The sequence below is a fragment of the Schistocerca americana genome, chromosome 1 (assembly GCF_021461395.2).
Source record: "Schistocerca americana isolate TAMUIC-IGC-003095 chromosome 1, iqSchAmer2.1, whole genome shotgun sequence".
In the NCBI taxonomy this organism is placed as follows: Eukaryota; Metazoa; Arthropoda; class Insecta; order Orthoptera; family Acrididae; genus Schistocerca; species Schistocerca americana.
The window spans coordinates 215,440,065-215,584,243 of NC_060119.1; positions in this window are offsets into that span (position 1 = coordinate 215,440,065).

Genomic DNA, 144,179 nt, shown 5'->3' on the forward strand with positions numbered 1-144,179 from the left:
TTGTAGAGAAAGTAAGAACGTTAAACGTTTTCCAAAAGAGTGGGCTTTTGAAATAATAAGAGCCGAGATTGATCTGTATTGGCTTTAGGAGAAATTAATGTTGAATTTGTTAGAGCCGAAAGAAATTAGCATTTATAAGAGACCAGCTAATTTAGTAGGAACTAATGAGGGAGTTAACTGTTTCCTGCCAAGTTTAGATTTTAGAAAGAATAAATTTCATGGTGTAAAGATAACTTATATTGTAGTTTCATAAACAGTATCAAGTATCTTTCTTTGCCGTACTTTCTCTGATGACTGCCATTATCATTGTGGCGTATTTAGAACACAATGTATGCGTGGCAGCCGGCTGGGGTGGTTCAAATGGTTCAAATGGCTCTGACCACTATGGGACTTAACATTTATGGTCATCAGTCCCCAAGAACTTAGAACTACTTAAACCTAACTAACCTAAGGACATCACACAACACCCAGTGGCTGGGGTGGCCAAGCGGTTCTAGGCGCTACAGTCTGGAACCGCGTGACCGCTACGGTCGTAGGTTCGAATCCTGCCTCGGGCATGGATGTGTGTGATGTCCTTAGGTTAGTTAGATTTAAGTAGTTCTAGGGGACTGATGACCTCAGAAGTTAAGTCCCATAGTGCTCAGAGCCATATGCGTGGTATGAAAGAGATGTGGACAATTATTCATTGAGTGGCGATAATCTTAGCGTTATCCGTTGAAGCTTGAAGCATTTAGTGTCTGATCACAATAAAAATGTAGCATTACGAAACTTTCTGGCAAATTAAAACTGTATACCGGACCGAGATTCGAACTCGGGACATTACAATTATTGAGGGCCGATATCCATCCACAATAAAGTTTTATTTCTCTCTCGTGAAGAGTACACAATCATAGGTGGACTTCACGTATATGAATGGGGCCACGATCTTATGTCTGGCTGCCTCGCATCCGTGCATCTTAGATACACAATACTGGGGTTTTATGTGTCAGAATAATTTCTAGCATGAATCACGATACAGTATCAAATAACAGTAAGAATTAATAGAATATTAATGGTAATAATAAAAAAGACACCCATTCTCACATTGAACATTGAACTTCAGATGTCGACTGGCTGGAGAGTGGTCAGGTGGCAATCCATAAAGCCACCTGGCAGATACATATCAGCGAAGTGTAGTAATGACACGTGACTCATGGCAGTGGCCAGGTGGCATCCCATAAAGCCTTCGGGCTGAAGTATACCAGGAAAGTGTTGTAGCGGCATGTGACTCATGAAAAAGTTGGGTGGCATCCCATAAGAACTTCTGGCAGTAGGATACCAGGAATGTGTTGTAGCTGCACATAACTGACAGAGGTGGCCACTTGGCACCCATAAAAACTTCTGACTGTAGAATACTAGGAAAATGCTGTACTGACACATGACTCATGGAAGTGGTGGTAGGCACCAAATAAAGACTTGTGGCAGAAGGGTACCAGGGAAGTGTTGTAATGGCATTTGATTCAAGGAAGCAGAGAGGTGGCATCCCATAAAGCCTTCTGGCAGAAGTGTACCAAGAAAGTTTTTTAGTGCAACGTGACTCACAGAAGTGTCTAGGTGGGATCCCATAAAGCCTGCTGGCAGAGGGATATCAGGAAAGTGTTTTAGTGGCACATGAGTCAGGGAAGTGCCTGGGTGGCATCCCATACAGCCTTGTGGCAGAAGAATACCAGGAAAGTGTTATATTGACACATGGCTCACGGAAATGACTGGGAGGTATCCCATAAAGCCTTTTAGCTGGAGGACACTAGGAAAGTTTCACTCACAGAAGCAGCCAGGTGGCATCCCATAAAGCTCTCTGTTAGAAGTATACAAGAAAAGTGTCTTAGTGCTGCATGTCTCATGTAAGAAGCCGAATGGCAACCCATTAAGCCTTCTGGCAGAAAGATACCAGGAAAGTGTTATAGTGGCACGTGACTCACGGACGATAGGTACTTTCTGACAATAGCAGCGCTGCATTTGGCGAGCATAGGGACACCTAATACCGTGGCAGCTGCTGGCAGTGTGATTCCCTGCGGTTATGTTGCAGGTGTACTGACAGGACGGCAACCCCCGGTACACTGCAGTATGGCTGGTGGCTGGGTTTTATATGATGGCCCAGTGTACAGCCATTTTTAGGGTTCTGTACCTCAATCGGTAAAATGGAATCCTAATAAGATCACTTTGTAGTCCGTCTATCTGCCTGTCCAGCATATAAGAAACTTTTTCTCAGGAAAGTGCAGACGTATCAAGTTGAAATTTATGTGACATACTAAGTTCTTATCTATATAAAAAGTTGAAGTTTCTACATCATTTCAATAAAAAGATACTGCCATTTATGTCACATATTTTGATACTCGCAAAATCACTCAGCAAAACTTACTTGGCACTTCCCGTTCACCTAAAATCATGAATTTTGAAAAAAAAAGATAGGGTTCACAGTAGAAGAAAGGGGGAAAATCCGAAAATCGTTAATTTGTTGTTATATCAAGCGAAAAAAACATTTTTTTCGCATTTGTTTTCGGACTATCCGTCCGTTAAGGTCCCTTTTCCTCAGACGCGGGTGGACAAATCGAAATGAAATTTATGTCACACACTAAGATCTACGTTCCCTTGAAGGTGTAAAAAATTTAAAGTTTCGACGTCAATGCAATCAAAAGACACAGCCATCTTGCCAGTGTCGATATCGATAACAGGCAAAAATCGGCGAAACTCTCGATTCTCGGAATGGACAAACCGTCTATGTATATAATTAAATTCATGCAGAACGCTCGATGCGTAAGTCCGACTCGTATTTATTCAGGTTCTTACCTTGTTGATAGATGTTGTATTCTTAATTTTTTCTTGAAATGTCATAATCTTGTGGGCATCTTTGTTGGCGAGTCTTTAAACACATCATTTATGTCAGTCTTCGTTTTCTAATGCCTGGTGACAGGTTTGTTAATCTGTCTGTTGCTTTGATTGATTTCAGTCTGTATCCATCCTCCGTCATTCCTGGGCCAAGAATTTTCCTCATAATCCTTCGGTCTTCATTTACAATGTATTTCAGATCGCATTTTCTTCTGAAAATTAATGTTTGCTTCCCTGCAGCATTTCGGGATTTATCAGCCCTTTGTGATATCTAATCATTTTGTGTGTGGACAAGACCTTTTTGTTGTAGATCTCATGCGTTCTCCCGCACGTTCTTTTGAGTTCCTGCAATCCCACTCTCTGTGTTTCGTTTTCTAGCCCCATTGTTTCTACGGCCTGCCAAGATACTTGAACTGTCTGACTCTTTTGATTTGCTGTACTCTGTGTTCATTCTCTGCATAAATATGCTGCAAATGAACGCAATATTTCCAAATGAGAGCTCTATGTCATCTTTTTCAGTGCATTTCTTGAGGACTTCGGTTTCATTGCTGTGACTGCACTGTCCGCTAGTATCGCTAAATCGTCCGCGAATGCTAAGAAAGTGATCTTAATTTCACATCTGGTTCGTGCAAGTTAAGTAGGCTTCCAAAGATCTTAATTATTTTTATATTCTTTTCTGATTTCATTTAGGGTAAGAATGAGGAGGAGCGGGGCCAGCCCATCTCCCTGGCGAACACTGGTTTTAACTGCAAAGGGCTCTGATATTCCCCGCCCCCCTTCCCCAAAAAAATGAAAATTCTTTGCTTGATGAGGCCTACAGTCTTTGACTGTAGTCCCTCCCTTGTAGGACATCAAAAAGTATGTTGACTGGGTTTTGTCACACAGACTATGTGCGATAGGCGGTGACAATTGTTTGCTACTGACAACATATATCAGGTATGTTTAGTGATGTCAGTCTATTTTATTGATTTTCTTGCAAAGGAAACTATTGTCTTATTTTCATTTTTACGTTATCTTACCAATGGTTTGAGCCTATTTCACTTCTGAAAATGACAGTTAAAATGACCGAAATCGTTAAAGCGAATCAAATAAAGGTTTCTATGTGGAGCTGGCATCTGACTTTCATTTTTGTTGGAATGTCAAAAAGTACTGTATGTTAACCGCGTTATACGGATTTTTGAGGTCTAATGCTTATATTTTTGGGCTGTTTCGGATTGCCTTTATTATTATTATTACTATTACTATTATTATTATTATTATTAGTGAATTCACCCAATAAACGCTAGACGTTAAGCAAATAACCCAGTCAACTTTTATTTAGGTTCTTCTTGATGTTGCTGTAGACTCTCATTCTTTGCGAGATGGATTGTTTACGTTCTTCCGAGCACTGCGGTCTGCAGTGTTATAGTTTTGGTTGCTCTGAAGTAGCTTCTAATTTGTCTACTTTGAAGACGTCTCTTTCTGATCTGTCAGTTGGTCTCACGTTTGCGTTTTTGAGGTTCTTTAGAATTTCGTTCGGCCAAAGTGTTGAGTTCTTAAGTGATGTTACATAGTCTATTACGCTTTTTGTTAATCACTTTTCTGTTAGTCTGTTGGGATAACCAAAAAGCCTTATTCGTCTTCGCTTAGTGTCAGATTCGATGGTTTTGTTGTTTTGATTGATTTCAGACTGTAACCGCCTTGAGTATGTCTTAGTCCTAAAATTTTGCTAATAATCTTCCTCTCTTTTTTTTTTATTCCTTCATATTTGTGTTTTCTATTAAGTGTCATTGTTTACCCTGCTTAGGTGATTGATGGTTTTGTGACTGTGTTGTAGTGCCGAATTTTTGTCTGTCTTCACATAGACTTGTCGTTGCAGAGATTTTAGACTAATGTTAATGCTTTCTTGACTTTTTACAGGCGATTTTGCCGTGATATTTTTTTAAGGTCTATTCTCTTTTGATTTTACCATATTTTATTTCCAGGCTCGTAATTTCTGTCCTTGAACATAAAAATTCAGTTTTCTCCAATGAAATATGTAACCCTTCTTTTTCTGCCCATTCTTTATGTCGAGCTATTTGACGGCAGTCACTTCGTTCTCTTTAAGTATCGACAAGTCGTCCGCAAACACGTCGTGTTGTATGCAGAGGTTGTTTTTGGGACAGCCCAGTAGGACTGGCTTCCAAAACCCACGTCTCTTTAGTTCTTTCTCCCATTCTCCCATAACCTTGCGTAGTACGATGTTGGAAATGATAGGAGTGAGTCGATCTCCTTGTCTCACACTTGTTCGAATCTCGAAGGGTCCTGGGATTTCTTACATAAATTTTACTGCAGGTTTTGTGACTGTTAGAATTTGTTTTATGAGTTCTCTTGTTTTGGGATACACTCCCTTTTCTTCTGAAATTTGGAATTGTCTTTTTCCAATCTACAGTGCTGTTATTATTATTGTTATTATTCAATATAATATTTCAACTTCTAAACTTTTACTTCGAGAGAAAAGGAGAGCAGGTTGCACTTTAATAAAAAATTACGATCCGGGATTACTCTCAACGAAAATTGCTGTGGCTATTACTATGAGTGAATGGAGTATTCTTTCTTATGCACGTATAGAAAACACACCATAACACGGCGCCGTGCCACAAGGCGTAGAAAAAGTGCACGATGTGTCGACTTCGCCAGCTTTCCAGGCATCGCAGCGTCTGGACGGCAGCGCCATGTGACAAGGGAACCTCCCCATCGCACCCCCCTCAGAATTAGTTATAAGTTGGTACAGTGGATAGGCCTTGAAAAACTGAATACAGATAAATCGAGAAAACAGGAAGAAGTTGTGTGAAACTATGAAAAAATAAGCAAAATATTCAAATGAGTAGTCCATGTGTAAGATATGCAACATCCAGGTGAGTGTGAACCCAGGCGCTCACATATAATCAACTTCGCTCTCCAAAATTCCAGGATACGTTCAGATTTGCTTGGACATATGCAGGATTTGACGGTCTACACACGGAAAAATTTGAAAACATTAAAAGCATATGTTTTGACAAAGCACAGACAAAACTGTGCGACTATGAAACTGTTGCATTCATTTGTTGCAGTTAATGTGACAAACTCTTATGTTTTCACACTTTTTTGGGAGTGATTATCACATCCACAAGAAAACCTAAATTGGGCAAGGTAGAAGAATCTTTTTACCCATTCACCAAGTGTACAAGTTAGGTGGGTCGACAACATATTCCTGTCATGTGACGCACATGCCGTCACCAGTGTCGTATAGAATATATCAGACGTGTTTTCCTGTGGAGGAATCGGTTGACCTATGACCTTGCAATCAAATGTTTTCGGTTTCCATTGGATAGGCACGTCCTTTCGGCTACTAATCGCACGGTTTTGCGGTGCGGTCGCAAAACACAGATTCTAAACTTATTACACTGAACAGAGTCGTCAATGAACGAACGGACAGATCATAACTTTGCAAATATAAAGAAAGTAAACTTTTCACTCTACCGAAGATTTGAACCAAGAACCTCTCATTCCGCAGTTGCTCACGCTAACCACGGGACCACGGCGCTCCTGAACTCGGACTCTCTTAGATGTTGCCTATCTTGCACATGGACTACTCAGTTTGTATATTTTGCTTAGTTTTTTCATAGTTCCACACAACTTCTTCCTTTTTTCTCGATTGATCTGTGTTCAGTTTTTCAAGGCCTATCCACTGTGCCAACTTATAACTAAATATGAGGGGGTTGCGATGGGGAGGCTTCCCTTGTGAGCAGCTTCTCAAGAGATTTTAGCGTGCACACGGCCGAGGCGGAATAAATTTCCCTCTGTCCTCGAGCGGAACAGAATACGTCAGCTGGCCCTTTATTAATTTTTCTTTTGTCGAGTTTATAGTGTTATTCTTGAGGGAGAAGTCGGGGACGGCCAGAATTTCGAATTTGAGAACGCAGTGGAGGAAGATGTCTTACATCTTTCCCTTTACTCTCCTCCCACGTTTCTCCACATTTCTTTTCTGCCGCTCCTGCACCCCAGTAGACCACTGTAAACTGATTGCTACTACTGCAGTTAATTTAGCTCTGCTGCTGGAGACGCTTCATTATCTCGGACTCATCTGACGAAGGCGGACGAATTCCCTGGCTAACGCGGTCTCTGGAACTTACTGCTGCCCCTTGTTCAAACAATACCAGCTGGTTGCATAATTGATGAATTTCTCGTTTGTTACGTATCTTAAAGCTCAAAAATGAGGATGAAGATTCAGTCGACTACTGAAAAAGTGTAACAAAGTCATGGTAAGCATTTTGGTTTCTAAGCGAGTATAAAGCATCATTTCTGCAGACGATAATTCGAAAAGTGAGCTAATCCTGTTACGAGGGTGAGTCAAATGAAAATTTTAAAATATTGTTTATTCTGCAGAAGTGGTAGAAAGCTGTATCACTTTTCACCATAATCTCCCCCACGTTCAATGCAAGTCCTCCAGCGCCTACGAAGTGCATAAATTCATTCAGAAAAAAATTCTTTTGGTAGTCCACCCAACCAGTCATGCACCGCGCGGCGTACCTCTTCATAAGAACAGAACTTCTTTCCTCCCATTGCGTCTTTGAGTGATCCAAACATATGGAAATCACTTGGGGCAAGATCTGTTGAGTATTGTGGATGAGGAAGACACTCAAAATGCAGGTCTGTGATTGTTACAACTGTTGTACGCGAAGTGTGGGGCCTTGCATTATCATGTAGCAAAAGGACACGTGCTGACAATAATCCACGTCGCTCCAAAATTACGCCTTTTTCGTCCCAAAAGAGAGTCAGCATAACCTGCAGATGGTTCTGTTCAAACTTCTTTGGTTTTGGTGATGAGGAAGGGCGCCATTCCTTGCTCGCTCTCTTCGTGTCCGGTTGTTGGAAGTGCAGGTTTCGTCCCCAGTGACTATTCTTTCAAGGAAGCCATCACCTTCTCATTCAAAGCGCCGAAAAAGTCGTTCTCTCATTTCAGGAGTCAGCTGCCGTGGCAGCCGTCTTGCAGACACTTTGTGAAACTGGAGCACATAATGCACAATGTAGTGTGCTGACCCATGACTAATCTGTAAACAGTCTTCAATGTCATTCAGTGCCACTCGGCGGTTTTCCTTCAATGTGGCTTCAATTGCTGCAATGTTCTGTGGAGTGACAACTCGTTGTGCCTGATCTGGACGAGGAGCATCTTCCACTGAAACCAGACCATTTGCGAACTTCCTACTTAATTCGTAGACTTGGTGCTGTGACAAACATGCATCAACGTACTGAACCTTCATTCGTCAATGAATTTCAATAGGTTTCACACCTTCGCTACGCGAAAACCGAATAACAGAACTCTGTTCTTCCCTGGTGCAAGTCGCAAGTGGGGTGGCCATCTTTATACTGATACTGCGACGGTATGTGTGCATCTGCACTATGGTGCCACCTACAGGCCATTTTTCACGCTGTTTGTAGCACGCTTACCAATTTACAGGATAACGGCGCTAAAATTTCGATTTGTTATTACAAATTTAAGGTTTTCATTTGACTCACCCTCGTATATACGTGTTGGTCACTTCCTGGGCGCCAGCAGTACTGTCCGATACGGTACGATACGGTATGATATTGTAGTGCCTTGCTGTTCAGAAGTGCGATGCATAGTTCCTTTGGACATGCATGGATGTCCGATGGAACAGGCACAGGCGATTACAGCCTTTTTTAAATACATGTAACCGTACTGTCTCTGTCGTGTCCATGTTTGCAGCCATATTCGGCTCCCAGCGTGCGCTGCGACAACATAGCCTGTGAGACAGCAATGTCTCTTCTTCAACGTTGCCAAATAATACCACAGCTCCAAATCTGAGTACATTTTGGCAGTAAGAAAAATGCCAAGACCAGGGCTGTGACGGATGCCTTCGTCATGACATTCACTCCCATCGGCCAACCAGCGGTCCCACACAACATACGGTTGGTTGATTGGCCACTCCCTCGGCTTCTGGCTATACAGAACGCCGACTACGCTATCGATCGCCACACTCCTGAAGGAGAGGGAAGGAGACTTCGTCGCTATGAGACGATAAACGCTCCAGGACATGACTGGCTAAGCACCAGTACCTAAAACAGCAATACTGGATGCGTTCACAGCTCCTACCTTTGACATTCTCTGCACTGGTCGTTCCTGAGACATGGATACAAGGAGATATAGTGATCACATCAAAACACTGCTGCTTCCAAAGAGTTACTCTACTGTCAGCAATCTCGAAACTGAAATACGTGAAATGAATTCGCAACTGCGAATAATGACAGCCATCTGGCGTGGAATGGAATGACGACAAGTAAAATTTGTGCTGGTACGGGACTCGAATCCGGGTTTCCCGCCAACCGCGAGCGGTCGCCTTACCAATTGGTTACCCGTGCACGACTCACGGCCAGCCACAAACTTGGGTATGTCGCCAACTATGCGCCTACGAACTGGACTCGTATATCCATTATGTACATTACCTTTCGAGTAAGAGGTTGTATTGGAGAGTCGCTAGCCCGGTATCGGCAGAGAAATACGATATTACATTTCCTGCATTATTCTGATTACGATGCAAAGTTCCTCCCCGAGGAGGAGTTCGAATTTCGGCGCGGGCATTCCACATGTCATCAACACATACACCAGAAGGAGGTGATAAACACAATGGATCGCCAGGAATTCTGTGGAGTCGTCTTCCTGGATACCACCCATCCTTTCATCAGCTTGTGGGAAGGCTATTTATCCTTCAAATAATTAAATACGGGGTTCCTATGCCGTAAGTCCATGTCACTGAAAAATACCTTCAAATGGTTCAAACTGCTCTGAGCACTATATGGGATGTGACGGTACGTCACGTAAATATTGACATTTTTATCGGTTATAAACCGAAGTTAACGTATTTTATGAAAATAATTAGTATAAAAGATACAGTTAATGTTCTTGAAACAACTGATATCCAGCGATAATTTAAGAGTAGCATCTTTATTTAATGTCTATGAAAATGAAAAAGGATCGAAAGAGACGCGATTGTACGGCCGAGGAGGAAGGACGTATTTTGTGGTACACACAGCGTTTTGTTTCGCGATACGGCAGGCAGCCATTGAGCGGCTACACATAGTTTACGTAAGTTATTCTATATAATGCTAAAATAAAATAATTATTGCTATCAAAAAATGAATTTCCTTATAATAGTTGTCACCTCAAATGCTCGCAGTGGCTAATTATTTTTAATAAGCATTTTTTCAGTAATTTGCGCTGCGGGAAGCTCATCTTCCGATGCAGCCTCTGGTCGGCCATTACGCGCCGAAGTATTAATTTATTTTTCATTGTTAACAGTAGCAGATTGGTGGAAAGAATACATTGAAAGCCTCTATGAGGGTGAAGATTTGTCTGATGTGATAGAAGAAGAAACAGGAATCGATTTAGAGGAGATAGGGGATACAGTATTAGAAATGGAATTTGAAAGAGCTTTGCAGGACTTACGGTCAAATAAGGCAGAAAGGATAGATAACATTCCATCAGAATTTCTAAAATCATTGGGTGAAGTGGCAACAAAACGACTATTCACGTTGGTGTGTAGAATATATGAGTCTGGCGATATACCATCTGACTTTCGGAAAAGCATCATCCACACAATTCCGAAGACGGCAAGAGCTGACAAGTGCGAGAATTATGGCACAATCAGCTTAACAGCTCATGCAAATTTCTGAGGATGTATGTCTGGAGTACAGCATTGTATGGCAGTGAAACATGGACTGTGGGAAAACCGGAACAGAAGAGAATCGAATCATTTGAGATGTGGTGCTATAGACGAATGTTGAAAATTAGGTGGACTGATAAGGTAAGGAATGAGGAGGTTCTACGCAGAATCTGAAAGGAATATGTGGAAAACACTGATAAGGAGAAGGGACAGGATGATAGGACATCTGCTAAGACATGAGGGAATGACTTCCATGGTACTAGAGGGAGCTGTAGAGGGCAAAAACTGTAGAGGAAGACAGAGATTGGAATACGTCAAGCAAATAATTGAGGACGTAGGTTGCAAGTGCTACACTCAGATGAAGAGGTTAGCACAGGAAAGGAATTCGTGGCGGGCCGCATCAAACCAGTCAGTAGCTGAGCTGATGACAAAAAAAAAAAAAAACAGTAACTGTAAATCCGAGAGATTTCGTAGTAAGAACTTTTTTAAATTCAACAGATAATTAATTTACGTTAAAGTTAATTTTTTAAATTATACAGATTCCATGAGTTCAGTAAGTTTTATCTTGGCCGCTCCACGTCAACAATCGATATTCTCTCGAGCCTTGCTTTGCAATGAATAAATAGAAACTAACAAAATTACATTCAATTCAGTTTACGCCAACTATATTTTAGTCATCACGTTCAAAATCTAAAGTTGGTATATGAACAACAGCGACCCTTCAAGAACCCGTTTCATATTTACCTATGCACGTAAGTAAAAGTGATAAGAAAAGATCTTATCCCTGAAAGAAAGAATCATGCTCTAACAAAAGAAAAAAATCATGCTGATAAATTAAAAATAAAAATATATAATATATATATATATATATATATATATATATATATATATAATTTTTATATATAACGTAACAAATGGAAACGACGTAACAGAGACTTAACATTTGAGGTCATCAGTCCCCTAGAACTTAGAAGTACGTAAACCTAGCTAACCTAAGGACATCACACACATCCATGCCAGAGGCAGGATTCGAACCTGCGACCGTAGCAGCCGCGTGGTTCCGGACTGAAGCACCTAGAACTGCTCAGCCACGGCGGCCGGCGATAATACCTTCAAAAAACATTCCAAAGCGTCCTCACAGTGTGAAAGCGGAACATCAATGCTGGTGTGCTGTGAGGGACTGTGCTGGGATCAATTCTCTCATTCTTCAGCGTTGATGAGCAAATCGCTTTCAGACCAGATAAAGTTCATTCTGCATGTAGACGAAAAGGTGGTCTTTGGTTGGAGCATGAACCCCTTCCACCTTAGCCGACGGCTCCAAGGCGCAGTTGACTGCTTAACCACGTATGTCGTGACTGTATGGCTAAATATAAAAAAATGTCACAAGTACATTAGGATTCAACATTCCTTAGACAAAACGTTTTTACGGAGATATCCCAGATTTCAAAGCAGAATAAGTCTATCCATATTAGTCAGTCAGTGGACCAGAGACCACTCACATTCGTGGTTGCCTGATGTGGACGCACGGTTGTTGTGGCTCCTGAATATCCAGTAACTGTGGACAAAAGCTCACGATCGTTTGGAGCAGCTCCACAAACTGCCAAACCAGTTTTTTTTTCAAATTATTTTATTGTTCCGTTGCCAGTTTCCGGCCTGGGCCGGTCGTCGAACGGTGGCGTTGATTTCTTAACAACTTTTACATTTCTGTCTTCATGGAAAGCTCTGTTTTACGTATAATAAGAGAGAGCTTTGTTGTCTTTTTCGATCTATGCTAATTCATGAGCTGAACTAAGCTAGACTGGCTCATGGATCAACATGGATCTTGAAATGTGTAATGGTAGTGACACAACAAAATCACAGTAGTAATCCGTTGTAGTTGCTACATATTTTATTACAGTCAAAAGCATTATAAAATCACAATACTACAGGAGACTGCCTTACAAGGCCAGATCACTTGGACAAATAACAAATAAATTTCTTTAACCGGAACATGACCGATAAAACTTGAAATTTGAATATGAGTAGGTAAATATACCCAGGTAAAGCTTTACTTAAATAGTACAAATGTCCATACAATTTCCATCAGAACTCTCATTACTTCCAGTCAGCTGAGGAACAGATTAAGGGTAAGAACACAAATATTTTAAGGTTTGGATAGGCAACTTTCCTAAATAAAACTGTATACAAATGACTAAAACAATTAAGGAGGTGCTTTAATTTTTACCAAACCAATCTTCAAATTTACGTAGTTGATTAATCAACAATATTCTTAGAATGATTACAGCTAGAACATGACCATGTAACAATACCCCTAAAATGAGATTGCTTCAATATTGCGTGTGAATTAGCGATAGGCGCGAGCAGACCAAGGATTCAAATCAATACGAGAGATCCACGAGACGGGAAATGACATAGAAATATACTCAACCTTGCACTGCCATTGAACTTCAGATGTTATAATTCTCTACCGGAAAGATGGAATAACGCAACAGTGACAACATAACCCAAGATGTAAAGGAGAGGACAGGGCCTTAAATATCTCTCTGCTCATGTGGTGCTCTGCTCCCAGTATGGTCACGTCGACCGCTGCCAATTATCTGTAATACAACGGACATCAACGGCAGACAATATTCTGAGACATAAACTACACAATCTCATCTAGAGAACAGGTGATCAATACAACAGAATAGAAACAAATTAGTCTCCATGAGTTACTTGGCCAGAGTCAGCCCTTAAACTTTGATTAATAAGTTCGCTAAAAATCATGCTCTAAAGTTAAGATCCCAAGAATTGTCTCGGCGCACATTTACACGCCAAACTACCAAATGAACTGCAAGATAGAATAGAGGACGTATCTTAGCGTGTCTTGAAACGCCACAGGCGGACTTACTCACTGCTCGTTGCACTTCTAGCTATGTCTTTGACCACGCTTCATGTAGGTTGGTTGGGGGTAGCCACATTTCCTCAGCTGCTGTCAAGATAGATAGTCACGACACCGAGGTAAGTGATAAACAACTAAAACAATTCCAGAGGATTTTTAGTACACTGGCGTATTCAATTAAGCCGCACGCAACTCACCGAAGCAAGTTGACTAGTCCAATTCAATCGCCCGGCGTAGCTTATAACAGACTCGAAAGAGCTTGTCCTTCTGACCTCTAGGAAAACCAAATCACCATGGGCGGTGGATCTGCCCTCACGACTCAACACGCCGTAGCCGCTGGCCCCGCTCCTTCGTTGTCCGACTCGTCCTATTGCCGTCCTGCCTACGTACACAGTCACACATGACTCTTGCTCACCGCCGATCCCGACACACCTCCCCAGCAGAGCGCACGCGCTGCCGTTAAATCCCCGCCACCAAAGATGAGCGGAAGACAAATAAGCATCGAAGTCGACTCAAAGATCAAAATGACGATCGATGGAAACCGGCGCCAGAAACGCACCAGCTCAGATCTCTCTTACAAAAAGTAAAGAGCTTTTCATGAAGACACAGATTTAAACTTTGCCAAGTACTCAACGCTACCGTACGACGAGTGGCTCAGGCCCGAAACTAATAAAGGTGCAATAAAACAATTTCTAAAAGGTGTATGGCTGGTTGCAGTGTTTCCTACAGTGTAAAACATGTTTCTCTCATTTTTTAAAAAGGTGTCAATTTAATCAACGTTCGAAATAAACAAAGTGCTCCAGGAAAGTTCCAGGATTCACGGTGTGTTCGTCAGGGGAAAAGCTTAGGCAGCCCTGCTCAAGACGTTCAAACGGGTACTAACTACAGTGTCTTGACTAAGAAAATACTGTCTCACGACAGAAGGGCGGCCACCGTATCAAGCTGACGTCGAAGGCATTGCTCGGAGGCGATCGAAGCTGACAGCATTCTTTCAATGCAAAAACGAAAGAAAGTGGCAGCCCTGCTCAGATATAGTGTTCTTTTGTTCTCTCCAGCAGCTGTCAGTGTTTGGCTGGCTGCCTCGCTCTCCCTGCAGCTGCGCGCCGCAGGTGGCGGCGAGGTGTGAAGCAGCAAGTTCTCGGCCGCAGGTGCTGCGGCAGCCGCCCGTAGCCACGTGCCGGCGATAACCGCTGACGAATGTTGCGAGTTCGCACGTTTATCACGCCGCGCTTGCACACCGCTGCTCTGACGAATAATTCCCTTTTCCAGGAAGGGCGCCCGTCCAGGAGCCGCATGCAGTCCGTCGACGAATATTCACACGCATTGTCTGTCTACGGTACGGAGATTTTATTCATTGCAGAAACTAAGGTACGTATAACAAGCACTGTGTGTTAATTTCTCCGTGTCTGCATGATGCTTATTTCGCAAATGTTGTTCAGTTACTGAAAAGCAGCTCCATTTGCTTTTTATCAATTGAAAACACTGACGTGGATAACCACCTGTTCTTCGGAATACACGGTGTTTGGGGAGGGAAGGCCAATATTTTACACAGTGATAGTATAAGTAATTCTGATCAAAAAAGGTTATATGATTTTGTCAGACGTTCAAAAGCAAGCATTTGTGGACACCTGCCAAGACAATCTCTAGAGCCTTGAAGCTGAACCAGAATTTTTAAATAATGCTATCAGCGGAGAAGAAAACTGGGCGTTTCAGTACGACCTGGAGACGAAGCGCACCCAGACAGTAGTTGCTATCAAGTCTTCGAATGAACCACTAGTGAAACGTATCTTAGAACATATAAAACTTCTTAGCGAAGATCACAGTTAAACACTGTATGTGGACAACCGGTTTCGGTAGCTTATCATCAGATCTTCGTACAGGCAATAATAAAAGTCTTGTGCCAGATGCACACAAAATCTTTCTTTTAAATTTCCAATGTTTTGTTGCGATCCTCGCTAAGAAATTTTCCTTCTCCTAAGAAAGTAAATAATGATTGTCCCTTCATAATCAGTATGAGTAAACTAATACTATTGAAACGATATAATTCGTGACATCTAGGATTATATGACACTATATGGCATTATCGTTTATTCGGAAAGATGCATATGGGGCCTCGTAAAACAAAGCGTCTCATTTTTACAGGTGTTGGAGGGTTTCATTGATACTGACAATTCCTTAACCAGCCGATGTCTCCTGTCTATAATGGATCAACAGATAAATCCAGCGCCAATGGTCATGTGCCCATTTTAGTCGTATTTCCGATGTCGTGGAGTTAACATTGTCACTTGCATGGGTCGTTGTCTGCAGTGGCCTATCGTTAGGAGCGTTCGGTGCGCTGTGTGCATAGACACTTTGTACTCTGCCCAGAATTAGAGTCTGGTGTTACTTCCACCACTGTTCGCAGCCTGCCCCCTTTTACCGGGCTGCCCAATCTACGACGTCGTACATCTGTAATGAAGGGTTGATGCCTAACTGCACGACATATGAATCTGGTTTCACCTCGGTTTCGGCACATCTTGAAGACACTCACCACAGTACTCGTCGAACACCTACCAAGCCGTGCAGTTTCCAAAATGCCCGTGCCAATCATCCGGGTCATCGCAATCTACCCTCGGTCAAACTCATATAGATGACTCGCTTCTCTTTCCCCATTCTACACCCGGACGGCACGCTCACTGATACTGCATGCCCCGTGCGTGTACATGACTAGCAGTCACTTCTCACCAGATGACGCTGCTATCGCGTAGACGGATTTATATCGATAGTAGGTCTGTGGTCATAATGTGTATCTCACTGCCTCTGCTGCCTACGTCGCTAACGTATGCTCTCGTGGTAGCGCTCGATTTCGAGGTTAGCCGGTTTCCTGGTGGCGTACGAAATTTTCACTGCCAAAATTTTGGCAGCAAGGGAAACAGAGATGGCGGCATTAAGTTCCTTATCACCAATCTTGGTGCCGATGTCCTGGACTAAATTCCACAGCTCTCCTCAGTGTCTCATGCAGTGAGGGAATGTGACACTGCTGGTGTCCTCCTGTCGGATGGGAAGCTCGGCGGAACCCTTCTGCTTTTCCAGAGGAGTAGGCTGTTTGCAGTGGATTTCATCAGTTACCTTTCATTAATTCATGACAGCAGAAACCCACTACTACTGCCATTACAAGCACTCATTGTAGTCATCAAAACAACACAGATACGCACTTGACACTTCATAATATTTCGGTCGAAGGCAATGGCAAAGTACCTCCACTAGGACCTTCCCATGAGCTGCAATGCTGGGTTCTTTCATCTGCTCCCCCTGCTCTTATTCCCTGACTATACACGTATATCTTTGACGTACCTTTTACAATTACATCAAAGTTTTCATTTAGCTGTCGCAAACGGTCAGTGTTCCTTCCACGGGGCACATGACAAACATCCAGGCGATAGTCAAACTCGTCTCATACTTTCGCGATCGTGTCTGGTGGTACTGCTTTCACTTTTGTTATACACAGCGCAGTAGCTCCTTCAAAGCTGCTGGAAGGGGGCGTACATACACGGATTCTTCCATAAATACAAAACAAAACAGAAGTAAATCACACACCACGTGACCAAACGACTTTGAACACAAGTTCAGCGAACCGCGGGTGATGGGCCACTTACGCTGAGGCAGGTCATTGTTAAGAAATTTTCTTATAAGCAGGTGCCTTGGGGTGGTTCTCTGTCCTGGCGCAAAATGAAATGTTCAGCATGTTCACTCAATTTCGGAACAGCCAGACCCCCGGCATATTCACGTACATGGTTCCTGTAATTAGCTTTTCCGCAAATAGGAATAAACCTAAATCTTTTCTCGGGAAACCTGCCAATAATTTTTTATGTGAATACTCTTAAAGCTTTTCAAACAAAGCGAAGAGTATTAACGTTCTACATCTTCTGTACATTTGTAACTCTGTGGCACTACAGGGCCCCGAATCGTAGCGGTGACATGGCGTTATGTAGCGTAACTGTGTCCGGCGTGAGAAACAGCATGCTGTAATCGAGTTTCGAATTCGAAGAGTTCGTGCACGTATAGAGAACCCTGTCCTTCAACATGACGATGCCAGAACAGACACGAGCGCTGAAACATCTGCAACAATCCGACGCCCGCCTTGGGTTCACCATCATCGATCATCCTCCATACAGTCCCGACTTGGCCCCATCTCTTTTTCTGAAAGAACACTTTCGAGGACTTCATTTTCATAGTGATGAAGCAGTACAAGCACAGATGATGTGGTTCCGACAACAAAGTCAGACATTCAACAGTGACAAAACTGGTCTCTCCATGCGAGAAATCTATTTGTAGTTATGGCAAGTATGTTGAGAAATAAATATGTAGACATGAAGAATAAAGATGAAAAGTGTTAATATACGTAGAACATTTTTACTTGACACCTGCTTTGTTTAACCTTTAAATCTAAAGGGAGTGGGAGGGCTGACTCAATAAAGTGAACATTTCAATTCCAATGTGTTTACTAACTACCAAATACAATCACACACAAACACTAACAGACGCCACCAAGGCTGAATTTGAGCATAATTTTAACAAAACAACTCTAGTTAAGACACGTTATTTAAGACCGTTTCAATTCCAATACTTTAATATTACATGTAAAATAACAGTGGACACACACCCTCAATTTCAACACGAATACTTAGAACATTTATATGTAACTTTGGCAATCTTGCTAATTACTAGACTAGAGCGGACCACAAAATTATTCAAATGCTCATTAGTTTGTAAGATGGACTTTTAGGGCATAGAAAGTTACAACTTTGTACAATCATAAACGTGTAACAACAGAAGTGAGGCCCAAGCTTGTAAGGCCGAAGTTTAACCACAAACGGTGGAGCCGACTGGTGGTATGTAACTTCAAAACAAGACGAGGCTCCGTTCGCAGCCCCACATCTAGTAGACCACCGAAATGTGAACCCAGAAATCGCTACCGAAGAGGAACACACCAGCTCAGGCGAAGTCCACCGCCCGTTAGCCAAACTTGTAATCTAAAGGGAAGCTCTGCACTTCGGTTGCCCGCTGCCTCAGCTCACTGAAACAGACCACACCCGACAAAAGGAGGGCAAAAAAGTTTTTTTTTTTACTTTAACATTCAAAATTGTCCAGTAAATCTAAACTATAAAATCAAGGCTAAACAACAACTAACTTCACTCCCAAGTACTTTCTTTACGTGAAACAGTACCTGATAAACAAACGCTAAGAGTGTGAAATGAACTGGCTCACGGGAACCGACACTCACTAGAACTTAATGACTCACATATTGGCCACCTTAGGTTTGCTTGCCATGCTCAACACGATAACCTTTAGAAATAAAAACTCAGATGGCCCGGAGAGGACATACTGACATGGATTAATCGATATAGTAAGCAAATTAAACACTTGCTAATAATAGGTAATGAGCTAACCTTCTGCAAATACATCGATATTACGTGGGAGCAGAGCACACGCTTAGTAAGAGGCATCAAATGAAATCGAACACACATAACATCACGGGTCCGGCAACGTTCTACTACACCAAGAGCGATCACAATCACAGTCAACTAAGCGCTTTTAGTAATTAGAGTATTTAACTGGGTGTCTTCATGCTGATGCGATTTTGCGAAGATGTCAGACCATCACTTCGCGAGATCTTAACAGGGTGTCCCTCCAAGGAAGCGGGTACATCCCACAGCTCACGAGGTCGCCGGAGAATGCACAGCGTCGGCCAAATCCCGCCGCCTCCAGTATAGCCACGTGATAACCGACGCCCGGCCTCAGGCACGCCGTCTTCGCTTCTGCCCGCTAGCCAATGGCTGACTCGCGCACCGCCGCCTTCCGTTCTCTAAGTGTTGTTCCCCCATTACTCAAGGTCGGCACTCGCTTATATCCCGGGCCGGCCCAAGCCCCAAGACAAACCTCTGTACTAGGACATCGATCGTACTCATGTCAGAGATACTACTCGCTACGGTCCCGCCACGGCTCAATATTTATTAATTATTTACAACTACACTGCTGGCCACCGTAAATGCAACACCAAGAAAGACAAGAGGTAGCACAACAAAATTTATTTTGTAGATAACATGTTGACCAAGTATCAAATGATTACGTTTACAGACGTCTGTGGCATGTAGTTCCTGCCAGAATCAGTAGCCAGAGTAGCCGCCATTGTTGGAGATCACCGCTGCCACACGTCTCGGCATTGAGTCAAAGAGACGTTGGATGTGTTCCTGGGGTACAGCAGCCCAAGCAGCTTCCACACGTTGCCAAAGATCATTTGGTGTGGCAGCTGGGGATGTAATCTGGGTCACTCGTTGAGCAACCATGGACCACATGTTTTCTATCGGCGAAAGATCCGGAGAGCGAGCCGGCCAGGGAAGCACTTCAATCTGGTTATTGACGAAGAACCTTTGGATACTGCGTGCCACGTGTGGTTGCGCATTATCCTGTTGAAACATGGCTGTGGCCGAAACCTGAAGGTAAGGAAGGACAACTGGCTCCAGCACCTCGGATATGTAGCGCCGGCTATTTAAAGTACCGGCAATGCGTACTAGAGGCGTGCGAGAGTAATATCCAATACCGCCCCATACCATAATACCCGGTGAAAGACCAGTGTGGCGGTGCATAATGCAGCTGTCCAGCATCATCTCTCCAAGGTGTCTCCACACTCGAATCCGACCATCGTGGTGCTGCAGACAGAAGCGTGCCTCGTCAGTAAAGACAACGTCATTCCATTCTGCCGTCCACATCCGTCTGTCATCACACCATTGGCGACGGAGACGTCTGTGGTTCTGCGCCAATGGTAGACGAAGCAATGGACGTCTTGCGGACAGACCACTCTGCTGTAAACGGCGTCGAATAGTACGCGCAGACACTGGATGATGCGTTACAGACGCAATGTGCTGTGCTATGGTTCGGGATGTCACTGAGCGATCCGTCACTGCCGTGCGCACAATTTGCCTATCAGCACGTGCAGTGGTGCACCGAGGTGAATGCGATCGACCACGTCGGTCCGTCGTACCCTCCTGCATCCAACGGTCACATATCCGCATTACAGTTGTTTGGTTTCGTCCAACACGACTAGCGATTTCTCTGTATGATAATCCACAATCTCGGTAAGCCACTATCCTTCCTCTGTCGAACTCGTATACTTGATCAAACGATGTTGGCTGTTGTCTACGAGGCATAACTGATCGTCTTGTGAAACAACCACAAGGTAAACACACGTGCCGAACGTACACTCGTCGAAATCGCCAAGCCTTAAATGGCGCTATGAGGTGGCGCCACAGGCGCGCGTGATGTACGTCTGCGCTGAAATTCTAATCAGTTGCATATCTCATCGCTGCAAACCCATGGTGTAAATTTCACTTGATTCGGATGCTTCCTTCAGGGTGTTGCATTTACGGTGGCCAGCAGTGTAATAACACTCAGGTTCAAACCCCAGCTTTAAACGATGACTCAAAGGATATACTACAATACTCTACGTATCGCTCCCATATTAAGCGTAAGGATAAGATTGGATTAATTACAGAACGCACGGATTAATTTAAACAATTATTATTCCCGCTCTCCATACGTGAATGGAAAGGGGAAAAAACCTTAATAACTACAACAGTGTGGCGTGCCCTCAGCCATGCACTGGTAGTAACACTCAATCATTCCACCACAATTAATTTAAAGTTCTGTCAGACGTCACACAGCTGGGTAACTTTTATTAATTTCGCTCATAGCGTCACTAGTGCAAGGGGTATTATTATCAAACGGAACGTAACCTTTGGTTGATGTGCCAAGCGGGTGCTGTCTGAGTAGAAACTTTACACTTCTGTTAAAGTTATATATACTTCATACATTGAAATACAGCTCGAACGTTACATCATGTGTTCGGATTGGCTGTTTCGTGCTACGAATGTCTAAGTTTCCGTTAATAGTGATGTGCACTGTATGACAAAAGACTGAACTGCCCGGATGACCTGGTTAGGTTTCAACGTAACTTCGTTAACAGACACACTGCAGCCGATTGTAGAGTCTAAACTAATAACAACAACAATAATAATGATAGTAGTAAAAACACGTACCATGAAGAAATTATCCAAATAGGATGGACATCGATAGACTTATGTACATGTACAGACAAGCAATGGTAACAATTTCAGAAAAAATAGGAGATTTACTCGAGAGAAACAGCTTCACAAATTAAAGATGTAAATAACGCGTCGGTCCACATTTATCTTGCTGAAATGTATGCCCAGGATGGCTTGCCACGAAGGGCAACAAAACAGGACGTGGAATATTCTCGAAGTACAGGGTGTTTCAAAAATGACCGGTATATTTGAAACGGCAATAAAAACTAAACGAGCAGCGATAGAAATACACCGTTTGTTGCAATATGCTTGGGACAACAGTACATTTTCAGGCGGACAAACTTTCGAAATTACAGTAGTTACAATTTTCAACAACAGATGGCGCTGCGGTCTGGGAAACTCTATAGTACGATATTTTCCACATATCCACCATGCGTAGCAATAATATGGCGTAGTCTCTGAACGAAATTACCCGAAACCTTTGACAACGTGTCTGGCGGAATGGCTTCACATGCAGATGAGATGTACTGCTTCAGCTGTTCAATTGTTTCTGGATTCTGGCGGTACACCTGGTCTTTCAAGTGTCCCCACAGAAAGAAGTCACAGGGGTTCATGTCTGGCGAATAGGGAGGTCAATCCACGCCGCCTCCTGTATGTTTCGGATAGCCCAAAGCAATCACACTATCATCGAAATATTCAGTCACGAAATTAAAGACGTCGGCCGTGCGATGTGGCCGGGCACCATCTTGCATAAACCACGAGGTGTTCGCAGTGTCGTCTAAGGCAGTTTGTACCCCCACAAATTCACGAAGAATGTCCAGATAGCGTGATGCAGTAATCGTTTCGGATCTGAAAAATGGGCCAATGATTCCTTTGGAAGAAATGGCGGCCCAGACCAGTACTTTTTGAGGATGCAGGGACGATGGGACTGCAACATGGGGCTTTTCGGTTCCCCATATGAGCCAGTTCTGTTTATTGACGAAGCCGTCCAGGTAAAAATAAGCTTCGTCAGTAAACCAAATGCTGCCCACATGCATATCGCCGTCATCAATCCTGTGCACTATATCGTTAGCGAATGTCTCTCGTGCAGCAATGGTAGCGGCGCTGAGGGGTTGCCGCGTTTGAATTTTGTATGGATAGAGGTGTAAACTCCGGTGCATGAGACGATATGTGGACGTTGGCGTCATTTGGACCGCAGCTGCAACACGGCGAACGGAAACCCGAGGCCGCTGTTGGATCACCTACTGCACTAGCTGCGCGTTGCCCTCTGTGGTTGCCGTACGCGGTCGCCCTACCTTTCCAGCACGTTCATCCGTCACGATCCCAGTCTGTTGAAATTTTTCAATCAGATCATTTATTGTATCGCTTTTCGGTCTTTTGGTTACATTAAGCCTCCGTTGAAAGCTTCGTCTTGTTGCAACAACACTGTGTTCTAGGCTGTGGAATTCCAACACCAGAAAAATCCTCTGTTCTAAGGAATAAACCATTTTGTCTACAGCACACTTGCACGTTGTGAACAGCACACGCTTACAGCAGAAAGACGACGTACAGAATGGCGCACCCACAGACTGCGTTGTCTTCTATATCTTTCACGTCACATGCAGCGCCATCTGTTGTTGAAAATTGTAACTACTGTAATTTCGAAAGTTTGTCCGCCTGAAAATGTACTGTTTCCCAAGCATATTGCAACAAACGGTGTATTTCTATCGCTGCTCGTTTAGTTTTTATTGCCGTTTCAAATATACCGGTCATTTTTGAAACACCCTGTATATCTATGCTGTAGGGCTGCCGCGGATAACAACCAAACGGGATCTGCTGTTAAAAGAAGTGTCACACCAGAGCGTCACTACTGGTCGTTGGGCTATATGGCGGGCGCCAGTCAGGTTGGTATCCCATGGTTCTCTGGGACGTCTACAGGCAGGTCTTAAGTGTGGAATGTCATTGACTGGAATAAAACTGTCTTCATTTATAAGCCGTGGAATGTCATTGACTGGAATTAAACTGTCTTCATTTATAAGCCCTGCTTCGAACTGACACCCGATGAAAATCGATGAGGTGTTTGGAGACGACCTGGAATGTTTCCTGCCATATGGCCCGACAACCAGGATTGATGGTCTGGGGAGCCAAGTTTTTTTCGTAGCAGGACACCTTTGCTTGTCGTCCGCGGCACCTCCACAGCGGTTCGTAGGCAATATCCGACGCCGGGTTCTATTGCCCTTCGTGACAAGCCGTACTGGGCTTACATTTCTGCAAGATAACGCCCGCCCTCGCACGGCTAGAGTTTTTTATTTGGTAGCTTTGTGCTTGCCAAACCTCACAGTACCCAGCAAAGTCACCGGATCTCTCACCAGTTTAAAACGCCTAGAACATTGTGGGCACAGTCCTAAAACGAGGGCGGAATTTTGACGACATAACTGGCAAATTGAACAGAATTTCGCTCGAAACCCCTTCGGAGGTCATCCAACAACACTGTCGATCATTGTCAAGCCTAATAACTGATTGTGTAAGGGCCAGAGGTAGACCAATGCATTATTGACTTGCTCAATTTGTGAAGGTGTTTCTCTAGAATAAATCACTAATTTTTTCTGAAACTTTAATCATTTGTTAGTCTCTACATGTAAAACACATCGGCAGATTTCCATCCCGTTCGGATCATTCCTTCATGGTGCGTCTAGTTTTTGTATTAGATTGTACAACTGAAGTTCTGTGTGATAGGTAGAACGGCGACCAGAGTGCATTAGCGTTGTTCATGTTTACAGTTGTTACTAAGCCTTGGTATGGTTGGCAGAGATCGGGGCATATTTACGTGGAAATCCTTTGGGAATTTTCTTAATATGTTGCTCAGCTTTATCGTATTTAAAATTGCTAAGTCTCGTAACAAAAAAAAAAAAAAAAAAAAAGTGTGTAAAATCTTACGGGACTTAACTGCTAAGGTCATCAGTCCCTAATATTACACACTATTTAACCTAAATTATCCTAAGGACAAACACACACATCCATGCCCGACGGAGGACTCGAACCGCCGCCGGGACCAGCCGCACAGTCCATGACTGCAGCGCCCTAGACCGCTCGGCTAAGTCTCGTAACACAGTTCTTAATTGGTTTGTACAAGGTGTTCAAAAAAGTGACGAATGCTTTGAGAGGTGGTAGGACTCATAAAAACAAGGAAAAGAAGTCCAAAAAACATGGATCCAGAAATGCATACTTTCTGAGATAAGTCCAATAAACAAGGGTCCGGAAATGCATTCAATGTGGCGTCCATTCATCACAATGCACCACTCTGCCCTCGGAAGTATACCCGGTTGTTGTTGTAACTCCTGGAACGCAGTGAAGACGCAACCCTGATAGGCAGGGCATAGACCATTTCCTTTAAGTGTCTCCATAACCATTATTCTAAGGGATTGACGTCTGGGTAAGGAGTAGGCCAAGATGTGCACCCCCTGCCCCCACCCACCACCCTCCCACCTTCTTCCCCGTCAGCCAGCCGAGATAATCACACACCTTGTGACGAAAATGAGCAGGTGCGCCCTTATGCTTGACCACATTTGTAGCCGGCCGGAGTGGCCGAGCGGTTCTAGGCGCTACAGTCTGGAACCGCGCTACCGCTACGGTCGCAGGTTCGAATCCTGCCTTGGGCATGGATGTGTGTGATGTCCTTAGGTTAGTTAGGTTTAAGTAGTTCTAAGTTCTAGGGGACTGATGATCTCAGATGTTAAGTCCCATAGTGCTCAGAGCCATTTGAACCATTTGAACCACATTTGCATTCGTTGCTTCAGTGGGATAGCCTCCAGCTAGATAAGAGGAAAATGATTGAGAATGTTCAGATAATGTGCCCCAGTTAAGCTTTGTGGTAGCACGTACGGCCATATCAATCTACCGCCAAGTATGCCAGCCCATACGTTGATTATGAATCAGTGTTGATGACCTCGTTCTTGAATTGGGGATTTATATCTGACCACACATGCTGGATATGGAATTTCACACCAACATCTCTTGTGAGGCCCTGCCTCAAAGGTAAATAAAGTCTTGGTCTGAACGGTGAATCTGCAGCACACTTTTGCAACAGCTATTGACAGAACTGACATCTGCCATGATGATCCTGTGGCGTTAGGGCCTGAACGCGCTGTAGATGCTATGAGTAAAGAAATTGTTCGCCGGCCGCGGTGGCCAAGCGGTTCTAGGCACTTTAGTACATAACCGCGTGACTGCTACGCTTTAAGTATTTCTAAGTTCTAGGGGACTGATGACCTCAGATGTTAAGTCCCATAGTGCTCAGAGCAATTTTAACCATTTTCGATCTTGTTACAGGGTAGAGCCACGATGCAGTTTAAAATTCTTACCTCACAATCCAAACATGTAAAATATTTACGGGAAGCTGTAATATCACACTGTATTACGGAAATAGCTGTGTCAGACACTGTGCTTTGTGTAGGAATCAAAGCCGTTACCTCTGCATAAGAAAAGCCAACATTATCATTGCATTATCTCTGATTTTTTATCATCTCTGTTGTTGAATATAATGTTAATGACTCCGATTTCGTTCTTGCTCTGATCAATACGAAGGGAACTTTTAACTGTGAATATTACGTATTACAACTCGACAGTAAGAGTAAACATTGTATTCAAGGAAGAAAATAACGAATGCTCATCTCTGATAAAGAGTTATATGAGACTCGGACGTAAATATTAACCTTTCCAGACATTATAATTACTGTAGAAAGTTTCAGGTACACCATGTCGGCGTGGAGTTGGAGAGACGCTGGGGAGATTGGCGAACGAACCTACAAGTAAACCCGACGACTTTCAACTGACTCAAGAGCATGCAACAAGGAATCTGCCACAGCTTTTTACTAAATAATTACCACACGACGGAACACACAGAAGGCAAGTTTAGTTTCAATGGACATTTCAGTACACCCTCTGAAAACCGAGAATACATGCTAATCTTATGTATAAACCATAAAACGCAATAAAAGTAACAATGTGAAGCGGATCCACGGGATGTCGTATCGGCTCACTATTGATGTCATTAATTTTGTTGACGATGAGATGCAGAATGAAGTGACAGTGCTTACAGGGAACCAAATATTAAAAGTCAGGTAGTGGGTGATGTACAATGACGGTAGGAGGGACACGATATGAACTCCAAAATAAGAAGAAAAGGTACACAACAAATTACCTGTCGACATTTCGGGTACATGTGTTATTATTCAGCAGTCTGCGATATTTTGAACACTACAAATAAATACAACTTTTGCAAAAACTACTTTGCTTTTACGATATTTCAGAGTCTGTGTTATTCAGAATTATCTTGCAGTTCCTTTTGACATGTATGCTATGGAGGTTTGGGCCTGTCTGTGAATATCTCCAAATGGTAAGGCGACCGCTCGCGATAAGAGGGAAATCTGGGTTTGAGCGCCGGACCATCACAAATTCTCACTGCCGTCATTCCACTTTACAGCTGGTGGTTATTCATATTCGCAATTGCGAATAGATTTAATATTCACAACTTTTGTCGCAAAGAACAGGACTTGAATCTAACAAGAAATTTTTGAAATAAGTTGTTCCGTGTGTGGTTCAAATGGCTCTGGGCACTATGGGACTTAACTTCTGAGATCATCAGTCCCCTAGAACTTAGAACTAGTTAAACCTAACTAACCTAAGGACATCACACACATCCATGCCCGAGGCAGGATTCGAACCTGCGACCGTAGCGGTCACGCGGTTCCATACTGCAGCACCGAGAACCGCTCGGCCACCCTGGCTGGCCCGCGTATGGTATTTGGGTTTAAAAGTTGCCAGAATAAATGTCATCATTTGCGAACAAGGTGACATAGGTTTTAAAAAATGTCGTACCGTAAAAGTGATCAAATTTCTGACGTGAAAACTAAGACAGAGAAAGTGGAGTTAAATTCATCTGTCCGACAGAAGGGCTTACGTGGTGTTCCTTTATGATACACAGTTACAGCTTTGTAACAAATTATGGAAGTTTCATCAGTTTTCTTTATTCATGTATAGAAAACGATTTGTCACAAAATTTACTAATTTGATGAGATTTAGATTCCTATTTTTCAAATTTAAATATTTATAGGCCTGTTCTTACGGAAACAAAATGTGAATTAAAAATCTAAACTGGTTCTAGAAGGGTAATTAAAATCATCTACACAATTACTTAAACACTAACGAGTGTATTTTGTTTGACAATACTTACGTACAGTATCGCTGTGACTGTATCAGCAGTATTTAATGTGTTCATTAGAAATATCTGGGAAAAAAAAGTAACAATAATTTTATTTAACACAATATCAACCAAGATACACAATCAGTTCGAAATGTTAAGCGCTTACTTGCAAATTCAGCGGTATGAGAACAAACAAAGACTCACCCATTCAATACATTATCGTGAGGAACTGTTTGCTACATTTAGAAAAAAAGAACTTATAATTGAGCTCCTCATTTTACTAAATCATACACAAAGGTCGCTAATTTCCTTAATGATATTTGTTTTCTGCGGTTTCAGTTATCACGCTTATTTCTGCGTCACAATGCTACCCTTATAATATACGGAAACAACTTTTTTCGCCTTCCAATGCTTTCAGAAAATTTTTGTAAAATGTTACTATTGTACAGAATGGTCTACACATGTAAGTTATTTATTTCACCTCACCTTCAGTTAGTTAACTCTTCAAAACAGAAATTTTCCAAAAAAATTTACAAATACGTTATTCCTCCTGCAAACCAGATGGCTTTGTGGCCAGCTCAGGCGCAACGAATGTACTTGTAGCTACCATCACTAATTGCAGCACTACGGAAAGACACACTGCAGCAGAGCTTTATGTTGAATGTTGACGCGAGTTACAGAATCTAAAAATTAAAAGTGGGAGCGCACTGTCGACACAGACTAGTACCTCAGTCAGAAATCTGTTCACTTTTAAGGTTCTGCGTTACATTTTTACGATAAACGAATCGTCTGAATTGAAGCACTGTGAATAAATACTGCCACAGCGGTACTGTGCGAGGAGCATTGCCGAAGAAAGGTAGTGAATGTTTAATATTTGTTCTACGCGGGTCACTGGCGTGTAGACACCGCTCGACATATGTGAAAAGTGAATTTCCAGGTAGCCAGTTTGCCTTACTGGCTAACTGGAAATACGAGTAACTGTGACACGGTAAGTAAACGGGAGTTCTTCCTAGACCTGCAACTTAAGTTTTTACTGTCTTTCGTCAATACTTGACAATAAATATTGGCTGCTTGGAGTCTTCATCTGTAGACCATTCGCACCGTAGCATAATCCGTGTTAGTTTGACATCTTCGGCTATGGTCGAGTCCAGATCAGTAGCCGGCCACTGTGGCCGAGCGGTTCTAGTACTTCAGTCCGGAACCGCACTGCTGCTACGGTCGCAGGTTCGAATCCTGCCTCGGGCATGGATGTGTGTGATGTCCTTACGTTAGTTAGGTTTAAGTAGTTCTAAGTCTATGGGACTGATGACCTCAGATGTTAAATCCCATAATTCTTACAGCCATTTGAACCAGATCAGTACGTTGGTCAACAAACAATGCTGTGCTCCTAAAATGCTCGCCAAATAATTACAGTAATATCACTGTGACTGCTGCACCTAAGGTGCCCCTGTATTTATTATAAAATGGAGCAAATAAAATAAAGGAAATAATTGAGTTCTGTAAAGGAGATACACCAGCTGTGTTGAAAATCTCAGCGGCAATTAGTGGCTCCTTCTGCGAAGACTTACCATATCATCCACTCTCATCCACACAAATTCACAGTGTGTTCTTTGTCATCAAGCTCCAACACACATACAATAAATTTATTAATATGATGATTCCTGCATATGTACAGGAAATTCCCACTTATCATTGTAAGTGTGTAGACTGCTGATACAGTTAAACTGAATTGGGCTCTGCAGACTTATTGCAGTTTCATTTAAATTATTAACAGCTGTAATACGAAAATGCTGATTAATATTGTTTTTCTGATTTTAGATACGAGAATTTAAGTTAAACATTACTAAAAGTTAATGGGAACATTATAATAAAAATTTTGGTTACGGTACTTGACGATGGACATTATCTCAATTCGTTCATTAGTAGCAACGAAAATTTTATGTGCAGAGCTGTTTTCTGTAAATATATTTCAGCGATTGTCGAATGTTTATGCTCCGTATTTACCATTCACCTATCGGACGTTTCTATTTGATGTTTACAAAAGATCGCGTCTCTCCTTTGTTCAATAATTCATGATTAACCGATCTGTATGATGTCAGAGCACGTAGACAGCTAAATGCCATAAATATAAAAAATAACATTTGTTTGTAATACAGAAGCGGTATCAGTTTAGCCGAAAGCGCATTATCAACAGCAGATTTTAAATATATGTTTTTGTTCTGTAATAAGAGTATATTATTTGGAGGTATTAGGTTTGGAGGTTCTCATAATTGTAGAGTTCGCAATTTCAATTTAAATTCTAACTGTTCAGAATTAAATATCACAGCTCATCGTAGCCATAAACACGCACACGACGTTATATTTGATTTTAGTTCACGCTATCGAGTTATAGCCCAGCAATCCCACTTAGTTTCTGTGACGGCACCAAATATCTTCATTCTTTTTTGTGTTTGACTTGCTAAGCACTGACAATACTTTAGTTAGAACGAATTTGTTGAATTCTTAATAAGTAGTGTTATGTTCTTGAAATGTCATATCCCAAAGCGATGACTTAAATATTCCCGATTAGTTCTACGGTTAAATCGTCATACTTTTGGTCGTTGTTTATCGATACCTTTTTCTGGAGAAAGAAAACTCACTTGAGACGATCAAATTCCTGTCGTCGTAACACTTAGGTGTCACTGGAACACAGAGACAAGAGAATAGAGGAACTGTCTTAGCTATTCGCTTGAAAGCACTCAGATAACGCAGGTGGACTCTTCTTCTTCTTCTTCTTCTTGATTTGCATTTTCCTCTTCTCTTCCCAGAACTTGTTCATCATATCGCTTGCTCTGCCACGCTTCTCTTCGGATATCTTCAAGCAACGAACAAAATACTAAAGAAAATACCGTAGTGCCATAACACTAAAATAGCCAATCCATCTTTTCACAAATCTGGTGTATATAAATTAACCTGCCACAGCTTCTCCTGGTACTACATGGTGCAGACAGGAAGAAACTTTGAAATTCGATTTAAAGAACACACAAATGCACAGCTTTTTTTTAAAAAAAAAAAAAAAATGTAAATCTGGTGATACAACCAACCTAGCACAACACAAACCTCCATATCCTACACATTGCAGGCAAATGCATAAAAATGGACCTCCTGGAACAATTAGCGATTTTCACCCAAAACAATAAATCATCCCACACCATCTTAACTGAACAAACATTTTTAACAAATAACCCATTCTTCTAAAATTTCAAAACATCATTAAACTTGAAAAACTAAATAACTGAAAAAAAAGTCCTCCCCCCTCTCTCATTCTCTCGCTATCTCTCTCTGTCTCTGTCTCATTCTCTCTCTCTCTCTCTCTCTCTCTCTCTCTTCCACATTAGCACACCTACTCACCTCGGTCAATCCTTCTCGTGCTCGCTCACAAACACCCATACAAAATAACCTACTCCTCACATATGCTATTATAAATAAATAAATAAAAAGTAATGCTGTGACATTTATTGTTTATTTCACAAGTTTTGAGTAATGTTAGTTGAACAAAAGTTAATGAAATGTCAAACGAAATTTCAGCGCTAAGACTATAGACGCAATACCTTCCAAACTCATTCTGTAATAGATTTTATAAGTAGCGGATGTCTACTTTGACATATAACTACATGTTATTTTTTCAATACAGAAATAGTTACTTACTTACTGTCGCCGGTGTGTATTACGAGAGCAGAACAAAGAGACTCCCTGCCCTAACACGAGCACTTTGACATACATTCATTATGTTTTCCAAAATACTGTGTGCACCAACAACCAATCAACGAAGGCTAATAACCGTAAGTAACGCAACAAAATGGATCTCATAAGGTGAATAATTCCCGCCACACTCAGTACCTAGATGCTTCGTTTATACGTCTTGCTACGGCTACACGATTCCCACTGCTGCAGACAATCAATAAATATGTAGCATCTGATGATGAATCGCTAAGCGGTTCGAAACCAGTAATGAGGTACTGAAATTTGAATAAAAAAATCAAACGGCGACTGGTTGCGGTAATTTCAAGAAACCTTTATCTTCAGCATCCTATTCTATTGTCTGCTCCGTTGGTGACCCCATATACTTTTCCTGTATTCTTCCGCATCTACATCTACTTTTACTACTGGGCAATTTCATCGAACCAGTTTCGCTCCATTTCTCTACCTTCCCACTCTAGAACAGCGCGCGTAAAAAAAAAAATGCTTAAGTATTCCCGTGCGTGTTCTGATTTATGGACCTGGATAAACTGAAAGAACCAGAGGTTGTACAGATTTTCAGGGAGAGCATAAGGGAACAATTGACAGGAATGGGGGAAAGAAATACAGTAGAAGAAGAATGGGTAGCTTCGAGAGATGAAGTAGTGAAGGCAGCAGAAGACCTAGTAGGTAAAAAGACGAGGGCTAGTAGAAATCCTTGGGTAACAGAAGAAATACTGAATTTAATTGATGAAAGGAGAAAATATAAAAATGCAGTAAATGAAGCAGGCAAAAAGGAATACAAACGTCTCAAAAACAAGATCGACTGGAAGTGCAAGACGGCTAAGCAGGGATGGCTAGAGAACAAATATAAGGATGTAGAGGGTTATCTCACTAGGGGTATGATAGATACTTCCTACAGGAAAATTAAAGAGACCTTTGGAGAGAAGAGAACCACTTGTATGAATATCAAGAGCTCAGATGGAAACCCAGTTCTAAGCAAAGAAGGGAAAGCAGAAAGGTGGAAGGAGTATATAGAGGGCCTATACAAGGGCAATGTACTTGAGGACAATATTATGGAAATGGAAGAGGACGTAGATGAAGATGAAATAGGAAATACGATACTGTGTGAAGAGTTTGGCACAGCACTGATAGACCTGAGTCGAAACAAGGCCCCGGGAGTAGACAACATTCCATTAGAACTACTGACGGCCTTGGCAGAGCCACTCATGACGAAACTCTGCCATCTGGTGAGCAAGATGTATGACACAGGCGAAATACCCTCAGACTTCAAGAAGAATATAATAATTTCGATTTCAAAGAAGGCAGGTGCTGACAGATGTGAAAATTACCGAACAATCAGTTTAATAAGTCACGGATGCAAAATACTAACGCGTATTCTCTATAGACGAATGGAAAAACTGGTAGAAACTGACCTCGGGAAAGATCAGTTTGGATTCCGTAGAAATGTTGGAATACGTGAGGCAATACTGACCCTACGACTTATCTTAGAAGCTAGATTAAGGAAAGGCAAACCTACCTTTCTAGCATTTGTAGACTTAAAGAACGCTTTTGACAATGTTGACTGGTATACTCTCTTTCAAATTCTGAAGGTGGCAGGGGTAAAATACAGGGAACGAAAGATTATTTACAATTTGTACAGAAACCAGATGGCAGTTATAAGAGTCGTGGGGCACGTAATGGAAGCAGTGGCTGGGAAGGAAGTGAGACAGGGTTGTAGCCTATCCCCGATATTATTCAATCTGTATATTGAGCAAGCAATAAAGGAAACAAAAGAAAAATTCGGAGTAGGGGTTAAAATCCATGGAGAAGAAATAAAAACTGTGAGGTTCGCCGATGACACTGTAATTCTGTTAGAGACAGCAAAGGACTTGGAAGAGCAGTTGAACGGAATGAACAGTGTCATGAAAGGAGGGTATAAGATGGACATCAACAAAAGCAAAACGAGGATAATGGAATTAAGTCGGGTGATGCTGAGGGAATTAGATTATGAAATGAGACACTTAAAGTAGTAAAGGAGTTTTGCTATTTAGGGAGCAAAATAACTGATGATGGTCGAAGTAGAGAGGATATTGAAATGTAGACTGGCAATGGCAAGGAAAGCGTTTCTGAAGAAGAGAAATTTGTTAACATCGAGTATTGATTTAAGTGTCACGAAGTCGTTTCTGAAAGTATTTGTATGGAGCGTAGCCATGTATGGAAGTGAAACGTGGACGATAACTAGTTTGGACAAGAAGAGAATAGAAGCTTTCGAAATGTGGTGCTACAGAAGAATGCTGAAGATTAGATTGGTAGATCATAAAACTAATGAGGACGTATTGAATAGGATTGGGGAGAAGAGAAGTTTGTGGCACAACTTAGCTAGAAGAAGGGATCGGTTGGTAGGACATGTTCTGAGGTATCAAGGGATCACCAATTTAGTATTGGAGGGCAGCGTGGAGGGTAAAAATCGTAGAGGGAGACCAAGAGATCAATACACTAAACAGATTGAGAAGGATGTAGGTTGCAGTAGGTACTGGGAGATGAAGAAGCTTGCACAGGATAGAGTAGCATGGAGAGCTGCATCAAACCAGTCTCAGGACTGAAGACCACAACAACAACAATGGTCATTCCTCCGTATGCAGGTGGGTGTCAACAAAATATTTGCGCACTCAGAAGATAATGTTAGACACTGAAATTTCTTACAAAGATCTCATCGCAAGGAAAAACGGCTTTGTTTTAATGACTGGTCCTGCAACTCGACTATCATGTCCGTGACACCCCCTCTCTCTTATTTCGCTTTAATAGTAAACGAGATTTCTTTCTTTGGACTTTTTCAATGTCCTCCGTCAAACCCATCTGGTGAGGAAAACAGTAACGCACATCAGTATTCAAGCAAAGACAGACAAGCCTGGTGAAGGCTTTCTCTTTAGTAGACCTGTTGCATCTTCTGAGTGATCCGTCAATAAAATGGATTTTTCGGTTTGCCCTCCACTCATCATCATCTGCGTGATCGTTCCACTCTGAATTGTTCTATAATAATTGTTAGATATTTAGTTGAATTGGCAGCCTTTAGATTTATGTGATTCATAGTGTAACCGGAATTTAACGGATTCCTTTCAGTACTCATGTGGATGTCTTCACACGTTTCATTATTTAGGACCAATTGCCGCTTTTCGCACGATACAGATATCTTGTGTACAACATATTGCAATTAGTTTGATCTTCTGATGATTTTACTGGTCGGTTAACGACAGCATCTTTTGGAAACAATCTGCGATGGCTGCTCAAAGTGTCTCGAAAATCATTTATGTAGATTAGAATCTGGAAAATGCCCAGGCACCTCCTCGGGGAACGTCAGATATCAGTCTCGTTCTATTCGATGACTTTCCGTCAGCTCTCGCGAGCCGCGACCTCTCCAACAGGGAACTGCGAATCATGCAGCGGAACTGAGACGATACTCCACAGGCACGCAATTTCATTAGAAGCCGTTTGAGAGGGACTTTTGGAAATCTAGAAATGGAATCAGTTTGATACCTCCTGTCGATAGTACTTATTATTTCGGGAGAATAAACAGCCAATTACTTTTCACAAGAAAGATATTTTCTGAATCCGTGCTGACTGTGTGTCAACAGTCGTTTTTCTCTAGGTAATTAATAATGTTGGATCATGGTATATGTGTCCGCAGCTCGTGGTTTCACGGTAGCGTTCTTGCTTCACGAGCACGAGGTCCCGGGTTCGAGTCCCAGCGGGGTCAGGGATTTTCAGCTGCCCTAAGATAACTGGGTGTCGTTCTGCCGTCTTCATCATTCATCCCCATTACGGTCGGAGGAAGGCAACGGCAAACCACCTCCATTAGGACCTTGCCTAGTACAGCGGTGGGAGTCTTCCGCGTCGATCTCCTACGCTCTGTCAAGAAGCATGGGACTTGATTTCCATTTGAATAGTATATGTGCCAAAATCTTACGGAAAATGAACGTCATCGGAGTACCCCTACTGCCTTTCATGATTATTCGTGTGACCAGTCTTTAGCCAGTGAGCTTCCGTTGTGGGAGCGGTTATATATGATTGTGAAGTACGGCGTTATTACATTGGCATTCTCTTAAGGAATGTAACTGGCATGTAGTCTCGACCAGAGGACTTGCCTTTATTGAGTGATTTATGCGGATTTGCTGCACCGAGGATATCTACTACTAAGTTACTCATGTTAGGAGTAGTTCTTGATTCGGATTCTGGAATATTTACATCATCTTCTTTGGTGAAGTATTTAGTATCTCCTCTTAAGTGGTGGTGTCGTTGGCAACACTGCCATCATTATCGTGCAGTGAAAGTATTGATTATGTCTTGCTGCTGGTATACTTTGAATATGACCAGGATCTCTTTGAATTCTCTGCCACATGTCGAGACAGAGTTTCGTTGTGGAAACTGTCAAAAGCATGTAGCACTGAAATTTGTGCTGAATTTCGAGCTCCTGTAAAACTTTTCCAGTCTCTGTCACCGATCTCAGGCCTACTGGTCGGTATGTATTTGCTCCTCCACTTTTCCTTTCCTTCCAGCTTGATCGCCAATTCCTAACAGTGCTAAGCCGGCCGAAGTGGCTGTGCGGTTAAAGGCGCTGCAGTCTGGAACCGCAAGACCGCTACGGTCGCAGGTTCGAATCCTGCCTCGGGCATGGATGTTTGTGGTGTCCTTAGGTTAGTTAGGTTTAACTAGTTCTAAGTTCTAGGGGACTAATGACCTCAGCAGTTGAGTCCCATAGTGCTCAGAGCCATTTTTGAACCTAACAGTGCTTCCTATGTTGAACAAACAACTTGACTGTTGTCTTTCCATTTGTCCTCCTGTTGTTTGCCATACTCTTTCTGGCATTCTGTTCGTGTTCATGGGGACTACATGCCCGGCAAACCGTTGCCTTTTCAGTATTTTTGCTCCTAATACTATCTGGTGTTTTACTATTTCTGAGAATCCCTATCACAAAGAATGTTAAATTTCTGCTGTATTTGTGTAGTTTGTGATTAATTTCTATCAGAATTTTAATGTCTTTGAGGTGCTGTAGTTGTAGCTGTTTCTGATTAAGAACACTCGAGCGAATCTCTCCCTTTCAAAGCTTTATTCATAAGTACCTCCGCGCTTCTGGTAAAGGATTGCACAGAAACAATAAGACATACAGAAAACAAGCACATAACAGAGAATAGAGCATCTTTTCCAGTTTTTAATTCACATTACTGGTGCTCAATATGAGCACAGTTTGTAATACGACAAAAATCAATACGTGCATGAATTCATCAATCCAGTTACGCCGACAAAACTTTTTTTCAAAAAATATTAAACGTTTTCCACAGGATGTATGCAAATGAAGTTGCAGACAAGAAATTAATGGAATTTTGTATTTGTTTTGTACTATTTTTCAAAAACAGATGTCCTTCTAAAAGGACCATGGGATCATTGGCATATATTTTATCAGAATTCTATAAAACATTTCTTCAGTGCTTTGTATGGCAGGTAGCAAAACAAGTAACATTAAGGCCAGCAGCATACTTCTGGCACTTAGTAGAAACATTTTTATGACAGAGATGGCATCTTCAAACGTTCAAATGTGTGTGAAATATTATGGGACTTAACTGCTAAGGTTATCAGTAACTAAGCTTACACACTACTTAACCTAAACTATCCTAGGGACACACACACACTAATGCCCGAGGGAGGACTCGAACCTCCACCCTGACCAGCCGCACAGTGTATGACAGCAGCGGATGCCATCTTGTTTGTTGTTCTTGGACTGAATCATTTTCCATGCTAGATGGTCTGCTATATTTGCTATTGTAACCTCTAGATGTACTGCTTTCCAATAGACTCATTGCAACACTATGACGGAATGACAGCTGGTCTGATCGTCCACCATTTTAACGATGTAACTGTCAGCCATTTAATATAGCAACTTCGACAAGTAACACGTTTTACCAAGAATTGAAATACGGCATAGATCTATACTTCAGTCACAACCGTCTACTCAACACATACACTTCTTGTATACAAGGAATGTATGTTGCTGGGTGATAGAAATTTTCTTAATTTCATTTCTGATGTATCCCGTTCAACTGAAGATGCATTTGAGGCAACAAATACTTTGCTGTTGTCATTCCACTTTGTTATCGCAATGGATGCATCTTCTGTCACTCTAGATTGATAGAATCCCAGGATCTTATTTTTCATTTCATTTTTTAGTATGAGTGGACACTCTGATGATCTGTTTTCCTTATAGCTCCTGTCCATTGTAACATACGGCTCTTCAGTTCTTCTGGAGGAGGTATAGTTGTGAGGACGTTGTCAAAATGGAAGTGGAAGGAGAAGGTACCAGTCCTTTCCCTGGGTATATCTACACACTCCAAAACCATGGATGGTCTTAGCTTGAACGACTTTTATTTGACTAAAACTTTTGTTTTTGATCCTTGATAAGGTTCCATCTATAAAACGTAACCGCTTGAAGTGGCACCTACCTAAGTTCGTATCTGTAGTTAATTGGCTTCCCTCTTATAAACTGTTTGTACCCATGGCATCATTGCCTCGTCAACACTGTGATTTTCATCGTGAGAAACAATATCTTGAAACAGATAATTTGGAGCTTGGAAAGAAGGTCGAAATTTTGCGAAACTCTCCTTTGGGTTAAGTGCATCATTGTCACGACATTGGAAATTGGTAAAGATATATTCGACTCTATCTCTAGAAACTGCAACAGATTCATTGAAATTTTCTTTATTTTCTTTCGCCAGTACAGTCTTTGTCTTGACAACCACTTAGAAGCTGGATACATATGAAACATTTCATTTCTTCAATAGTTATGTCACCAAATTTGTTCTTCCTTGCAGCATATCTGTTGCTTTTCTCCTATAGACGTTGCAGTACATCACTGTCAAAAAACGTATGAAAATCGTTCTAGAGGAGACTGATACTGTTAGGCAGGTAACAATTCAGGCCACACAGCAGTCAAAACATTGAGTTTGCTACGTTTTCAAACATATCATTTTTTACTATATATTGTAATTGATGTACGTTCTTCTAAATTATTGTCTTCATGACTACTGCTTGCGCCACTGATATTTTTAATGTTATCTCCTTGAAATGATTTTCCATCATCTGTTCTTCTTTATTTTCTTCGTCTCTATCTGTGTCCACCATTGTAGAAATTCAGCGGTCTATTTCACCAACATACTAACTGTAAGTTGTTGAATGACGTGGTATATTCTTCAGTAGAATCTACAGCTGACAAGTCAAGATTTGTTGCATTTACTGGTGGCGTTATAGCTGTTTCTGAAGTTTTATCAGATGGTTTGTCCTCGTCCTCCCCCTCAAGAATACTGAGAGCTTCATCAAGTGTTAAACCCTGGAAACAAAGTTATGAAAGTACATTTTCCTGTACAGCTGAAATAATGCTGATATGTGTGTGAGAAAGCCTAACGTCGTTTAAAAAATACACCAGAAAAAAATTGTTTTATGTAGCAAAACTGTTCTAACAGCAAGATTTCGTTTTATTTTAAAACATATAAGTGGATTACTTTTGAATACATTACGGAAAAGGCACTGATCAATGTCTTACAAATATTTACTATTAAATACAGTCTTGATCACGATTTATTTATCAAGGTGACCGATTTCGACCACTACTGTGGTCATCTTCAGACCTACAAGTTGTATACAAAGCTTTAATTAGAGGGCTACATACATTAAAGAAAATACATAAAGTTATAAAGCTGTAAAACGATGAATTACCATTGAGAAGGAACCTCTTTCTGTTGGAGAATCGCTACTGGAGAAACCAGTGCACGTCTTGCTATATATAATGGAGGCTCCACCCACTTCTGACTGCGTGATGTCATTACTAACCAATGAGTTATAAGTCGAATTAAAATTTAAAATTTCTTAGTTAAAAGAACAGTGTCAAGAATTAAAAATAAATGCACACTAAAATTAGCTTATTAAACAGCTATTGTCAATTAAGAAGCGTTAAAAATATTTAAATATGTAGGAAAAATGAACTTCGGTTTGTCAGTACATGGGTTGCCCTCTCAAGGTCTGTTAGTGCACCATTTGGAACCACTGGTTGCCATGGTGAAGTTGGACGCTGTTGCAAAGATGAGGCATCAGGCTTCTTTCCACTGAAGTTGTTGTAAAGTGGATAGTCGAACTATTGGTTGCCGTGGTGAGGACAAACGCCAGTGCAAAGATGTGGCAGCAGGCTTCTTTCCAACGAAGTTGCAGCGAAAGTGGAATGGCGAAGACTGTTGTGTCAGATGATATATTATTGAGCAGCATCATGTCTGTATTGAAACGAATTTTAATGAGTAAGCTGCAATAATTTGTAGCTGACATGTATACTACATACTGCACAAATACGATACACAAGTAGTTGTCCATATATATGAAATATTGTCTATGAAGTTGGTATGTAAATTACATGTGACAGTTTTTAAAGTCATTGCTATTCCTCAAGTTATATGCCAGTCTTATAAGCAAATAACACTAAAGTAACAATAGTATTAATTTCCTGGGCCTCACAATTACAAATAAGAATGGAAAACATAATATTTCTATTTATAGAAAACCTACATCAACTGACGTAATAACAAATGGTACATCATGCCGTCCATCAAGATACAAATGGTATTTTTTAAAACTATGATACATAGGATACTGAAATTACCTCTCCAACATGATGCAATCCAGAAGGAAATTGATACATTAAAACAGATAGCAGTTGCTAACAATTACAATTCCCATCAGGTTGATCTGTTATATCAAAAATTACAAGAAACAAATGATGCTGATATAAATCCCAAGAAGAGATTTACAAAAATGACATACATGGGACCTATTTCAGATAAAATAAATAAATTATTTAAGAACACATGCGTGACAATAGCATTTAAAACTAATAACCCCCTACAGATGAAACTGAAACACACAACCGGAGACTCAAGTATGTACCAAAAGTCAGGCGTTTACAAAATAATATGTAATGACTGTGAGAAACAGTATATTGGCCAAACTGGCTGTAACTTTTTAACACGTTTCAAAGAACATACTACTGGTACTGCATGTACCAAATCAATATTTGGTCAATATCTTGATGGATACAATCATTCTGAGGGTTGCATTTCTAACAATTTGAAAATATTACATACTGTGCCAAAAGGACCACTGCTAAATACCTTAGAAGAAATTGAAATCTTATCACTTTGCAAAAGTAATCCATTATCTGTTTTAAACGAAGAACTTCAGTTCAAAGACATCATCTGACACGACAGTCTTCGCCATTCCACTATCGCAACGATTTCTTTGGAAAGAGGCCTGCTGCCACATCTTTGCACTGGCGTTTGTCCTCACCATGGCAACCACTAGTTCGACTATCGGCTTTACAACAACTTCAGTGGAAAGGAGCCTGATGCCTCATCTTTGCAACAGCGTCCAACTTCACCATGGCAACCAGTGGTTCCAAATGGTTCACTAACAGACCGTGAGAGGGCAACCCACGTATTGCCAAACCGAAGTTCATTTTGCCTACATATTTAAATATTTTTAACGCTTCTTAATTGACAATAGCTATTTAATAAGCTAATTTTAGTGTGTATTTATTTTTAATTCTTGACACTGTTCTTTTAACTAAGAAATTTTAAATTGTAATTCGAATTATAACTCATTGGTTAGTAATGACATCATGCAGTCAGAAGTGGGTGGAGCCTCCATTATATATAGTAAGACTTGCACTGGTTTCTCCAGTAGTGATTCTCCAACAAAAAGAGGTTCCTACTCAATGGTAATTCATCGTTTTACAGCTTTATAACTTTATGTATTTCCTTTAATGTACGTAGTCCTCTAATTAAAGCTTTGTATACAACTTGTAGGCCTGAAGATGACCACATTAGTGGACGAAACTGGTCACCTTGATAAATAAATTGTGATCAAGCGTGTTTTTAATAGTAAATATATATAAGTGCCTTTGGAAATTCAGCCGGTTACTTCAAGATAAATACGTAAAATCTTAGCTCTCGAATAGTAAGATGTTGCAAAAAGCCATTTTGAAAATGTCAAACAACAGATAATTTATTCACATCGACAATCTAAGAAAGTGAGACTCAAGGAAACCACACGTTGATAATGTCTTGCTGAGGTTACCGTGTGTGCCAAATGCTTGCAAAAGTAGTACCTATACAAAAAAAAAGAAATTTGCCAACGTTACCACTGTCCTCATGGAAGAACAGTAGGCAGTCCTGCGTTATAATCAGTGACAGCGAATGCCTGGGAAGACACAACCCCATCCCACTTTCGAAATCTGGTTTTTTTTTTTGTTGCCTTTTTGCAGGCACGATCTAATTAGAAACGACAATCCAGAGCGGTTGATCTGTGTAGATAATCCGACACGCCTTTTCCCTATTCCATACTGTGTGCGTGTAATAAATCGAAAGTGAGGAAATGATCTATGCATTGATTTGTTTAATGTTTCTTTATACCATGCAGTTTTGCCCCAGTCATTTTCTTAAAGTGTCGAGGTCTTTATGAAGAAACCCGCATATACAGTTTGATAAATAACGGACTGGTCTTTCATGATGTAAGTGTATGGTGTAACGGGTGTAAGTGCGGTTAATGCTATTTGTGATTGGCGACGGTGATGTGAACAACATTAACTTAGTATTTACTTCATTTGTAAACTAACAATGATAGCTGTTAGGAGTAGTGTGCTTTTAGGTTTGTTAGTACCTCCAATCACACTCGGCAAAAGCAAGCCATCAGTGTTAGATTCCCCATGGGCAACCTGTGCGGTAAACAGTGGACACCTGGAAACAAAATGGTTAATCTATACAGCCAGGCGTAGTCTACTTAGTGGCGCAGTAACAGGCATGTAGATAACATCAGGTTGTAACGTTGCGACTTGTTTGTGGGAAGACTGATTGACACAGAAGAAAATCACACAGTTTTGGGTACATATCAAGGAACACGTATAAAAATATTTGCCCTTACATATCTGCCCTTATATCTGTTACGCTCTCTTATACACTACTGGCCATTAAAATTGCTACACCAAGAAGAACTGCAGGTGATAAGCGGATATTCATTGGACAAATATATTATACTAGAACTTACATGTGATTACATTTTCACGCAATTTGGGTGCTTAGATCCTGAGAAATCAGTACCCAGAAGAACCACCTCTGGCCGTAATAACGGCCTTGATACGCCTGGGCATTGAGTCAAACAGAGCTTGCATGGCGTGCATAGGTACAGCTGCCCATACCGCTTCAACACGATACCACAGTTCATCTGGAGTAGTGACTGGCGTATTGTGACGAGCCAGTTGCTCGGCCACCATTGACCAGATGTTTTCAGTTGGTGAGAGATCTGGAGAATGTGCTGGCCAGGTCAGCAGTCGAACACTTTCTGTATCCGGAAAGGCCCGTACAGGATCTGCAACATGCGGCCGTGCATTATCCTGCTGAAATGTAGTGTTTCGCAGGGAAACGATGAAGGGTAGAGCCACGGGTCGTAAAACATCTGAAATGTAACGTCCACTGGTCTAAGTGCCGTCAATGCGAAGGTGGCCGAGACGTGTAACCAATGGCACCCCATACCATTACGCCGGGTGATACGCCAGTATGGCGATGACGAATACACGCTTAAAATGTGCGTTCACCGCGATGTCGCCAAACACGGATGTGACCATAATTTAAGAACCAGGATTCATCCGAAAAAATGAAGCTTTGCCATTCGTGCACCAAGGTTCGTCGTTGAGTACACCATCGCAGGCGCTCCTGTCTGTATTGCAGCGTCAAGGGTAACCGCAGCCATTATCTCCGAGCTGATAGTCCATCCTGCTGCAAACGTTGTCGAACTGTTCGTGCAGATGGTTGTTGTTTTGCAAACGTCCCCATCTGTTGACTCAGGGGTGGAGACGTGGGAGCACGATCCGTTACAGCCATGCGGATAAGATGTCTGTCATCTCGACTGCTAGTGATACGAGGCCATTGGGATCCAGCGTTCCGTATTACCCTCCTGAACTCACCGATTCCATATTCTGCTAACAGGCATTGGATCTCGACCAACGCGAGCAGCAATGTCGCGATACGATAAACCGCAATCACGATAGGCTACAATCCGACCTTTATCAAAGTCGGAAACGTGATGGTACGCATTTCTCCTCTTTACACGAGACATCACAACACCGTTTCATCAGGCAACGCTGGTCAACTGCTGTTTGTGTATGAGACATCGGTTGGAAACTTTCCTCATATCAGCACGTTGTAGGTGTCGCCAGCGGTGCCAGTCCTGTGTGAATGCTCTGAAAAGCTAGTCATTTGCGTATCACAGCATCTTCTTCCTGTCGGTAAATTTCGCGTCTGTAGCACGTCATCTTCGTGGTTTAGCAATTTTAATGGCCAGTAGTGTATATAGGAAGTGTTACACCATGGAACATTATTCGATATTCATCAAACTTTGCATAGATGTTTGTCTCATAACATATATTAAATATTTAAATTTCACATTCATTCAGAACTGGTATTCATCATGAGCTTCGTTACTAGGTGTTGCCCACTGATCCGAATACATTTTTCTATTCGTTGTGGCATGGAATTAAACATACTCGAAATTTCATCCGAAGGAATGTCTTACCAAGCCTGAAACACATACTAGGGGTAATTGGGCAAGGGATGCTCACTGTTTTTGGGACTGTCCCTGGGTGATGCTCACAGTATACACTGGTAAGAGACGCAGTGACACGGTAGCATATCACAAAAATCGCCTGGTTGGTTATCGGAGACTTTCAAGTCGTAACATCGATGGTACTTAGACAAGTGATATATTTGCTCCACGACATTGCCCAGCCTTTCCTGTACAGACCACAGTCACACATGTTGCTTGGGCTCCTTCCATGGTAACCATCTCTTCTAAGATGATGAAACCACTGCGTGGCACTATATCGACGAGGAAGTGAGTTTCGAGGTGGAACATTACCTCAGCAGCCAGAATGGAGAGTTACACAACAAGAATTTCAACGAAGCGAACCGTCGGTCTCAAAAAAATATATCTACTGGAGGATGGGTATACAGAAATGACAATGTTTCCTGACCACAGCTTGTTCTTCGCAGAGTGATAATTAAAACCTTAAGACTAGCCCTCGTAAAAATACTGCATGACAATTACTTCGTATTGCTCTGTGTCTCAAGTGATAATACCGCAAGTTGACGGGTCCCGACCAGTTTCTTCTACGACTACCAAAGCATCCTAGAAACAAAGGAAGTGGAAGGAAGTCACGTGTCGACCACACTTGCTTACCGTTATCTTTGAATATCATTAGAAGAATCTGCTCTGGATACTATGAGGTCCTTCCCATATCTCTTTGCTTAATAATGCCCTTCTCGCTGTCCTAGTAAAATTCAAGTGTGAGCGATGTGTGCTGAAGTCTCGTAACACACACACGGCATTCCGAACAATAATTAACACCTTGTGGAAGACTACCATTCCGATCCGTAGTCGAGGGTATCATTGAAAGTAGATGTAAAATTAACTTAAAAATTTCAGAATACTAGCAATCGTACTGACATAGTGTCATAGACACATCCAGAAACCCGAATATTCGTGCAATGTGAACTCAGCTTGCTACGAAGGTAGTAAAAATGTGTTTGAATTTTAGAAGATTGAGGAACGAGAAGGAGCGGTATGCTTTACAGATAAAAAAAAATTCTATAGCCAACATCGCATGCCAAATTGTCATATTAGTAGATAAAATGTAGTACAGTATATAAGCCGGCCGGAGTGGCCGTGCGGTTGTAGGCACTACAGTCTGGAACCGAGTGACCGCCACGGTCGCAGGTTCGAATCCTGCCTCAGGCATGGATGTGTGTGATGTCCTTAGATTAGTTAGGTTTAATTACCCTAAGTTCTAGAGGACTGATGACCTCGGAAGTTAAGTCGCATAGTGCTCAGAGCCATTTGAACCATTTTTTTGAACAGTATATAAAGGTTTGTCAGAAATATAACGTTTACAACCAAAAACAACCTTGTAGGTTTGACCCTATCCGTATTCGAATATGTTGCGCTCACAGATTATTGTTAAGTCTTAAAAATTACAATATACAGTGAGATGCACGTTAGCACATGTTTACCTTAGATTGCCATGTTCCGTTCGTTAATTGTGCACTTCAGACGGCTTATATGGTGCAATTCAGGAAGTTACGGCTCACAACACAATTTGTAACAAAAATATTGGTAGACCAAAATACAAAGTCTGTCGAAACCGGTTGTCGAAAACAGAAAAGCATTTCTGCGATCTTGGCTATATAGAGTTTTTACCAAGTCTCAGACGTGCATATAACTTCCAGACTGCCTGTAATGTCTTATATGTAGGCAGGATGCAAAACGTTAGTCACAAGGATAATCCTGTCGCTGTTTGCTAAGTACTAGCCCGTTTACCGTTTGGTAGACATTGGATACCTGTAAGATTGGTGGCTGGCTCTGAGCACTATGGGACTCAACTGCTGAGGTCATTAGTCCCCTAGAACTTAGAACTAGTTAAACCTAACTAACCTAAGGACATCACAAACATCCATGCCCGAGGCAGGATTCGAACCTGCGACCGTAGCGGTCTTGCGGTTCCAGACTGCAGCGCCTTTAACCGCACGGCCACTTCGGCCGGCTGTAAGATTGGTGCTACGTCCGTCAGTTGCCGGGGAAGATGCAATATTGACTGCATTACATAACGCCACGCCTCACAGCTTTCTCTTCCGGACCTAACAGATCGAAGCGAAGAATTTAAAACTAACTATACAATATAGTGAAAATGAGGGGAGAAATGTTGTATTAACTCATTTACTATGTGAACTCTCATAATGAATTAGTATTGAAATTCACGCTGTTACTAAGTGGTTTGGAGATAATCACACTGAGTTGAGGGCTGCCAAACGGTTGCAAAGGTTAGCGAAATCAGAGCTCCTGCTGGCGTACTTAAGAAAGGAGTCTCTCTTACTGAGTTCCTGTGACACCAATTCAGCCAACTTTATCAGAATACACAAATGCAGGAAATGCAACTCTGATTGCCGTGCACCCTCTTACGTACGCAATTCGTCATAGTCATTCAGCCTTTAAATAACTGCGCAAAAGCAGCAGACCCTTCCGCGCAGGATAGTAGCGAAGTCCATAGCTGCGACATGCTCCAGCTGTTAAAGTGTGCGCGTCCCCTCTGCGGGTGAAGGCATAATGCGGCGCTGAGCTGATGAGTAACAGGGAAAACTCTTTTCCCTAACTCTTAGGTTCGTTCTCACAGTGTGTCTGCAGCGTGGTCCTTTGTCACGTTCATATTCCATTCCCTTCCGAATTTATGAAGTTTTAATGCTGCGTCCAAAATACGGTATTAGTGCGGGCAATGCTTAACAGCTGAAGAAATACGGCGTTTTGCAGGATGACGACATTGTGATACTGAGACATAAAGAAAATTTTTTAACGACATAGTGTTATTGTTGTTATGGTCTTCAGTCCTGAGACTGGTTTGATACAGCTTTCCATGCTACTCTATCCTGTGCAAGCCTCTTCATCTCCCAGTACTTACTGCAACCTACAGCCTTCGGAATCTGCTTAGTGTATTCATCTCTCAGTCTCCCTCTACGATTTTTACCCTCCACGCTGCCCTCCAATGCTCAATTTGTGATCCCGTGATGCCTCAGAACATGTCCTACCAACCGGTCCCTTCTTCTTGTCAAGTTGTGCCAAAAACTCCTTTTCTCCCCAATTCTTTCCAATACCTCCTCATTCCTCCCTCCATGAACCAAGGACCTTGCGGTTGGTGGGGAGGCTTGCGTGCCTCAACGATACAGATAGCCGTGCCGTAGGTGCAACCACAACGGAGGGGTATCTGTTGAGAGGCCAGACAAACGTGTGGTTCCTGAAGGGGGGCAGCAGTCTTTTCAGTAGTTGCAGGGGCAACAGTCTGGATGATTGACTGATCTGGCCTTGTAACATTAACCAAAACGGCCTTGCTGTTGTGGTACTGCGAACGGCTGAAAGCAAGGGGAAACTACATCCGTAATTTTTCCCGAGGGCATGCAGTTTTACTGTATGGTTAAATGATGATGGCGTCCTCTTGGGTAAAATATTCCGGAGGTAAAATAGTCCCCCATTTGGATCTCCGGGCGGGGACTACTCAAGAGGACGCCGTTATCAGGAGAAAGAAAACTGGCATTCTACGGATCAGAGCGTGGAATGTCAGATCCCTTAATCGGGCAGGTAGGTTAGAAAATTTAAAAAGGGACATGGATAGGTTAGAGTTAGATATAGTGGGAATTAGTGAAGTTCGGTGGCAGCAGGAACAAGACTTCTAGTCAGGTGAATACAGGGTTATAAATACAAAATCAAATAAGGGTAATGTAGGAGTAGGTTTAATAATGAATAAAAAAATAGGAGTGCGGGTAAGCTACTACAAACAGCATAGTGAACGTATTATAGTGGTCAAGATAGACACGAAACCCATGCCTACTACAGTAGTACAAGTTTATACGCTAACTAGCTCTGCAGATGACGAAGAAATTGAAGAAAAGTATGATGAGATACACTCCTGGAAATGGAAAAAAGAACACATTGACACCGGTGTGTCAGACCCACCATACTTGCTCCGGACACTGCGAGAGTGCTGTACAAGCAATGATCACACGCACGGCACAGCGGACACACCAGGAACCGCGGTGTTGGCCGTCGAATGGCGCTAGCTGCGCAGCATTTGTGCACCGCCGCCGTCAGTGTCAGCCAGTTTGCCGTGGCATACGGAGCTCCATCGCAGTCTTTAACACTGGTAGCATGCCGCGACAGCGTGGACGTGAACCGTATGTGCAGTTGACGGACTTTGAGCGAGGGCGTATAGTGGGCATGCGGGAGGCCGGGTGGACGTACCGCCGAATTGCTCAACACGTGGGGCGTGAGGTCTCCACAGTACATCGATGTTGTCGCCAGTGGTCGACGGAAGGTGCACGTGCCCGTCGACCAGGGACCGGACCGCAGCGACGCACGGATGCACGCCAAGACCGTAGGATCCTACGCTGTGCCGTAGGGGACCGCACCGCCACTTCCCAGCAAATTAGGGACACTGTTGCTCCTGGGGTATCGGCGAGGACCATTCGCAACCGTCTCCATGAAGCTGGGCTTCGGTCCCGCACATCGTTAGGCCGTCTTCCGCTCACGCCCCAACATCGTCCAGCCCGCCTCCAGTGGTGTCGCGACAGGCGTGAATGGAGGGACGAATGGAGACGTGTCGTCTTCAGCGATGAGAGTCGCTTCTGCCTTGGTGCCAATGATGGTCGTATGCGTGTTTGGCGCCGTGCAGGTGAGCGCCACAAACAGGACTGCATACGACCGAGGCACACAGGGCCAACACCCGGCATCATGGTGTGGGGAGCGATCTCCTACACTGGCCTACACCACTGGTGATCGTCGAGGGGACACTGAATAGTGCACGGTACATTCAAACCGTCATCGAACCCATCGTTCTACCATTCCTAGACCGGCAAGGGAACTTGCTGTTCCAACAGGACAATGCACGTCCGCATGTATCCCGTGCCACCCAACGTGCTCTAGAAGGTGTAAGTCAACTACCCTGGCCAGCAAGATCTCCGGATCTGTCCCCCATTGAGCATGTTTGGGACTGGATGAAGCGTCGTCTCACGCGGTCTGCACGTCCAGCACGAACGCTGGTCCAATTGAGGCGCCAGGTGGAAATGGCATGGCAAGCCGTTCCACAGGACTACATCCAGCATCTATACGATCGTCTCCATGGGAGAATAGCAGCCTGCATTGCTGCGAAAGGATGATATACACTGTACTAGTGCCGACATTGTGCATGCTCTGTTGCCTGTGTCTATGTGCCTGTGGTTCTGTCAGTGTGATCATGTGATGTATCTGACCCCAGGAATGTGTCAATAAAGTTTCCCCTTCCTGGTACAATGAATTCACGGTGTTCTTATTTCAATTTCCAGGAGTGTAAAAGAAATTATTCATGTAGTGAAGGGAGACGAAAATTTAATAGCCATGGGTGACTGGAATTCGACAGTAGGATAAGGGAGAGAAGGAAACATAGTGGGTGAATATGGACTGGGGCTAAGAAATGAAAGAGGAAGCCGTCTGTTAGAATTTTGCACAGACCATAACTTAATAATAGCTAACACTTGGTTCAAGAATCATAAAAGAAAGTTGTATACATGGAAGAATCCTGGAGATACTAAAAGGTATCAGATAGATTATATAATGGTAAGACAGAGATTTAGGAACCATGTTTTAATTTGTAAGACATTTCCAGGGGCAGATGTGGACTCTGACCACAATCTATTGGTTATGAACTGTAGATTAAAACTGGAGAAATTGCAAAAAGGTGGGAATTTAAGGAGATGGGACCTGGATAAACTGAAAGAACCAGAGGTTGTACAGAGTTTCAGGGAGAGCATAAGGGAACAATTGACAGGAATGGGGGAAAGAAATACAGTACAAGACGAATGGGTAGCTCTGAGGGATGAAGTAGTGAAGGCAGCAGAGGATCAAGCAGGTAAAAAGACGAGGGCTAGTAGAAATCCTTGGGTAACAGAAGAAATATTGAACTTAATTGATGAAAAGAGAAAATATAAAAATGCAGTAAATGAAGCAGGCAAAAAGGAATACAAACGTCTCAAAAACAAGATCGAAAGGAAGTGCAAAATGGCTAACCAGGGATGGCTAGAGGACAAATGTAAGGATATGGAGGCTTATCTCACTAGGGGTAAGATAGATACAGCCTACAGGAAAATTAGAGAAACCTTTGGAGAAAAGAGAGCCACTTGTATGAATATCAAGAGCTCAGATGGAAACCCAGTTCCAAGCAAAGAAGGGAAAGCAGAAAGGTGCAAGGAGTATATAGAGGGTCTATACAAGGGCGATGTACTTGAGGACAATATTATGGAAATGGAAGAGGACGTAGATGAAGATGAAATGGAAGATACGATACTGTGTGAAGAGTTTGGCACAGCACTGAAAGACCTGAGTCGAAACAAGGCCCCGGGAGTAGACAACATTCCATTAGAACTACTGACGGCCTTGGGAGAGCCAGTCCTGACAAAACTCTACCATCTGGTGAGGAAGATGTACGACACAGGTGAAATACCCTCAGACTTCAAGAAGAATACAATAATTCCAATCCCAAAGAAAGCAGGTGTTGACAGATGTGAAAATTACCGAACTATCAGTTTAATGAGTCACAGCTGCAAAATACTAACGCGAATTATTTACAGACGAATGGAGAAACTGGTAGAAGCTGTCCTCGGGGAAGATCAGTTTGGATTCCGTAGAAATGTTGGAATACGTGAGGCAATACTGACCTTACGACTTATCTTAGAAGAAAGATTAAGGAAAGGCAAACCTACGTTTCTAGCATTTGTAGACTTAGAGTAAGCTTTTGACAATGTTTACTGGAATACTCTCTCTCAAATTCTAAAGGTGGCAGGGGTAAAATACAGGGAGCGAAAGGCTATTTACAATTTGTACAGACTCCAGATGGCAGTTATAAGAGTCGAGGGACATGAAAGGGAAGCAGTGGTTGGGAAGGGAGTAAGACAGGGTTGTAGCCTCTCCCCGGTGTTGTTCAATCTGTATATTGAGCAAGCAGTAAAGGAAACAAAAGGAAAAATCCGGAGTAGGTATTAAAATTCATGGAGAAGAAATAAAAACTTTGAGGTTCGCCGATGACATTGTAATTCTGTCAGAGACAGCAAAGGACTTGGAAGAGCAGTTGAATGGAATGGACAGTGTCTTGAAAGGAGGATATAAGATGAACACCAACAAAAGCAAAACAAAGATAATGGAATGTAGTCGAATTAAGTCGGGTGATGCTGAGGGAATTAGATTAGGAAATGAGACACTTAAAGTAGTAAAGGAGTATTGCTATTTGGGGAGCAAAATAACTGATGATGGTCGAAGTAAGGAGGATATAGAATGTAGACTGGCAATGGGAAGGAAAGGGTTTCTGAAGAAGAGAAATTTGTTAACATCAAGTATAGATTTAAGTGTCAGGAAGTCGTTTATGAAAGTATTTGTATGGAGTGTAGCCATGTATGGAAGTGAAACATGGACAATGAATAGTTTGGACAAGAAGAGAATAGAAGCTTTCGAAATGTGGTACTACAGAAGAATGTTGAAGATTAGGTGGGTAGATCACGTAACTAATGAGGAGGTATTGAATAGGATTGGAGAGAAGAGACGTTTGTGGCACAACTTGACAAGAAGAAGGGATCGGTTGGTAGGACATGTTCTGAGGCATTAAGGGATCACAAATTTAGCATTGGAGGGCAGCGTGGAGGGTAAAAATCGTAGAGGGAGACCAAGAGATGAATACACTAAGCAGATTCAGAAGGATATAGGTTGCAGTAGGTACTGGGAGATGAAGGAGCTTGCACAGGATAGATTAGCATGGAGAGCTGCATCAAACCAGTCTAAGGACTGAAGACCACAACAACAGCAACAACCTGTAGTGAAAAGAAAGATTAAATAAGAAAGAATATAATACATTTATCGGTATACATGTTCCATATTAATCTTTATTTATATATAATAGAGAAGTTGTTGTGGTCATTCTAGGGTGTGTTTCTTTTTTTTTTGTTATTTTTGTGTTTATTTTATTTTGTTTTTCTTTAAATATTTGAATCGTTTATTTTTTCTTATTTTTATAAATTTTTAAATTTCTTATTTTGTTTCCAAAAGTTTTATTCTTGCTTATTTATTCACTTTTTCTTTGTATTATATGTAAGTTTTGTTAAACTAAATGTTCTATTTTGCAGTAATTTGATTTAATTATCAAGTGATTTTGGATTTAGCAATTGATTTAGTATCGGCATAATTCGTGCCAGCAGCCGCGGTTATACGATTGATACAAGTGAATATTATTGGTTAAAACAGTTATTTATATTTTTAGGGTTAAAATATAAATTTGTAAGTTGAAATGTTAAAATTTATTTATAGCTCTTTTTATGAATCTGTGAAATTTGAATAATAAACTAGGATTAGATACCCTATTATTTTAAATGTTAATTATATTTACCTGGGTACTATTAGTTAAGGTCTTTAAACCCAAAGAATTTGGCGGTATCTCATTCCATTCAGAGGAACCTACCCCATGATTGATAATACACGATTTACTCTACTTAATTTATTTGTTTGTATATCTCCGTTATCAGAGAATCTTTTTAGAGTTATAATTCTCAAGATTTATAATTATAAAGTATTTCAGGTCAAGGTGCAGCTTATAATTAAGAGGAGGTGGGTTACAATAGATTTTTGTTTATAACGGATTTGATGGTGAAATACTATTAATGAAGGTGGATTTGATAGTAATTTAATTTATTTAATTTAGCTGATATTGGCTCTGAGGTGTGTACACATCGCCCGTCGCTCTCATTATTGATTATTCTATTTTATTACTTTAATTTAGCTTCAATTTAGATGAGATAAGTCGTAACATAGTAGATGTACTGGAAAGTGTATCTAGGAAGAGTTTCAAGATATAACTTATTAGTAAAGTGTTTCATTTACACTGAAAATTTTTCTGTGCAAATCAGGATATCTTGATTATTTATTTTATTATATTTATTTTTTGTTTATTTAATTATTTAATAAAAATAATTTTGTCGAATTTTGTCTTAGTATATTTTGTAGAATTGATTTTTTATATTATAGTTTATTGGTAATGTAATTGTTTTATGAAATATTATTTTAAATTTTTAAAAGCAGATTTTATTTATTGTACCTTTTGTATCAGGGTTTATCAAAATTTTAGTATTTACTTTACTTGTCTCGATTTGGGTTGATTTATAAATAATTTATAGTTAATGTATCATAATTATTATTAAATTATTTATAGAAATGAGATGTTAATCGTTTCCCAAGATATCTAGTTTCTTAAGAAAAAATTTAATTTTTTGAAGTTAATTGTTTTTATTTAATTTTTTAGGTATAAATATTAACTTATTTATTCTTTAAGGGATAAGCTTTGAAGTTAATAACCTATAATTTGTTTTAATAAAATATAATAGTAAGCTTTAAACCAGCTATCTTTAAGATTACGTTTTAGTTCATTATTTTTATTTTTGATTTTATAATTATTTTAGGTTTTTTATTAAGATTATAAATTTAATTTTGAAATTTTTGTAATAATGATAGAATTAGTATATTTATTTGTATATAATTTTTACCTTGTTAATTTATTATAAGGAACTAGGCAAAATTGATTTCCGCCTGTTTATCAAAAACATGTCCTCTAGAAAATACTTTGAGGTCTGGCCTGCTCACTGAGCAAATTTTTAAAGAGCCGCGGTATTTTGACCGTGCAAAGGTAGCATAATCATTAGTCTCTTAATTAGTGGCTGGAATGAATGGCTTGACGAGAAATCAACTGTCTCTTAATAAATTTTTGAATTTAACTTTTGAGTCAAAAGGCTTAAATTTTTCTTTAGGACAAGAAGACCCTATAGAGCTTAACATTTTATTTTTATATAGTTTTTTGTTTGTCTTTCTATATTTAATGATGATGTTTTGTTGGGGTGACATGAAGAATAAATAAACTCTTCATTATTATATCATTTATTTATGTTTGTTGTTTTGATCCATAATTTATGATCATAAGATTAAGTTACCTTAGGGATAACAGCGTAATTGTTTTTGAGAGCTCATATCGACAAAGCAGATTGCGACCTCGATGTTGGATTAAGAAAAATTTTGGGTGCAGTAGCCCAGTAATTAGGTCTGTTCGACCTTTAAATTCTTACATGATCTGAGTTCAGACCGGCGTGAGCCAGGTCGGTTTCTATCCTAAGATTATTAATTCATATTAGTACGAAAGGACCATATGGTTGAAATATTTTTTATTTTATTGATTAATACTAATTAAATTACTATTTTGACAGATTAATGTGTTGAATTTAGAATTCATTTATGTAGATTTTTTCTACAAATAGTATTGATACTTTATGATTTATTTATGTTTATTTTGAATTTTCTTTTATTAGTTATTTGTGTTTTAATTAGTGTTGCTTTTTTAACTTTATTAGAGCGTAAGGTTTTAGGTTATATTCAAATTCGAAAGGGTCCAAATAAAGTAGGTTTTGTTGGAATTCCTCAACCCTTTAGTGATGCTATCAAGTTAATTTGTAAGGAGCAGCCAATTCCTATTATATCTAATTATTTACTTTATTATTTTTCTCCTGTTTTTAATTTAATAATTTCCTTGGCTGTTTGAGTGATTTTTCCCTACTTAACTTATATATGTTCTTTTTCTTATGGATTTTTGTTTTTTTTATGTTGTACTAGATTAGGTGTTTATACTGTTATAATTGCTGGTTGGTCTTCTAATTCAAATTATTCTTTACTAGGTTCTCTTCGTTCTGTTGCTCAAACAATTTCATATGAAGTTAGTTTGGCTTTAATTTTATTATCTTTAATTATTTTAATTGGTAGTTTTAACATGTTTGATTTTATAAACTATCAGCTTTATTGTTGATTTATTATTATTTCTTTTCCTTTAGCTTTGGCTTGTTTTGCTTCTTGTTTAGCTGAAACTAACCGTACTCCTTTTGACTTTGCCGAGGGTGAATCTGAGTTAGTTTCAGGTTTTGATATTGAATATGGTGCAGGAGGTTTTACTTTAATTTTTTTAGCTGAGTATACTAGAATTGTTTTTATAAGAATGTTATTAGCTTTAATTTTTTTAGGTGGTGATTTTTATTCTTTTGTATTTTTTATTAAGCTTGCTGTTATGTCCTTTGGTTTTATTTGAGTTCGTGGTACATTACCACGTTTTCGTTACGATAAGTTAATGTACTTAGCTTGAAAAAGTTTTTTGCCATTATCTTTAAATTTTTTTATTTTCTTTGTTGGTTTAAAGATTTTATTTATTTCATTTATTTAGTGAAATTTTTTAAGAAAAGTTAATAGAAGAGTTAAACTTCTAGTTTTATGTTTTCAAAACATATGCTTTTCCTAAGCTAATTAACTTATTATTCCTTAATTAGCTTATCTCATGCGTTTGCAACATGCACATTAATTAAGAAGTATGTAAAGTAAATAATTGTTAAGATTTGTCCAGTTATAATATAAGGTTCTTCAACAGGCCGTTTTCCAATTCATGTTAATAAGCATACAACAACTACTATAATTCAGAATAAAATCTGGTTGATAGGATAGAATTGAATACCTCGGAATGGTGTTTTATTATAAAATGGTAAAATTATTAAGATTCTAATTGATAGGAATAATGCAATAACACCTCCGAGTTTATTAGGGATTGACCGAAGAATTGCATATGCAAATAAGAAGTACCATTCTGGTTGAATATGGACAGGAGTTACTAATGGGTTGGCAGGTACAAAATTATCCGGATCCCCTAGGAGGTAAGGATTAATCAAGCACAATATAATTAATAATGATGTTATTAATACAAATGTAATAGAGTCCTTAAAAGTAAAGTATGGGTGAAATGGAATTTTTTCAATATCTCCATTTAGTCCTAAAGGGTTATTAGACCCTGTTTGGTGAAGGAAAAATAAATGAATTGCTGCTATTGCAGCAATAATAAATGGTAATACAAAATGAAATGTAAAGAATCGATTTAATGTTGCATTATCAACAGCAAATCCTCCTCACACTCATTGAACTAAATCTGTTCCTAAGTATGGGATTGCTGATAATAAATTAGTAATTACTGTTGCACCTCAGAATGATATTTGACCTCAAGGTAAAACGTATCCTATAAATGCAGTTGCTATAACTAAAAATAGGATTACTGTACCAATTATTCAGGTGTGTATGTATATATAAGATCCGTAGTAAATTCCCCATCCTACATGCAAATAAATACAAATAAAAAATATAGAAGCTCCATTTGCATGTAAGGTTCGAATAATTCAGCCATTATTTACATCTCGGCAGATGTGAACTACACTACTAAATGCTATTTCAATATTTGATGTATAATGTATAGCTAAAAATAGTCCAGTTACAATTTGAATTACCAAACATAGCCCTAGTAGGGACCCAAAATTCCATCAAAATGAAATATTTGTTGGTGCGGGTAAATCAACTAAAGAGTTATTAATGATTTTAATTAAAAGATGTCTCAATCGTAAGGGTTTATTCATTAGTAAATTATCTTATTTTACGAATAGGCCCCTGGTTAATGTTGGTGATTTTAACAACTGCTAATAGTGCTAAAAATAAATAAATTATTATTATTATTGTAATAATGAATGTTGGTCTATTATATAGTTTTTCTAAAGATATTGTTATTTCTTGATAATTGATTGAATTATCAATATTTATAGTTTCAGTATTTTTGAAAAAGTCTATAAATATTGTTATATCTAAAATAATTAATGTTGATATGATAAATATTCATATTGTTAAGGTAATAATTATTGTAATTGATTTAGATTGAAATATTTCGTTTGATGCAATTCTCGTAATATAAATAAATAGAACTAATATACCACCAAGAAATGTTAAAAATAAAATATATGATAACCAATATCTTTCCATTATTGTTCCTGTTATTAGTCCAACTAAAAAAGTTTGTAGGATAATAAAAAGCATTATTGATATTGGGTGTCTTAATTTAATAAAATTAATATTTATTACGTTTGATAGTGATATAATTATTATTTTGATCATTTCAGGGGTTAGTTTATTTAAAATATCGGTTTTGGGGACCGATGATGGGAAGCTTTCCACCTCTGAAGTTTTAAAAGCGGGGGCCAGACTTATCTCCGGTTTACAAGACCGGCGTTTTTTTTAAACTATTAAAACTAATTTATCAGTAAACTCTTCCGGGCTAAGTTGCCGTGGTCGATCTGTAGAACTTCTTCTCCCTGACGTTTCGTTCTCAACTGCGGAGAACATCTTCCGAGGTGAGTCGACGACTGGCTGCTAGGAGCTGGGGCGAAACGTCAGGGAGAAGAAGTTCTACAGATCGACCACGGCACCTTAGCCCGGAAGAGTTTACTGATAAAGACGCCGGCCGTGAAAGCCTATTAAAACTAATGTTTATATTCTCTGTCTTTACTTCTTTATTGATTTATTTTGCTGGTGTTTATGTTTTTTCTTCTAAACGTAAGAATTTATTAATGGTTCTTTTGAGATTAGAATATATTGTTCTTTCTTTATTTATGTTGGTTATTGTTTTTCTTATTGAGTTTGATTATGATTATTTTTTTCCTGTTATTTTTTTGGTTTTTTCTGTTTGTGAAGGTGCTTTAGGTCTTTCAAATGCCGGGATGGTACCTTTGAAAGGGCACGGCCAATTTCCTTCCCCATCCTTCCCTAACCCGAGCTTGTGCTCCGTCTCTAATGACCTCGTTGTCGACGGGACGTTAAAAACACTAACCTAACCTAACCTTTAGGTCTTTCTATTTTAGTTTCAATAATTCGTTCTCATGGTAATGATTTTTTTAATTCTTTTGGTTTATCTTTATGTTGAAGTATTTATTTATAACTATTTTTTTGATCCCTCTTTGTTTAGTTAATAATTGTTGATGGTTGGTTCATTCTTTAATGTTTCTGTCTAGTTTTGTTTTTATGATTTGTGTTTATTCATATGCAGATTTAAATATGATTAGATATTATTTTGGTATTGATTATTTTTCTTTTAGTTTGATTCTACTTAGTTTTTGAATTTGTTCTTTAATAATTACTGCTAGAGGTTCAGTTTATTTAAGTTCTTATCATTCTAATTTTTTTGTTTTTATAGTTTTAATTTTAATGATTATGATTTATTGTTCATTTGCTAGATTGAGCCTTCTTTCTTTTTATATTTTTTTTGAGGCTAGATTGGTTCCTACTTTACTTTTGATTTTGGGTTGGGGCTATCAACCTGAACGGTTGCAGGCTGGTGTTTATTTAATTTTTTATACTTTGGTTGCTAGATTGCCTTTATTATTAGTGTTATTTAGGGTTTATGATTTTTCTAATACTTTATATTTTCCTTTATTGGTTGATTTTGGTTCTTATTATTTTATGTTTTATGTTTTTATAATTCTTGCTTTTTTAGTTAAGATGCCAATATTTTTGGTTCATTTGTGGCTTCCTAAGGCCCATGTTGAGGCCCCTATTTCAGGTAGAATAATTCTTGCTGGTGTTTTATTAAAGTTAGGTGGTTATGGTATTTTTCGTGTTATAAAGGTTATTTCTTATTTGGGTTTAAAGTTTAATTATTTTTGATTGTCTTTAGGTTTATCCGGTGGGGTTATTGTTAGATTTATTTGTTTTCGTCAGGTTGATTTAAAATCTTTAATTGCTTATTCTTCTGTTGCTCATATAAGAATGGTTATTGGAGGATTGATAACTATGAATTGATGAGGTTGTATAGGTTCTCTTTCTTTAATGGTTGGTCATGGTTTGTGTTCTTCTGGTTTATTTTGTCTATCTAATATTATTTATGAGCGTTTAGGTAGACGAAGATTATTAATTAACAAGGGTATGATTAATTTAATGCCAAGAATGGCTTTATGATGATTTCTTTTGAGATCTTCTAATATAGCTGCTCCTCCTTCTTTAAATTTGTTAGGTGAACTTAGATTATTAAATAGAATTATGTCTTGATCTTCTTTTAGATTTCTTGCTTTAATTTTTTTGTCTTTTTTTAGAGCTGTTTATACTTTATATATGTATTCTTATTCTCAGCATGGTAATTATTATTCTGGTGTTTATACTTGTTCTCTTGGTTATTTTCGTGAATATCATCTTTTACTTTTACATTGATTGCCTTTAAATATTCTTTGTTTGAAGGGGGAGTATTTTTTTGTTTAGGTTGCTTAAGTATTTTAATTAAAAATGTTGTTTTGTGGAATCAATGATATGATTTTTTTTCATCTTAGGCCATGAATTTGTTTTCTATTTGTTCTTTGAGTTTTTTTTCTCTATTTTTTTCTAGAACTATAATTTTTATTTTGGGTATTTATTATTTAATAATTGATTATAGAGTTTTTGTTGAATGAGAGCTTTTTAATTTAAATGGTTCTATGGTTGTTATGACTTTAATTTTGGATTGAATGTCTCTTATTTTTATATCTTTTGTTATGTATATTTATTCTTTGGTTATTTATTATAGAGAGGATTATATATCGGGAGAAAAGAATATAAATCGTTTTATTATTATTGTTTTAATATTTATTCTTTCTATAGGGTTTTTAATTATTAGTCCTAATTTGATTAGAATTTTATTAGGATGGGATGGTTTAGGTTTAGTTTCTTATTGTTTAGTTATTTACTATCAAAATGTAAAATCTTATAGTGCGGGTATGTTAACTGCACTTTCTAATCGTATTGGTGATGTTGCTATTTTAATTTCTATTGCTTGAATATTGAATTTTGGTGGTTGAAATTATATTTATTATTATGATTTTATTTCTAATTCTTTTGAAATAAAGCTTATTACTATATTAATTGTTTTAGCAGCTATAACTAAAAGAGCTCAAATTCCCTTTTCTTCTTGACTTCCTGCTGCTATGGCTGCCCCTACTCCTGTTTCTGCTTTGGTTCATTCTTCCACTCTTGTTACTGCTGGGGTTTATTTATTAATTCGTTTTAGACCAATATTGGATACTTATAATTGTGGTTGATTCTTACTTTTAATTGGTTGTATAACTATGTTTATGGCCGGTTTGGGTGCAAATTTTGAATTTGATTTGAAGAAAATTATTGCTCTTTCTACTTTAAGACAACTTGGTTTAATAATAAGAATTTTGGCTATGGGTTATCCAAAACTTGCATTTTTTCATTTATTAGCTCATGCTTTATTTAAGGCTTTATTGTTTATGTGTGCAGGTTCAATAATTCATAATTTAAAGGATTCTCAGGATATTCGTTTTATAGGTTCAATTGTTAATTTTATGCCTTTAACTTCAGTTTGTTTTAATGTTTCTAGTTTATCTTTGTGTGGTATACCATTTTTAGCAGGTTTTTATTCAAAGGATTTAATTCTTGAGATGGTTTGTTTAAGATGAATTAATTGTTTGATTTTTTTTCTTTATTTCTTTTCTACTGGTTTAACTGCTTCTTATTCTTTTCGTCTTTTTTATTATTCAATATCTGGTGACAATAATTTTTATTCTAGATTTTCTTTTGACGATAAGGGTTATTATATTTCTTTTGGTATAATTGGTTTATTGTTTGTTGCTGTTTTTGGTGGTAGTCTTTTGTCTTGGTTAATTTTTCCTGTTCCTCATGTGATTGCCTTGCCTTATTATTTGAAGTTTTTAACTATTACTGTAGTTGTTTTAGGTGCTTATTTGGGTTATCTTATTTCTAATTTTGATTTTTCTCAAAATTTATTTTCTTTAAGTATGCTTTCTTTTGTTAGATTTGCTGGTTCTATGTGGTTTATACCTTTCATTTCAACTAAGTTTATTAGATATTTTCCTTTAAAATTGGGTTATTATTCATCAAAGTCATTTGATCATGGTTGAGGTGAATTATTTGGTGGTCAAGGTTTATATAGACTATTTATTTATTTAATTAGTTATATACAAGGTTGATATGATTCTAATTTTAAGATTTATCTTTTAACTTTTATTTTTTGAATATTTATTTTGGTGGTATTATTTTTCGTTTACTTAAATAGCTTATAATTAGAGCGTGACACTGAAGATGTTAAGGAAGTATTTTTACTTTTAGGTATTTATAAATATACATATATTATTTTTACAGTGAAAATGTAATGTTTTATTTAAACTATATAAATTTTAGAAATGTTAACGGAGTTTAACCGCTAATATAAAAAGTTAGCAGCTTTCATATTGGCTTTACATTTCCTTAATTGGAACTTTATAGTTCAATTATATTATTAACAGTAATATGCCTCTTTTTGGCTTCAATTAATAAGAATAAGGGTATTTTATTTACCAATCTTCCAGGTCGAAACTGACTGCAATATTTCGCTTCTTATTCTATTTAAGGTTGATTGATTATATCAATACTTTTTGAATGCAACCCAAATGTTATAGTTAACTACAACCCTTTATTCTGCTCATTGTAAGGCTCCTTGATTTCATTCATGGTATAGTCCACCTAATAATACTATAATAAAAAATATTGGTGATACTGTTCAGATTATAATGTCTGAAGTTTTAAAAATAATTACAATTGGAAGGATTAATGCGATTTCTACATCAAAAATTAAGAAAATTACTGCAATTAAGAAGAATCGAAGTGAGAATGGTATTCGTGCTGATCTTTTTGGGTCAAACCCACACTCAAATGGTGATCTTTTTTCTCGGTCATTAATTAATTTTTTTGATAATGTTGTTGCAAGGATTATAACAATTATTGGAATAATAAATCTAATAAAAATTCTTGTAGATAAGATTAGGATTGTTTTTCTTGATTTATATCAAGCTTTTTGATTGGAAGTCAAATGTACTATTTATACTAGAAAAACAATTATCTACCTCATCAATAAATAGAAATATATAAGAATAATCATAGTACGTCTACAAAGTGTCAGTATCATGCTGCTGCTTCAAACCCAAAGTGGTGTCTTGGTGAGAATTGATTTATTGAATGTCGAAGTAGACATGTTGATAAGAAAATTGTTCCGATAATTACGTGTAGACCATGAAATCCTGTTGCAACAAAGAATGTTGATCCATAAACTGCATCTGCAATGGTGAAGGGTGCTTCTCAATATTCATATGCTTCAGTAGCAACACATTTCGAAAGCTTCTATTCTCTTCTCGTCTAAACTATTTATCGTCCACGTTTTACTTCCATACATGGCTACACTCCATACAAATACTTTCAGAAACGACTCCCTGACACTTAAATCTATACTTGATGGTCCACATAACACAGATATCCACATAACATATCCACAAATTTCTCTTCTTCAGAAACGCTTTCCTTGCCATTGTCAGTCTACATTTTATATCTTCTCTACTTCGACTATCATTAGTTATTTTGCTCCACAAATAGCAAAACTCCTTTACTACTTTAAGTGTCTCACTTCCTAATGTAATTCCTTCGGCATCACCCGACTTAATTCGACTGCATTCCATTATCCTCGATTTGCTTTTGTTGATGTTCATCTTATATCCTCCTTTCAAGACACTGTCCACACCGTTCAACTGCTCTTCCAAGTCCTTTGCTGTCTCTGACAGAATTACAATGTCATCGGCGAACCTCAATGTTTTTATTTCATCTCCCTGGATTTTAATACCTACTCCGGATTTTTCTTTTGTTTCCATTACTGCTTGCTCAATATACAGATTGAATAACAGGCTACAACCCTGCCTCACTCCCTTCCCAACCACTGCTTCCCTTTCATGTCGCTCGACTCTTATAATTGCCATCTGGTTTCTGTACAAATTGTAAATAGCCTTTCGCTCCCTGTATTTTACCCCTGCCACCTTCATAATTTGAAAGAGAGTATTCCAGTCAACATTGTCAAAAGCTTTCTCTAAGTCTACAAATGCTAGAAACGTAGGTTCGCCTTTCCGTAATTTTTCTTCTAAGATAAGTCGTAAGGTCAGTATTGCCTCACGTGTTCCAATATTTCTACGGAATCCAACCTGATCTTCCCCGAGGTCGGCTTCTACCATAGAGTAGATTCGTCTATCAAAGAGAAACTACACAATACTTTTCTCTGCACGTTCTGTCCTTCTATATGAGTTTCAGAAAAGTCTTCACGGGGCTAAGTTCTCCATGGCATCCCTTTATTACTTCTACCTGCCCTGCCATATTGGGTATTGGAAACTGCTCAATAATTGAACACATCAATGTGTCCATATACTCTATGGCTCTCTTCACGAGGATACAATGTAAAATCTTTGCCAAATCATACATCCAAATTATAACCTCCTCTGTATCTGTATCCCTATGCTCTGCAAGCTATTTGCAGATCGCTGAATAGTGTGACCAACAATCGACTCACTCGCTTCTCACAGAATGCTACTGCAACGACAATGCCACTGACAACCAAAGATCACAGTGCTTCTGACCAGAACCTCGGTGGTGTAACATATCCACTACCGAAGACTAATGTTTGAAAAATGTCCAGTGTACAAATATGAAGTACGACACATAGAATGAGAATGTAGAGGTCACAGCATATTCCTTGAATACCATAAATAAACTAGAAACTTTACACCGCGCTGTCCAGACGTAGCTTAATACAGACGGTGTTAGATAGTAGACGTAGCCAGTACATTCTCCAGATTTCTCACCCGGTGGAGACATCTGGTTATCGGTTGATGATTGTGCTATGGTATTTGCAACTAAATTATATGGGGTTTTGTATCCGTTTGAGGGCTTATCTGCAGCGTATATGAAACCAAGCGCGGCTTCAATGCGGGTGTCTAAACGGCTACTGTGCCCTACAAAAGGAAAATTTTTGGTCGCCAATTATTTTAAATATATAACAGAAAAGTTGTTTAATGTGATGTCCGATTAAAAAAATGCAAAGTTTTTTTTAAATTTCTAATCAGTTTCGATAAAGACAGTTTAGTCAGTTCTATACGAACAGAAATCGTACCACGTTATTTGCGTTTCCATATATGATTTTTGGGGGGCTCACTGACCAGTACTCTATAGTGGATATTTGTCATGAAAATGTGTACATATTCGTTCATATGTGACTCAGAATTACTTTCAAGGTAGATGTTTCAATTGCATGAGTTGTATTTAGGTGAAAATACGTACTGGGCTCGTTGTATGTTGCTGACTGCGTGATGGTAGTCATCTGTTAATGACATGCCCTGGTTCCGAATTATGAAGGTATATGATTTGTGAGCTACACTGAGACTGCAAAAGCCGTGGGATGGCGATATACAGATATACAGATTGTGATAGTATCACGTACACAAGCAATAAAGGGGCACTGCATTGATGGAGCCGTCATTTGCACTCAGGTAATTCATATGAAAACGTTTCTAACGTGATTATGGTCGGACGACGGACATTAACAGACTTTGAGCACGGAATGGTAGTTGTAGTTAGACGCATGGAACATTCCATTTCGGAAATCTTTATAGAATTCATAATTCCGAGATTCGCAGGTGCAAGATTTTGCCGAGTATACCAGATTTCAGGGTTTACCTCTCGCTACGGACAACGCAGTGGCCGACGGTCATTCACTTAACGACCGAGAGCAGCGGCATTCGTGTAGAGTAGTCAGTGCTAACAGACAAGCAACACTGCGTGAAATAATTGAACTCAATGTGGGATGAACAGCTAACTTATCCTTTAGGACCGCGCGGTGAAATTTGACATTAATGGGCTGTAGCAGCAGACGACCGATGCGAGTGGCTTTTCTAACAGCGAAGTCATGCCATAGCCTGGAGTGCCTCTCCTGGTCTCATGACCATATCCGTTGGACCCTGACGACTGGAAAAACGTGATCATGTCAGATGAGTCCCGATTTCTGTTACTAAGAGCTGATAGTAGGGTTCGAGTGTCGCGCAGAGCCTACGAAGCCGTGACCTGTCAACAAAGCACCGTGCACGCTGGTGGTGGCTCCATAACGGAATGGGCACTGTTTATATGGAGTGGACAAGGTTCACTAGTCCAAATGAGCCAATCATTGACTTGGAGACTATTATGGACTTCATGTTCCCAAACAACGATGGAATTTTGGTGGTAGGCACTGGACCACAACTGTTCGCAACTGGTTTGAAGAACATTTTGGACACTTCAAGCGACTGATTTGGCCACCCAGATGATCATCTTGAGCCGTGCTGGGCGGAGTAGCCGTGCGGTTCTAGGCGCTACAGTCTGGAGCCGAGCGACCGCTACGGTCGCAGGTTCGAATCCTGCCTCGGGCATGGATGTGTGTGATGTCCTTAGGTTAGTTAGGTTTAATTAGTTCTAAGTTCTAGGCGACTGATGACCTCAGAAGTTAAGTCGCATAGTGCTCAGAGCCATTTGAACCAACCATCTTGAGCCGTGCGTGGCTCGTGTTCCCACCATTATCCCTGTTTTTAACGTGCTTCCACCTCACTACGTCAATTTAAATCACTACTGTCACTGCTATTTTTCTTGACTTCCGGAAGGCGTTCGATACAGTTCCGCACTGTGGCCCGATAAACAAAGTAAGAGCCTACGGAATATCGGAACAGCTGTGTGGCTGGATTGAAGAGTTTTTAGCAAACAGAACACAGCATGTTGTTATCAATGGAGAGACGTCTACAGACGTTAAAGTAACCTCTGGCGTGCCACAGGGGAGTGTTATGGGACCACTGCTTTTCACAATATATATAAATGACCTAGTAGATAGTGTCGGAAGTTCCATGCGGCTTTTCGCGGATGATGCTGTAGTATACAGAGAAGTTGCAGCATTAGAAAATTGTAGCGAAATGCAGGAAGATCTGCAGCGGATAGGCACTTGGTGCAGGGAGTGGCAACTGTCCCTTAAAATAGACAAATGTAATGTATTGCGAATACATAGAAAGAAGGATCCTTTATTATATGATTATATAATAGCGGAACAAACACTGGTAGCAGTTACTTCTGTAAAATATCTGGGAGTATGCGTGCGGAACGATTTGAAGTGAAATGATCATATAAAATTAATTGTTGGTAAAGCGGGTACCATGTTGAGATTCATTGGGAGAGTCCTTAGAAAATGTAGTCCATCAACAAAGGAGGTGGCTTACAAAACACTCGTTCGACCTTTACTTGAGTATCAGTGTGGGATCCGTACCAGATCGGTTTGACGGAGGAGATAGAGAAGATCCAAAGAAGAGCGGCGCGTTTCGTCACAGCGTTACTTGGTAACCGTGATAGCGTTACGGAGATGTTTAATAAACTCAAGTGGCAGACTCTGCAAGAGAGGCGCTCTGCATCACGGTGTAGATTGCTCGCCAGGTTTCGAGAGGGTGCGTTTCTGGATGAGGTATCGAATATATTGCTTCCCCCTACTTATACCTCCCGAGGTGATCACGAATGTAAAATTAGAGAGATTAGAACGCGCACGGAGGCTTTCAGACAGTCGTTCTTCCCGCGAACCATACGCGACTGGAACAGGAAAGGGAGGTAATGACAGTGGCACGTAAAGTGCCCTCCGCCACACACCGTTGGGTGGCTTGCGGAGTATAAATGTAGATGTAGATGTAGATGTAGGTGCTACTTTGCTTGACCGTGAGCGGCATCAGCAGCGTGTATCGATATATCCCCTCTCATAGTATCTTTGCTTGACTGCTATCACTTTCCGGTCGTTGTCGGTGGTAAGCGGTTCGTCGCGAGTTCGGATAGGGAGTTCGGGTTGCGAGTTCAGTTCGGCCAGTCAGCGGGAACGCGTCTGGAGTGCGGTCCGGACCTGCCAGTCGGGGAGTTGCAATGTGGCACTAGTGCAGTTGGTTTGGAGCAGTGACGTCTGCGTCGACATGGCTCTCCCGACCATTGCCACCACGCATCACTTGAGTCGGGCCACGGTCTTGGTGGATCGTCGGTCGGTCGTCCTATCGGATGACGCGTTTTGTCTCTCCGATCGTTCATGAGTCGGCTGTGTGTGTGTGCATCGACTTCCGGTTTGTCTTCGTGCGTGCTTAGTTACTGTTGTGTATCGTTCAGGTCTTCGTGCAAGTATTTGTGTGTGTAGTTGCTGTTATTTCCACTGACGACTATTTTAGATGTTGTCGCAGACTGGCTCCGAGAGGTGGCTCGTCTCAAAGGGCGACGTGTAACTGGTTCTCTGAGCGCTTCTGGGCACCTTCAATTACCGTATTGTGGAAATTGGGCCTGTCCTTTACTGGTACAGGGCTGTCGTTTAGCCAATGGGCGTGTTTCCTCTGCTTGGTTGGGTCCAAGCTAGTATTTCCGCGGCCGTGCGTCTGGAAATGAGTGGGAGACGATCAGCAGAGCAGTTGCGATGGAGCAGCAGTCGTGGACGGACCAGCAGGGTCGGTTGTTGCGGACGAGGGAAGTTATCTCCGCGCGGTGTGGTCAGCTGGGGCCGCTGGCAGCCCCTAAACAGCGTCGGAGCGTGTGTGGAGCTGTCCGAGCGCTACGAGCTTCGTGGTTCACCGACCCAGGACGTCAAAGTTGAGTAGTGGTTTCATCTACCCAAGCCACGTCCACTCATGTTGTGCTTCGTTTCGGTGGTTTGCTGTTGGGGAGGTTTTCTGGTGAGCAACACCGAGTAGTTCTACTGCTGAAATTTTGCCGCCATGCGGTGCAGTTAACTATTTTAGTCGATTACAATTTGAGTGCACCAGTGGAATTTTCTGTCTTGTGACCGTTAGTGTTCTGGTTACCTGCTCTGGGCACTAACGTAATTTCAGGCAGCGTCCTTTCCTCACCTGTTGTCGCTGTCCAACAGAGTGTGTAATTTTGACAGCTAATATAAACTCCATTGTGGATTATCACGTTTGTAACCTTCCCGGTTTGAGTTCTCATGTGCTGATTGACGGGAAGCAACTCGTTGTGTCGGTCAGTCCGTGGCTGTCCCCTGGTTGGGTTCTGACGGATTGATTGATGGAACTGCTGGATGTCCTACTCAGGTACATCGTGCCAGATTCTGTCCAATTGGAGCGCTAGATCAACAAAATCGAAAGTTGGTTGGAGGGCCCCGCCACAATGCTCCAAACATCATCAGTTGGGGAGAGATGTGTCAACCTAACTGGCAAGTACGAAGACAAACATTAGGTACCCTCGCTGTATGCAGACGGGCATTATGTAGCTGAAATGTAAGCCCAGGATGCCTTGTCATGAAGGGCAACAAAACGGGGCCTACAATATAGTTGACTAACCGTTGTGCCATAAGGGTGCCACGAAGACAATCAAAGGGACAGTGCTATGAAAAGAAAAGGCACCTGAGATCATCATCCCCGGTTCTCGGGACATTTTGCGTGCGAGAATCGGGTCGATATCCCACTGCTGTCCGGGGTGTCCCCTGACACGTCTTTGTCCTGGAATCTCATTGACTGGAGAAGAACTGTCTTCAGTGATGAGTACCACTTTAGTCTGAGCCACAGTGTAGATCCTCAGACAGATGTGGAATACCAGGATGACTTCCGCTCGCCATACGGGCTTGCAATCAGGACTGGTTGTCTGGGATACCATTCTTCACATGCCAGGACCTCTTTGGTTGTCATTCGCCGCATCCTTAGAGTATAGCAGTGCGTCGACGGTATTCTACGCCCCGTTTTGTTACCTTTCACGGCAAGTCTCCCGGGGCACGCATTGAAGCAATATAATGCCCGCCCTCAGACGGCGAGAGTTTCTAGTACTTGTCTTCGTGCTTGCCAAACCCTACCTTGGCCAGCCGTGTCGTCGGATCTCTCTCCAACTTAGAACTGTTGGAGCACCAAACAGCTCGGTATTTTGACGATACAACTCGCCAAGTGGACAGAATTCGGCACGGTAGGTCTTTGGAGGACATCCGAAACCTCTATCAATTAGTGTCAAGCCGAATAACTGCTTTCGTAGGGGCCAAAGATGGACCAAAGCAGTACTGACTTGTCAGTTTGTGTTCTCTTGAATAAATTAACCAATTTTTCTGAAGCTGTAATCATTTGTTTACCTGTACATGTACAGCACATTAACATATTTCCTTCCCAGTCGGATAACTGCTTCGTGGTGCGTCGTTTTTTTTATTTTTTATTTATTTATTTATTTATTTGTCTTAGAGAGTACTTCCCTTATCGCGTCACGAACATGGAACGTCTCCATTCGGAAGAAAATCCGCGGAGGGCAGTAGTCGTAACGTTTAGGTCCGTCGCCGTTTGATATATGAAGGCACGTAACAGAGCGACTTTGCCAAGTGCTGCTAGCAGGGTAGTAAAAATTTTCGCTGCATTTTATGACCAACCTAACTGTGACATTGGCTGCAGTTCTGGAATGACCACTCCGGAACGTTACATTGGCAGGCACTAGCGTCTCGTGATAGCTGCCCTACCAAGTTCTACAAACGTTTCATTTTAGTGGCAATAACTACTTCCTTTATACTACGTGTAGGGGTCGATTCACAACAGTCAGGGTAAAAAAGGTGTCCTAGTACTAATATTCAGTATTCAGTGATACGACAGAATTGATGTTTCGAGGCAAACTCTAGCAAACGTGGGCTCTAAAGTGCATACCCTAAGGGGAGTCGTACCGCCCAAAATGACAAAATTTGACATTTTTTACTGTTATGCAAATATGACAATATGAATGTTTATGCTTAATTTGGTGTTTGTTTTATTGAAATATTCGATTATTTACTATTTTATATACATATTTGAAAATAATCATGCAATGACATTTCCGAGAATTTAGTTTTCCATCGTTTCGCATATAGGCATTTTTCTCTGGAACTATATAGTCTAGATGGTTGTGGTTTCTTTTGTTTTGTAGACAATTGTCCGTTTCATAAGTTGCCTACACTGGCGGTGCTTCGCTGTAAACTCTTTGAACTGTACATTTGCTTCTGTTTGACAGCAACAGTTATCCACAAGCCGCGTTTTAGTTTCTGTGTTTCCTGTGATACCAAGAGGAGTGTTTAAAAAAATACGAAACACAGGAAACAGATACTACAGAACAAATATAGCAGCAGTAAAAATACGAAACACAGGAAACAGATACTACAGAACAAATATAGCAGCAGTAAAAAGAGTGGTTAGCGCCGAAGGGCGTGATAATTTGGTTGTAAATAGTGACAGTCCTTCTACTCCTCCGAGTTCTTCCAATAAAAAACTGCTGGGTAGTGATGTAAAATACAACGCAGTTTCAGACAGTGAAACAAACTGGAATATCATTATTAATCTCCATATACTTATTTCTGCTTCGTGTGAAACAGTGTCTTGTCGTATATGTGGAGGGGAAATTGAGATTTCTGGAAAACTATCTAAACGCAGTGGTCTGGTGTGCACTTTACAAATAATGTGTTTGAACTGTAAAAGCGAGAAGACTTTCAAGACTTCAGAAGTAAGTGTAAAGAATGGACTTTTTGACAATAATCTAAGATACTTCTATGGACTTAGAAAAGGCCATTGCGCTGGTAAGGTTCTTTGTGGCTTGCTGAAGCTCCCTAGTCCCCCTACAAAATCTATCAAATACAACTCCATAGTAAGAAGTAGTGTCCAGGCGTGTGCTATGGAGTCAATGACTACAGCAGTAGAGCAGGCTGTAGCAGAAAATGGTAGTTCTGACATAGCAGTATCATTCGACAGATCCTGGCAGAAAAGAGGTGTCCAGTCAAAGAATTCATGTGCATCTATTATCAGCATCGACAATTGGAAAGTGTTGGATGTTGATGTGTTGACCATGTACTGTCAGGGTTGTAGGCAAGCAGGCAAGACTACTGAAAAGCAAACTAAGCATGTAATGAATTGTCAGAGAAAGTATGAAGAAACTAGTGGAGGGATGGAGGTTGCTTCTGCAGTGAAAATGTTCCAACGTTCCCAGCATGACCGTGCTGTTCGCTACATGAGTTTTCTTGGGGATGGAGACTCACGATCGTATAAGGCAGTGGTGGAGAGTAAACCCTATGGTGATTTGTCAATTACAAAACTAACGTTCTTCATTTGTGTGGTCATATTGTCCGTAGTTGTGCTTTATAATTCTTGAATGTATTTTTTTTTTCCGTCGTAGCAACTACAAAGATGCGTGATTTTTTTCACCAGACGTGTTCCGCTTTATTGAGGTAAAACATAATCAGAGGTCTGTAATTAAGTTATTTGCAGTTTCTAACTGTTTTTCGATCTTCAAGCAAATCAAAATGTAAATACCTTAATTACAGACCTCTGATGATGCTTTACCTCAATAAAACCAAGCGCGTCTGGTGAAAAACATAATGCATTTTTGTAGTAGCAACGACAGAACAAAAATAACCTCAAGCATACCTTAAGACCTATCATCACTTCTTCATCCAAAACGCTATGAAGCATATCTCTTGTAGTGCAAGCTCTTTGCTTTTCATATTTTGAGGCGTGATAGTATGGATCAAAACAAGGAAACAAGTTCAGTAAGCAAAGGCTCTGAAATGCATACGTTATGATCCATGAGCACTTGTTCATATTTGCTATGGTAAAACTTCTCTTGTACTGAACAATTGCTCGTAGCTCTTTAGGTTTGCATTCTAGAGCCAATGTTTAATAGAAAAGTTTAACTTGTTTTTGTCCATTCTACTCCCTCCCAAAATATGGGTTGGGGGTTGTTTGGGGGAGGAGACCAAACAGCGAGGTCTCATCAGATTGGGGAAGGACGGGGAAGGAAGTCGGCTGTGTCCTTGCAAAGGAGCCATCCCGGCATTTGCCTGGAGCGATTTAGGTACATCACGGAAAACCTAAATCAAGATGGCCGGACACCGGACTGAACCGTCGTCCAAAATATGGAAAGCAAATCAATTACAGAAGAAAAAAATTGTTTATCAGTGTCGAATGTTAAGAAGTTCTCATAGTTTTTAGGCCACATATTTCGAGCCATTGTTTACTAAATATTTTTGCTTCGACTGATGGTTCCTGTCATATCGCTGAATGCTGACCATTCCCCGAGGTACACCGCGTACATCATAGTTAACTTTTTATCATCTGTCAACGGGCCTCACATCACACAAAAAATTGTATGTAAATCTTCCCGTCAGTCGGCTACTGCAGTTTCTGAATTAATTTATAGCATCAAGTGCTTCATTCCTTTTTGTCTAATTCCAAACGCTTTTTGTCTTGCCTTGAAGTTGTCACTTCACAAGATGACTTCATGTATCTCTTGCAAAAATTTTAGCAATACAGAAATATTAAAAATTTTAAGCTAGCTTCGCCATTCCATGGTTTTGCTCCATCACTAGAAAGCTCCCCTACACGCCTATACCTCATGTTAATGATCTTGATCTCAATACATTGTAATAACCGCTACATGATAAGCAGTTTCCGTTGACTAACAACCATCCTCAGATCTACAGAACCAAAACGGAAGAAGGAAGATTAGAGTTTACCGTCTCGTTGACAATGAGGTCATCACAGACGGATAACATGTTCGTGTTGGGAAAGTAGGGAAACGAAATCGATCATGCCATTTTTATAGTAAACATCTCAGCATTTGCCTTAAGCGATTTAAGAAAATCACGGAAAACCTAGACCTTAATGGCCAGATGGGGTTTGAACCGTCGTCTTTCCGAATGCGAGACCAGTGTGCTGTGAAATATTGCTATGTCTCTGCAGATCCAGCCACAAAAAACGCCTACCAGCTAAAATATAAATATTCAAAGAATTTTTGAAAACGTATATTTTTTACAAAACTGGGAAAATATAAGATATAGTGTTCTAATATCATTAATGTGCCGATACACAGCAATACCCAGTCTTGAATGTGTTATTCATGGAAGACTACCAACACATATTAGCCGCCTTCATCTTGAACGACTATGATCGACTTCATTAAGCAAGCCTGCAGAAAGGTGTCTCCTCAGCCACTGTGGACAGCCTTTGACGATTAGCTGTGGTTTTAATACAAAGTTGTTATTAAGTCTCACTCCGTTCGTACTGAATAATATACATATTTATATAACGTTCATGTATGTTTAATATCAATTTATGTATACATTTTCATGGAACTTCAACGTAGCTTCAGCCACTTTCGAAGCCTTGGTCCCATCATAAAAGAGTAGATATTGTAACACAACAACAAAATGACTAACAAATTTTTCACATCATTTATTCTGTAACCACGGTGTAAATGTAATTTCTGTCATACGTACCTCTTATTATTTTATTAATGTTGTCATATAATTAAATGTCAGAGGATGGATTCAAACAAACGAATTAAAAAGTATATTGTAATTATGATGTAGAAAAACGCTGGCCTAGTCAGGGAAGCATGCTCTTTTATAGAGCCAATGAATACGTTTCAAGTACGGAGTATTATCGCTGTGCGTGTAAGCACGGAGTCGGGCAGAAATAGTCGGCGGAGAAGAGTGATTAAATGCAGACGCTACGCTCGGGAATGTGAGGAATAAACTGTAAGATTTTTAATCTATGGCCAAAAGTATTACGTTGTCGTAATTGGGCACAGCAGATTTGTCATCAATAGGTTCAAAAATGGTTCAAACGGCTCTGAGCACTATGGGACTTAACACCTGAGGTCATCAGTCCCCTAGAACTTAGAACTACTTAAACCTAACTTACCTAAGGACATAACGCACATCCATGCCCGAGGCAGGATTCAAACCTGCGACCGTAGTGGTCGTGCGGTTCCAGATTGAAGCGACTAGAACCGCTCGGCCACACCGGCCGGCGGTTCCTAGTCAACCGAAACCGCTTAACATCTTGTTGTTGTAACATTTTGCCGTCACGCCATATCCACGATTAAGTCCAAGTTTACAAGAAATCTCGTTAGTTGAGTACAACATTTGGCATTGACCGCATATTTGTTGTGATTGGCAGTTATCTCTCAATATTAGTAAGTGTAACCTACTGCATATAACAAAGTGAAAGTCCCCACTGACGTGCGAGCACAAAATAAATGCCCAGTATTTGGAAGCGGTAACATCCGTCAAGTACCTGGGTGTGACTATTCGAAATGATCTCAAATGGAACGATCAGATTACACAAGTAACGGGTAAGGCAAATTGTAGAGTGCGGTTTATTGGTAGAATCTTGAAGCGATGCAGTTCTTCAACAAAGGAAATTGCTTACAACAGTTCGTCCAGCCCTAGAGCACTGTTCGTCTGTACGGGACCCTTACCAGTTGGGTCTGATTCAAGAGATTGAGAAGGTCCAAAGAAGAGCGGCAAGATTCGTGACTGGTACATTTACCCATCGCGAGAGCGTAACTAATCTCGTAGAAAGTTTGATTTGGGACTCACTTGTAGATAGACGACGCGCTAAACGTAAGGCGCTGATGGCTAAAATCCAAAATCCGATCTTCGCCGAGGGTGTAGAGCATATTTTATTACCACCAACTTTTACATATCGCGCAATGATCAACATTCAAAGATAAGGGAAATTAGAGCTCGTACTGAGGCATTCAGACAGTCGTTTTTCCCTCGTGCGATCCCGGAGTGGTGGAACTGGGTGGAATGGGGGGGGGGGGGGGGGGCGGAATATGGAATATGGCTTTGGCGCGAATGGTGCCCTCTGCCACACCCTGCTTGTTGGCTAGCTGAGTATATATGTAGATGTAGACATCAACATACTAACAGGACACAAATGTACTCCTGAACGGAGAGTGCTACTGTCTGTACAAACATCGAATATACCGGGATTTGGGAAGATAAAAAATATAACAAACTTCCAGAACCTTCCTGAAATGGAAGTAACAGCTGGTGGTCGGCTTCAATCTGGCGACCAGCGCCCAGTCAAATACCGACGCTGCACGCTGTGTCACACTTGTATAGAGCACAGCTCAGGGCATCTCTCCCTCTCGTGCACAAACAGCGATCCACTGTTTCACAACATCTCACTAGAGCGGACTGCAGCATAGAGATGGGGATACCGACTGCTTATAAGTGACACCGATGTTTTAGTTCTGAATAACCGGTATGTTTCAGTATGTGTTTGGTCTCGGTTATAACGGGTTTTCTTCATTTCTTACTAATAACTCGTAAAAAACGGGTATATTAATTTGCCAAAGCAGCAGTGCTAAAATTTTTTGTTTTTAAATAAAAAGTTTTTTTTTTAAATTGTGGTGTTTATTCGCGGAAATTTCAAGTGCTTTAAATATTGGATTAGTATAGAAATTGGGAAAACCGAGCAGTCCTATTTTAATAACATCTTTTGCAATTAGGAACCAGCAACAAATACATGACATAACAATCGGTACAACACTGAGGAGACAATAATGTACATTTTGCCGTGTGGCGTGTAGAGTTGCCAGGTCCAAATACAGAAAAACCGGACTCTACGCTATGTTTAGTCGGACCTCTGCCCTAAATGTCGGACAACGTATTTTAAATAGAAATTAATAAATTATTAATAATCAGTTATAGTCCATTTCTTAAGCTAAAAAACAATCAGTAAATATCCTTACAATTTCGCAGTTATGATAGCAACTAAGTGCTCAGTCTTCTGAATTGCTCTATTCTTCCCAACGTAATCTTATGTCAATATAAAGTAGAAGTTCTTCAGAAACCAAAACAAACTACTGTACGCTCTTCTCGGAGAGAAAGTGAAATGATATCCAATGACTTTCATTTCAGTTAGACATATAAAAAATAACATTAATAAATAGTTAATTATCAATATTTCTCATTTAAAATTTACTTTATCAAGAACATTATTTTTCTTGCAGATCATTTCTGGGACTCTCGACAGCATAATTTTAAATTACACAACAGTAAAATCTTTTTAATTGTGCCGGGTTGCAGTTTATTGTGTTCCTTTGTCCTCCCGGCTGTTATAAAGCACCCACCCTTTCGCCATTGGCTTTGTGACCTGGAACTGCGAAGCAATATTATGCCAAGTTTCAATAATTGCAAGTAAGATACTTATGGAAAGGGGCCGTAATGAGTTACTGTTAGTTGCACAAACATAAAAACCTTTATTTCCCTAAGAACGACTTAATTACACATCGCCTTAAAAAGATCAAATTAAAACAATACGGCTGAAGACCTAGTTAAGAAAACTTGCGATACCTCCTGGGCTGAAGGCCAAAAACCACAATAAAAATAAGAACAGCTGAAGGCCTGAACACAAGTTATTAAAAACAGCTTTAAAAAATACAAGCAGCTAAAGGCCTTTAAAAGAGAAAATAAATACTTGGCTGAAGACAACACACAAGACACTTAACAACCCAGGCCTTAGGGCCTGGATAACAAGAATTTCAGATTTTTTTAAAAAATAGTTTTCAACAGAACAGTTTTCAAATTTTAATATAAGACAGCTGAAGGCTTTATCTTAGAAACATTTCACATAAAGGTACGGCTGAAGGCAACGCACTGGACACTGAACAACTCAGGACCTAAGGCCTGGATAACAAGAATTTCAGATAATTTTTTTAAATTATTTTTTAACAAACCAATTTTCCAATTTTAATTTAAAATGGCTGAAGGGCTTATTTTAAAATTAAAACAAAGTAAACTAATAGACCGCTGAAGGCCTCGCACAGTACTTCAGACTAAAATGAAAATCACAATCTAAAACCAACAGAACAGCGTTGCTCAGAAGTGTTCCAAGGGTCGGCCTCAGGAGGTAGCTCTAACATAAGGTGAGGTGACGCAGGCAGCCAAAAGTAAGGTTAAACAATCGGCTGGCAACCCAACTCAGGGATGGCTGAAGGATCAACCAACAATCTAATCAATTCCCTTCCACCCGACCAATGGTATGGCAACGGAAAGTATCAGCTGAGGACGAAGATGCCAGCAGCACTACATCTTCAGAATTGGCGTACAAAAACAGCCAAGGCACAACAACCACTCGAAGAGAAAATGAACAAACTACTACAATGCTGTAGAACTACACGCTGTGCCGGACAGCATCAACACGGCGAGGAAAAACACACTGCCGGAAAACTAGGCTAACGACCAGGGCAGGTAACTGGAGCGTCAATGTCCACAAGGCAATAATACCGCTGGTGCACTTCACTGATAAGTAACAACCAATTTAACAGTTAAATGCCATGCAGCAGTTGAGGTTTCATAACAGGTTATCTGATCACTCAACTTCAGTGTCCAGGTTCGGTGGGCAATGTACTTTGTAGCTCTCGCAGCTAGCGCCTCACAATCCGACCATGCGTGCACGCTGCCAGCGGTCTTAGCCTGACCTGGCGCCGCGGAGACTTCCTCGCTGCTCTGTCCCAACCGACCGACTGCCACACACAGCACCACACAGAAATATAGCGGTCACACCAAAGATGGCACAGCAGTATTAGTATCAATAAGTGCTGCTGCTACCACTGATGGAGGCAAGTCAGTAACTCGTTATTGTAGTAACTCAGGGAGAAATAAGACGCCACTCAATTGTGACCAAATGCCAAAGAACAAACGGCATCAATGTGAGCCGGTCACGCCTCAACTGGCATCTTATGTCGAATCGCGACCAGAACGGTATTTGGCTCATCATTCTATAATGTTGGTTTTTCACAGACTTGTTATCATGTACACAGTCTCAATACTCCAACAGACGTCTACCTATGTTTGTCCTTCGGCAGCCAAGAAAAGAAAAACAGCACGTTGGTCTCGTTTGGACGCAACTGGTAATAATGTTGCTGTAGTTCATGTTTCTTAATTTATCTCTTGCACCTTGAGAAGACACGAATGCCATGCTACACCCTTGCCGACATGTTGGTGTTTATTTACCTGCATCGGAGTCCCGCTACATTGTACGTATGCTGCAGAAACCCAATCAAATAAAAACCTTTTAACCGCCCCTTTACTAAACAAAAATTACTAACAGTGTTGGACGGTAGCCATTATCTCACAATGTCTGTAGCACACCTATCTGCAATATTGCATTCAAGATGATTAAAAATTTTAACAACTAATACAGATCTCTTCTCTGCCTCGTCTACCACGTCGTAAAAATAACATTGTCATCTAAGGAACATAATATACTTATCTCTGTGTCTTCCTACTTGCAGAACTCATCGTGGAACACGTCACGGTTTGAGCGAAATCCGTATGCGTACCTAGCAAAGCTGCATCTGGCAGCTATCCCGTTGACAACCTCAAATTCAGTTGTCTGAGCATGTGGAATGATCTACCTCAGGAGCACTTAAACTCACTCTGCGGTTCAGTCGCTTAAGCTTCGAGCAGCAGCGGGGCCATCGGATATTCCGAGTGATGACCGTGTAAACAGCAAACGCAAACGTAGCCGAGCGGTCAAATGGGCCATACAGCTGTCCCTGCCAACGCTGGCTGAGTCCGGGGAACGGCTAATTCGATTCGTCTTGTCATGTAGCTTACTACCGGCTGTGTCGTGTGTAATCAGTGAACACGAAGTATCTCGGGTATAAATAAACCAATTCATCCGTATATAGTCCTTTATTTTTAGATCCCTACCGGTTTCAAGGCTCTAAAATCCATATCTTCAGATAAACATCTACATAACAATAAATCAAGAACGAAGAAAACTTCTCAGACATACATTGATATTATAATTTTCTAGATTATTTTGTTGTATACATGGAAGAATCCTGGAGATACTAGAAGGTATCAGATAGATTACATAATGGCAAGACAGAGATTTAGGAACCAGGTTTTAATTTGTAAGACATTTCCAGGGGCAGATGTGAACTCTGACCACAATACATTGGTTATGAACTGTAGATTAAAACTGAAGAAACTGCAAAAACGTGGAAATTTAAGCAGATGGGAGAGCATAAGGGAACGATTGACAGGAATGAGGGAACGACAGTAGAAGAAGAATGGGTAGCTTTGAGGGATGAAGTAGTGAAGGCAGCAGAGGACCAAGTAGGTAAAAAGACGAGGGCTAGTAGAAGTCCTCGGGTAACAGAAGAAAAATTGAATTTAATGATGAAAGGAGAAAATATAAAAATGCAGTAAATAAATCAGGCAAAAAGGAATACAAACGTCTCAAAAATGAAATCGACAGGAAGTGCAAAATGGCTAAGCAGGGATGGCTAGAGGACAAATGTAAGGATATAGGGGGTTATCTCACTAGGGGTATGATAGATACTGCCTACAGGAAAATTAAAGAGACCTTTGGACAAAAGAGAACCACTTGTATGAATATCAAGAACTCAGATGTAAACCCAGTTATAAGCAAAGAAGGGAAAGCAGAAACGTGGAAGGAGCATATGGAGGGTCTACACAACGGCGTTGTAATTGAAAACAATATTATGGAAATGGAAGAGGATGTGGATGAAGATGAAATGGGAGATATGATACAGCGTGAAGAGTTTGACGGAGCACTGAAAGACCTGAGTCTGAACAAGGCCCTGGGAGTAGATAATATTCCATTACAACTACTGACAGCCTTGGGAGAGCCAGTCCTTACAAAACTCAATCATCTGGTGAGCAAGATGTTTGAGACAGGCGAAATACCCTCAGACTTCAAGAAGAATATAATAATTCCAATCCCAAAGAAAGCAGGTGTTGACAGATGTGAAAATTACCGAACTATCAGTTTAATAAGACACGGCTGCGAAATACTAACGCGAATTCTTTACACACGAATGGAAAAAACTCGGGGAAGATCAGTTTGGATTCCGTAGAAATATTGGTACACGTGAGGCAATACTGACCCTACGACTTATCCTAGAAAATAGATTAAGGAAAGGCAAATGTACGTTTCTAGCATTTGTAGACCTAGAGAAAGCTTTTGACAATGTTGACTGGAATATTCTCTTTCAAATTCTGAAGGTGGCAGGGGTAAAATACAGGGAGCGAACGGCTAATTACAATTTGTACAGAAACCAGATTGCAGTTATAAGAGTCGAAGGGCATGAAAGGAAAGCAGTGGTTGGGAAGGGCGTGAGACAGGGTTGCAGCCTATCCCCTATGCTATTCAATCTGTATATTGAGCAAGCAGTGAAGGAAACAAAAGAAAAATTCGGAGTAGGTATTAAAATCCATGGAGAAGAAATAAAAACTTTGAGGTTCGCCGTTGACATTGTAATTCTGTCAGAGACAGCAGAGGACTTGGAAGAGCTGTTGAACGGAATGGACAGTGTTTTGAAAGGGGGATATAAGATGAACATCAACAAAAGCAAAACAAGAGTAATGGAATGTAGTCGAATTAAGTCGGGTGATGCTGAGGGAATTAGATTAGGAAATGAGACACTTAAAGTAGTAATGGAGTTATGCTATTTGGGGAGCAAAATAATTGATGATGGTCGAAGTAGAAAGGATATGAAATGAAGACTGGCAATGGCAAGGAATGCGTTTCTGAAGAAGAGAAATTTGTTAACATCGAGTATTGATTTAAGTGTCAGGGAGTCGTTTATGAAAGTATTTGTATGGAGTGCAGCCATGTATGGAAGTGAAACATGGACGATAAATAGTTTGGACAAGAAGAGAATAGAAGCTTTCGAAATGTGGTGCTACAGAATAATGCTGAAAATTAGGTGGGTAGATCACATAACTAATGAGGAGGTATTGAATTGAATTGGGGAGAAGAGGAGTTTGTGGCGCAACTTGACAAGAAGAAGGGACCGGTTGGTAGGACATGTTTCGAGGCATCAAGGGATCACAAATTTAGTATTGGAGGGCAGTGTGGTGGGTAAAAATCGTCGAGGGAGACCAAGAGATGAATACACTAAGCATATTCAGAAGGATGTAGGTTGCAGTAGGAACTGGGAGATGAAGAAGCTTGCACAAGATAATGGAGAGCCTCATGAAACCAGTCTCAGGACTGAAGACCACAACAACAAGATTATTTTAAAAATAAAAAAATTAAAATCTATTACAAACATGTATAGGAAAATTTTAAAACATCTGTATTCGATATCTAAAACATAAGACCTTAGAAACTCGGAATTTCTAACCCTACATTCGTTGTACGTCAGAAGAAAAGTCGTTAAGAGGCCGCAAGACAGCCGGATGGATGGATTTCAATCCAGTATTGTGATAGTTCATATACAGAGGCTGACATCGCAAGCTGAAGCTGGGGAAGGTATATGAGGATATTGAAAGGATAGTACAGTACTTAAAGGGAGATGAAAATCTAATAGTCATGGGAGACTGGAATGCAGTTGTAGATGAAAGAGAAGAAGAAAAAGTTACAGGATAATACGGACTTGAGACAAGGAATGAGAGATGAGAAAGGCTTACTGAGTTCTGTGATAAGCTTCAGCTAGTAATAAGGAATTTTCTGTTGAAAAATCACAAGCGGAGGATGTATACTTGGAAAAGGCCGGCTGAAACGAGAACATTTCAGTTAGATTACATCATGGTCAGACAAGAAATTGTGAGATCAGATATTGGATTGTAGGGCGTACCCAGAAGCAGATACAGACTCAGCTTACAATGTAGCAGTGACGAAGAGCCGGCTGACGTTTAAGAGACCAGGCAGGAAGAATCACTAAGCAAAGAAGGTAAATACAAACGTACTGAGGATGGTTAGATGCCCTGGAAGTTCTGTAAGGCTATAGATGCAGCACTAAGGTAGTACAGTTGAAGAAGAATGGGCATCTGTAAAAAGAGCAATCACAGAAGTTGAAAAGAAAAACACAGGTATAAAGAAGGTAACTGCGAAGAAACCATGGGTAACAGAAGAAATACTTCAGTTGATCGATAAAAGAAAAAGGTACAAAACTTTCAGGCCAATTCAGGAATACAGAAATACAACTCGCTTAGGAATGAAATACATACGAAGTGCAGGGAAGCTAAGACGAAATGCTTGCACGAAAAATGTGAAGAAATCGTAAAAGAAATGATTGGAGGAAGGACCGACTCAGCATATAGGAGAGTCGAAACAACGGTTAAATGCAGAGGAGAGAGCAAAATAAATGGCTCTGAGCACTATGGGACTTAACTTCTGAGGTCATCAGTACCCTAGAACTTAGAATTACTTAAACCTAACTAACCTAAGGACATCACACACATCCATGCCCGAGGCAGGATTCGAACCTGCGACCGTAGCGGTCGCGCGGTTCCAGACTGTAGCGCCTGGAACCGCTCGGCCACCCTGGCCGGCGAAGAGAGAGTAGATAGGCGGAAAGAGTACACTGAACGCCTCTGTCAGGGGAAAGATTCGTCTGATGTGATAGAAGGAGTCGATTTAGAGGACATATGGGATGGAGGACTTAAGATTAAATAATGCGAAGGGGCAGATAATATTCCATCAGAATTTATAAAACCACTGAGGGAAGTGGCACTCAAAACGACTATTTACGTTGGTGTGTAGAACGTATGCGTCTGGTTACACACCATATGACTTTCGGAAAAATATCATCCACACAATTCCGAAGACTGCAATCAACTCAACAGCTCACGCATCCAAGTTGCTTAAAAGAATAATATACAGAAGAATGGAAAAGAAAACTGAAGATGCGCTAGATGACGATCAGCTTGACTTTAGGAAACGTAAAGGCGCGAGAGAAGTAATTCTGACGTTGCGGTTGATAATAGAAGCAAGACAAAAGAAAAAAGTGCTCGACAATGCAAAATGGTGCAAGAAGTTCAAAATTCTGAGAAAAGTAGGGGTAAGCTATAGGGAGAGACGGGTCATGTACAATATGTACAACAGTGAAGAGGGAATAATAAGAGAGGACGACCAAGAACGAACTGCTGTGATTAAACAGGATGTAAGAGAAGGATGTACACTTTCGACCCTACTGTTCAATCAGTACGTCGAAGACGCGATGACAAAAATTAAATAATGTATCAGGACTTTCATGGTGAACGGATAGCAATGACCCGATTCGATGATGACATTGCCACCATTAGTGAAAATGAATAGGAATTACATGGTCTGCTGAATGGAATGAACAGACTAATGAGTACAGAATATGATCGGAAAGTAAATGGAAGAAAGACGAAAGTAATGAGAAGTAGCAGAAATGAGAACAGCGACAAACTTAACATCGGGATTGATGGTGACGAAGTAGATGCAGATAAGGAATTCTGCTACCTAGGCATCAAAATAACCAATGACGTACGAAGCAAGGAGGACATAAAAAGCAGAATAGCACTGGCAAAAAAGGCATTCATGGTTAAGAGAAGTCTACAAGTATCAAACATAGGCCTTAATTTGAGGAAGACGTTTCTGAGAATGTGCGTTTGAAGCACAGCATCTTATTGGTAGTGAAACATGGATTGTGGGAAAAGCGGAACAGAAGAAAATCGAAGCAGTTGAGCTGTGATGATAAAAACGAATGTTAAAAATTAATTAGACTGGTAAAGTAAGGAATGAAGAAGTTTTGTGTACAATCGGAGAGGAAAGGGGTACATGGGAAACACTGACAAGGAGAAGTCACAGGATGGTAGGACTTATCTTAAGGCTTCAGGGAATGACTTCCGTAGTATTAGAGCGCAAAAGCTGTAGAGGAATACAGAGATTGAAATACATCCAGCAAATAGTTGAGGACGTATGTTGCAAGTGCTACTCTGAGATGAAAAAGTTGGCACAGGAGAGGAATCCGTGGCAGGCCGCATCAAATCAGTCAGAAGACTGATTACCCAAACAAAACGGTGAATGGGACTTGAACAAAACACATCATAGTGAGCAATTGGCAAGGTGAAAATGAATAAAAAGCTATTAAGACCCGTTCTGCAGCTAACATGAAAACCCAAGAAATTATTGCAACGAAACTGAGCTATGTCCTACCTAGACCAAGCGCATCAAGTAAATAGCTATTGTCGGATAGGTAGAACCTGGTTACGGTGGTGGTGGTGGTGGTTAGTGTTTAACGTCCCGTCGACAACGAGGTCATTAGAGACGGAGCGCAAGCTCGGGTTAGGGAAGGATTGGGAAGGAAATCGGCCGTGCCCCTTCAAAGGAACCATCCCGGCATTTGCCTGAAACGATTTAGGGAAATCACGGAAAACCTAAATCAGGATGGCCGGAGACGGGATTGAACCGTCGTCCTCCCGAATGCGAGTCCAGTGTGCTAACCACTGCGCCACCTCGCTCGGTGAACCTGGTTACGGCACTTGGCACTTCTACAGACTATACTCAATCGCAAACAGGCGGCGCAGCCGCGTGCAGTGTCTTACTGACAGCAAGACAGTAAACGGCTCTCGCACACGCTGATGACGCGTGGACTCGACGAAATGATCGGTGGTCTTTCGGGGAATGAGAAAAATTAACATTGGGATAACAAGTACAAAAAGAATTTTTGTAAAGCTATCCGCAGAATATAATAATGACTGTTGTCATTGTAAGTTATGCCGTCCAAAAGAAACTGTTGGACATTTAATGACTTAAAAGAGGAACAACACATGCCTGTATTACGGCAACGAAACAGGTATGGCGACTGTGTCCACGGAATAAACCTTAAAACTTTAAAAAAATTTAAGAGCTTTCTAATTCTAAAAATTATTTTTTTATAGAAATGTTTTAAAAATTCTTCATGTTTTTACTGTTAGGAGGAGCCAAGACTGGAGTGAACTTTCGTACTTTTTAAGTATAGACAAAACGTGATTAAATTTTTAAAAACGTTCTTGAAAGATAGATGTGCAAAAGCTAAGACGATAAGAGGGTTGTGCAGTATTTGGGGAGCTGGGAAGGGAGGGGAAGGGGCCGGCCGCTGTGGACGAATGGTTCTAGGCGCTTCAGTCTGCAACCGCGCGACCGCTACAGTCGCAGGTTCGAATCCTGCCTCGGGCATGGATGTGTGTGATGTCCTTAGGTTCGTTAGGTTTAAGTAGTTCTAAGTTCTAGGGGTCTGATGACCTCAGCTGTTAAGTCTCATAGTGCTCAGAGCCATTTGAACCATTTGATCTCAGATGTTAAGTCCCATAGTGCGCAGAGCCATTTGAACCATTTGAGGGGGAGGGGGAAGGGGGGGAGGGGAGGAAAATGGAAAGGCCCAGGAAGAACAAAAGGGACGCTAGATAAAGTAAGTACAGAGTATTACGTCAACTAATTTAGGCAGTTGAAATTTGTCGGAATGCTACGCTGCCTCAACTCCGTTTGTCCATTCAGAGTCTGGTGTGAAAACGACTAATTCGACATAATTTCGACCGCCCTCAAGATTCTTATATCGTGGCTCTTGATTTGTCGGCAGTATTTCCGAAAAGAATCGGCAGACAGCTGCACTCTGACAGTATGGAACCGGATTTGTTCATTCCCGGGAACGATAGCACATAGTATAGGTATAGAGAACACGCCACTTGTTCCACAAACTGTGCAACCAGGGTGTACTGCACTACTTGCAACATTTGGCTCATGCGGTACATCGGGCAAACTGGCAAGTGCCTTAGTGCCAGATTTAAAGAACATTTTACGGTTTCTAACTCATCTTCCTATTATTAAGAATTTTACATCGAGAAAACGAGGACAACACTTTAAGCATCTTGGAGGAGATCGAAATTAAGAGCTCCATTAGTCGTTTTTCACACGAAACCCTAAATGGACAGAGATTTGAGGCGCTGTAACGTTTTGGCAAATTTTGACTGCCTAAATTAGTGATGTAATACCCTGTACTTCCCTTATGCAGTTATCCTTTGTTCTCTTTCCATTTTCCTGCCCTTTCCCCTCCCCACCTTACATCACCGCCTGCTGCGCCCGCACACCTACTCACAGATCTTAGTTTTTGCTAATCTTCCAGTCACGAATGTTTTTTAAAATTTACGCAAGTCTTGTCTATACTTAAAAAGTACGAAAATTTACTACAGTCTTGGATTCTCGGAACGGTAAAAACGAGAAGAACTTTTACAACATTTTTTTACAAAATAAAACAAAAATTTTAGAATTTTCAAGCTCTTAAAGTTTTTTTAAAAAAAGTTTTAAGAACTTCAGTTGACACCGTCGCCAGATCTGTTTCGTTGCCGTAATATATGCGTCTGATCCTCCTCTTACGTGGCATTAAACGTTTAAGAGTTCCTTTAGGCTAGCATAACTTACGGGGATAACTAATGAAAATAAATGTCGACTGTTACTATTATATTCTGTGGATTGTTTTTCAAAAATTCCTTTTGTACCTATTATCCCGATGTTCCTTCTCCATTCACAATTCGCGTGTCAAAGAAGCAGACCACTGATCATTCGACTGATGCCGCGCATCAATGGAGCATGCGCGAGCTGTCTATAGGCTACCTGTTCACTTTCTTACCGTCAGTTAAGACACAGCAAGTGGCTGCGTCCCTGTTAGCGATTGCGTACAGACCAGAGAAGCGTTAAGTGCGGTTTTAGATTCCACTTTTCCGTCAATAGCTATTAATTTGATGTGTCTGGTCCAGGTAGAATATCTCTCCATTCTGTTGCAAACACGTCTTGGGTTTTCATGTTAGCCGCAAAAAGGTCTTAATAGTTTTTCAATTATTTTCACCCAACCAGTGGATCACTGTGGTACATTTTGTTTAAGACCCATCGACCGTATTGGTTTTGAATCCATCAATCCGGCTACTTCAGTCAATGACATACCGCCATTTAGGTGTGTTTTGATCTGACAGAAAATGAATGGTGAGTACAAAGTTCCGAGCTTTCTAGTTCTAATGTTTTAGTTATGAGAGTCAAATATTTTAATATTTTCATATCAAAGTTCTTCTTAATAGCTTTTAAAAATCTTTAAAGAATCTTAGAATAATTTTAGGATATTTTAATATCAGTTGACGTCTCGGGGTTCTTGATTTATTGTTATCCAGATGTTCACCTGAAGATGTGGCTTACTACCCATAGCTCATTAGAAGTGGTCAGAATGCGTTGTTGTTCATTCATGGGTCAAATTTTATACGAAGGGTAATATTTTCAGGTCACCAGTACCAGAGTCATACGTGGTATACACTCTTAGGTAAAACGTAGTAGCGGCTTTCAACCTGAAACACTTACGTACATGAAAGTACTTCGGGACAAATAGTAATACACGGAATGTTTCACATTCCATGAGTCAGGTATTCAAAAAGTCATCCCACTTCACAAGACTATAGCTTCTACAGAAATGAAGGTAGAAAATTTTGATGAATTTTATCTTTCACATAGCATAATGCAGTCAAGTCAATAATACAGTAAGGAATCTATGATGCAAATGAGTATCGACATATCCCGTTCGATATAAATAACACATATAGACTTATTTATACAAAATAAGTTGTTTCATATTTAAATATTAATATGATATTTATCTGAGTTAACGTTGAAGCATTTTACTTACATTTCCGTAAATTAATTTTATTAATTATTTCAAATAGGTAACAGAGATAATTACCGCCAAAATTACTAACTCTTTGATTTCATATCTCTGGTCTTCTTCGTTGTACACCGCCTTGGCGGGAATGTGGTGTGAAATAGACAGTTTTGGCAGTACAGCGATAGTAAACTGGGCTACAGTGTTTTTGTAGTTACTGCGGGAGACAGAAGTATCTTTGTTAATAGTTAAGAGTGTTTCAGTATTAATAAATATAGTTGTTTCAACGTTCAGAAACCTTGTATCATTGAGTAATCTTTGTGAGAAATCTTTCACCAGGTAATGTTTCTTCGTGTCAGAAACTGGACCTGAGACCAGCTTCATAGTCCGTAGAAGACTACGACGTTACCGACTAAATAACAAAACAAATAATATTTTGTAATTCTGGTTTTGGACTAAGGATTCAAAGCAGTCTACTTAAAACAAACGATCAAAGTCAGTTTTGAAGACAGTTTGTTGCACTTTAAGCATTGAGGATCCCGTTACAATAGGACTATAAAGTTTTTGTTTGAAAAGGAACTATCCGATTTTACCTACACGCACATTCAGTCTTGCAGTACGTTTTATAGTTACATTTCGAATTAAGCTTTTCTTTTACCTTTAACAAATGTCCAGTGTGCTCTCCACTGAACCGACGATAAAGACCCACGCGCTAGCGAATTTCCTGTCGTAATTTTGAAATCATGTCTTGAGCTGTTGCATTAACGGCTGTTGGTTCGTGGCTCACACATCACCCGATGTTGTTCGTAGTTGGGGGAACACAGACGAAGGCTTTCAAAAATAGGCAAAAAAAAAGAAAAAGTCGCGTACCGGGAGCCCAGGACAACGTTGCAATTCGAGATCTGTACGCTATTTACGGCCGATGCATACTTAAGGTAGCTCACCTTCCCCGTATATAAAAAAATGTACTCACTGGTTGAGTGACTGGCTCATCATTGCCCATAACAAATCGCTAAGGATACATACTTGAAGATTGGAGAGATGTTTATCTTACACTACAGGTATCATTTAAGAAGCAATTTTTCATAATTCCACAGTTAAGAGTGTGAAATAGGAGATGAAAGAATTTTTGAAATTTATGTCGCTACTAAGACGACTTCAAAGCTAGAAATATGAAAAATGGCATTTGGTTTCTCGGTCAGAAGTAAAGAAATACATGTTTCAGTATATTATGAAACAGTAGATGAAAGCTTTCTGAAAAGAAATCATTATTGAACATTTACTATAATATTTTTAAAGCTACACCAGTGAAAATTGCTAGTGACATCTCGCTTGGAAAAAATACCCGTTCCAGTAGCTTTAGAAATTCAACCCCTAAGGGAGTGAAATGAGGGATGATATGCTTTAGGAAAAAAATCTCCATTATGAAGTCGTTTTTAAAACAAAATGTACGCAAATTTTAATTTGGTTTCTCGATTAGAGGTAAAAAATTATGTCTTTCAGATATTTTGGAAAGTCGATTCTTATGGGAGCGAAATAGGTCCCGACTGATTCACTGACGTATCACTACTCGATGTTGACCTTATGCTGTAGGCATCGTTCAAGGAGGGACTGTTCGAAATTACCTGAAATAAAGGATGAACGGTTCATTGACAATGAGTCACTATTAAGGCAGTTTTGAGACCAGGACAACGGAAATTGGTATTTGGTGTCTAGGTCATAAATAAAAAAGTACGTGTTTTGGTATTTTTGGAAATTCGTCACCTAAGGGGATGAAATACAGCAGGAAAATCTATATTTTTTATGAAAATATTTCATTATGAATACATTTTTACAGGTAAATTTAAGAAAATTTGTATTTCGCTTCTTGATCAAAAAAATGTAAGAAAAGTGTTCCAGTGTTTTAGAAAACATTTCGTTATATTAAAACTTTTTAAAACTTAACGTCTAAATAAATATGTGTCACTGGATGAAAGTTTCCATGGAAGTATCACCACAAGAATTCAAAAACCTCAGTAACAAAGGATTGCGACTCCAACTGCGAGAATCGCTTTTTGGTCAGAAGTACATTCGGGACAGACCATGCTTCTATGGTCTTCATTAGCGTGAAAAGTTTTTAAGATCTTATAGTTTATGAACAACATAAAAATTCGGTTGAAGCGAGAAAAAAGAAAATCTGTGCAGACGGTACATTTTATGTCAGCGAAGCAGCGGCACGAAGCTACTTGTTAATAAAAGCTCTTATACGCTGGTACATCTTGAAACAGAAACTCAAAACTCCCTTTGTCTCTGTGTTCTCGCCATCCAGGAGAATGTAACTCGAGTGTCACGCATGATACCAAAGTTGTATGAACAGCGGAAACGTAGCAAGCGATAAACTCTGAGGGCATGTGACACAGAAAAAGTTTCGAAAAAATTCGAAAATACGTGCAAAGATTCTCGAACGGCTCTTAGTACTCGCATTCTCAAGTACTAGATGAATATAATACAGATTTGCGCTCTATAAGACACTCAGCTTCAGGAAATAGACACCGTTGGTAAGTTTAATATTTCACTTACTGCGTTAAACCGTTGACGGAAGACTGTATCTCTTCATAAGTAGATTATGATAGAATTATAACATTTTAAATTCGGTCTATAAGCGTACTAAAAATCAGAAGTTTGCAATCCCTAAAAGCAGGTAGATAGACAACCTCCAACTGAAACCGAAAGGGCCTGGGTTCGATTCCCGGCCGGGTCTGAGGTTTTCTCCGGTCGAGTCTGGGTGTTGCATTAACATGCCTGTATGGGTACGTCCCAAAATCCAAGAAATTAAAAAGAAAACATGCAACTTGGACTGGGTCACAGTTTTATCCTTTTTGAAATGTAGACCTTTGAAGTAAAATTCAGCCGAGTCTTACTTCGTGTAGTATACATAGCCCTGTAATATTGGATGAATGAAGCATTCTACATTCAGTTCTGAGCACTGACTCAGGGATAAGAGACACCACACATTACCTTCAGTCCATAACGCATTATGGCACTCTAGGACGTCCTAGAGAGTCTAAAGTGGTGACTTGCTTGTGGCGTCTATTGGAATGTCTACACATCGGCAAGCGCGTGATTTGTACAGGGTGGTGAAAAAGTCTCCCCGCAGTGTGGTATAATTGTTACCCGCGCATGCCGTATGAATGTTCGCTTGCCTGGGTTACTTCCCTTCAAGTGGACTCACCCAGCATTCCACTGTTTCGTTTATCTCAGCCAGCGTCAGTAGTATCGTTGGTGTGTGTCGTCACGTGTTGACGTGAACGTTTAAGTTTAGTTCCTTTCTTCGTTTTTGTCACTGTTAACATGCTAACCATTGAAGAACGTATTTTTTTAGTCGAACAGGTGTTCGTCAAACATTTAATTGAGTTTTCCCGGAGACAACGCTCCCACATCGCGATACTGTGCGAGATTTTACTAAAAAATTTTGAAGTACGGGTTCAGTGACATATACAACGAGAAGTGGTCGTCCTACCGTTTTGTCTGAGGATAAACTACTCGATATTTCGGATAAAATGTCCATGAGTCCGAACAAGTCAGCAAGAAAACTCGCCCAGGAAATCGATGTTAGTGCCTGAACGGCCCGCACAACTGTAAGGAAAAAATTAGAACTTTTCCCATACAAAGTGACAGTCGTGCAAGAACTGAAAAATACTGATCATGGCGAGAGATTGCATTATTGTCAATGCTTCAAAAATTTCGTTCAACAAAATGGAAGGCATATTCTTAATGAAACGTTTTTCACTGATGAGGCGTGGTTTCATTTATCTGGGTACATGAACTCGCAAAATTCTCGAATGTGGGGTACTGCAAATCCATTGTGCATTCATGAGGAACCATTTCATTCTGTGAAAATAGGAGTTTGGATTGAAATTTCTAGACGTCGGATTGTGGGTCCCATATTTCACAACAAAACAATAAACGCGTGACGATATTGCAGTGATATTCTGTTAACTGAAATACTGAACCGTTATTTAGAACAAGATAGTGCAACCGCGCACACATCTCGCGATTCTATGTCAATGCTTGCTGATGTTTTTGGTGATCGCATAATTTCACCGGGACTTTGGCCTCCACGATCGCCTGACCTAACAGCACCTGACTTTTTCTTCTGGGGTGCAGTGAAAGCTACTGTCTATAAAAACCGTCCAAAATCCATCGATGAATTGCAAACTGCAATATCCACTTTCACTGTTTCTGTTGCAGAAGAAATGTTACAGCTGGTGTTTGGAAACATCATTAGACGATCTGAATTGTTTATTCAACAACAGGGTGGACGCTTTCAACATTTAATGTGAAAATTTGTGAGTAAAAATGAATATTCAATAAATTAATACGTATTTCACTGAGTTTCATTTCGGTATATTCAATGCGGCATACGGCACGCGCGACTAACAATCATCATACGGCACTGCGGAGAGACTTTTTGAACACCCAGTATTCCTGAATTAAAGCTTCTGTATAAGACTAGATACGAGCACTGGCTTGCAGTATCTCCGCCTGTGGTTGAGGATGGACTTCCGAGCGACGATAAGTGCGGCGTGGCCGAGTCACGTGAAAGCGTCGTTGCTCTTCCCTCTGGACGGAGAGGTTCGCTTGTTTCGCGGCCCTGCCATCTGCATAATCTTGGCCGTGTTGGGTGCGACGTGCTGGAGGGCTGGCTTTAGCGCGCAACTATTACTCTTTTCCCGGAACGAGCCAACCAACGTCTGCGCGCTTTCAAAAGATAATAAAGGAAGTTTGGCCGTGTGGGGGGCTTACGGCGGTGGTCGCGAAGAAGTTACGAGAAGTGCCGACGGGGAATCTAGTGCTCAAGTTGCAATCGTCAGCCGGATAGCTTGCGTGTAGCTGGAACGCGTCGGCAAGAGAATGACGGCAGTGGATGACTTGTTTTTTTTTCTTTTTTTCTCCTAACATCCCGACGTCTGGGTCTTTAGCACTCCTATCAAGCAGTACGAATCGAGTGTGGTTAAGGCAGTGAAAGATTGAAAGTTTCTACAAAAATAAAAAGTCGCCGGCGCGCGCGAACGCGTACACACACACACACACACACACACACACACACACACACACACACACACACACGCGAGCGCGCGCGCACCGTCACGTACTTGTGCAATAGAATATTCAGATTTCGTCCCACCCGAAAACAGTAAGAAATAATGATAAACCAGCTACTTTGCAGCTTAGTAAAGCTTCCAACCTAAAAGCTTAGCGTGTATCACGGACATTGTACTAAAATTTTAAAATATTTGTTTTGTAGTATCTAACACTGCGTTCGGAATATAAAACACACTCCGTTAAATGTGTTACACTGAAATGAATTTACCATAAGCACCTTAAACAGATTGGTACACTTCTCTGAGTAAAAATTCTCGTTTCAGGGGATCTTTACCTATACAGACGAATGTCAGTGTTATCCTTTCGCCGTCACCATAACAAGGAGGCATGCGCGGGCAGACAACTTCTTCTACTGATCACACTGTTTCTCAGTTGCAAATAGTTTCTCGCAGCGGTTCACGACTTTCTCACTCCACAGCGAGATATTATGTGTATGGTGTGACTTATTGCCTGTATATAGCGTAAGGCAACTCACACAGTCCACACCTAATATGTAAATCTACACAGATACTCTGCAAATCACATCTAAGCGCCTGGCATAGGGCTCATCGAACCAGCTTCACAATATTTCTGTACTATTCCAGTTTCGAACGGCGCGCGAAAAAAACGAACCACTATATCTTTTCCGTGCGATCTCTGATTTCCCTTGTTTTATAACGATAATCGTTCCTCTCTCTCTAAGTCGGCGTGAACAAAATATTTTCACATTCACGGGAGAAATTTGATGACCGAAATTTTGTGAGAAAATTCCGCCGCACGGAAAACGCCTTGCTTTTTATGATGTCCATTAGAAAACCTGCATAATGACAGTGACAGTCATTTCAGTGACACTCTCTCCTCTAGTTCGTGGTAATACAAAACATGCTGCTGTTCTCTGAACTTTCTCGATGTACTCCGTTAATGATATTTGGTAAGGATCCCAAACCGGGCAGCAGTTCTCCAAAAGAGGTGCAAAAAAATTGTTCAAATGGCTCTGAGCACTATGGGACTTAACATCTGTGGTCATCAGTCCCCTAGAACTTAGAACTACTTAAACGTAACTAACCTAAGGACATCCATGCCCGAGGCAGGATTCGAACCTGAGACCGTAGCGGTCACGCGGTTCCAGATTGAAGCGCCTAGAACCGCACGGCCACACCGGCCGGCTCCAAAAGAGGACGGACAAGCGTAGCATTGCAAGCCTTTTTAGCATATCTGTTACATTTTCCAAGTGTTCTGCCTGTCTCTGGTTTGCCTTGCTCACAACATTTACTAAGTGTTTTATTTTTTCAATTTAAGTTGTTCGTAATTGTAATCACTACGTATTTAGTTGAATTTACGGCCTTTAGATTTAACTGATTTACCGTGTAACCAATGTTTAATGGATTCCTTTCAGCACTCATGTGGATGACTTCACACTTCCCATTATTTAGGCTCAACTGCCAATTTACACACCATACAGACCTCTTTTCTAAATCATTTTGCAATTTATTTTGACCTTCTGATGACTTTACTAGACGATAAACGTTGGCATCATCCGGAAACAACCTAAGACTACTGCTCTCAGAATCGTTTATATTCATTATGTAACCAGAAGTATCCGGTCACCTGGCTGAAAATGACTTACAAGTTCGTGGTACCCTCAATCAAATGTTCAAATGTGTGTGAAATCTTATGGGACTTAACTGCTAAGTCCTCAGTCCCTAAGCTTACACACTACTTAACCTAAATTATTCTAAGGACCAACACACTCACCCAAGCCCGACGGAGGACTCGAACCTCCGCCGGGACTAGCCGCAAAGTCCGTGACAGCCCTCAATCGGTATGCTGGAATTCAGTATGGTGTTGGCCCACCCTTAGCCTTGATGACAGCTAAGGTGCTGGAAGGTTTCTTTGGGAATGGCAGCCCATTCTTCACTGATGCTGCACTAAGGAGAGGTATCGATGTCGGTCGGTGAGGCCTAGCACGAAGTCGGCGGTCCAAAACATTCCGAAGGTGTTTTTTATAGGATTCGTGTCAGGACTCTGTGCTGGTTAGCCGATTACAGGGATGTTATTGTCGTGGAACCACTCCGCCACGGGCTGCACATTATGAACAGATGCTCGACCGTGTTGAATGATGCAATCGCCATGCGCGAATTGCTCTTCAACGGTGGGAAACAAGAAGGTGGCTAAAACATCAGTGTAGGCCTGTGCTGTGATAGCGCCACGCAAAACAACAAGGGGTGCAAGCCTCCTCCATGAAAAACACCACCACACCATAACACCACCGCATCCGAATTTTACTGTTGGCACTACACACGCTGGCAGATGACGTTCACCGGGCATTCGCTATACCCACACCCTGCCATCGGATCACCACATTGTGTACCGTGAGTCGTCACTCCGCACAACGTTTTTCCAGTGTTCAATCGTCCAACGTTTACGCTCCTTACACCAAGCGAGGCGTCGTTTTGCGTTTACCGGCATGATGTGTGGATTACGAGCAGCCACTTGACCATGAGATTTAAGTTTTCTCCCCTTTCACCTAACTGTCACAGTACTTGTAGTGGATCCTGACGCAGTTTGGAATTCCTGTGTGATGGTCTGGATAGATGTCTGACTACTACACATTATGACCCTCTTCAACCGTCGGCGGATTCTGTCAGTCAACAGACGAGTTCGGCCCGTACGCTTTTGTTGAAAAATGTGTGTGAATTCCTAAGAGGCCAAACTACTGAGGTCATCAGTCTCTAGACTTACACACTACTTTAACTTATGCTAAGGACAACTCACACACACCCATGCCCGACGGAGGACACGAACCTCCTGCGGGAGAGGCCGCGCAATCCGTGATATGGCGTCTCAAACCACGCGGCCACTCCGCCCGGCTGTACGCTTTTGTGTTGTACGTGTCCATTCACGTTTCCACGTCACTATCGCATCGGAAACAGTGGACCTAGAGATATTCAAGAGTGAGGAAAGCTCGCGTACAGACGTATGACACAAGTGACACCCAATCACCTGACCACTTTCGAAGTCTGTGAGTTCCGCGGAGCGCCCCATTCTACTCTATCACGATGTCTAGTGACTACTGAGGTCGCTGATATGGAGTAACTGGCAGTAGATGGCAGCACAATTCACCTTATATGAAAATGCGTGTTTTTGGGTGAGTCCGGATACTTTTTATTACGTAGTGTAGATACTCTGGAACTCACACCTATGTGCCTGGCACAGGATTCATCGAACCATCGTCGCAATATTTCCCTACCACTCAAATTTTGAACAGCGCTCGGTAAAAACGAACCCCTATAACTTTTCCGCTCGAGCTGTGATTTCCCTTATTGCATTATGATGATTGTTCCCCCCTATGTAGCTCGGCCTCAATAAAATATTTTCGCATTCGGGGGAGAAAGCGATTGAAAAATTCATGGGAAAATTCCGCCGGAACGAAAAACGCCTTGGTTTTTATGATGTCCACACCAAATTCTGTATCATGTCAGTGACGCTCTCTCCTCTATTTAGCCATAATACGATGCACTCCGTTAATGTTATCTGGTAAGGATCGCAAACCGCCAACAGTACTCCAAAAGAGGACCGATAAGCGAAGTGTAGGCATCCTCTTTAGCAGATCTGATACATTTTCTCTGTGTTCTGCCAATAAATCGCAGTCTTTGATTTGCCTTCCCTACACCATTTTCTATGTGTTTTTTTTTTCAATTCTTAGGTAATTATAATTATTATGTATTTCGTTGAATTTGTGGCCTTTAGATTTAACTTATTTATCTTTTAACCGAAGTTTAAGGGATTCCTTATTGCACTCATATGTATGAGCTCACACTTTTCGTTATTAGGCTCAACTGCTAATTTACACATCATACGGATCTCTTTTCTAAATCTTTTAACCATTTGTTTTGGTCTTGTGATGACTCAGTATCAAAAGACCTGTGGAAATCTAGAAATACGGAATCAATTTGAAATCCCTCGTCAATAGCACTCACCATTTCGTGTGAGTAAAAAGCTAGATGTGTTTCACAAGAACGATGTTTACTAAATCCATGTTCTCTTCGAAGTAATTTAATATGTTCGAACACAATATATGTTCCAAAATTCTGTTGCATGTTGACGTTAATGATATGGGCCTGTAATTTATTGGATTACTCCTGCTACCTTTCTTGAATATTGGTGTGAGCTGTGCAACTTCCAGACTCAAAATATAAGTGGATGTATGGTTTTTGCCAATTTAAAGCGGATAATATGGCGAATTTCCTGACATTGGTATGTAATTTTTATCGTTTATAGTCGCAGAATTATGACGGAGACTTCTTTCTGATGGATCTATTTACTGTTTTTCTAGGGCGTTTGAAAGAAACTTCTAAGAAAAGATCGACGACATAACATGTATGGTACTTGGTCAGGCAATACCAAGATAACAGCTGACCAAACCATTGCCTAGCCGTCAGAACAAAAGGCTCCATAAACATCTGCTCTATTATTCCAAATGCAAGTAAACTCGTAACACTGTTTCTGTTTACCTGTGCGCTTGAAACCCACCAGTCTGTCTTCTGTAGTTGTAGCAGTAAGATAACTTGCTCATAGCACTATTGAGACATTCAAAATGTATATGACAGCCGAAAAAGTGAATGTCTCTTTACACCAAACGTCGCCAAAGTGTTAGAGCAGCGTTGTGGTTGTGTGATGAAGAGTATCCACATCGTGCCAAACACTCAAGATCAGTCTTTGCAAACATTATAAAAATGTTCAAGAATTGGAGGTGTGGAGAAAGAAATGCCAAGGAAAAAGAGCAATTGATGAAATAAATGAAACTAACACACAATGCAAATGTCACTAGGAGGCGTCTCAGAAGTACGAGAGGGATCAATCAAACGAATGTTCTGTGAAAACTATAAACCATCGCATTTCATCCTTTTCACATTTCGCTGTATTTACAGCTTCATGGAACTGACTTCCAAAACTAGTTACCGGTCTCCAAATGTTATCTACGTAAAATGCAAAGCTATGAGGCATATCTATTTTTATTAAAGAAAGAGTCATCGAAATATCCCTTAATAGTCAGTTTAAAATTCACGCTAACATAAAAGAAGTGGATGAGAACAAATCTTTTGGTTTATAGACGTTTGGCGCGTGTTTTTAAAGGCCGGAATAGGTCCTTGTTTTATTAATGGGGGTCTAAATACAGTCAAGAATATCGGGTTTATAAGATACGCTGATACTGAAGTTAGTGGAAGACAATCTACTGGACATAAGGCAATCAGTGTGGTACTGACATGACACATTCCGCACATGTAGAATGAGAACATTTGGATAACATTGGAACGGTCGTTCAGGAAACACAAAATGGTCTGTATACAGACTAAACTATAAGCTTCTGTGCTTTAACATACGGAGAAAATTAAAATTAGATTTCTATTCGGAAACACCGACTTCTCCCGATGAATTGAAATGCCTTGTAACACAGGCGTCTGCTGCCATTTATTCCAGATGAAGTTAAATATGCAGCATTATTTGTCCACAATTGTTTTATAGCGTGTAGTGATTCTCAAGGTCAACATTTTGAGTTCTTGGTGTGACAGCCGTGATATAAAAGAGAAACCGTAGCTGAGTTACCTGCTTGCTTACACATTTGGTGTAACAGGGCAGACGTCTGTGGAACTTCTCCTCCTGATGATAGGACAGTGGTTTGCGGCACTGTTATCATGGCATAATTCGGTCAAGTCGTATACGTGCTGTAACTTTGAAGTTGTCTTAGAAGATTCTTTGAAACGTCAGAGAGAAAAAACCAAGTTTGGTATCGTAATTTGTCGACTGTAAACGATAAAAACTTCTTGTGAAGGTCAGGGAATTTGCCATATTTTCCGCAATAACTCAGCCAAAACCGCACCTGGGTATATTTACTCATTCTGGATACATTTATTTATTTATTTATTTATTGTTCCGTGGGACCAAATTAAGGAGAAGTCTCCATGGTCATGGAACGAGTCAATACATGAAATTATAACACGATATTAGAAACAGATAAAATGAAATATAAAAAAACATATTCAGGTGACAAGTCGTAAGTTTAAATGAAGAAAATCAACAATGTAACACTAGAATTTGCTTAATTTTTTAGCTCTTCCAGGAGCTCCTCGACAGAATAGAAGGAGTGAGCCATGAGGAAACTCTTCAGTTTAGACTTAAAAGAGTTTGGGCTACTGCTAAGTTTTTTGAGTTCTTGTGGTAGCTTATTGAAAATGGATGCAGCAGAATACTGCACTCCTTTCTGCACAAGAGTCAAGGAAGTGCATTCTACATGCAGATTTGATTTCTGCCTGGTATTAACTGAGTGAAAGCTGCTAGCTCTTGGGAATAGGCTAATATTGCTAACAACAAATGACATTAAAGAAAATATATAGTGTGAGGGCAATGTCAGAATTCCCAGATTTTTGAATAGGGGTCGACAAGAGGTTCTCGAACTTACACCACATATAGCTCGAACAGCCCGTTTTTGAGCCAAAAATACCCTTTTTGAATCAGAAGAATTACCCCAAAAAATAATACCATACGACATAAGCGTATGAAAATATGCGAAGTAGACTACTTTTCGTATTGAAGTGTCACTTATTTCAGATACTGTTCTAATGGTAAATAAAGCAGCATTTAGCTTCTGAACAAAATCCTGGACATGGGCTTTCCACAATAGCTTACTATCTATCCGAACGCCTAGGAACTTGAACTGTTCCGTCTCGCTTATAATATGCCTATTCTGTCTGATCAAAATATCGGTTCTTGTTGACTTGTGAGTTAGAAACTGTAAAAACTAAGTCTTACCGTGATTTAGCATCAAATTATTTTCCACAAGCCACGAACTTATTTCATGAACTACATTATTTGTTACTGTTTCTATATTACACACAAGATCCTTCACTATCAAGCTGGTGTCATCAGCAAACAGAAATATTTTTGAATCACCTGTAATACTAGGAGGCATATCATTTATATAAATAAGAAACAGCAGTGGCCCCAGCACCGACCCTTGGGGAACACCCCACTTAACAGTGCCCCATTGGGACTGAACATCACTACCACTCTCAATATTGCGGAGAATTACCCTCTGCTTTCTGTTCTTAAAGTAAGAGGCGAACCAATTGTAAGCTACTCCCCTTACTCCATAATGGTCCAACTTCTGCAGTAATATTTTGTGGTCAACAGAATCAAAAGCCTTCGTTAAATCAAAGAAAACACCTAGCGTTCGCAACCTTTTATTTAATCCGTCCAAAACCTCACAGGGAAAAGAGAATATAGCATTTTCAGATGTTAAACCATTTCTAAAACCAGACTGAACATTTGACAGCAAATTATGTGAATTTAAATGCTCCAGTAACCTTGTATATACAACCTTCTCGATAACTTTAGCAAACAACGATGGCATAGAAATAGGTCGGGTTGGCCTCATTTGGCTGGTCGACTCTGTATATACAACGTCGTATACTAACCTCAACTCAACAACTTAGTTGGCAGGGTACTTCTTGATTTACATAAAATGCACAAACGAGGATATAATACTAAAAATAACCTTACCTTAAAAAATAGCTGGAGGCCATTCTTAGTAGAACGTAATAAAATATATTCGTACATCCATACTAAAACTGGATGAAGGTGGGGCACAGCTGGTATAATTTTTATTAAAAATGAAATTCCTCCAGCTGTACTTAAGATTTTTTATTTACTTCGCTACTAGTTTCGGCATTGCGTCAAGGCCATCTTCATGCCTGTACACTTTGCTGAAATCAGTTGCGTGTGGCCTGACGAAGGCGTTGACGCAACGCTGAAACTAGTAGCGAAGTAAATAAAAAATCTTAATTACAGCTGGAGGAATTTCATTTTTAATAAAAAATAATATCTTCCTGTGTACCCTAAATGAGAGTTCAAAGGACCATTACTATACGTAATACCTGTGTGATCTAGTCGATAACGCTGGATTCTCTATCACGTAGTTCGCGGTTCAGAAGCATCAACGATGGAAACTGCACCGAAATGCCTGCCGGAGTGGGCGAGCGGTTCTAGGCGTCCCAGTCTGGAACCGCGCGACCGATACGGTCGCAGGTTCGAATCCTGCTCTGGGCATGGATGTATGTGATGTCATTAGGTTAGTTAGTTTTAAGTAGTTCTAAGTTCTAGGGGACTGATGACCTCAGAAGTTAAGTCCCATAGTGCTCAGAGCCATTTGAACCATTTGCAGCGAAATGGAGGACTTAGAGAGGATCGTCTCCAGGGGCAGGGATTGATAGTTGTCCCCCAATGTAAACACATAGGGGGAATGACCTGCTGTTGTTTGACTGCACGATTGCCTAACAGGCACTGGAATCACTCAAACCATTAAGTATCTGGGAGAACACATACAGAGCGAATTAAACTGACTATAGGCCATGCATATGCCAGCCTGAGATTCATTCCTATGGTAAGCGTAATATCATCACGGGCGCTATTACTGAACTCAATTGTCAGACGCTACAAGAGGGTGAATTGCATTTCGGCGTGGTTTTCTGTTAAAATTCCAAGGTTATTAGATGAGTAATCTATCTGCGCTTGCTACATGATGACCAAATTAGTACTGGGCCCAGAAAATTTTTTTGTGTTCCTTAAGATAGGCAATCCTACTCAAATAATCTAGCTAGGATGAGGATAATGTAAGTTGGGATGTGTATTTAAGGCGCAGATTAATTTTTCTATCAGTGTATAATGTTTGAAAGATGATATCAGTACATGCAAGAATGAAGCCCAAGCGAAAGGTGATCGAAAGAAAACAACGTATAGCCGTCTGTGTAACGGAGAAGCAAAAATGAAGATAAATAAAGGGTCAGGAGTGGGATAAAATTTAACGACGAAAAGACATCTATGACAAGATTCGCCAATGACATTCCGCTACCTTTTTTTCGCTAGTCTTGCAACTGGTTTGATGCCGTTCTCCATCTTTTCATATTCTGGACCTGTCCTTTCATACGTACATAACCCAAATCGTCTAAAATTTGTTTTATATATTCTTGTTTTGGTCTGCCGGTACTATTTTGACCGCACACTGTTCTTCTCAGCGCCAAGAAAGTTGCTACAAGATACCGTACCAAATATATTACTCACTACTCTATTGTCTTAGAAGGATCTTATATAGACGTCTTTCCTGGCGTTTTGTTGCCGGTAGCTCGTCCGATGGTCCATATTACACTTCAACGCAATTCTGTGTTCCAGTCGTATATCTTCACTAACTTCGATTTCTTCCTGTTTCTTCATTTTCATGCTGTAATTGACTAAATAGCACGGTAGCTCAGCGTGTTTGGTCAGGGGACTATCCGAGCTCTGTAATAAAATATTTAAAAAAAACTGAGTGGAATGTAAGAAGTGTCGTATGACACCCGTATAGAACTACTAAGGAAAATTAACGAAGATCAGACAGAACGAAAAAATAAATAAAAAGAAGTTGTAAACCAACGGACAACAAATTCGAAGGTCACAGGTTCGGTATCCAGTCACCCCCAGGATATTAGCCTTTCCGTCATCACCTCTTTCACATTCGGCAATGTCAGGTATTGTGAAACACGCTAAATTGCACCATAGTTCGAAGTCCACATTAAAATGTCGGTCTTCCTGTATCTGGCTGTGTAAGTCAGTTCGAAGGTCAGACCACCTCCAGCCAGGATCAAGCCCAGTAAAGCACTGTGGCGCTCCATCTAACCTTCGGGTTGGTGACCCCTTTACTACTGGTACTACTATATTTACTGTCTTCTGAAACTGCTGCGGCTTCCGTTTTCAGTGGGATTGAGCTTCCACTCCTCAAGTACTTAACCACGGCATGCTGGACATACGCAATATCGTTTTCTATCAATGAGTGTCTAGTCCCTTTAAACACTAGACAGATGTCATCGGCCTCGAAAATAAGCAAGACAGTTCCTGACTGGTTCTAAGTGTATTCTCTGAACAGTAAGGGGGAGAGAACTGTACCTTGAAGGAGGCCAATATTCCGTTTCTGAAATATATCCTGCATGTTGTTATAATGAACTGCAAAAGTATATTGTAATCAAACAGCATCTCCAACTGCAATTGAGACTTCCGACTAGTAATCAAGTAGGTTCATTGGAAATACGGTAGTCGCATGTTACATTCGTAACTAAGAAGATAGGAAAATCCATGTAACACGGACAAATAATTTGTAAAGCAACCGCGCACTATCTGTGTTGAAAACTATTTCATTTCATTATGAACAAATACACTCCTGGAAATTGAAATAAGAACACCGTGAATTCATTGTCCCAGGAAGGGGAAACTTTATTGACACATTCCTGGGGTCAGATACATCACATGATCACACTGACAGAACCACAGACACATAGACACAGGCAACAGAGCATGCACAATGTCGGCACTAGTACAGTGTATATCCACCTTTCGCAGCAATGCAGGCTGCTATTCTCCCATGGAGACGATCGTAGAGATGCTGGATGTAGTCCTGTGGAACGGCTTGCCATGCCATTTCCACCTGGCGCCTCAGTTGGACCAGCGTTCGTGCTGGACGTGCAGACCGCGTGAGACGACGCTTCATCCAGTCCCAAACATGCTCAATGGGGGACAAATCCGGAGATCTTGCTGGCCAGGGTAGTTGACTTACACCTTCTAGAGCACGTTGGGTGGCACGGGATACATGCGGACGTGCATTGTCCTGTTGGAACAGCAAGTTCCCTTGCCGGTCTAGGAATGGTAGAACGATGGGTTCGATGACGGTTTGGATGTACCGTGCACTATTCAGTGTCCCCTCGACGATCACCAGTGGTGTACGGCCAGTGTAGGAGATCGCTCCCCACACCATGATGCCGGGTGTTGGCCCTGTGTGCCTCGGTCGTATGCAGTCCTGATTGTGGCGCTCACCTGCACGGTGCCAAACACGCATACGACCATCATTGGCACCAAGGCAGAAGCGACTCTCATCGCTGAAGACGACACGTCTCCATTCGTCCCTCCATTCACGCCTGTCGCGACACCACTGGAGGCGGGCTGCACGATGTTCGGGCGTGAGCGGAAGCCGGCCTAACGGTGTGCGGGACCGTAGCCCAGCTTCATGGAGACGGTTGCGAATGGTCCTCGCCGATATCCCAGGAGCAACAGTGTCCCTAATTTGCTGGGAAGTGGCGGTGCGGTCCCCTACGGCACTGCGTAGGATCCTACGGTCTTGGCGTGCATCAGTGCGTCGCTGCGGTCCGGTCCCAGGTCGACGGGCACGTGCACCTTCCGCCGACCACTGGCGACAACATCGATGTACTGTGGAGACCTCACGCCCCACGTGTTGAGCAATTCGGCGGTACGTCCACCCGGGCTCCCGCATGCCCACTATACGCCCTCGCTCAAAGTCCGTCAACTGCACATACGGTTCACGTCCACGCTGTCGCGGCATGCTACCAGTGTTAAAGACTGCGATGGAGCTCCGTATTTCACGGCAAACTGGCTGACACTGACGGCGGCGGTGCACAAATGCTGCGCAGCTAGCGCCATTCGACGGCCAACACCGCGGTTGCTGGTGTGTCCGCTGTGCCGTGCGTGTGATCATTGCTTGTACAGCCCTCTCGCAGTGTCCGGAGCAAGTATGGTGGGTCTGACACACCGGTGTCAATGTGTTCTTTTTTCCATTTCCAGGAGTGTATATAGTGACACGGACGCCATCTGCTCACACGCAAAGTGCTACAAAGAGCGCTGTAGATAGTGAGCCCTAACACGCCGTTTCTTATGTGGGAACGATTACGAAACTTCTATCATCAATCCCTCCGGACGTCGAAAAAAGAATTTGTATCTTGCTCAGAGTTACAACGAAACTTGGATGAGGAAAACCGATATGATATCTCCTACTTATTTCAGAGATTGTTTCCTGTTTTGTATGTTTAGTTTTTGTATAACATTTGACGAGAACGGTTTTCTCCCTTAATGGCTTTACTTGTAATGTGTGAACTTAACAATCTCCTGGCGATGTTCTTCAAAATTTACTTAAATTAAGATTGCCATGGACAATCAAATACATGGAACGCAAATTTTATTAATATATGCCAGGACAACATTTATAAGTCAGGTAAGAAAATATCATGCCGATTCATTAACAAGAGCATTGTGAGAATATTTAGTAGGCCCGGTACGTTTGCAGACAGATGTAGACATACGTTCTGTGAACAACAGATGTGCAGAAACATCAACGTGCCCAGTCATTGTTTACAAATTCGCTGTATAAAAAATACTGATTCAGTCATGATGGAACATATCTGTATGTGGGATGTTAATCTCATAATGTAACACTCATCACTACCGCTTGCAATCCAGTTGAACCAACTTTGATGACGTGCTATAGCCTGTAAGTGCTAAACAGGTTTGCAACAGACGTCGGCAACATACGAAACTTCTTTTATAAGCTGCTGACAAAAATTAGTGCACCCTTTTAGAGGTTTAAAATTCACTCAAGATTTATTGTTCCAACAGTGCATATAGTGTAGATGAAGTGACTACGTTTAACAGATCAATAGCACAAGAAGTTCTGAGGTAGTAGCTATCGACGTATGCTGAAATACCAATACTAGTAGGAGATGTAGCCTGCATGGGCAGCAGTGCAGGCACTGACTCTGGCATCCAGTCGAATGTACAGATGGTTAATACTGCCCTGGGATACGTTACTCCAAGCCTGTCCGACCTGTTCGCATGAGTTTCTTCTCCTCCTATCAAATCCTACACTTGCTCGATTGGAGACAAGTATGGAATCCTTGCTGCCCAGGACAGCTGTTTCACGTCCTGCTGAGCACATTGTCACGAGCAGTGTGTGAGCGAGAGTTATCCCGTTGGAACGACAAACCACCTTCCTACTGCAAGAACGGCTAAAGAAAGGGTCTAATAACGTCATGCATGTACCGGCTGCTGGTTAGCGTCCCCTGCAGAAACACCAAAGACGAACAGGTGTTGTAGCTTATCGCACCCCAGACCACATGTATGTGAAGATGTCTGAAAGACCAGATGCCATTTTCATATAGTTAAGGCTAACTGGCCACTTCCTTCTTCTGTGCCGGCCGCGGTGGTCTAGCGGTTCTAGGCGCGCAGTCCGGAACCGCGCGACTGCTACGGTCGCAGGTTCGAATCCTGCCTCGGGCATGGATCTGTGTGATGTCCTTAGGTTAGTTAGGTTTAAGTAGTTCTAAGTTCTAGGGGACTGATGACCACAGTAGTTAAGTCCCATAGTGCTGAGAGCCATTTGAACCATTTGAACCTTCTTCTGTGCTGATGCTCACGTATTGCCCGAACTCTTACGGGACTCGGTAAGATTGTCCGCTGGGAGTAATGGGACTACGAATGTAGTGTGTGGACATTAAGCTGGGAATGTGGGTCCCGCGGGGATTGTGCAAAGGATAAGTGCCTGCAGACGCACTATCCCCTGTGCCCTCGGTGACTCAGATGGATAGAGCGTCTGCCATGTAAGCCGGCGATCCTGGGTTCGAGTCCCTGTCGGGGCACTCATCTTCAACTGTCGTCGTTGTGTATATCAACACCTGTCGACACCGTAGGGTCTTGGTTTAATTACCATTTCATATTTTTTGTGTCCTGCGGTCGGCAGGAAAAAGAACTAACAGTGAATTTGAACAAACGTTATTACAATTAAAGAAAAAAAAATACGCCTTCTTGGCATACACTTAGTTTTAAACGCAAGAACAACAAGAAAATCCACAACCCTTGTGGTGACAAACCTAATAAGGAAACAAGCCGATGGAAGAAAAATACTGACGAAAATCTACTCTGAGCAATATAAAATACAAAGCGCTACTGCAATGCTATGGGGACTGAATACAACGCTAGGGCCGGCGTAAGTACTGGGTAGAGCTGTTCCTAGCGGTTGGTAAACACTGCCGGTCTGATGGTCTAGAAGTGCTTATGAGGCCTGGTTGGCGGAGTGCTACAGCAGTCGTATGAGTTCCGATTGGTGGAACACTTTCACATGTTGTCTGGCGAAGTAGTTCCGTGTTTATTTGGAAAGTCTGTTATTGTTTCTGTCCGCAGGCAATGTTTCTCTCTGCGCTGTTGAAAAGGGGTTAGCAGCCCATCTTGCGTATGGGTTCTGATCGTCATTTCTCCCCCCAGGGAAAAAAATGCACAGCACGACAAATGTCCATAGGAGTATTGACATCCTCGTCGATGTCCATTGGTTCATGCGCAGCAAGGGCGGGAGGCGGCGACGCAGCAGGGGCAGCTGGCGGCGGAGACGGCGGCTGAGGCGGAGGCGGAAGCGGGAGTTCCACCACAGGGCGGTCGGCGATAGGCACCGGCAGCTCCACCGGGGCGTCGTGGTCCACCAGATGGGAGCGGGGCTGGTTGAGGTGCCGGCGGGCGGCGGAACCGTCGGCCCACCGGAGAGACACCATCGCCAGGCCGCAGAGCTCGGTGATTACCGCAGGTGAACAGCGCGCCCGTGGATGAGAGAAGGTCCGAGCCCAGACCTCCGGCCCGACGCGAAAGGAGTGCGTCGGAGTACAGGTGAGAGGGTGAGAAGCTTCGGGAACCAGCACAGATAAAGGGGAGCGGAATGGTCGACCGTGAAGAATCTCCGCTGGACTTTTATCGGCATGGGGGCGGCGCAGTGCGTAGCCAGGAAAAGAAGCACAACCTCCTCCAGCTTATTGAGCTGGGTCATGAACGTCCGCACAAAACGTTCCACCGAGTCGTTTTGATGGAGGGTGAAATGGGGCGGTATGGACGAGGGAAATACCATTGGCAGTACATAATTGCTTAAACTCGGTCGAAGTAAACTGTGGACTGTTATCTGTGACAATCGTTTTGAGGAGTCCCTTGACAGCAAAGACGTGCCACAGGATTTTGTCTTAGCAGAAGTTGTGGTCATCATGCGGGAGACATAAGGAGTCGATCAGTAAGAGTCACTGGGAACCATGAAACGGCCCTGCAAAATCCAAATGGAGACGTTCCCATGGAGCAGCTGCAACCAGCCATGAAAAATGCTGGCGCAGGGGTGCTGCCTGACGTGTTTGGCACATGGTGCAGGCTGACACAAGGGATGCAATGCCTTTATCCATACTGCGCCAATAAAGGCCTCGGCGGGCCAGCTATTTAGTGAAGACGATACCTCAATTTCCAGCATGGAGGAGGTGAAAGACATGGTGGCTCAACGCTTGCGGGTTGACCACTCGTGGTTCGTCCAAATCACTTTGCAAAATGATGACGCCACAGCGGGAAAAGAGACTGTTTCGATGATCCCAAAGATGCTGTACCTCTCAGTTTTGGACGCTTCGACGGTTGGTCGGCCAAACCCGCATCGATTTGACGGCGGAGAGCTTTCAGTGTCTGATCCTGAGCAGTGGCTCGCCAGACGGAAGAGCGTCCACAGCTGCGTCTACGTCCGGTTCCACATGGAAAAAAACCAAGAGGGAAATGTCAAACTCACGGTCCACCCCGGCAGGCAACCGGGACAGAAAATCGTCGTTTGCGTGCCGTTCAGAGGTGCGGTAGACAATATCAAAGTCGAACGTCCTGGTGGGCATCCGTGTGAAGGTTTGTGATCGGTCAGCAGCGTGAAGCGACGATCACATACGAAATTGTAGAATTTCGTCAGGGCGAAAACTAGTGCCATAGCTTCCTTTTCGATCTGACAATATTTGGTTTGGGCGTCAATAAATTTTTTGGATGTGAAAACCACCGGCCTCTCAACGCCGTCGACCACTTAGGGAGCACGGCACGCAGGCCATAGTCCGAGGCATCGGTGGTGACAATGAGTGGCAAGGAAGGATCTTAAGCCGCCAGACAAGGAGGGCGGGAGAGAGCTGACTTGAGACGTATGAAAGACTGCACACACGCCGTGTCCCAAATCCAGTGCGCACCCCTGTGCAATAACCTGGTGTGGGGTGCCAAAATCTCTGCGGCATTTGGTATAAAAGGCCGATAATAATTGATTTGACCGAGGACGGATTGCAGTTGCTTTGGTGGGAGGAGGCTATCCTGCTTAGAGTCGTGTAGGCCGCGGGCATCAATCGTCACCCCGAGATAGCTTACCTCTCGCGAAAAAAGTCACGCTTTTCCTTCCAGCAACGGAGGTTAGCCTCGGCAAAAAAACTGAACAGCTGATCCAGCTCTTCCGCGAGGTCCATCGCGTACGAGCCATCGACGGTGACATCGTCCAAATAATTGGGCGCCCCGGACACTTGGCTTGTGAGGCGTGCCAAATAACGTTGGAAAATGGGGGGAGCGATGGCGATGCCAAACGGGAGGCGGTTGTACCGGAAAAGTCCACATGGGGTAGTGATGACTAGGATCTGCTGCGATTCCTCGTCCAACGACAGATGCACATAAGCATAGCGCAAATCAGTTTTGGCGAAAACGGTCGAGCCCGAAAGACGTGTGAGTATTCATTGACCGATGGGATAGGATAGGAATCGATAACGGACTGAGTATTGACCGTGATCTTAAAGTCACCACAGATGAGTAAAGCGCCTTTCGGCTTCTCGACTATCACGATAGGCGTCGCCCAAGGACTGGGTGCGGCGGGAGAAAGTATGCGTTCGTCTTCTAAGCGGTGAAGTTCCACCTGGAGCCTGCCTCGGAGAGCAAAGGGGACCGTACGGGCCTTAAAAGAAAGAGTAACACCAGAGGGAAGAAGCTGGACATGCGCGGTGAAACGCTTCATACCCGGTGTGGAGGATGAGGACAACGTTTCGTATTTGCTGAGCAATGGGGCGAGGAGCGTATCCGATGAGGTAATCGATACTGCCTGTACTGCGTCCTGCACCGATAAACCCAGACGACCAAAAATGTCCACACCCAAAAGGTTAGTAGCGCCGGGGGATCCGACCACCAAAAACTGAGCGGCGAACAAACGACCGTTGTAAGAGATTTTCCTGGAAAAATCGCAGTCAGCTGATGTAGAATGACTACTGAAACAGCTCAAGGCGCGAGTGTATGGGGATAAATCCAGCGAGCCCAAGCGTTGATATGTGACACCATCCACAATAGAAACGGATGATGCCGTGTCATTTCAGAAGACCACCGAAATATGCGCGACCTCCAAGGTAAGGAGGAAATGAGCACCCAACTGGGGAATGATGGAGAATACTCGGCCGTCAATGGGACGCGAGGCGTCCAGGAGCTGAGGTGGCGATTCGTGACGAGCCTGTGCGACCACAGGAAGCGTGGCATCAACGCGATGTTTCTGCAAAGTCTGACACACCACGGCGATATGGCCCGCTCTGCTGCAAGCCGTGCTTCTTGGTCGCCAGTGGGGGCACTCAGTGAAAGACTTGCTGTCACGGGATAGACGAACGGATCGACGAGACTCCCGCTAGGCGCTAGGCAACTGGCGAGCCGCGAAAACAGCTGGATCAAGACGCGGCGGTTGTAGCCGGTGGAACTGTTCAAAATGTCGAAGGACGGGTTCTGCTACTTCAAAATATCGGCTTAAAGACACTCGTCTGGTGCGTGAAACACCAGCATATCGCAAATCAACGAAGAAGTTTAAGACTGCTTGCAGGCAACGTTGGCGCACCGAAATTTACAATCGCGGGAGAGACCCTGAAGCGTCGTAATCCACTCCCGGTGAGTCCGACCTGGTGACTTGCGACTACAGAAGAAAGTCCGACGGGCGGAAGTGACGTGTATTTGTGAATCAAAGTACTAAAAGAAGCAGCCATTAATATGGGTATATGAGAGATCACAAGGAGACTGCTCAGGGTTCAATTATTGAATAAAACGATATTCCTGTGGGCCGACTGTTGCTAAAAAGAAAGCCCGACTTCGATTTTCGTAGTAGATCCCATGTGCCAGTAAATGTTGTTCCAACCGTTCTACACAATTTCACCACGGTTCCACACATCTATCGACAGCCGGGAACGTCGGCGTTGAGCCGTGGTAAAAATTGCTGTTTTGAAGAGCGCGTTGCAGCGCGTAGTGTGGAGCAGTCGCCCTACGTTTCTGGCGGTGACGCCGCTGTGGCAATCGCAACTTTGGTGTCTCCCTCTGGTGGGTAAGGAGGAAGGTTGCCTGTTCACGTGCATTTAAGGGGCGTGATGAGCTCGCCAGTCAGGGAGTCTGGGTCAGTCTCACGTATCTAGCTTGCTAGTCTGTCTCTCGTCCGCATTTCTTAGGCAGTTAGTGCCTGTCTGTCGTTCGAAGCGCTAGTAAGTCTGTCGTTCGGATCAACCTTCAAAGCCAGCAAAATGACTCTTTCCACTCCGCCAGTAAGAGAACTCAGCAAGTGGTCGCCCGGTCGGGGCTTAGTTTCTGCATCTGAGTCTGCGCGTTAGGCCGCCAGTCTGCTCGACTTTGCTCAGGCAATGGCCTCTGGCGGTCGGATCGATCGGTTGGTCGGTCGCGGACTGAGACACAAGATGACTTGTCCTTCTTGAGCGTCGGCGCATGTGAGGTCGCCACGTGATTCCAGTGGGCCGCGGCGTATAGCGCGGGGTAGTGGCTTCGCGGTCGACACGAGAGCAACAGGAGTCAACCCACGGCATCCGTCTGGCCGGTGCGAGCTGCGACGCCGTGAGACGGAAGATCGGCGCGCCTTCCTGCGTCCGTTGAAGCTACTGGGAGCTAACGGTTCGGGAGAGCGATTGGGGGGTGCTGCGCCAGGTCTTCACGAGAAATCGCAGTTTATTAGAAGTTAAGTGATTGGTGATATGTTGTTTAATTTACTCTTGTTAAATTCTACTTGTTTTCTTGGTGAGGTCACCAGCCGTTTTGCTTTGGGGTCGTCCAACCATTCTTCTCTGTTTGCCCACCCGCGGGAACGTGGTTGTTTATAAATTGGGTTGTCCGTTTTTCCCTTGTGGAGTAGGGGCGGGTTAGAGCAACCTGCGGTTCGGGTTGTTCGGTAATCTTCCTATCAATCTACCGTACGTTAGTAACTGCCACTGTCATGTTTGTCGGATTTGGTGTGTTAACGAATTTATTGCTTGGAGTGTAACGGCCTAATACCTCAAATATGTTTTGATCTTTGGAAACTTTGATATTATTGCCTATGATCTTGAGAGGCGGTATCTGTGTACTGTAGAGCATCTTAACTATTGTTTGGCCAACCTTGAAGAATTTTATATAAGATTGCATTCCATGGGTTTTTATTTAAATGATCATTTTAGTATATAAAGCTTCCAGCCTTTCACCGTAAGACTTTTCTTAGAAGTTAAAATCAAGTTGCACCTTCGGTGGCAAGGTTAATATTTTAACTGTTAGTGTTTTGTACCTTTCCATCCCTCCTACGGGGGGTGCATAGTTTGTGTGCTTGCATAAATTGTTAAAACTCTTAGTTTAAAGTTATCTGATGTGTTGCAGATTTCCACTAGTGTAGTCTCTCAGAGGCTGTTGTGAGCGGTCGTAACTACGCCGTGTCAAAAGGGAGCGGCAAGGTTCTCTGCCCGAAAGTTCATACAGTCAAAACTTGTTTCTTTCTGCCTCTGAAAATAATAACTTTGATAATTAGAGAGTGCTTTCTGATTACAATTTTAAAACTTTTTCTTTAAAAAAATGGTTTTAGGCACTATTGAAGGGAATAAAATTCCCATTTGTTAAAAGGAATTTGGTTATGATTTCATCAGTTATTCCCTGGCAACTACTTCCATGCGTACATAGTGTGATTAAATGTGTCAATGTTCTTGATGAATCGCTAGTAAATGAAATAAATTCTTAAGAATATTCTTTGAAAATAAATCACGGTTCAGGTGGAGCCACGTGCAAAGTGTTCACTATACCTGCGATGGAATCTACTCCAAGAGCTACCTCTTGCAGCGCTGGAGAATGAGAGGGATGCTCTGACCTTGTGAGCGCTGTATGAATCTGCTGTAAAGTCTCCACCAAGGACTGAAGAAGTTCCTGTGAGGAGACCAATCCTTTCGAAAATGAAAGTTTTGTCCTCGTCGCCAATAACTCTAGTGTTCTGCGATCGGCAGGAAGAATAACTGTCAATTTGAACACACTTTATTATAATTAAAGAAAGAAACGCCTTCTTGACATACAAAAAATTTTAAACTCATGAACAACAAGAAAATCCATAACTTTGTGGTGACAAACCAAATAAGGAAACAAGACAATGGAAGAAAAATACTGCCGCCCTCTATGGCCAAGCGGTTCTAGGCGCTTCAGTCTGAACCCGCGCGACTGCTACGGTCCCACGTTCAAATCCTGCCTCGGGCATGGATGTGTATGATGTCCGTCTGTTAGTTAGGTTTAAGCAGTATTAAGTTCAAGGGGGCTGATGACCTCAGATGGCAAGTCCCATAGAACTCAGAGCCATTCGAACCATTTTTTGTGGGAAAATAGTGACAAAAGTCTACTCTACACAATACAAAATACATTGTGCTACTACAATGCTACGGCAAATGAATACAATGCTAGGGTCGGCGTAAGTACTGACCGGAGCTGTTCTTAGCGGTTGCTAAACACTGACGGTCTGACGGTCTAGGCGTGCTTATAAAGCCAGGTCGGCGGATGCTACATCAGTCATATGAGTTCCGATTGGTGGAACACAGTCACATGTTATCTGACGAAGAAGTTCCGTGTTTATTTGGAAAGTGTGTTATTTCTGTCCGGTGGCAATGTTTCCCTCCGCGCTGCTGAAATGGGGCTGGCAACCCATCTTGCGTGTCGGTTCAGCGGGCTCTCTTATAATAAGGGACCGCTACGACAGTATGGCCTGTGGTGAGGCCTGTCTGTCTTGGACGAATTCACTAGATGAGAAAGCACTCATCACGTCGAAGACGTACACGCAAACACCATCATTTGCATGTGGATAGAATCTGTTTTCAACGCTGAAGACTGCGGCGCGCCATTCCATCTTCCAAGTGATGCTCTGATGGCTCCAGCCACACCGTGCATGTAGATGCTGTGGTGCGAATGGAAGAAGGGCTAGAGGTGTGCGTGACCATAGTCCCACTGCGAATAACCGGTTCACAACATGTGTTGACACGTCTGGGCTCACAAGACCTTTTGGCTGGGGTGGCTATACGATCTGTCAGTGCCCCACGTACTATACGACAATCCTGGCGGGAGTCTGTGCTGTGTGGACGTCCAAACCCTCCTTTTCGGTTATGAGATTGTTCAAGTGACCATTGATACCAGCATCGTTGGACAACTGACACAGTACGACCAACCTGTGAGGTAGTTCTCCGAAAGGACCATCTCGCACCCGGAAGGGCACAGTTAAATTCCTTTCAAACTCGCTCAGTTGGATGTAGGAAACACGAGTGCATCTCAGAGGCATGGTTATTTGCTTACTTCACACGCTTGCGCCACACTGATGCCTCTGGCTGTGAGCGTTCTCTGTTAAAGGGTAGACACAGATGGCTGTCTTGTAACTATGTCACCACGCTATCTGTTGGCAGACGTCATTGGAAACATTATTTGTACATCTACTATCCCCCGGGCGGCATATGCCGTCATCAGATTAAAACCGACGATGTTTTTATAAATGTACTATTCCTTTTTCCGGCAGTGTATATGAGACCTTTGCACTGTATATCTCTGCGCCTGAATCATTTATTCACACAACCACCTTTAACTATAACTTTGAAGTCGAATGATATTTTTTTAGCAGTTTTCCTGTTGGTTGCAGGGCAGTTTCATACATTTACAAGTATCAGTACAATTCAGTTTTGAAAGCTTCCTCTCGCAGAATGCCATATCTCTTTTTTGAAAATACTGTTTACGATTATTTCATTGAACGTGGTTTGCAAGGAGAACACAATATTGGTCTCATTTAAACATAAACGTAGCTAATTTCCCATAAAATTTAAAATTGTAGGAATAACATACTGATGTCAGCTTTCGATTACATTTCCTGTGAGACTGTCATGAGGGTTTGACATACAGACGAATGGAGAAACACGCTACATCTGTATTACTAAAATGCCTTACATTAATGTCTAATGCCGATTTCTATACAATGATAACCAGTATATCTTAGTCACAGAACATTTTCTTACCTCTTAAAAATAAAGAAAGGAACAATGTGATTATATCTAACTAATACAGTACACGCATATCATACAGTAAAAGGACTTATAGGATACCCAGAACAGCTGCAGGGCGGTGGGTGAGATTGAGAACATGTGTCACTTACGTACGTACAATAAAATTACAAGATTCATACGCTGAGGTGACGGAAGTCATGGGGTAGCGATGTGCACAAATATAGATGGCCTTAGTATCGCGTACCCAAGGTGTAAGAGGGCAGCATACCAGCGGAGTTGTCGTTTTTCTCGGTGATTCATGCGAAAGGGTTTCCGATGTGATTAAGGCCGCACAACCATTGAAGTTATACGTAAGGGATATCCCACTTCGGAAATCGTTAGGGATTTCAATGTTCCGATATACACAGTGTCAATAGCATGCCAAGAATACCAAATTTTACGCATTGCCTCTCGCCATGGGCAACACAGCGGCCAAAAGCCTTCACTTACCGACCGAGAGCAGCGACGTTTGCAAAGAGTTGTCAGTGGCAACAGACAAGAAAAATTGCCTGGAATAATCGCAGAAGTCAATGTGGGACGTAAGAGGAAGGTGACAGTGCGGCGAAATTTGGCGTTAAGGGCTACTGCAGCAGACGACCGACGCAACTGTCTTTGCAACAGTAGGACATCTCCTCCAGCACCTCTCCTGGGTTCGTGACCATATCGGCTGGACCCTGGACAACTGTAAAATTGTGGCCTATCAGATGAGTCCCGACTGGTAGGAGCTGGTGGTAGTGTTCGAATGTGACACAGACCCCACGAAGTCATGGACCGAATTTGTCAACAAGGCAATGTGCATGCTTGTTAGGACTCCACAATAGTGTGAGCTGTGGGCTACATGTACATTGAATCGACTGAGTCCTCTGGTCCAACTCAACCTGTCATTGAGTGGAAACGGTGGTCTTCGTCTACTTGAAGACAAAACAACGATGGAATTTTTATGGATAGAAGTGGCCCTGTCGCTGGATCACAACTGTCAGCGACTGATTTTAAGAACGTTCTGGACAGTTCGAGTGAACGGTCTGGTACCCAGTTATCCCGACACAAATTCCATCGAGCATTTATGGGACATAATCGAGAGGTCAGTTCCTGCACAAAATCCTGCACCGGCAACACTTTCGTAATGGTGAGTGCTACAGAGGAAACATAGCTCAGTATTTCTGCAGGAACTTCCAACGTCTTGTTGAGTCCGTGCCGCGTCGAGCTACTGCACAACGATGAGTAAAAAGGTGTCCAAAACACTTTTAGCTGCGGACATGTCCGAAGGAAGAGGCACCACGTATTCATATAGTTAATTAAGCCTAAAAATGAGTATGAACAGCCACAACCTGAACAAACTATCTTTTTTTTATATAAGGTTACCGGTTTTGGTCTGTTTTAAACCACCTATAGGCCTACACCATGATCGTAGATGGAGGCTGTGAATGGAGCTGGCGCTACACCTCCACCATACCATCAAGGTGTAGGTCTGAAGATGGTCTAAAACAGACCGAAACCGGTAACCCTATATATAAAGAAAAGTTTGTTGCTGTTAGTTTGTATTCATTTGTACGTAATAAAAAGCAGCTGTAGTCCAGAGAGACATGTTCTCAAAAATTACTGTTTTCGTCTAGCTTGTGCGGATCCCCAGATAAGTCCGACCTCCCGTCGGAATCTCACAGTAGGGAGCTTGGAGGAGATGGACAGGGACCGCGGTTCGTTGCGCTCGATTTGAGTGTGGATCGGCTGTGAGGCGTACCTAGATAGCTCGCACAGTTTCTACAACACTGTTCCCAGATGGCGCTGTGCTTAATGCACCTACCTAGTAAGAAGTTAGACTCCTGGTCCGGTACGCATTTTCACTCGTCGGCGCAAAATTCCGCGTAATGTCCCGACGCAGCTTACAGCAGTGATCCTTTTCCTTTCTACCTTTAGCCATCTTCAGTTTACACATTCTGGTTTACTATCTTGTCTGTTACATTAACACCAATAATAGAAGATACACAATGCGTTAAATGTCTCTACTCAATGATTTTAGAGAATTTCTTCCTCATTGAAACGCTGAATCAGTATCGAAATTCCTATTGGCAACATAAATTGAGGTGCTAATGTGCCATGACACACTTATCGACGGGCACATACCTTATGTGTGCTACAGACCACTTCCACTTACCGGCTCCTACTCACTCAAAGCTCACGTCCGGTTACGGTGTGGAGCGTCCCACAACGTCAAGAACCCGAAACATTGTCGCCAGCCGGAGTGGCCGAGCGGTTCTAGGCGCTACAGTCTAGAAACCGCGTGACCGCTACGGTAGAAGTTTCGAATCCTGCCTCGGGCATGAATGTTTGTGATGTTCTTAGGTTAGTTTGGTTTAATTATTTCCATGTTCTAGGGGACTGATGACCTCAGAAGTTAAGTCACATAGTGCTCAGCGCCATTTGAACCATTTTGAACCGAAACATTGTCAACATACAAAGATTTTTCCCACTGAGCACAACTTATCCAGCTGACTCTGAATGGCTATTGACTCACGATGATCCATGAAGCTACAAAAAGGAATTTACTCAATGAAAAAATCCCAGAAACAGTAACAAACATCTGTGCCGTTTGAGAATATAGAATATTCACGGAATTCGTGTCAAAGAGTAGCAGAATCTCTATGAACGGGAAACACGCTCCCTTTTAACTCATGACAGCTATATTACTTCACATAATTCTCAGGATGCGTACGTTTCAGAAGCTGCAACACTGGTTGTAAATTAACGTTCGACGAGAAAATATTTGACTTATACGGCAATAGAATTACCATGTCGTGAAAATCCATTTAAACTTTGTCAAACTTATTGCAGTATAATATCGTTAAAAATCTCTAACGTTACGTGAGAGTTCCTCGGTCCGATTTTGGCAAGAGATGTAATGGAGAAACTTCGGTAAACTCCTTAAACGTTTATTGATTCAATACTACTTGGACTCAGAGGAAATTTGATTCCAGCTATCGGTTTCGTTGAATCTTCATATACTCCGTCCCCTCATTCCGTATCTGTTAGCAAAAAACTGCTTAATCTGTCCTTCGTTCTGGACTACTGTTTAGAACTGTTAAAGTTGTTGTCTGCTGAAACCATATTCCAGGATTCCATTACTGGTCACCATTGTATTAAGAGATCTGCAGTTACAGGAGGGAGCTGCCTGTGTAAATTAACTGCGACAATGGAAAAATTCTGAAGTGCTGTTTCGTGTATCTTACTATGAACTCTGAGATGCATGGTATTACTAAGACTCCCATTTGGTCCGTACCACATTTTGTAAAAAAAAAAAAAAAAAAAAAAAAAAAAAAAAAAAAAGGTTTTTATTGTTTCTTTCAGCATCTCTTTGCTCAGATATTAATTCAATTCTCTCTGATTGGCCTTTTCTCCTATCTCCAGACGAAGGGATTGTGATTGTTCTGCCTGACAAACTGTCTACTTTTTGAAATTTTTACTGCTTCTTTTGTTACTGTCCTCTTGTGTTAGCCCTGTTTTCTTCAAGCCTTCTTTCACTACAGCTATGCCCTTTATTATAACATTTTTAATTGCACTGCGAGTGTCGTAGACCACTTCTGTCCATTCTTTTACTATTCTCAAAGATCTTCATCTTGTGCTTTGTTATAGACGGGTAAATGTTAATATACTTTTGCTGTTCCTAATTCGTTCTTAGGAGTACTTCGCTCTCTATCTGGGATTTCCTGAATGTCTCTTTCGATCTAAAATGAATGCCTCAGTCTCACAAAGACACCGTGGTCTGATGACCGCGTTGTAACGATTTGGTTTTTTATGTATTGCGATGAACTTTTTACCGTAAATATCATTTTCAGCTCTCTTACTAGACAGGTAAATTGTTTTATCAAATTAGATATGGAAACATGTCACTATACCGTTTCTTTAAGAACTTGTATTTGGCGTTGTGCTTTTGAATATCCTGATAAAGAACAGGCACATCCTCTATAAAGGTTAAGCAGTCTATCGTAATACTAATGATTTCTAACTTTATTTGTTATTAAACTTTAAGTTGCGACTTTAAGTTGCTATCTATCGGATTGTTTTTTGAAATATTTAGTTCTACAGTAAAACAGTCCCCCTAAAATTAAATACACTAGCGAGACATAAACAGACATGAAACTAAATTTTGTGTACACCATCATACGCAGAACAACAACAAATATAATTTTGGAACATACAGAAAAACTACAACCATAAGTACAATAAGTTCAATCATTCATTGACACACAGTCAGTTAAGGCTGAGATAGATTTAACAGAATCTCCCTACATGGATTCAGTCATACACATGGAACTAAGCAAAACACACTAGATAGCCAGTGAGTACGAGTACAACAACAGACAACGAACAAAATAAAAGAAAAATACGAGGGTTGGAACTTTAATAGTGGCAACAATACGTGTTTAAAAGTTTTATTGACCTTCAAAGTAGTCACCAGCATTGTGTGTAACCCGTTGCCAGCGATATGGAAGTCGTAGGATACGCTTAGCAGTGCCAGTTGTGTTGACAGTTCGAGCGGAGCGGTCTATTAACCGACGAATTTGTAGCAGTTCTGAAGCGAAAGCGTTGAAGTGTTTCCTTCAGTTTAGTAATCGAGTTGAACTTACGAAGAATTAAGTCAGGAGAGTGCAGTAGGTGGTATAGCACTTAGCAGCCCCATCAGTCAAACGAACCAGTAACATCTTGCACTGTACGTGCTTGAGCATTGTCCTGCAAAATAATGGTCAGGTACTGCAGAAAGTGTCATCATTTCTGTCACTAAGCTGGCCGTAGGTTGTGTTCCAAAAATAAACATGTCACTTAATAGACGCCTGCGTTGTGTAGACAAGGTGTGTCCGTTTTACGTTGGAAAAAATGTGGCTGCGCCAAAGTGTATACAGGCGAAACGGGAAGAACTGTTAAGGAACGCATTAAGGAACACGAATGGCACATGCGGCTAAAACAAAGCGCAAAATCGGCAGTAGCGAAACAACTTGAGAACTGTGGCTCTGATATCGATTTTAATAACGTACGTATACTGGCTAAGGAAACAAACATTTATAGAAGGGAATTCAGAGCAGTGGTTGAAATTTCCAAGAATGCATGTAAATTCAATAGAGAGGACGGCTATAGGCTTCTAGCATGGCTCCCCGCCATCAAGGTAGAAAATACGCGGCTGCGGTGTGCGAGCGACATAAACAACGTGCTGCAAGTCACCCCGGCGGACAATAATAGTTTCGGTGAACATTCTGTCTCTCTTGCTCTGTCCGTTTCGAATCTGGGCAATGATGATGACCAACCAATAACAGTAGCAGGAATTTCAACCAATACCCCTTCTCCAGGTAAGTGCGGAATAGTGCCTTTCTACGCAGTGACGATGGGCCGCCGATTGTATCGACGGGAGATTAGCCAACAAGGTCCCTTCTTCTGCATCAGAGTGGTAGTATCTCTAATTACGATTTATAAACTAATAGTTACATGTATACACGCAGTAAAGAACATTCTTTACCTTTAACAGCCATAAAAAAAAAGACCACTGAAGATGCTGCAACTGCAGTGAAATATGTTTGGGTTAAAAAACAAAATTATGATTTGCTAAAGGCAGACCCTATCCAAAAACATGCGTAGAATTTACCTCACTGATAGTAACTGTTGCCGGCCGTTGTGGCCGAGCGGTTCTAGGCACTTCAGTCTGGAACAGTGCGACCGCTACGGTCGCAGGTTAGAATTCTGCCTCGGGCATGGATGTGTGTGATGTCCTTAGATTAGTTAGGTTTGAGTAGTTCTAAGTTATAGGGGACTGATGACCTCAGATGTTAAGTCCCGTAGTGCTCAGAGCCATTTGAACGAATTCTGATAGTAACTGTTACCCTCTGTATGTCGTAGATCTGTGGCTGATTCTTCAATAAATGATATCCATTACCTAACTGTTTCTTTATATTGTACTACAATAGAGTGAAATGGTGACCATGTTTGGTGTGTTGCACCGCCAGTTGGAAGTGGCACTGCTAAATCAACACGACTTCCATGGGTGCGTGTGTTATGTAATATTACGCCGCCGTTAGTTAAACGAGAATCGGCAGATGTATTATAGTTCCAAAACTGTACTGCTCACCAGAACTCAGAGCTACACACATCAAACAAAGTTTTGCATCACCTTGGTTCCCAGAACTACTGAAGATAGACGTTGACAATGGATATTGTATCACAGACACAGTCCATTTGACTGTTCAGTGATGTCACTAAACCCGTCCAAAGATATAAACAATCATGCACGAGCAGCGCCTATTAGGCGGGGGGTAGGGGGGGTTCGACAGCCGATCATTTACAGTCATTCCACCAGGAAGGAGGTACACGGTTCGTGTTGTCTGTGTTTCAACCATTCGTAGACGGTCAATACCGCGGTTCGATCGCGTCCGCATTGTTACTTTGTGCCAGGAAGCGCTCTCATCAAAGGAAATGGCCAGGCGTTTCAGAGTGAACCAAAGCGATGTTGTTCGGATATGGGGGAGAAATAGAGAGACAGGAACTGTCGATGACACGCCTCGCTCAGGCTGTACAAGGGCTACTACTGCAGTGAATGACCGCTACCTACGGATTATAGCTCGGAGGAACACTGACATCAACGCCACCATTTTGAATAATGCTTTTCGTGCAGCCACAGGACGTCGTGTTACGACTCAGACTCTGCACAGTAGGTTTCATGATGGGCAACTTCACTCCCAACGTCCATGGCGAGGTCAGTCTTTGCAACAATGCAGCGCTGTAAAGATGGGCCCAACAACATGCCGAATGGACTGGCATCACGTTCTCTTCCTCGATGAGTGTCACATATGCCCTCAACCAGACATCGTCGGAGACGTGTTTGGAGGCAACCCGGTCAGTCTGGCCACCTTAGACACACTGTCCAGCGAGTGCTGCAAGGTGGAGGATCCGTGCTGTTTTGGGGTGGCATTGTGTGGGGCTGGCGTATGTCGCTGGTGATCATGGAAGGCGCCGTAACGCCTGTACGATACGTGAATGCCATCCTCCGACCGACAGTGCCACCATATCGGCAGCATATAGGGGAGGCGTTCGTCTTCGTGGACGACAATTCGCGTCCCATCGTGCACATCTTGTTAATCACTTCCTTCAGGATAACGACATCGCTCGACTAGAGTGGCTAGAATGTTCTCCAGACACGTACCCTATCGGACATGCCTGGGATAGATTGAAAATGCTGTTTATGGACGACGTGACCCACCAACCACTGAGGGATCTGGACCAATAGTGCCTTGATGAACTTGTGGATAGTATGCCACGATGAATACAGGCACGCATCAATGCAAGAGGACGTGCTACTGGGTATTAGAGGTACCAGTGTGTCCAGTTGTCTGGACTACCACCTCTATAGGTCTCGCTGTATGGTGGTACTACATGCAGTACGTGGTTTTCATGTTCAACAAAAAGGGCATAAATGATGTTTATGTTGACCTCTATTCCAGTTTTCTGTACAGGTTCCGGAACTCTCGGAACCGAGATGATGCAAAAATTTTTTTGCTGTGTGTATATAACCAGCGGCAAAATATACGTTCAGCAGACATAACTCTAGGAAATCAGCTTGGACAACGCAAGATGCGTCTCTTATACACGATGTGTGTCAAGAATGGAGAGAGATTTCGCAGAAGTTTTCTTCAGCAAATGATCGCCTCATTGTTGATCCTATAAAACGTGTACATGGATTTTAATCTTCTCAGGAAACTATGGACAAATCTGAATCGATCCCGTACAGGACGTGAACGATGTGGAGCCCATTCCTATCACTGCAGCATCGAGAATGCCCCGACGTGGGACCGCTATGCAAATTACGCAGCACCTGGTTTAACAGTGTCTATTACCAAATTTTCCTAGTGGAATCAGTGAAATGCGTCTGATGATATCACGATCTGTGGACTACTTGAGAGCTAGATATACAGTTATAAAATTTTCGAGTGTCTGTTTCCATGTTACGTTTGTTTTCTGCTCCCTATTTTTATGTATATATAAACATTTATGCAAGAATATAAAGTGACTATGTAAAACACACGAATAACACCCTCTAAAGAGAATAAAACAACGCACGACGGAGCAGTAATGCAAATTTGACACAAATCGATATTCAAACAGGTATCGTCGGAAAATGAAAACCTCTAAACTTTGGCGGCCCATGGATGAATGTGTGACGATGCAGCACAGTTTCATTGAGCAGCTGGGAACGATAGTAAACAGGGGTGCATGTTGATACGAGGGTATACAATATCTGCGAATTTCATCGCATGTACTCAGTTACACAGTAACTATGTCCCACAAACAAGTGCTTGAATACGACACGCAGATGTCAGCATTTGAGACAGAACGTATAGTTGGGCTAAAAGAAGTAATCAGTGAATGCCTTTATATTTAAATATGAGCAATGCCACTATTCTGTGATGTTGGAAGGAATGGATGAACCATGGCAAAACAAAGAATGAAGAAGCAAGTGGTCGACCTAAAGAGACGATAGAAAGTGAGGAGCGAGCAACCGTCAGAGAGGCAGAGTCCCGGATTCATCATTATCATCAATCCGACTTGAATCTGGTGCTCCAATGATCACCAGGACCATTAATAAGCAGCTCATAGAATGGGAGCTGAGCTCGCAGCACTCCTTGAGCTGAACTCTGAACACCGAATAGCCCGTTAGCAGTGGTGTAGATCACATTAGGCCTGGGTTCTCATTGACTGGAGAAGTTTTCAGTGATGAGTCCTGTTAGGAACTGAATCCCAATGACCGGCAAAGACGTGTCCTAGACAGCACGGGACACCAAACTGTCACCTGCCATAGAACCAGACATCCAGGAGTAATGGTCTGGAATGCTGTTTCCTTTCAAAGCAGGACCCCTTTGGTTGACATCCTTACAGCACGACGGTACGTCAACGATATCCTACACCACGTTTTGTTGCCTTGCGTGGCAAACAATACCGGGCTTACTTTACATCAAGATAATGCCTGCCTGCACAGGGCGCTAGTTTCTATTGCTTGTTTCTTGCTTGCCTGTGGTATCACATATCGATGCCACCCCACTGGTGGCCCACAATTGGTAATGGAATTGCTAGCTTCCATTAGAAGCCGACAACGGTCGTGCGGGACCTGGCAGACCCAGTAGAGCAGGTCCGCTGAGCTCTGTACGATAAGCGTCCTACGCCGTCGCAATATAGGACAGCCGGCCGGCCTGAGTGGCCGAGAGGTTCTAGGCGCTACAGTCTGGGACCGCGTGGCCGCTACGGTCGCAGGTTCGAATCCTGCCTCTTGCATGGATGTGTGTGATATCCTTAGGTTAGTTAGGTTTAAGTAGTTCTAAGTTCTAGGGGACTGATGACCACAACAGTTAAGTCCCATAGTGCTCAGAGCCATTTGAACCATTTTATAGGACAGCCGACGGTAGCCACTCAGCCCCATTTACACCTGAAACATCACTGTTATGACACCATCCTCATCTTAGATGCTATTGCATGAGCTGGACTGTACTACATTATTTGTAATTGATGCGCCATTCCTTTCGACACATCGAAATTAAACATATATCTAGTTTGTAGTTGCCAAACACTTCTTCATTATCAACACATGTTGTTAATGAAACCAAGTGTAACACGATTATAATAAAAGACACCTGGCCTACAGAACCAGCAGCAGTACTCAGGTTGAAACATTAATGCATTTACATGTGACAGACCCAAACCTTTCAAAATTTACTCAAGCAATTTTCAGTAATTAAAACAATGTTCATAAAACCCCACTAATAAACCTTAACTGACATAACTGAATGCTTAGTGACTTACATAGGAACTGGATTACATTTCAAATTCTAAAACTGCTTCCATGGACTGATTATAAGCAATTTTTACAAATTAAAGTATTATCAGATTAATGCACTCGATTAAGCTTCTCTTAAGTATTACTCACAGGTACTAGGTTCACATCCATTTCATGGCCAGCATATAATAATATCATATTAAATAATCTTAACATGGAGCCATTACAATTTTTCCCGTTGAAAATTAGTGATGGACGCTAGCAGATCGAAAGGTGCTACCAGATAGTGGAGATTTACGGACTAGAAGGTAAAATGGAGCTATACTCAACTTTGGGCTACAATTAAGCTTCCAGAAAACCACAGCGCTCCACCGGAAAGATGGAATTGCAGGACACTAACACCGTAACCACTGACACCAGGTCTTTAAATTTCCCGCTTCCACCGTGATACCCCTGTCGGAGTTTGCTCGCGTCGACCACTGCCAATTATCCGAAACATGAACACATCAGTGGCAGACAATATTCTGGCGCATCACATAGACAAACTTATCTGCCCAACAGGTTATAAATAAACCTTTAATTATACACGGTACCAATGAACCCAAGTCTGACTAACCTAGATGAGCACTTTCCCCGTAACGGCTCTTAAAGTTTGATTAGCCAATACTCTAGAACAAAGAAATAAAATAATAAGATAGGAACAGGAAATAGGAAAATTATTTCGGCCCGCTCTTGAACGTCAGGCACAGACTTAGGTACTATTTGGCATGACCTCTAGCCACGCATTAAGCATGGCTTCATGTCTGTTGGTTGTGCGTAGTTAGCACTCCCTTAAATACCATCAACATATCAGGCGCCCCGACCAAGCACAGTGACAAATACTGAAACAATCAAACCAGTTTTCGGCGCACTCGGGTATTTAATTAACGTGAACGGGATCCACCAAGAAACAATTCGACGACTCCAGTTCGTTCACTTTGAGTAACATGTAACAGACGTGAAGGTAATCTGTCCTTCAAATCTCCAGGAAATCGCACACACCATCGGCAGCGGATCTGCATTGTAACGGCGAAACACGCCGCAGCAGCTGCCCACACTCCTCCGTCGCACCGACTCAGCCACTCGCCAGCCCCACACGTGACTGTCGCTCACACAGCTGATACCCGAACGCAAGCCCCTGCAGAGTGCGCGCGCCACAGTTAAATAGCCATCCACCAGAGATGCGAAGAAGACAAACAGGCATCGAAAACCGACTCACAACGGTCGGGATGACAATCGCTGGAGACTGGTGCCAGCAGCGCACCAGCTCCGTAGTTAGTCTCTATTAACTTGAAGAGGGAGCAAAATAACTGATGATGGCCGAAGTAGAGAGGATATAAAATGTAGACTGGCAATGATGAGGAAAGCGTTTCTCAAGAAGAGAAGTTTCTTAACATCGAGTATAGATTTCACTGTCAGGAAGTCGTTTCTGAAAGTATATGTATGGAGTGTAGCCACGTATGGAAGTGAAACATGGACAAAAGAAGTTTGGACAAGAAGATAATAGAAGCGGTGCTACAGAAGAGTGCTGAAGATTGGACGGGTAGAGCTCATAACTAATGAGGGGTTATTGAATATAATTGGGGAGAAGAGGAGCTTGTGGCACAACTTGACTAGAAGAAGGGATCGGTTGGTAGGACATGTTCTGAGGCATCAAGGGATCACCAGTTTAGTACTGGAGGGCAGTGTGGAGGGTAAAGAATCGTAGAAGTAGACCAAGAGATGAATACACTAAGCAGATTCAGAAGGATGTAGGTTGCAGTAGGTACTGGGAGATGAAGAAGCTTGCACAGGATAGAGTAGCATGGAGAGCTGCATCAAGTCGGTCTCAGGACTGAAGACAACAACAACAACAAACTTGAAGGAATACAAGTTAAGTAAATCTTCAGGTTCGTTGTGTTAACTTGTTCACTAACCATTTCTGCTCCGTCCAGCTCTCCTACGGCGATAGTGGCCACATAAATCTGTTGCCCACCACTGTGTTAAAGTCACACAACACAGCGGAACGTTACCTTGGCCCGCAAGGGCGCTGGATCTCTGCCCAGTCGAGCACTTTTGGAGCGTTATGTACAAAACATCCAACTAGTTCGGGTTTTGACGATCTAACGCGCCAGCTGGACAGAATTTAGCACGATATCGCTCCGAAGGACATCGAACAACTTACGAATCAATGCCTAACTTTTTAACTGCTTACATAAGGGACAGAGGTGGACCAACGCATTATTGACTTCGTCAATTTGTAAAGCTTTTCCTCTGGAATAATCACCTGTATTTTCTCAAACTGTAATCATTTGTTATGCTGTACAAGTGCATCACATCTACCGATTTCCGTTTCACTCTGATAATTCCTTCATGGTGCGTCTTTTTTTTTTTTTTTTTTGGTCATATAGTGCTATGATAAAGAGACAAATATATTGGCGATGAAGTGATGAAATTATATTTTCCTGGTGGCCTATGAGTCTCAATTTTGTCTTCAATAGGAATAGAAGCTGAAGGAATAAATTAAACTTCGTATCATGGCTGGGACTTGGACGCAGCTCTCCTACTTGCTCCTAGGTCTCCAGGAAAATGTAATCCCGTCGGATCAATAGATGATTTACACCTGAGATACAGGCAGGGTTATCCTATCACGTAAAAAGCTGGGATGCTATTTCAGTGCCGGAGAGCCTTAGCAATACTTAGAATTTAAGAAGAGGAAAATGCACTGAACGTGTGAATTGAACTTTCTGTTAGGGAGGGCACTGGAGATAGCAAATCTGCCTAAGTAGACCCAGGATTAAGTTTCAGCCCCTGCAACAATTTTAATCTCTTCCTACGGGTTATGTTGTTATCGATGATAATGAATTCTTCTTCTTTCGTAGCGCTGCAGTGTTGATGAGTCTTGGCTTCTTCAACGATTTTCCACCATATTTCTCGGTTGTTTGGTGCGCATTTCCACCCGTGGACTTCCATACTGGCGAGATAAAAAAAAAATGGCTCTGAGCACTATGGGAGTTAACTTCTGAGGTCATCAGTCACCTAGAACTTAGAACTACTTAAACCTAACTAACCTAAGGACGTCACATACATCCATGCCCGAGGCAGGATTTGAACCTGCGACCGTCTGCCAGTCTCTCCACTTGTCCTAGCCATCGTGTTCACTGTGATTTCACAAATTTTACTATGTATCTACCTCCAGCCTTCTCCCTCTCTTATTCGATCATAAATTTTGGGTAGTATTTCCGCCCAAAGTTTCTTTGTACCTTTTTGTTATGTTGTCTCAATGTCCATGCCCCTGACCTGCATGTGATAACTGGGCGTTCTAGAGAGTTATTTATTAGTACTTTTGTTTTTCCTGTAAGAAGACTATTTCCCGAAAGTTACATATTTGCCAAGTAAATTCTGTTTCCTGCTTGTATTCTTTCCCTTATAGCCTTTCCAATACTGTTACCATTTGTTACTACAGTTCCCAAGTAGTTAAAACAGCACACTCCTTTGAAACTTTTCCTATTGAGATTTAAGTCTTTAGGGATTATTCTGGCCCCACATTGTGACATTACCATGTATTTTGTCCTGTTTTCATTTACTCTGAGGCCAATTTTTAATGCTTCTGTTTCCATTTCCCGGTTTCTTGGAGTGTACTGACGTTTATTCCTGCTCTAGCAACGTCATCAGTGTATAGAGAATCTGGTTACTTTTCATAAATATGGTGCCTCTGTTGTTTATTTTATTTACTACACTATGCAGAGCTGTACTGAATAGGACAATGGAGGGACTACCATCTTGCTTCATGCTTTTCTGTTAGCGGAAGAGCCAACACCGTGTTACGAGTGGAGGCTGAAATGCACGAGTTTTAGCTCAAGCAGGCTAGCGTGAGGGGGGAAGAACTATACTGACGTGAGGTCTGTAACATGACAAGGAATGAGAATTCAGAAAGCGGACGTAATTAGTTTGACACTTAACTTTAATCCAATAATGATGAACGTCGCTCTTGACGGTACATGATTCACAAAATTATCTGTTCGGAATACATTCTTGAAGGTATTTCTTATAGTAACTGAATATGGCGCCTTGCTAGGTCGTAGCAAATGACGTAGCTGAAGGCTATACTAAACTGTCGTCTCTGCAAATGAGATCGTATGTTGACAGTGAACCAAAAGCAAAGTCGGCTGTACAACTGGGGCGAGTGCTAGGGAGTCTCTCTAGACTAGACCTGCCGTGTGGCGGCGCTCGGTCTGCAATCATTGCTAGTGGCAACACGCGGGTCCGACGTATACTAACGGACCGCGGCAGATTTAAAGGCTACCAACTAGCAAGTGTGGTGTCTGGCGGTGACACCACAGTAATGATAAACAGACAAATAAATTGATGATGAAGTGATGGAATTACATATTCCTGGTGACCTATGTGTCTCAATTTTGCCTTCGATAAGAATAGAAACTGAAGTAATGAATTAAACTTTGTATCATGGCTGTAACCTGGACGCAGGTCTCCTAATTGCTCATATGCCTCCAGAAAAATGAAATTCCGTCGGATCAATAGATCATCTACACCTGCGATACGCAGGGCTACCCTATTGCGTAAAAAGCTGGGATGCTATTCCAGTGCCGTAGAGCCTCTGCAATATTTAGAATTTAAGAAGAGGAAAATGCACTGATCATGTGAATTGAACTTTCTCTTAGGGAGGGCACTGGAGATAGCAAATCTGCCTAAGTAGACCCAGGTTAAAGTTTCAGCCCCAGCAACAATTTTAATTCCTTCCTACGGGTTATATTGTTATCGATGATAATGAATTCTTCTTCTGTCGTAGCGCTGCAGTGTTGATGAGTCTTGGGTTCTTCAACGATTTTCCACCATATTTCTCGGTTGTTTGGTGCACATTTGCACCCCTGGACTTCCATACTGGTGAGATCCACCATTAAGTTGTTAATTCATATTTTTCTAGTTCTCCATTTTCGCCTAGCTGAATGGAGGACACGTTTCATAATTTTCTTTGCAATTCTATCCTCTGCCAATCTCTCCCACGTGTCATAGCCGTCGTATTCACTGTTATTTCACAAATTTTACTATGTGAATACTCCGACCTTCTGCCTCCCTTATTCATAGATTTTCCGGTCAAAATTTCTTTGTGCATTTTTACTGTGTTGTGTCAATGTCCATGCCTTTGACCCGCGTGTGATAACTGGGCGGACTATAAAGTTATATATTAGTAGTTTTGTATTTCCTGTAACAATGCTATTTTCAGAAAGTTGCATGTGTAAATTCTGTTTCCTGCTTGTATTCGTTCCCTTATAGCCTTTCCAATACTGTTATCATCTGTTACTACAGCTCCCAAGTAGTTAAAAGAGCACAATCCTTTGTAACTTTTCCCATTGATATTTAGGTCTTTAGGGATTATACTGGCCTCACATTGAGACATTGCCGTGTATTTTGTCTAGAACTACTTAAACCTAAGTAACCTAAGGACATCACAACCATCCATGCCCGAGGCAGGATTCGAACCTGCGACAGTAGCGGTTCCACACCGAAGTTCGTAGAACCGCTCGGCCACAACGGACTGCTTTCATTTACTTTAAGCTAATTTTTAATGCTCTGTTTCCACTGTCCCGTATGTTTCTTGGCGTGTACTGACGGCCGGTCGGAGTGGCCGAGCGGTTCTAAGCGCTACAGTCTGGAACCGCGCGACAGCTACGGTCGCAGGTTCGAATCCTGCCTCGGGCATGGATGGGTGTGATGTCCTTAGGTTAATTAGGTTTAAGCAGTACTAAGTTCTAGGGGACTGATGACCTCAGATGTTAAGTCCCATAGTGCTCAGAGCCAGTTGAACCATTTTTTGAACAAGAAGGTAACAGGCTACCCTAACCTTCCATCCGCCATCCGAGCAGTAGGGAATGGTGTAGATTTGCCGGTTCCTGAACCAGTTGATGATTTAAATTCCATTCCAACAGAAGTATTTTCTGATATACAATCTGATTTAGGTGAACCAGATGATGATGAATTCCATTGTAATGCAGAAAGTCTAGAGCCCAAATTATTTACTAGATCGAGCTTAACGATTTGGTTAGGGATCTGGGCGTAACGAATGAAAAAGCTGAATTGCTTGGCTCTAGATTAAAAAAAAAAAGAATTTATTGGCAGCTGGGACTAGCATATACATGTATAAAAAGAGAGAGAGCAGCGATTTTCCCAGTTTTTTTCTTTTTTTTTTTTTTTTACAATGGTGTAATTTAGTGTACTGCTGAGACATTTCCGGTCTGATGAATGAGTTTGGTATTGAATAGAAAAACGAATACTGGAGGCTGTTTATTGGTTCATCCAAAACTAGTTTAAAGGCAGTTTTATTACACAATAGTAATACAAGCCATGCTTATGTTTGTAACAAATGGTTCAAATGGCTCTGAGCACTATGCGACTTATGTTTAAGTAGTTCTAAGTTCTAGGGGACTGATTACCTCAGAAGTCCCCTAGTGCTCAAAACCATTTGAACCAAATATTTTATTTTATTTTATTTATTTTTTTTATTGTACTGACGTTTCTTCCTGCTCTAGCAACGTCATTAGCGTATGGACAATCTGGATACTTTTGATAAATATGGTGCATCTGTTCTTTATTTTATTTACTACACTATGCAGGGCTGTACTGAACAGGACAATTTATTCCTGAATCGAAGTCTCCGGGAACGCACTGCAGCTAACTAGTCCGTAATGAACATGCCACCTGTGCATTGTGAATCTACCGTGGAAAAGGAATGACGGGGGAGGAGCCAATACGTACACGGTGTCGGATGGCGCGCTGTGGGGCGTAGTGGCCTCATCGGTGGGCCAATAAGCGCAGCTGATCGATCGAGTAGCGGGCACTGCGGTCCGCCGGACAAACGACTCTAGGAAGGGACGGTCTGGCTTCGGCGGCGGCGCGGGGGGAGCTGATAGATTATGGCTCGAGCCAGGGCCTCGCCGGCCACTCAATAATTCAGCCGGCGCCACACAAATATGGAAAGGCCCGAGCGGACGGCCCTCTGGAGGGAAATATCCCCGCTGGCGGCAGTTCCGGGGGCAAACTTTGCCCACCCCTTTGGCTGGCTGGCTGGCTGCTGTCGGCTGGCGGCAAGTGCCAGACACGGCTGGCCACAGTCAATATTGATCGAGCGGCCAGCGGCCAGCGGCCGACCGCACTTAGTTCGCCCGCAATCGATCTGGTCACGCACGCGGCCGCCGCAAAAAGCGATCAATTAATCACGCGCGCGCGCTCGCCTCAAACATTTATCTTGCGCGTTAACCCGCCGGAATTAAAAACGACTAATGCTCGCCGTTAACTGTGGCCACGCACCTTCCATTCTTCTGGACAGTGCTGGCTGGACGCACCGCACTGAGCGGACCCAGCAGGTGGAGAACGATCCGACACCAGCGTTATTGCCGTCGCCGGTTAAGCTCTTTAGCAGACACTTCTCGCCGGGTATTGTCCTTGCTGAATGGCGACCAAGAGAGTAACTGTGGTACAACACAAAAATTATGCCATTGACGCAGATGTAATATGTAAACTGCTGTTACCAAAACAATACTCCTCTCTCTTAGAGAAAGTTTGTTCTTCCTTCTCTATAGGGTTTACCCTATCTACACTCATGCTCATAAATTAAGGATAATGCTGATACATGGTGAAACAACGCTCTGGTGGGCGGTTTGCGGGTTTAAATCACCTCGGGGTATGACCATGCGGTGCATTTGGCCTATGATCGTCCTGCCTCGGGCATGGATGTGTGTGATGTCCTTAGGTTAGTTACGTAGTTCTAGGGGACTGATGACCTCAGAAGTTAAGTCCCATAATGCTCAGAGCCATTTGAACCACAAGAGAGCCCGTAAAGCCTGGTGTCAAGAACATAGTTCATGGTCATTGGAACAGTGGTCCCAGGTTATGTTCACCGATGATTCCAGGTAGAGTCTGAACAGTGATTCTCGCCGGATTTTCATCTGGCGTGAACCAGGAACCAGATACCAACCCCTTAATGTCTTTGAGAGGGACCTGTATGGAGGTCGTGGTTTGATGGTGTAGGGTGGTATTTATGATTGGTGCACGTACACCCCTGCATGTCTTTGACAGAGGAACTGTAACAGGTCAGGTGTGTCTGGACGTCATTTTGCACCAGTATGTCGGCCTTTTCAGAGGTGCAGTAGGTCCCACCTTTCTCCTTATTGATGATAACGCACGGCCCAACCGGGCTGCCAGAGTGGAGGAGTTCCTTGAAACAGAAGATATTAGGCGAATGGAGTGGCCTGCCTGTTCTCCAGACTGAAGCCCATTGAGCAGGTCTGGAATGCTCTCGGTCGACGTATCGCTGGACGTCTTCAAACCCCTACAACACTTCAGGAGCTGCGACAGCCACTGGTGCAAGGATGGGAGGCTATACCCCAGCAGCTGCTCGACCACCTGATCCAGAGTATGCCAACCCGTTCTGCGGCCTGTGTACGTGTATGTGGTGATCATATCCCATATTGATGTCGGGGTACATGTGCAGGAAACAGTGGCGTTTTGTAGCATGTGTTTCATGACGGTTTTCTCAACTTATCATCAATACCCTGGACTTACAGATCTGTGTCGTGTGTGTTCCCTATGCGCCTATGCTATTAGCGACAGTATTGCGTAGTGCCACGCGGTGTGGCACCACATTCTGCAATTATCCTTAACTTATGAGCATGAGTGTAGCACGGGATTCTCCACTTCACGATTTGGGAAAGTTTATTTTGTACCAGCGAGGATCCACATTGCGTTGTAACGCCGCTCAGGGGAAAAATGGATTGTGTTTCAATTCTGTTCATTGCAGTGGTTTCGGGTACACTGTGTTCGTTGTCTTTGCATGTGGTGCGTACAAGGTTGAATCAGGAGGTTTTCTGACGCAAGTTACATTTTTCGCCTCCTATAATAATCACCGTTTCATCAACTGTTGGTGCACTGGACCGGCTTTCGTGTTGGTCAAACTGTGGTGTCACCGCCAGACACCACACTTGCTAGGTGGTAGCCTTTAAATCGGCCGCGGTCCGTTAGTATACGTCGGACCCGCGTGTCGCCACTGTCAGTGATTGCAGACCGAGCGCCGCCACACGGCAGGTCTAGAGAGACTTACTAGCACTCGCCCCAGTTGTACAGCCGACTTAGCCAGAGATGGATCACTGACAACTACGCTCTCATTTGCCGAGACGATAGTTAGCATAGCCTTCAGCTACGTCATTTGCTACGACCTAGCAAGGCGCCATAGCATTTGATATTATTTTATATTGTGGTTATAACATGTACCGTCAAGAGAGATGTTCTACAAGTGTGGATTAAAGTTAAGTATTACATCAACTACGTACGTTATTTGCTACTATTAATTCCTTTAACTGTTCCAGACCTCACGCCAATCTGCGTGAGCTTAACGTGTGCCTTTCGGCTTCCTCTCATTGTGACTTGGCTGTCTTGCCAAGTCACAACAGAAACTGTATTTTGTCTGCTCTAGCTGTAGCTTTGTAGTCATCAGCGGTATTTCTTCAAGGGCCTTTAGTTAACAGCGATTTAACATTAAATGTCAAGCAAGTAAAATTTATAATGCAGCGACAATTTCTCATTAAATGTCCATACTGAAGTGACATAATTGGCATATTTGTTTATTAGTGTTTTACATGAAATGAATTTGAAGATATTTGTTATATGCTTTGGGTATTAGTAGCAGTGATCTTACACGGTGATGAATTTGCCCTTACAGTTCGGTCTTGCACGTGATTCTTTTGCACGAATTTGTTGCACCAAACGATGGCATTACGACACATGAATTGTACATGCTTACGAGGTGTATGATTAAAGTAATGTAACTGACGTCACTGCGAGCGATCTGGCGATGCTGTTATTCTGCTTGTGTAGACTGGTGTGCCAATCACTTCCAGATGCTCAGTCCGAGTTTCACCTCCGTACGGCCTTCACCTGACTTTTGAAAGCGCCATCATTGAAGTTGTGCTTTGTTGTGCGCTACGTCCGGAACCGCGCGACTGCTACGGTCGCAGGTTCGAATCCTGCCTCGGGCATGGATGTGTGTGATGTCCTTAGTTTAGTTAGGTTTAAGTAGTTCTAAGTTCTAGGGGACTGATGGCCACAGATGTTAAGTCCCATAGTGCTCAGAGTCATTTGAACCATTTTTTTGTGCGCTACGAAAATGAAACAGTGGAATTTAGAGCAAATTTATGTCATCAAGTTTTGCGTTAAACTTGGGGAATTGACGAGTGTGACCATTGAAAAGCAGAAAAAGGTCTACGGGGAACATTCCTTATCAAGAACACAACTTTTCCTCTGACACAAATCATTTTTTTAAGGTCCAAATTACGCTCAAGACGAACCTCACTCATGGAGACTCTCAACGCGAAAAACCGACGAAAATGTTAAACGAGAGCGTGCTCTTCCGAGATCAGATCAAAGTTTAACAGTAAGGATGATGGGTAACCTGTTAAACACTTTCACCATACGTCATATTTCTCCGAAGATATGCACATGTGAAAGATTTCTCAAACTGGTGGCGAACAATCTCACAACTGAACAGAAGGGCAACGAAAGAAACGTGTGCGCTGACCTTCTTCAGTGGACTGCCAGTGACCACGAGTGGTTCATTCTTGTGATCACAGGTGAAGAATCCTGTATTTTCGAATACGAACCTTAGACAAGGCGGCAAAGTAAGCAGAGGCATACTGAGACGTCTCCTCGACCGAATAAAGCTCGAATGAGCAAATCCAAGATTAAGACAATCCTGGTATGCTGACAGCAGGGGTGTCAAACGTAAGAAATTGATTCTTCCAGGACAAACTGTCAACCAAGATGACCTTGAACGGCTGAGGAAAAGGGTGAATCGAGTGAGATCGGACATTGCACACAAGCGGATGCTGCGTCATGACAACGCCGCATGTCATTCACTGAATTATGGACCTCAAACGGAATTCCTGTTGCTCTACAACCCCTGTTCACTTCATCTGATTCCTTATGTTGTGTTAAGTCCCATAGTGCTCAGAGCCATTTGAACCTTATGTTGTTTTTATTTCCCAGAACGTCAAAACTGTCTTAAGAGCACGTAATTTGGGGACTCTGGAGAACATTCAGAAGAATGAGACAGAAATATTAAAGGCAATACCAGTTGAAGCTTTTCAGCGTTGCTACCAAGACTGAAAACAATGTCTTCGCCGATGTATAGCTGCCGAAGGGAACTACTCTGAAGGGGATAGTATTGTAGCTTGAAAAAAATAAAAACATTTGTTGATAAAAAAGTCAGTCCCATTGCTTTTCTAAGCTGATACCAACGTTGATAAAGTTTTGGGTGACGAATGTAATTATTGCAATGTTACTTTTGCACCCACGCAGCACACGCCTGGTGTTTCGTTCTTAAATACTATGGTTCCACAATATCCGTATAATTTGTCAGTGTCTTCAACAACCACACTTAGATGAAGAGTGTAACCAAAATTAGCATCATAACAGAGGACAACCAGATGAAAATCAGGATGTACGCTACTGGCCATTAAAATTGCTACACCACGATGATGACGTGCTACAGACGCGAAATTTAACCGATAGGAAGACGATGCTGTGATATGCTAATGATTAGCTTTTCAGAGCATTCACACAAGGTTGGCGCCGGTGGCGACACCTACAACGTACTGACCGATTTCTCATACGAAAACTGTAGTTGACCGGCATTGCCTGGTGAAACGTTGTTGTGATGCCTCGTGTAAGGAGGAGAAATGCATACCATCACGTTTTCGACTTTGATAGCGGTCGGATTGCGGTTTATCGAATCGCGACATTGCTGTTCGCTTTGGTCGAGATTCAATGAATGTTAGCAAAATATGGAATCCGTGGGTTCAGGAGGGTAAGACGGAACGCCGTGCTGGATCCCAACGGCCTCGTATCACTAGCAGTCGAGATGACAGGCATCTTATCCGCATGGCTGTAACGGATCGTGCAACCACGTTTCGATCCCTGAGTCAACAGTTGGCGACGTTTGCAAGACAACAACTATCTGCACGAACAGTTCAACGACGTTTGTAGCAGCATGGACTATCAGCTCGGAGACCTTGACGCTACATCACGGACAGGAGCGCCCGCGACGGTGTACTCAACGACGAGCCTGGGTGCACGAATGGCAAAACGTCATTTTTTCGGATGATTCCAGGTTCTGTTTACAGCATCATGATTATAGCATCCGTGTTTGGCGACATCGCGGTGAACGCACATTGGAAGCGTCTATTCGTCATCGCCATATTGGCATATCACCCGGCGTGATGGTATGGGGTTCCATTGGTTACACGTCTTGGTCACCTCATGTTCGCATTGACAGCACTTTGAACAGTGGACGTTACATTTCCGATGTGTTACGACCCGTGGCTCTACCCTTTATTCGAACCCTGCGAAACCATACATTTCAGCAGGATAATGCACGACCGTATGTTACAGGTCCTGTACGGGCCGTTCTGGATACAGAAAATGTTCGACTGCTGGCCCGGCCAGCACATTCTCCAGATCTCATACGAATTGAAAACGTCTGGTCAATGATGGGTGAGGAACTGGCTCGTCACAATACGCCAGCCACTACTCTTGATGAACTGTGGTATCGTGTTGAAGCTGTATGGGTAGCTGTACGTGTACACGCCAGCCAAGCTCTGTTTGACTCAATGCCCAGGCGCATGAAGGCCGTTATTCCGGCCAGAGGTGGTTGTTCTGAGTACTGATTTCTCAGGATCTATGCAACCAAATTGCGTCAAAATGTAATCACATGTCAGTTCTAGTATAATATATTTGGCCAATGAATACCCGTTTATCATCTGCATTTCTCCAGGTGTAGCAATTTTAATGGCCAGTAGTGTATTATGCGAACTTTCTTGTCAAAACTGTCATTTATCATGATCAGATCCCAATAAATTAATAAGTCCAGCGAATCTAAATTACCCCCCAAGCTATGATTAAAGTAAATGACAGTGCTTAGTATATCCAGTATATCCAGTTCTGGAAGTTTTGGGACTCTTATTCATTGCAGGGTGAGCACAGACCAACCGAGCGCGTGAGACAGTCAGTATCTGGAAATCTAGAGGGACCGTAGGCCTTTTCAGAGGAGAAACACTGCCAGAGGAAGGAGAAGAGCAGGTAGGAAATTACGAACACTTTATTTCTTGCGGGATGAACTCTGCCACAGAGGCACCGTCAGTGTAGTTTCTTAAGCAGTGGAGGTTAACTGTATAGTATTTTTAACGTGGACAGTCCACCTACACAGAAGAGACGCGCCTCAACAAATGTACAATAAAGAGAGCAGTTTCACGCCACCATGACCTGCGCAAGAAGCCAGTATTCTTGGAAATGTTAGACCTGAATATTTCTTTGAAGTACAGCAGCTGCCAGGATGGCGCCAAATTAACTGTCCTGCCGTTGGCTCTGCTAAAAATAGAGTAACTACCATTGGATAGTATGAATAAAGTATAGAGTGAGAGAAGAGAAATCGCTTTATGTACGTGGAAAAGGCCTGGTTGGTTACAATAAGGAAGAGAACGTATGGTGGGAGTCAGGAGGGGCTTGGTTTTGAATTCCAGACCGAAGGCCTATACAACTGGTTAATTGTGTTCAAGCATTGCATACTCTTACGATTTCCGGTCTTGCCTCTTGTTGCTTGTCTGTTACTGAGGCTCGTGAGCCCTTTTTCTTCCGTAGTTGAGATATAGATCGATTAACCGCTTGTCGTTTTAGTGTCATAACTGATTTGACAGCGAAAGTAATGATTTGTAACTACTATTAGAAATACACCAGGAAAAAGAGAAGGAAATGCACAAATTCAAATGGCTCTGAGCACTATGGGACTTAACTGCTTAGGTCATCAGTCCCCTAGAACTTAGAACTACTCAAACCTAAATAACCTAAGGACATCACACATGTCCATGACCGAGGCAGGATTCGAACCTGCGACCGTAGAGGTCGCGCGGTTCCAGAATGTGACGCCTAGAACCGCTCGGCCACACCGGCCGGCTAGAAAGTGCATGTAGTATTTTTTATGTAATAAAGATTGACAATTGCAATTTCAGATTAAACACCAGTTGTTACGTCACGCACGAACGGAAGTATCCCTGTATTTAGTTCACCTGAATTACGTCATGCGTGCGCACTCATACACCGTAAACATACGAACTGCCGCAAAACTATATGACATACGCATATTTGTAAAGTAACTCATGCGACACGTATCAGAAAATGTATGCGCTAATTCAGGAACTTTCGTGGGCGTACACGCAGCAACTCACCAAAGTTTCATTCGACTCTGCCTGTTACCTACCCAGTAGAGCGGACCTTTATCGGGGTGTAAGCGATGGCGAGGAAAGGCTGCACATTACCTGCAGTCAGGCTCTGTCACGGCACTGTACCACAATTTCCACCTTTTTCTATAGAGTATTTAACTTTGTGACCGTTTACCCTTCATGGCGTGACTTTCGTTAAGGTAACCTGGGGGCAAAATCGTGTGCGCCCTCTACCTGTTAATCGTATATGAGTTGCTTTGCGTGTGATCGTTTGTGAACAACACTTTTTGCCGTGTTCTCTGGAGTGGAAATTGAGGACCAGTCCAGGATTTGCTCAAAGAGCGTGCGAAACGGCCTGAAATCCACGCCCAAGACTAGCCAGTGCAAGGAGCCCAAGGTCGTTAATCCGTCGTGGAGATCCGACCCAGGTTTGCCTCATCTTCACGTCTCTCTAGCTAGCGTGTGCACGTACGGTATATGACGAACCCTCGCCCCCTACCCCCATTAAATTATAAACCACAATTTCTTTTGGTCCGAACTTCTCTTCTGTGCAATTCGTTTAAACACTTAATGCAACATATATATTGTGAACTAGAACATCGACGAGATGATCGTTATGCCAACATACTCAGATAACAACTTTTGAAACTTTAACTTTTGAAATTTTAACGGCGGGGTTCTGGCTCACGCTTTATAAAGAATGGTTTGGTGGCTATTGCTAAACACTGTTCACACCAAGTCTGAAGAGCGGAAGAACTTAGCTGTCGGGAATAAGGCACATTATACGCCATATCCTAGGAGCAACGGTTAATATTCTGAGGTATGACAGGAACGATTACTCAAAACAAAACAGTCTCGTAAACCTGGGCCCTAAAATGCATACCTTAAGAGTTTAGAATACGTGAAATGAATAAGCGAAATGGGTCGGTCAGAGAAGCTCAGTCACTTCGAAAGTGGACTAATCATTGGCTGTTGCCAGAGTAGCCAATTCTAAAGCCGCTAAGTCGACTGTTGGTTGTTGTGAAGTGCAAACGCGAAGGGACAACTGCAGCTAAACCAAGACCACGCAGACCTGGTGTACTGATTGACAGGCACTATCGAACATTGCGGAACGTTGTTGTATAAAAAAGCATGAAATACGGGGAATGAATCAGTCATGACTTCCAAAGTGCTACCAGCTATCCGGCTAGCATAATGACCGTGCGTAACGAGTTAAGAAGAATGATCTGCAGTGATTCAGCAGCTCGCACAGTCCTGTGGATAATATTAAGTGGCGCTTGAGACGGTGAAATTAGAGGCGCCATTGGACAGTGGATGACTGGAAATGAGTGATATGGGGTCATAAATGAGGCTACACCCTGAGGCAACTCAGTGTAAGTGTTTGTGTTTGACGAACATTTTGAGGACGTTACCTGCCGTCATATTCAGTGCCAACATCGAACTGCGAAGGAGGCAGTCTTACAGTTAAGTCTGGTTTCGTTAGTTTGCTTGAGAAAGCGCTAAATGAGGCCTGATATGAACACATTTTACAGGATGAATGCACCGAGTCATAGAACAGAATTTGTGAGCCAATGGGTTGTGGGAAACGACATTACTGAAATGGTCTGGCCTGCTCAGAGTCCTGACCCAAACCCAGTAGAACGTCTTCGATCCAGACCCCAGAATCTGACATCAATACGTTCTCTGGTTTGGGGTCTTGGCTCCACAGACATTCAGACATCTCACTGAAAGCGGCCACAGCAGAGCTGAAATCATCGTACGGGGCACTGATGGCTACACATCTTGTTCATGTCGACGAACAAATGTCGGGACTTTTCTGATCGGACAGTGCACATAGGAAATGAACAAAGATGGCGTATTTGAAGTAAGTCAGCTGAGTTCATAGTAAAAAGCTACTTTTTTTTAAGTCGTTGGGTAACTTTTCACTATTTTCATTATTTTGGCGGAATCTAAGGAGAATAGATAGAGATGCATCCCATTGCTTACTTTCGTTTCATGAAATCCCTTTCAACTCCAGTCTCGTTATCGAAAGACATTTGCACTTTCTCGTACTGGCTACCTTAAATAACATTCTTGCTGGCACATAAAATCCGCGCAGAACCGGAGCACTACACCGGAAGCTTGTCGTTGGTGGGCACTGTTCCTACTGACTGACCTTCCCAGGCACGACTCAAGCCCCGCACTCACAGCCTCACTCACCCGCCCTCACACCTCTCTCCTGCCTACCAAACTTTGGAGATCACCTGCGTAGGTTCTGGGACTAGCACTCCTGGAAGAAAGAATATATTTTTGTCTTTGTTGTATCCACCAGGGGAAAATATGTGCATACACATCGTTGAGCTTCAGAATAACAATATATTATAACATTTGCACAACGTAGTTTGAAATGTGCAAATTTAAGAGATGATACGTTAATGTAGCTTTGTGTCGTCAAATCCATCAGATTTCCTTTACAATAAAAGTCTAACTTTAGAACAACATTACGTCTGCGGAAGTGGCCAAATCATTATCTGATAACAAATCCTGTAGTGTGTGGTTTTGAGAATTTTTCCAAACCCACCTACAAGTTTTTGAGTCTGTATTAGACTTTGTCCAAACAACCCAAAGTGTAAAGTAATTCTGTTCATTCATAATTATGCCAGTTAATATAAAAACAAATGAAAGGAACGAAAATAGTCGAGTAAATCCATTAACATGATCAAATGGTTCCAATGGCTCTGAGCGCTATGGGACTTAACTTCTAAGGTCATTAGTCCCTTAGAACTTAGAACTACTTAAACCTAACTAACCTAAGGACATCACACACATCCATGCCCGAGGCAGGATTCGAACCTGCGACCGTAGCGATCGCGCGGTTCCAGACTTTAGCGCCTAGAACCGATCGGCCACCCCGGCCGGTCTAACATGATCAGATATAAGATTCTGTATGCAAAGTATTACACTGCTCAGCCACGTTAATGTGATCACGTGTCAAAAGCCCGAAAACCAACTTCGCCAGCGCAAACCACAACCAGACGTGCTGGAAGTGTCAGTGAAGTTCTAAAAGGCACAGACGGGAATGTGGAGCCATCTCGACTCCAGTGCCGTTACCTCCTCCGGCCTAGACCCTTTCCGACGATTGTTGCAAGTTGTTTGCTTTCAGATGTTTAAAGCTATAAACGCCAAGGGCCATAAGTCTGACGGAGAATAAAACGTGTTTATTATGTAAAGACCACCTGTCGGTACTCAGTGTACACCAGTTCCAGTACTGGCGTGAAAATTTCAGCCTTGTTCGTCGATGAACAGCAGTAAGAATGGGCGCAAGGACCAGGCGCCTGCTTCAGAAGACCATATGCAGTAATGTCGCTGAACGATCATCGAGCAGACATTGTTGGTAGCCCCTTGCTTCATCTGGGCAGTCGGTTGCTCAACAGCTGCGGGCCTATTCACCCGTACATATCTATGCAGCCCTCGTTCACCCCTGTAATCTATGGTTCGTGGTGCACCACAGTTGGCTCGGAGCAGTGCGCCACAATCCTGGAAACGTGACCAAAACTGCTAAATCTGCTCCAGTATGGCCAAATATGGTATAATGGGGCTCCTAATCCTTCTGAAGTTCCTGATCCTTCTGAAGTCGATTTTTATATCAAAATTTAAAAATTGGAAATGCGCGCATCCAAAATGGCAAATAAGGAAAATTGTAATAATTTTATGAAGTGTGCAAACATTTTTTTGGTGAACATTTGTAATTTTTAATGGTGAAGTTTATTACAGAACTGTCTATTACCGTCTTTATTACAGGAAATATATATTAGTAACAAGAACTGAGAGTTTAATTAGTCTTCTTAATCTTCTATCTTTTGCACTTCTTGTCCTTCGTCTTTATTTCCTATTTCATCTGCTTCCTCACCGATATTACTATCCCCTTTGTCATCGTCAGCATCTGATTTCTCATAATCTTCTACAGAAGGTACTATGGATGCAACAGCTTTCGACGACAATGTTTTTACTTTATTCGGAGTTTGTTTCCGCAAAGAAGAAATATGGCGTGTACCAGAATCTTCCACAACGCCCTCAACCCGCAATGAAGCACCGCTATGCGGGTCATCACTCCACCTCTGCAGGCGCACCGGCCGAAGCAGCCGAAATTCACCTGACATACAGGAAGCAGGCTAGACCGCGCGCAAGAGTGTTAGAGGCAGCCATATCTACGGACCTTTTGCTGCATCCACCTATCCATTTTCCTCAGCCAATCCGAGCCTACATCGCCAGACCAATGGCTATCTGATAGTTATCCGCCACGAGGGTATAATTGCTTTCGCTGGGCGAGCCACAGGAAGTTTCCGTCTCAGTCGACAGAATTAGAAGACCGGCAGCACCACGCCGCCACCGGGACTCGACATCGCCCTTGCCTCCCGGGACCACCGCACGTCGCGACTCGCTGCTCCGGCCGTGGACTCTGATGATGAAAGTCCTTGTACTGCACGTGCTTCAATTTTATGCCTTCCGTTGATGTCTAAGAAGATAGTCTGTTTCATTCGCAAGAGGACTTGTTAAAAGATAATCTCATGCAGAGATTTACTTCCGTCGTTTCCCAAGAACTTTAAGCTGTCAAAATAGTCATTCTTTCATTTTAAAGAAAGAACTATTATTTGTTTCAAACTGCTAACGGTTAGCAGAACTAGTATTTGTGAACATAGAACAATTATGTCACTAATTTGATTTCTGAGTGTAGTCTGGTGACTTACTGTCAAAGTGCGACAACCTAAGAAAATTAAATTTATTACGGAAAAGCTTATGGATACGAAATAATATAATTATTTTATAACGAGCACGTTTTATATCTTTGGCGCCTAGAGCCGCTCGGCCACCCCGGCCGGCCTAACATGATCAGATATAAGATTCTGTATGCAAAGTATTACACTGCTCAGCCACGTTAATGTGATCACGTGTCAAAAGCCCGAAAACCAACTTCGCCAGCGCAAACCACAACCAGACGGAAAACATATTTTTATATTCCGTAACTGTATTTTTATTTTGTAATAGCCCTTTAGTAACGATATAAAAATCAGAATTATGCGATTATTTGCATATATATTTGATTTTGCCGTATTTTAGTAAAATTCTCAGTACTATTTTCTCAGTGTAAATAATGGCATTTTGCAACTGTCGGTTAATAAATGATTGAAAGTCGGAAATTTGCTAACAAAAACCGGATTTTAATGATTAAATAATGAAATAAGTGTTCGTAATTAAGTACATACCTTTCGTAATAGCCTCCACCTTAAAACAAAAATCTGATTTCGCTGAACAAATGTATTTCATCCGAACGAAATTTGACCTTCGAAAGAAATAGCTGACCACTTCTGACACCGGGATTCAGTTATCTCAGCTTACGCTAACCAACCTATTAACTCTGACCTTTTTCAATTTTTCTTATGGACACTTTTTCGGGATTCTGACCCAACGTGCGGCGCCGGTTTTGTTGGCGCCATTTTGCCGTGCACTGTGTAAGTTAGTCATGGCCCCACGTAAACAGTTTATGAACATATCCGTTTCGGAAATACTTTCATTCTTGGCCTGAAAGCCAATGATCATGCCCATTTAGACATCAGATAAATCTTTACGTTTCTGCGTTACGACAACGACTGCACTGTTTACCACGCCTCCCCCCTTTCCCATCCCTGACCCGCATAACTGCTGTGGCTAACTTGTTCATGGAGACTTTTGAGCAACCGGCGTTGCAGGCTGCCAGTAAAAGACCAGCCAGATTGTATCGCTATGTCGATGACACGTTCGTAGTATGGACACAGGGAGCAGAGAAGTTTGATGCCTTTCTGATACATTTAAACAGCACTAATCCGAAAATTCAATTTACTATGGGGACGGAGAGTAATGGGCAATTGAATTTCCAGGATGTGACTGTGATTAAACGACTGGAATGAACGTTGGGCCATA